Source organism: Arvicola amphibius, chromosome 10, assembly GCF_903992535.2.
Source record: "Arvicola amphibius chromosome 10, mArvAmp1.2, whole genome shotgun sequence".
Lineage (NCBI taxonomy): Eukaryota > Metazoa > Chordata > Mammalia > Rodentia > Cricetidae > Arvicola > Arvicola amphibius.
This window is the reverse complement of record NC_052056.1, coordinates 97,485,920-97,615,528: the sequence shown is the minus strand read 5'-3', so window position 1 is coordinate 97,615,528 and position 129,609 is coordinate 97,485,920. Positions and strand designations below refer to the sequence as shown.

Genomic DNA, 129,609 nt, shown 5'->3' with positions numbered 1-129,609 from the left:
CCGTCCTCGTGTAATCCAGTTTAAAGCACTGCGTCACTGAAGAAGACTTGGATGGAATTGTTGGACCTATCTGTCATTGGTATCCTCTCTGGAATGAATAAACAGACATATGTTCATCTCCCTGGGAAAAGCCACACAACAGATGACAATGGACAGAGAGGTAGAATCATCGGGGGCAGGACAAGCTCTGTGGAGGGGGGAAGAGCACAGTCTGTGGCTCCTGCAGAGCAGTGATCTTGTGGGAGGAGGATGGAGATCGGGAAAGGTGGGGTAGGATGAAGGCTGCTGCCATTCACCCAGGGGGTGGGGATGCATGGGCTGAAGCCCATGTGCAAGTGTGGTATAGCTGAGTTATTCTGTGGGTAACTGGACTGAAGGCGAGGAAAGTCGTCACAGAGCTGGCAAGCTCTGGTGCCAATCCTGAACAGATGGAGGAATCCATCACGGAGACAGAAACACTGGCAGATGACCAGGGCTGCAGGGGAAAGCACATGCATGGTTGGGGGCAAAATGATCCTGAAGTAGGTGGTGGTGATTATGTAACGCTGCTGTTTAATGAATCACCCATCCCAAAATGTTGAAGCTCACAAGGAAAAAGAAAAAAAGGAAAAAAAAAAACACTCTGGAGATGGCTTCATTATTTAATTCATGCAGAACTGTTTCCTCTTTTTAAATAGCAATATAATAATATACAATAACCTCGCTAGCTCTTTGTTATGGTTATTTAGCACCCACCCAGTGTTTCTTGCTTCACGCATTTTTGCCAAGAAGGCACTGTAAACACATCAATGGCTGTGTTGGCTTATGTGCAGAAAGATGCAGGGCTGCGTAGTCATTGCCGTTTTCATGATGGCCAGTCAATGGGGACCACTAGAGAAGGCAAGCTTTGCATTCGTACTTTAAAGAGGATTTGTATAAATAGATTTCCAGAGATGACCTGCCTCCCCCACCCTTAACAAATCATACCATCGGGTTCTTGGGGGTGTGTGCACCCATACCATGGTGTGTCTGTGTGTATCAGAGGGCAATTTACAGGAGTCGGCTCTCTCCTTGGGTCCCAAGGGTCAAACTCACAATGGCCAGGCTTGGAGGTAAGTGCCTTTATGTGCTGAGACATGGTCTCACCATGTTTTCATATCTCTGCTTTGTTTTGGTTTTGGTTTTGTTTTTTTTAAAGTGAACTCAGGTCCTTAGGCTTGCAAGGCAAACACTTCTACTGACTGATTCATCTTCCCAGCCCGTTTTTTTTTTTTTTAAATTACTGTTTTTTTTTTTTTTTCATTTAGCAAGTGAAAAATGACGTCTCTGTACATACTGCTCTTGCAGAGGGCTGGAGCTCCCCAGGACCCACATCAGGAGGCTCACAAATGCCTGTTAACTCCGGATCTCGGGGATACGGCCCTTGTGAGCACTACACAAGTGCTCACAAACACACACAGACAATTTAAACAATACAAATAATTTAACTAATACAAATACCAAAATACATTTGAGGCAGGGTTTCTCTGTGTGGCCCTGGCTGTCCTGGAACTCATTCTGTAGGCCAGACTGGCCTCAAGCTCACAGATCCACTTGCCTCTGCCTCTGGAGTGCTGCTAGGACTAAAGGCGTGCGCCACCACAGCCAGGCAAATAAAATATTTTTTGAAAAATGGTGTCTCTGCAGATGTCATAGGTGTTTTTCTCATATTCAGGAAGTTTGAAGATCTTTCTATGGATGCATATTTTATATATAGGTTTATATAAACATTTTTTCTTTTTCCTTTCTTTTCTTTTCTTTTTTTTTTTTTTTTTTTTTTTTTTTTTTTTTTTTTTTGGTTTTTCGAGGCAGGGTTTTTCTGTAACTTTGGAGCCTGTGCTGGAACTAGCTCTTGTAGACCAGGCTGGCCTCGAACTCACAGAGCTCCACCTTCCTCTGCCTCCCGAGTGCTGGGATTAAAGACGTGCACCACCACTGCCCGGCTATGTTTTCTTTTTTTCTTTTTTTTTTTTTGAGAAAAGAATATCTTATATAACCTTGAATCCATACTCCTGTTACTTCTATTTCTATTATAGGCATGAACCACCTTGCCTAACATAGTTGTTTGTTTCATTGAATGTTTGGGGATTTTGTTTGCTTTAAATCATGATCTCGCTTTATAGCTCACATTGGTCTCAAACTTGTGATCCTCTGTCTCTGCCCTCAGAGTACTGAGGTTACAGGCATGTGCCACCATACTCTGATTGGATGTAATTGTAATCCTTCCTTCCTTTACTCCTTTGGGGAGGACAGGATTTCTCTTTGTAGCTTTGACTGTTCTAGAACTCAATCTGTGGACCAGGCTGGCCTTGAACTCACAGAGACCACCTGCCTCTGCCACACAAGTGCTGGGACAAAAGGTGTGCACCATCACTGCCTGGCGGATAGAATTCCTTTTTAATGTATAAGACATTTTACTTTGATATACAAGATTACTAAGTATTACACTTATGACTTCTGTAATATGTTTAGAGATTCCTAGTGCAATATTATGAATTTTCTTAGTCTTGTGATTTTTATAATTTAAAGATTGTTTAACAATTTTATTCACCTGAATTCTGTCTGGGGAAGGAACAACATAGGAATCCCATTTAATGTTAATAGCCTTTTTTTAGTTGTTTTCAAACTATATCTTGAATTCCTATTATTTTTATTAGTATTTTTTTTTCTTTTTTCAGTGCAGGAGATGAAACCCAGGACCTTGCACATGATAGGCCATTGTTCTATCTCTGAATCACACCCCAGCCCCATCACTGGAGGATTCTAGGCAGGCTCCATTCTTGGCAGCTTTTCTCTCTTGATTCTTTCTTTGAATTGATTCTCTATAGCTGTGTAACATTATTACAAATTTAGTGGTGCAAAACAGCATCTTTGTTAATGGTGTTTGAAGGCTGAAGTCCAGGCATAGCTTGGCAGGGTCTTTTGAAGACCCCATCACTGCCATGGCAAGGTGCTCTCCAAGGTTGGACCAGGGCAGGTAGGTTCCCATACTTTTTGGTATTATCAGTTCCTGATAGTTAGAGCTGCCCTTTGTTTTTTTGCTATCCCTGGAGACTGCCCTAGTCCTTTGCCGTATGACTCTATGCACACCAGCTTACAGCAGCACTGCTGGTATGTTTAAAACCATCCAGGGAAAGTCTTCCAGCCAGGTATTAATCAGAACCCATGTAAGCTAGACATGGACCACACACAGGATGGATGTCTTACCACTTTGGTGGAGTAAAAACCAAGTCCTGTCCACACTTAGAGGGAAAACCCCTAAGGCATGAACTCCTCAGGGAACTAGAATTGAGGCTGGGGGCTGGTACCAATGGGGACTCAGGCAGTTGATTTTTTTTTTTTTTTTGTTACCGTTTTGTTTTTAGTTTTTGGTTTTCCAAGACAGGATTTCATCATAGACCAGTTTGGCCTCAAACTCAGAGATTTGCCTGCCTCTGTCTCTGGAGTGCTGGAATTAAAGGTGTTCACCACCCCATCGCCAGCTTCAGGTGGCTGTCTTGAAGCCTGCTGCTGTGAGCCAGGATTGACATCTAGAAGTCTTCAGTGGACTCCCCTTCCCAGGTGAATGCAATGAACAACATAAAATTCAAATATTAAAGAGTGCTGCTCAACTAGAGTCTTGTTTGGTTTTGTTTTTTTGAGCCAGGGTTTCTCTGTGTAGCTCTCGCTGTCCTGGAACTTGCTTTGTAGGCCAGGCTGGCCTTGAACTCACAGGTCTTCCTGCCTCTTTCTTCCTAGTGCTGGGATTAAAGGTCTGCGACCACCACCTGGCTTCAAGCAGAGTCTTATCTGCTCCCCTGCAGGGGTGCTTCTCACCAGTTCACATTTCTGCAGAGGTCTGCACCCAGCCAGGACTGGCTGGGGCTGAGGCCGTGGCTCAGCAGTAGAGTGCTTGCCTAAAATCCCCCAGTGAGGGGCTGGGGTGTGTCTCAGTGGTAGAGCCCCTGCCTAGAGCACCCTCCCCTGCCCCCACTTTCATGAGGGGCTAGGGGTATGGCTCTGTGATAGGAAACCAGCCTGGTGAGTCAGGGTGTCTTTCCCCTCCACCCACATCTGCTTGTTCTGCCTCAGTGAGGGTTTTTTTCCCAGCAGAACAAGCTCCCAGGTACAAGCTCAGGGTCAGTGACTTTCCATCTCAGCTGCTGAGCAAGCTGATTGGGAGGATGCTGTTGCTGTTCACCATCAATAAAGAGCTTCAGGAACCAGGCATGGTGATGTACACTTGTAATCGCACTGCTTAGGAGGCTGAGCACAGGAGAATCTTGAGTTTATGGATATACTGGGCTACACAGCAAAACCCTGTCTCAGAATATCAAAATTGGATTTGGTGAGACGGCCCAGTGGGTAACCCAGTTTACTGAACAAGCCAGAGTTTGTCTCCTACCATAGAACCTGGCAGGAGATAACTAGTTTCTGAAAATTGGTCTCTCTGACCTCCACATGACCTTTTGGCACATGTATGCTTGCACTCTCACAACACACAAACACATACACACACACAAATGTTTTAAAAAAGTAGATAGTGATAAAGACACACAGGGTCCAACTCTGGCCTCTTCATGCATGTGCCCATATATGTTTAGGAACATATACACAAAATATCAAAATAAACAAAATGATATTTGTTATCATTCATAACTTGGGTGACCCGAAGCTGGTCCCATGAGGGGCAGTGTCGGTCACCTGCCAGGCCTTGCCAGATGTCCTGAGGCCTTGTGGGAGACAGACAGATATGCCATGCAGAGAGAGCTTGGGTATAGAGTTTATTTAGTGGGTTATAGAGGGGGAAGGGAAGAGAAGAAGGGGGAAGGGGAGAAGGGAGGGAGGCAGGAGCTGCCTCTCCAGAAGAAGGGCTGGCAGAGAGAGCAATGGGGAGTGGGGTGGTATTGGAAGTGGGCAGGGCTTGTCTCTTAAAGGGATAGGGTACCCAGGTTGACAGGCCAGGCCAGCAGATTACATCAATAGTATATCACATTTTATTAGCCCAGAAGAGGTTAATATTTTTAAAGTACCATTCACATGGGGTTTACATTTCTTTCCCACCATCACAAAGTCAAAAATATTAAGTTGAGACTTTGTATGTGGGGGTGGCTGGTAATTGTCTTTCAGTGCCTGGGCTTTGGGGTGTTCTCTGTGCCCTCCCTCAGCTCATGTCCTCTGCCTTGGCATGAACATTTCACAGCATCCTTCAGGTAAGGGCTCAGCCTAGTGAGTGTCAATCACCTCTTCCCACTCCTTTGAGAGAGGTCCTGTTCATGGCAGCTCGGGACAGAGATGGGGTCCATATCCACCTTATCTTCTCCAGGGCCCTTTGCCTCAGAGTCTCTGCAGAAACCATGGTTTAATAAACGACCTTTCTTTCGGAACTCTACAAAACATGTCTTCTAACCACGCAGAGTGAAGAAATAAGGTCAGCTCTGCTACCTCGGTGACTTTTTTCTTTTGCCTTCATATGTTCCCAGGCTCAAGTTTCTTATAAGCAGAAACTGCTCGTTCATTTCCCAGCTGCCTGGACCTGAATAATCACACAGAAACTATATTAATTACAACACTGTTTGGCCTGTTAGCTAAGGTTTCTTATTAAGTAACTCATATCTTAAATTAGCCCATTTCTATTAATCTGTGTATCACCATGAGGCTGTGGTCTACTGGTAAGGTTCTGGTGGCATCTTTCTCCTTCAGCAGCTACTTGGCATTTCTTTGACTCTGCCTACTCTCTATATCTCTGTTCAGATTTCCCACCTGACTTTACTCTGTTAAGTCATTGGTCGAAACAACTTTATTCATCAACCAATAAAAGCAACACATATACAGGAGGACATCTCACATTATTTCCCCTTTTCTGTCTAATTAAAAAGGAAGGGTTTAACTTTAACATAGTAATGTTACTTAGAGCAAAACAGTTATCAAGCAAGAAACATAGTTACAATATTTAGTCAATTTACATTTTGCAAATTAAGGAAAATAGTCTATCATCTATCCTCTTTGTGAGTCTAAAGTTTTATATCTAATTTATCTTTTATCATAACTAAGGAAAACTATATCTGTCTTCAACTCTTCAAAGACCTACAGAAGGATATATTACATAAGTAAACAGGAAGTGCAGTGTAAGCAACGTCCAAAGTTCTACAATTGAGATAGACATCTTGCTACCAGAACAGTCATCCAAAGTTCTTTTGTACAGGCCCAGAGTATCCAGCAGACTTTTCCATGAAGCAGGAAATTTGAAGATCTGTTCTGCCTTGTAATGGCAAAGTTCATTAGTTGCTTTCTTCTGTTTTCTGACAGTTTCTTCTGTGAAGCAGGAACCCTGAGGGACTATCCTGTCTTTTGGAAAGTTCAGCAGTCACTTTTCTGTGGGTCCTGAATGTTCAGTTCATACAACATACCATAAAAGCAGTCCAGGCAAAAGCAGTTTCATGCACAAATGAAACTAGCCTTGTCATATTGAAGGCAAATTCCATAATGAGTTTCTTCAATGTCCATCAACCTCTCTGAAGTAATTGATGCTGCCAGAAGCATACATGTCTCACTGTCAAGAAAAGTCTAAGTTCTTAAAACATTTTAAATGCCTTATTCTGCAGGTCTTTGACGTGTTGAAGATTTTCTATCTAACTGAAATATATCTCTGTACATCTAGAAAACCTAACTAACATGACTACAAACTTTGACTATTATAAATGACTAATAATCTGTATTTTTTTGTTATTTTTGGAGACAGGGTTTCTCAGTAGCTTTGAAGCCTATCTTGGAACTAGCTCTTGTAGACCAGGCTGGCTTCGAACTCACAGAGATCCACCTACCTCTGATGTAGGTGTGTCTTCTATCTATCTGATGATTTCATTGGTTAATTAATAAAGAAACTGCTTGGCCTGATAGGTTAGAACATAGGTGGGTGGAGTAGACAGAACAGAATGCTGGGAAGAAGGGAAGTGAGTCAGATGCAATGAAGCTCCCACCCAAGATGGACGTAGTCTAGAATCTTCCCGGTAAGCCACCCCTAGTGGTGCTACACACATTACTAAATATGGGTTAATCAAAATGTGAGAGTTAGCCAGTATTCAGTAGGCTGAAGCTAATGGGCCAAACGGTGTTTAAATGAATACTATTTGTGTTGTTATTTTGGGGCATTAGCTAGCCAGGCGGCCGGGAGCTGGGCGGGACGAAAAGCAGGCCTGCCCGCAGCTCATCACTACATGCCTCTGCCTCCCGAGTTCTGGGATTAAAATTGTGCACCACTACTGCCCCGCTAATCTATAATTTTAAATTATATATATTTTTTTTCGAGACAGGGTTTTTCTGCAGCTTTAGAGCCTGTCCTGGAGCTAGCTCTTGTAGACCAGGATGGTCTCGAACTCACAGAGATCCACCTGCCTCTGCCTCCCGAGTGCTGGGATTAAAGGAGTGTGCCACCACCGCCTGGCTAAATTATACATTTTTAAAATGAGCTGCATAAGCAGAATACTTTAAACAAGAGCAGGACTACATATACACAGTGTAACAAAACCGACCTTAAATTTGTATCAATAGACCAAGATCTATACCAATGCAAAATATTCATTTCTATATTAATTTCTTTCACCACACGCACTTTTTTTGTGTGTGGTGGTGGTGGGGTTTTGGGGGGGTGTGTCTCACTATGTGGCCCTGGTTGGCCTGGAACTCACCCTGTATACCAGGCCTTCAACTCAGAGAGATCCCCCTGCCTCTACTTTCCCAGTACTTGGATTAAAGGCATATCTAATTACTTTAATATTTGAGGCAGGGCCTTGGCAGAATTCCCCAAGTAGGCTAGGGTGATTGGCCAGGGAACCACAGGTATCCCCTTGGGTTCTATTCCCAGCATCACAGGAAGGGCACATGAAGCAGCATTGGGAGGAATACCTCAAGGAGTTGGGGTTCCTGAAATAGGTTACTAGAGCATTCCAGAAATATCTGAGGATGGCAGGAGCTGCCTTCATAATGTGGCATAGCAGAGGACATTGCTGTAAGGCCCAGGGACCAGTTTCTGGTTGATTTCATACATTCCATTGGCCAGCCCCTGACCCAGAAGATTCTTGTTGTGAAAGGACACTCACAGTCCAAGGGGACTTGCATCTGAGGTGGCACACCTCAGTCGAAGTCCTTTAGTGTGGGTGCCTTGTGACTTGAGGACTGTTCTTGAGGTTTACTGGTCACCTTTCTTATTCCAAGGAACACCATGAAGGGTGTTCTCTACAGGGAACTCCAGAAAACCTTGGGGTTGAGGGGGTCCCCAGTAGAGAAAACCCAGCCCTTATCTAAGCATGTGATGCATGTCTATAAACCCAGCGCTTAAGAGGTAGAGGTTAAAAAAAAAAATTCAGGAGTTCAAGGCCATCCTTATTGATTTTGAGACCAGACTGGGTCTTGAATTTAGTATTTTTTAAAAAGAGAGAAAAAAAAAAAAGACAGTGGGAAGAAGGGAGAGGAAAGGGAGCAGCTCTGGAGCATTCAAGTCCACAGCCCAAGTACCAGGGTTAAAAAAAAAAAGGCTCTTTTTTTGCTGACTTTGCTTAATGTTCCCTGCAGAAGCCAGGAGGAGTTGGGGCAGGAGAGAGAAATGGGCAGTGATGTAGAAGGCAGGCTATGCCCATCCATTGCTGCTCTCTAGCAATTCCACACAGTTTCAAGAGCATGAGTTACTTATGGGAGGCAAGTTTTGGTTCTGGTAAGATGGTACTTAAATTCTTGAAAAAAAGACCCCTTCCTAATAGGTGTGCCCACCATAAGTGTGTGCCTGTCACGTGGACAGTTGGGAGGCAAGCTGGAGGGAAACGTTGGGGATGTGGGAGCTGCATCTCCTTTTTGTTCATTTTATTATATATTCTTGTTTTATTTTTTATTATTTTTATTATCAACTTAACTTTAGATTTGATTTGAGACAGACTCTCATACAGCCCAGGGTAGCTTCAAACTTGTTATTGTAGGCAAGGATGACATCCCATGTGCTGGGGTCACACGTGGGTGTCACCACAGAGCTGTGATGGGAACCTGAGCTGTACCCATGCACGCCACAAAGTTTTAGAGCCTGTTTCAGGCCAGGAAGCCCTTATTGCACCAGTTCACCTGCAGGTTTGAAGGAAGAACCGTGACCTTCAAACCTGCTGAGAGCACGGTGGTGGCCCCGTGGAGGACGCCTGTGTCATGGGAGGGTGGCCTGGCGAATGAGGCGAGAGGTAGCAGGCGGCTGAGCGATGGGGTATAGCTGTAAGCTAGGGAATGTGGACAGGCACGCGGAGGAACAAATGTGGGGAGCAGGTGAATGTAGAGAGATGAGTGTGGGGGTGGGGTAGGTGAATGGAAGCCTAGATGTGGAAACGGGTGTGTATGAAGGAGTGAGTGAGGCGACAGGTGAGTGGAAGAATGAGCCCGTGAGTGTGGACAAGCGAGTGAGCGGATGGGTGGTGGACAGGTGACTATAGACAGTACCTGCGAGCCTCATCCTTTCTCCTGCGCGTAGATCACTGAGAAGATGGACTCTGTCCCCACAGGAGCAGATGGCGCAGAACAGAATGGGTGGAAGCTAATTTTTGCTACAGGCCTCGGCTTTAGAGTGGGCAGGCACTGAATGCGACTCCCTCCCTCCCCTCCAGGGTGACAGCTCAGACAGAGCAGGGTGGTGTACACTGAACAGAGAGAGCATCTGGGCCCCAGAGGAGCTAGCTGCAACAGCCAGGTTGGACGAGCTTAGGAGAGGGTTAGGGTGGCAGAAGGTCTTGGCGGTAGCGCGGGGCCTGCGCGACGGGGCTCCGGTGTGTCGTCGCTATTCATAAATAGCATTGGGACGGGCCCTGGGGAGGGCAGCGGTCGGTGGGCGACCCGCGCGGGCGCGGTGCGCGGGGCTTGGCGGCCGGCGGCGCGCAGCGGGGGCGGGCGGAGGGCGGCGCCGCTGCAGTGCGGAGACCCGCTCGCCGTCCCCGCGTCCCCGCGCAGCTGCTTCTGGCCTCGGGCACCGCGCATCTACAGGTACGCAAGCTGGGGTGGGGTCTGCACGGGGATCTAGCCCTACCCAGAGCTGGGTCTCGGCGGGAACTGGGGGACTCACAGGGATAGGAGGGATTTGGGGAGCGACAGGATCGGCCGCAGGGCCACCCGAATGGTGATGGTGGTGGGGCTGCTGGTGTCCGAGGTGGAGCCAGGCCCTTGCGCAAGCGCCCAGGACAGGGTCGGGCGGGTGGCTTGTACCGCTAGGATCTGGGGTCAACCCGCACCTACCACGATCTGGGGGTGCCCTGCACCCACCACCATCTCGGGGCATCTCCAATTGTTCCTCTAGTGGGCTTAGGGTCCGGGGACGGGGTCACGGGGTGGGAGTGGGAAAGAATCCCCATCCTGCCGAAACCAGGTGTACCTCGCTAGCATGGGGACCCTTCAAACCCTGAGGCCTGTAGGCTGGGTGATTCCAATCCGTGCGAGGCGGGGCGGGGCGGTGATCTGGACATTGTGACTCAACCCTGCGCAGGGCACACACTGATGCGTTCTAGAGCCTTTGGGTCTCTGTTACTGTCTTCCAAGACCCCTCCCACTGCCCCCAGCTCGGTTCCATTGTTTTCCTTACCCCTTTTCCTTTCCCCATGAAACAAGTCACCTCAATCCTTTGACAGCACCTCCCCCTCCCGCCCCAACTGCCCCCGCTGTGGCCTTAGATCGTGACAACATCTATATTCCACATCGGTGTCCTTAAAAAGGGGGAGGGGGTGGATGAAAATGAAACCATCCGACAGCATGGTCCCCATAGTGGGGGCGCCTGACATCCAACTTATTCCACTTCAAATTACCCAGAAAAGGAGAGCGTACCGTATACAAATTGTACTTGATCTTTTTCCATCTCTGCAAGAATTTGTTCAGAGGTAAGGAAGGGCTGAACCCACTCATCAGAGAAAGGCCTTTGACAAACATGGTTTCTGGTGTCACACACCCTTCACTGGGCCTAATCATTAGCAAAACATCGTACCCGCTGGGCAGGCCCTCTACCGCTGATGTGCAACCCTCTGGGTTTTTTGAAAATTCAGTTGTGTGTGTGTGTGTGTGTACATGCCTATGCATGTTCACATGTGTGTCCCAGATGCATATAATGCATGTTCATGTGTAGAAGGCCCATGGTTGATGTTGGGTGACTTCAGTGATCACTCTCCACATTATGTATTGAGGCAGGGTTTCCTCCTTGAACTCAGAGCTCACTAGTTCAGCTAGTCTAGGTAGCCAGCTTGCCCCTGGGATCTCTTGGGTTCACTTCCCACACACGGGGATTGTAGGCCACCAAGCCCACCTGGCATTTTCGCGGGTGCTAGAGATCGGACTTTCTCTCCTTGTGCATGGGCCGCAAGTGTTTTATTCAATGAGCCATCCTCTCAGTGCCCGCCCCCCCTTTTAAAAGACAAAGTTGTATGCAGACCAGGCTGGCTTTAAACTCCTTATCTTCATGTTTCTACCTCCTGAGTAGGATCAGGGTTACAGGCATGCATCACCAGAGAGGATTTCTTTGCTCCTGGCGATGAAACCTGCATGCTAGGCAAGTACTCACCAACTAAGCCACATCCCCCAGCCCTTCCCCAGCCTTCTTTGTCTTTTTTTCCTTTGAGACAGGTTCTCACTAAGTTGTATAGGCTGATCCTGTTCAGGTGAGCCTTGAACTCACGATCCTCCTCCCTAGTTTTCTGAGTAGCTGAGATGACAGGCTTGCCCCACCAGGCCCAGCCCACATGTACTTCATAAAGCAGACCAGCAGACCAGTCTGGCTGCCCCGGCTCCTCCTAAAGCTGATTTAGTTTTCCTTCACAGGACCGTAGAAGACATTCTGACCATGGCCTCCCCATCCTGCTTCCACTCGGAGGACGAGGACTCTCTGAAAGGATGTGAGATGTACGTGCAGAAACATGGCATCCAGCAGGTACTCAAAGAATGCATCGTGCACCTCTGTGTTGCCAAGCCTGACCGGCCGCTGCGGTTCCTTCGAGAGCACTTTGAGAAGCTGGAGAAGGTGAGTGACCCCGGTACTCTTGGTAGGTTCCCTGGGCCGGAGGTGGGGCAGGTGAAGCACAGGTGGGACGGGGGAGGTGATGCACATGGTGTGGATGTGCAGGTGCGATAAAGGGTGCAGGACCAGCCTTGAGGGAAGCGCGCCACCCACGGGGTTCATACTGAAGGCGGGGAGCTGGGCTCATAGGAGTGTTGGCTGTGAAAAGCCTTGGCTCTGCCCCCATTCTGAAAACAAGCTAGTAAATAGCACTTGGTCAATGGGCATAACCTATCAAAACTTTTTTTAAAGATTTATTTTTATTGCTGTTGTTAACTATGTATGTGTGTCTGCAAGTGTATGCTACACAAGTGAAGATGACTTTGGAGGCCAGAAGAGGGCGCTGAATACCTTGGGATTGGAGTTTTCAGGCATTTGTGAGCCACCCAATGTGGGTGCTGGAAACAGAACTGTGGTTCTCTGTATAAGAGCAGTCTAAGTGCTCTTAACCACCGAGTCAACTCCCTAAACACTTAAAATTATATTTAAAGTATTATTTAATTAATTTGTATGTGTGTGTAATATGTGTGTGCGTGTGTGTGTTCATGTGCACCTGTGCACACGGGTGCCTATGCCTGTGTGTGGAGGTCAGAGGTCATGTTTGATGTCTTCCTTGGTGTGTCTACACAGGGTTTCTCACCCATTCAGCTAGGCTCCCTAGTTCTTGAGCTCCAGGCATTTGCCCACCTCTGCCTCCTTAGAGCTGGGTTGACAGCTGTGCTGGGGATCTACCCGCAGGCTCTCATGCTTTAGCCATAGCACTGACTGCCTGGGCCATCTTCCCAGCACCTCCAAAAACATCTACAAAGAATTCATGAGCTGGGCGGTGGTGGCACACGCCTTTAATCCCAGCACTTGGGAGGCAGAGGCAGGTGGATCTCTGTGAATTCGAGGCCAGCGTGGTCTATAGAATGAGTTTCAGGATGGGCTCCAAAGCTACACAGAGAAACCCTGCCTCAAGAAACAAAAAGAAAGAAAGAAAGGAAGGAAGGAAGGAAGGAAGGAAGGAAGGAAGGAAGGAAGGAAGAAAGAAAGAAAAGAATTCATGAGTCTGGCTTGATGGTACATGCCTGTCATCTGGTACTCAGGAAGCTGAAGCAGGAGGACCAGGAAATCAAGGTCAGCCTGGGCTACACAGGAGACCCTGTCACGAAAATATCACAACACAAACCAAAACAGAAAATAAAATCATCCATGTCTATAAAGGAAAAAAAATAAGTTCAGAGCTGAAGAGAAGATATAAAACCCTCTAAAGTCTCCCACCTCCACCCCAGGTGTTATTTAATCTTGTTTATATGTGTGTTTCTTATGGTGTAGATCCACATGTTTTCTCCACCAGATGTAGGGTGTCCTTCTTCATCACTCTCTACCTTAGTCCCATGAGGCAGGGGCTTCCACTCACCCTGGAGCTAGCAAGCCTCAGAACTGGGGTTACAGGTGTGCCCATCATCCCACTCAGCTTGCTTGTTTTTTGTTTTTGTTTTTCAAGATTTGGCTTCTCTGTCTAGCCCTGGCTGTCCTAGAACTTGATTTGTAGACCAGGCTGGACTCAAACTCAGAGATCCACCTGCCTCTGCCTTCTGAATGTTGGTTTTGAACCACCACACCCAGCAACAGCCAGTTTTTTCCGTGGGTGGTAGGGATTCAAATACGGAATCCAAGGCTTTCAAAGCTAGCGCTCTTACTAACCGAGCCACCCCCCACCATTCCCTCTTGTGTTATTTAAAAACAATCTTTAGATTTTGTGTGTGGCCATGTGGCTGTGGCAGTTTCATATTTTGTGTGGTTTTCTACTTGTCATCTGTTCTGTGGGGACATCCCTTCCAATGATTGCTCAGTGTGTGATTGCTCAGTATTTGGTGTGAGTGAGTGTGTGTGTGTGTGTGTGTGTGTGTGTGTGTGTTTGTGTGTGCGCATGCGCCTATGCAGAGATGGAAGGGTGGTTAGTTTTATCACACCCAGGAGCAGAGAAAAAAAATGAATACATGCATGTTTAGTGCTCAGCTAGCTTTCTCTACACCATGTAGTTCTGGCCGGCCTGGAACTCCACTACCTAGACCAGGCTGAACTCACAGACATCTCTCTTCTCTTACTACTGAGTACTGGGATTAAAGGCTTTTTTTTTGTTTCATTTTGTTTTTTGTTTTTCGACACAGAGTTTCTCTGTGTAGCTTTGGAGACTGTCCTAAAACTTGCTCTGTACACTAGGTTAGCCTCAAACTCACAGAGATCTGCCTGCATCTGCCTCCTGAGTGCTGGGATTAAAGGCATGCTTCCCCCAGGTCACCTGTCCTCTCTACTGACCTAAACTAGTGGTTCCCAACCTGTGGGTCTGGACCCCTTTCGGGGGGAGTCAGACGGTCCTTTCACAGGGGTCACCTAAGACCATCAGAAAACACAGATACACGTTACTATTCATAACAGTAGCAAAATTAAAGTTATGAAGTAGCAATGACAATAACACTATGGTTGGACCACAACAGGAGGAACTGTATTAAAGGTTCACAGTATTAGGAAGGTTGAGAACCACTGACCTAAATCCAGAGAATGGTACCACCCACAATGGGTGTGTCTTTCCCTGCCTAAAATAGCAAAATCAACACAGGCCAACCTGATCTGGGCAAGTCCTCGCTGAGACTTTTTCCAGGTGATTTTAAGCTATGTCAAGTCAGTAGGTAAAATCAACCAGCGTGTGTAGGTTCCGGGATAGCACTCGGGTTACCAGGCTTGTACACCAAGTACCTTTATCCAGTCAGCCATCTTGCTGGGCCAGGGTTTCATCCGTTGTGAAACGGTAATTTTTACTTACTTGTTTTTTATTCATGCGTATTGTGCATGTGTGTGCAGATGCCATTGGCAGACTGTGGAGGCCAGAGGAGGGTGCTGAATCCGCTGGAGCTGACGTTAAAGGCTATTGTGAGCCCCCTGATGTGGATGTTGGGAATGAAACTCTAATCCTCCCGAAGAGCGGCATTCACGTCAGGTGGCTCACAACCGCATTTAACTTCCGCTCCCCCCACACTTAATACTTGATATCGGTAATTAGTGCCTTTTTGTTGTTATTAATCAGCCTGTCTAGAGGATTATCAGTTCTAATATTTTTTTCCTTTCAAAGTTTACTTTATGTGTACAAGTGTTTTGCCTGCATGTATGTCTGTGCACCACGTGCATGCCAGGTATCCTTGGAGGCCAGAAAAGGGCGTTGGATCCCTTGGAACTGGAGTTACGGATGACTGGGCGGCCACGTAGTGCTGGGGACTGAACCTGGATTGACTGCAGGAGCAGCCAGTGCTCTTAACCACTGAGCCATTGCTCTAGCCCCTTGAGTGCTCTTTTCCAGGAAGTACACCCACTCTCTAGAGCCTTGTTAAATTTATTATTTATTTGTTTTTCAAGACAGGGTTTCTCTGTGTAACAGCCCTAGCTGTCCTGGAATTCGCTTTGTAGACCAGGCTGGTCTCGAACTCACTGAGATCCGCCTGCCTCTGCCTCCCAAGTGCCGGAATTAAAGGTGTGTGCCACCACCACCTGGCTTTTTTTTTTTAATTTAATGTTGTTGAGTTTGCTCTTATTTTTTATGATTTCCTTCTTTCTGTTGTATTGGGCTATATCCTTTTCAAAGCTTCTTAAGGTGAAATGTCAAAATAGTACTTTAATTTTTTTTAAAAGGAAACATTGAAGTCTGCACATTTCCTGTTTTGGCATTATTCTACACATCTTGATCCTGGAGATTTCTTCTTCCTTGCTTTACTCAGCTTAAGATAGTTTCCATCTCTCTAGAGACTTAATCTTTGTTTCATTTGTTAGGCTTTTTCTTGTTTAATTTTTGCAATGTCTGGCGACTTTCCAGAGATCTTTGTTATTCAGGCCTGGCTTCATTGTGGTCCAAGAGTGCTGAATGACTCCACACCTTTTCAATTCAGTTCATTATGCTTTCTGGCTAATCATAGTGTTGCTTTGGTGACTCCTCCCCGTGCTCCCGAGGAGGCCAGGTGGAGCACTGTGCAGTCCTCAGAGTTCAGGGTCGTGGCACTTTGTGCTATTTTTTTGAAATTAAAAATTTTTAAGACTGAGTCTCACTGTGCAGTTCTGGCTGTCCTGGAACTCACTATATAAATCAGACTGGCCTTGAATTCACAGAGATCCACTTGCCTCTGCCTTGCCAGTGCTGGGATTAGAGGTATGCAACTACCACACCTAGATTTAAAACCTTTTTATTATATTTTAAAATTTATTTTGTGTGTGTGTGCATGTGTGTGTGTGGGCTCAAGTGCTATGCATGATATAGTTGTGGATGTCAGTGGACAATTTGTAGAAGCTGGCTCTCTTCCACCATACGGGTTGCAGGACTAGAACCTGGGCCATTAGGTGTGCCAGCAAGCACCTTTACTGACTGAGCCATCTCCCTAGCCCCATTTTGCATTCTTGCTAGTTTTCTGATCCTCTGTCCATAACAAGGATCATTGAGACCCCCAACATCACTTGTGTGTTTTTCTCCCCTTTCTTTAGTTAAATTTGTCTGTCTGTCTGTCTATCTATCTATCTATCTATCTATCTATCTATCTATCTATCTTCTATTTATCTATCTTCTATCTCCGTCTCTCTATCTTTATATATTGAGACAGTGTTTCTTATAGCCATTGCTGTTCTCACGTGTACTCTGTGGCTGAGGATAGATAACCTTGAACTTCCGATCCTCCTGCCTCCACCTCCTGAATGCTGAGATGGTTGGTGACTTCCACCATCACCCTGTATTATGTGGTGCTGGGGATCAAACCCAGGACTCAATGTATGCGAGACTTCTGCCAGCTGAGTCACATCCCCATTTCTAGGTTTTTTTTTTTTTTTTTTTTTTTTTTTTTGGTTTTTCGAGACAGGGTTTCTCTGTAGCTTTGGAGCCTGTCCTGGAACTAGCTCTTGTAGACCAGGCTGGTCTCGAACTCACAGAGATCCGCCTGCCTCTGCCTCCCGAGTGCTGGGATTAAAGGCGTGCGCCACCGCCGCCCAGCTCCCATTTCTAGTTTTTACTAGAACACATGATCCTCCTGCCTCAGCCTCTCAGGTGCTAGGATTTTGGGTGGAATACTACTACCCCTGGCTTGACTTCAGGTTTTTAAGTCTAATACAATAATGTCTACCATTGAGCTGATGCGTTAATATTACCTACAATTTAAATAATAAGTCCTGTTCATTACTATATAGGCATATACATGTGTACATATATATGCATTACCTCATTTATAGCCAGCCATAGATTTAATGTAATTGATACGATTGGTTTAAGTCTCCCATTTATTTTCCTTCATCATCTCTGGTTTTGTGACTTTGTTCCCATGTTCTTATCTCCTTTCATCTTTATGTGGGTTCCGAGGATCAAACTCATGTTTCCGGGCTTGTACAGTAAGCACTTCACTGGCTGACCCCTTATTAGCCCCTATTTTGTTTTAATTTTTAATTTTATTTTTTTATGTGTGTGTGGGTGCACATGCCTGTGGTAGTCAGAGTTCAGCCTCAAGTATTCTTTCTTACATTAGTTTTTGAGACAGAGTCTCTTCACTGAGACCTAGAGTTTCAGATTCGGCTAAGGTGGCTGGCCAGTGAGCCCTGGGATCTTCCTGTCCTCCACTTCCTAGCACTGGGATTATAAACATGTGCCTTTACATCTGGCTTGTTATGTGCATACCGGGGACAGAACTCAGTCACACTTCCAGCCCCTTACTGGGGGATTCTAGGCAGGGGCTCTACCACTGAGCCACACCCAAGCCTCTCACTGAGGGATTCTAGGCAGGTGCTCTACCACTGAGCCACACCCCAGCCCCTCACTGGGGGATTCTAGGCAGGTGCTCTATCACTGAGTCACACCCCAGCCCCTCCCTGGGGAATTCTAGGCAGGGGCTCTACCATTGAGCCACACCCCAACCCCTCACTGGGGGACCCTAGGAAACTGTTGCACAGTGTAGCTACATCCTTAGCCAGCCCTCATTTTTACTATTAACAGTCTTACAGATTTTGCACAAGCTCGTTGATATGCTCAGGTATTACCACTCCAAAGACTCATCCCTCAGCTCAGAAGCTCCAAATACCCTATTTCTGAGTTAAATTCCATATAGAAGGGAGACACTGACAAGCCTCTGAGGGTAACCTGAGAAGTCAGGATAGAGAAGAATAGCAAAGCAGAGTACAGACATGCTAGACCATTTTGGCACATTTCTGCAATTCCTATTTCTGAGAAGTTGAGGCAGGAGAGTTGCTTCAAGTTTGAGTCTAACCTGGGTTACATAGAAAGATCCTATCTCTTCCCCCAAAGCAGAATAAAACAAATGAGAAACATTAAAATCAGAAGCTGAAAGCCCTGGGTTTCCTCCCCAACACATGCACACATCACACACACACACACACACACACACCACACATGCTTACTCACACACTCATTACACATTGAAGCAAGGATGGCACTCCGAGCAACCAAACCTGTCTCTTAGGAGGTTAAGTGACTGTCATCTGTCCAGCGTGGTCCGGTAGGTGGGGAATCAGAACCACAAACTTTCCATGTGTCTCAGATGGAGAAAGGAGGTGGCCCTGTGTGACTCAGAACTGCTTAGTTGGGTATCCCCTGCCCGTGGCGCTTCTTTTCAAGGTGACAGCTGAACTCGGGTCCATTTAGAGATCACTCCTTCCTAGAAACACCCCTTGACTCCTTCCAAAGATGGGGCAGGAACCTCTTCTCTAGCTGCATCTTCGTTGTGTTTTCTCTGTGAGTATTGGTATCCAGTAGGTGCTTCATAAATGCTTGAGGCATTGTATTTCTTTTCTATTCTTAGTGCTGAATGTCTAGCCCCCCCTTACACACACACACACACACACACACACACACACACACACACACGCTTCCTGCTCTTATGTCCTCAGTTTCCTCACATGGGCTGATTCCCTTGTAACTTCCCATGCTATCTCCCAGAGGTTCTCCGGATTCTTTCCAGAATCGGTGACTAGCCTACCCTGGTAGGATTTGAGGAGACCCAAGTCCTCAAACCCTCAGCCCCTCCTTTAAACCTCAGCTTCAGAGTGCAAATTGATAGCCTTGAGCTTCTATGGAGAACCCCTCTGGGACCTTGCCCACAAGTGGCTCCCCAGGCTCTCCCTGGTCCAGGTGGATGCCCTTTGAAGTTGGGATGTCTCCCCTCAGGAATGGCTTCTCTCTGACCCTGTGGAATCATGCCCTCCCAGGTCAGGGAAGTAGGCAGCTGGAGTTGGTGGGACTGAGGAATTCTGAATGACCCCCAAGGGTGCGCTGGCATCTTTCAGGAAGGTAAAACCTCTGCTGAGTCCAGCCTGGTCAGTATGTTTGCTTTGTCTGTGGTTTTATCCTGGGTATGTAGGAAGACTGTGGTCAGCTAAGTCCGAGAACATCATTTGGAGCCCAGGAAGTGGACTGGTCCCTGGGGGCAGGATGGGGAAGTCCCCCCCCCCACTTCATTCCTGGGTAAATTCTGAAGGAGCTTTCTGGAAACTCGTTCCCACACTTGTTAGGAAAATTCCTTTGGCTGGGAAAGCCTGCTCTAACCCTTGACCTTCACTGTCCTGTTTCAGTGTAAAAACGGGAGACAGGAAGGGGGGTGGTCTGAAAAGCCAGAGGCAGTCCCGAATCCTTAAGTGGGAATGGGGGTTTCAGGAGAATATGCTGGTACTGGCCAGAGGCCAAGCAGGAGGCAAGGCTGGGAGAGATTGCCTGGCACTTGGCCCCGCCCTTTTCCTCCTGATGATTCCAGAAACCCGTGGCTTTGATGTTTTGGAGCACCTGTATCCTGCTCAGCTTGACCCCTGTCTGTTGAGATGCCAGGACCTGTCGTGTCACCTAGAGAGTGAGGCCTTGGTAATGTGTTTGTGATGGTGTGTGCTTGTATCTAGGGTCCCCAAGGGAGGACTTAGGGGAGTGGAGCCATACTGTGTCCTGTACCAGGAGCCACTGGTAGGCACAGACAGACCCATGAATATCTAAATGTTTCCAATTGGAGCTGGCAATGGTGATTTGTCTCATCACAGCCGCACTAAGGACCCATGAAACCAGAATTTGTCACTGCCTCCATCACATAACCAAGGCCATTATGACTCAGCCATTACCACCCATGTCTTGATTTAAGGTGACACTTTTTTTTTTGAATTCTCACCCATCCTGGAAGGGCTTTCAGGAGTCCCTTACAGGGGGGCCACTGTGACCCCTGCATCTTCATTCCTGATCCTCCTCATCACAGGGTAAAGGGATGGCTTGAGTGGTAGCTTGTGTTGTGAAGGCTTATGTGATGCCGAATGTTCATTCATTCATTCATTCATTCATTCATTCACTTTCTCCACTGGTGTTTGCAGTAGTCTGACACTGTGTTTCTGAGACAGAGTGGGGCTTATACAATAAAGTAAAGCACACATACTGGTACAAATGAGTTGGCTGGGGGTCCTGCTCTACCTAGATTGGAATTGTGGGAAGGTGACTAGCCATCCTGGGCTCTTGGGCACCTAAAGCTTAGAGGCTGGGTGGGCAGAGGCAGCGTCTCAGAGCCCTACACCGAGAGCAGGGATGGTTCTAAGGTGTTCATGCTTGGTGGCTCTCTGATCTGGGCTTTAACCTCTCCATTTAGCAGCTATTGTATCCCCTCTCAACCTCTACCGGTTGCTGCAACGGGGAGGGGGGGAGAGGGCAGTATCACCAGAGAGCAGTGTCTGCTGGTATCTCTGCTAAACCGGCCTTGGGTATGCATGTTAGAGCTCTTGGGTCCTGGGTGTCAGGACCCTCAGCCTCTGAGCCTTAGCAATTCCTCAGAGTTCTGTGACTGGAGCCCATGCTTCCTGATTCCTGCCCCTGGCCTCTAAGCTTTTCAGATATCCCTTTGCTACTATTGCCCCTGGAACTACCTGGGTCATCACTTCCGCTCTGGAGCTGTTACTGTCTCTTCTGTGTCACTACCAGCTCTGCCTGGTCTCCCAGTGACCAAGGTAGAAAGAGTGCATAAGGCTAGGGATGGAACTCTGTGGCAGAGCACATGCCCAGCAAGCATGAAGCCCTCTGGGCAAGCATGAAGCCCTGGGTTTAGTTCCCACCGCATTCAACAGCAAAAACAGAGTAGCTAAGAAAAGACTTCACTGAGGGAAGACTGGTTGGGTACAGTGGTGGGTTTCACACAACTGCTTACCTAGCCAGACAGATGGAGGTCAGAGGACAGTTTGCAGGAATTGGTTCTCTCCTTCAAAGATGTAGGTCCCAGGGACTGAACTCAGGTTGTCAGGCTTGGTGGCACGCCCCTTTAGGCACTAATCTGCCTTGCTGACCCATGAGAACTGTTTCTTAACACCGTTATAGTAACCTCTTCCTAAACAAAATCGCATAGAGACTCAGGCCATTTTGTCTGTCTCAAAGCCATGAATCATTTGGCTAAGAATGCTTTAGAAGTGGGTAGAGGAATGAGGGGAGCCATATAAAATCTTCTTGCTGGAAGTGGCTCTAAGTTGGACCTTTAAACATTCCTAGGAGTTACCGGCCACACGGCTTGGAGCCCCACATAGGGAAGATTCATGTGTCTCTCCACTTCTTCCCTTGCTAAGGGTCGTTGGTTCCAGGTGTCAGGTTTGTCCCTTTGGGGACAATTCTATAGCATTCTTGGGGTCTTGTCCAGACAGGACCTTCTGTCTCTGCCCCAGGTCGTACCAACATCTGAGTCTCATCATTCTTACAAAGTCAAGGCGTCCAAAGATCAACTCCTGTCAGCTGTATTAAAAAGAAAACACCAGAAAGTAACATGTTGGTGACAGGGTAGAGGAATCGGCGCCTCACAATGTTACTGATATAAAACATGATATAAAACAGTATAACTGCTGGAGAAGAGTCCAGCAGTTCCTCAAAAAGTGGAACATTGAATGGGGCCGGCAAGATTACTCAGTGGGTAAAAGTGACTGCAGCCAAGCCTCACGACCTGAGTTCAGTCTCTGGGATGGAAGGAGAGAACCAACTCTCCCACGTTGTCCTGTGACCCCCCCCCCCACATACATATGCTGCAGTATGCACACTCCTTCCCCCACAAGTAAATGCCATTCTCAAAAGTGATAAAAGTAAGTTAAAATGAATGTAATTTTAAAAAGGAACCCCTTTTATTGCATGCGTGACTCAGCCACTCCGCATCTGAGAGAATACCCGAAGCTCTGAAGGCAGTCAGGTATCACACACATCTCTCTGTGCATGGATGCTTGCAGCAGTATTAGCTCAGTAGAGCTAAGATTCACCAGTAGACGGAGGACCGAACAAACTGTGGTTACACCTGCATAGTGGAATATTAGTCAGCCCCGAAAGGAAGAAAGCACCCATAGACTATAATGATGGATGAACTCTGGAAACACAAAACTTTGTGACAGAAACCAGACAGGCACAGGAGACTGTGTGTGAGTGATTTCACTGATATGAAGTTTCCAGAAAAGGAAAATCTGCCATTCAAGGCAGGGACAGTGGTTTCATATCAATGAACTCACTCTCGGAGTTCCATCCTTGCGCTGTATTTATATCGTTCACAGTTGTTATTTTTAATCTCTTATAAATGCAAAGGCCCAGAGCCTGTCACTCGGGCCACGGAAGACATAACTTGCTAGGAGTCCTGGTCTAGGTGGGAGTGGCTAATGAGTGTGCTTGGTGGTTTCTGTGGAGGGGATCGTTACCGACAGCTTCTGCCTGCGCAGATAAACTGGGTGGCTAGCACACATCTGTCATCCCGGCAGTCCACAGCCCGAGGCAGGAGGAGTTCAAAGCCAACCTGAAGTACATAGTAAGTCTGAGGCCAACCTGGGCTGCATGAGACCCTGTCTCAAACTAAACAAACCAATTATAAAACCAAAACAACAGCAAAAGACCAGTAGTAGGGTTGGAGAGATAGCTCAATTGATAAAAGTGCTTGTAACTGTAAGGACCTGAGTTTAGTTTCCAGAACCTTTGGTTATGGACCTTTGCAATCCAGCACGGAGGAGGCTGAGACAGCTGGCTTTGCTGGGCAGCCTGCCTAGCCTGCTTGATGAATTCCAGGCCAGGGAGAGACACAGTCTCAACCCAAACAGAAAAAAACAGTGAACAGCACCTGAGAGCAGGAGCTTAGGTTGTCTTCTGACCTCCTCATATGCACGCGTGCGTCCACACACCCACACACCCACACACACCTCAGCAATGACCTATCTGAGTGTACAAGGTATTTCCAGGATTAAATGTTGATTCATTCTGACGGGGAGAGATAGAAGAGAATAGCAGTCAGCTCAGAGATGCTGAGGTTGGTTGTCAAGGCAACAGGACAGTGTGACGTTGCTTGGCCTGAGGTTCTAGAGCATCAGGCTCTGCGTGAGATGAGGTAGCCAGTACCAGTGGAGTACACACTGCCCCCACCTACAGTTCAACCCCAAGATCTGAGTGGGACATAGGCTCACCAAGCCTGGTACGTGATAGGTCCGTAGAGAATGGGCATAGACAACGTGTTTCACTGTGCGGGGAAGGCACGGGATGTAGAGATGAGTCAGCCACTAATGCTGGGGGCTGCACTCATACCACAGGGCTGGTGAGCCAGCCTCCTTTCAGTGACAGGAGGTCCAGCCTTCATCCCGTGGGCATGGTGGAGGCTTCCCTCACAGCTGCCCTCAGGTACTCACTCCTCTGGACGAATGGGATGGAGTAGGAGGGTTGGAGCGTCCTGCAATCCCGATGTTTCCTACAAGAATATAACTTGTTTTTGGAGCCCCTGTCTGTACCTGTATATTTCTTTTGTTTATTTGCTTTTTATTTTTGATTTTGAAACAGTGTCTCTTTCCATACCCCTGGCTGTTCTGAAACTCACTATGTAGAACAGGCCCCGTGGAGGGCTAGGATTATAGGTGTCTTCCATCATTCACTGTTTATGAGGAGCCGGGGATCAAATCCAGCTCCTCATGCATGCTAAACAAACACTTTACCAATAGAGCTATATCCCCCCCCCCACCCTGCTGTTTTGTTTCTTGGGATAGGGTCTTGCTGTGCAGCTCAGGTTGGCCTGAAACTCATGGTCTTTCTGCCTCAGCCTCCCCAGTGCTGAGATGACAGGCAGGCATGTTCTACCAGGCCTGACTGTTGCTGGGATTTCTTCAGATCTTTGCCTTCCAATGTAGTGTGTGTGCGTGCGTGCGTGCATGCATGCGTGTGTGTGTGTGTGTGTGTGTGTGATAAAGATCATGAGGCCATCCAGAACAGGGCTCTCAGGAGCATGGAAGAGCTGCCCATTAGATGTCGTGCTGCTGGATATCCTTGGACGTAAACCTCTGCCACACTGGATAAACCATTCTTCCTCGCGAAGCCTGGTTTGGGGGTGTGTGGTAGTGGAGGTATCGTTTTTGTAGTACATTATTTATTTCGATGTTGTTTATGTCAACAAACTGGCAAGCTGAATTTCATTTTCCTCGTGACATGTTGCTCCTTCAAATTACATGGTGGCGTGTTAGGTTCTCTTCGGGTGTGTGTGACTTAGGGGGAGTGGAAGAGGAATGGGTCTCCTTTGATTCTGGGTAGGTCTGGGCTCTGGGTGTTTGGTGAGTCACACTTTTATATTATCTTGAACATTTCCATAATAAAAACTAAGCCAAGAGAAGCAATGAGAGCCTGTGGAGCCAGAGCCGGTGGAGGGCCAGCCCAGGGTCTGGTTTTTGGTCCTACCGTCCTCATCTGGGGTCTGCTCTGGGCTCCATTGTGTGCCAGGGGTTCTGCAGGGCACACCACTCCTTTCCTGAAGCCAGGGAAGCCCACGTCTGTCCTGGATCCCACTCCCGGGTTGCTTGTCCTTTTCCAGGAATCTTCTGCAACTTCTTGATGGCGGGCGTCTCTCCGGTTCCCCTCGGTGGTGTCGATTTTATATATGCGCATACTTAATGTACTATCGTTAGAGTGGAGTGTCTGGAGGGAGGGGAGGGGCCTCACCCACCTGCTGTCTTCTTGCGGGAAATTCTGTAAGAGATATTTTTAAACAGCTTTGTAGAACTGCGGTGAACGTTCTTTGTGGTTTCCTGGCTGGGCGTTCAGGATCCACTGCTCCGAGGTACTGAGATTCAGCCAGTCAGGGTGATGAAGTGCCAGGGTGGGTGATGGGCTCCGTCTCCTGGCCATGCCGATAGGTGGAGATGTGGAACCTTTGTTTAGAGAGGGAGGTAGCCCGTTGCACCCACCTCTGGGAGGAGGGGGCCTCAGCTGTCACATGTCAGACAGATGAGGTTGGGAGTTCTAGACGGTGCTGGCAGGGCTTGGCTGAGCCCTGGCACCCCTGGTGCAGCTATGCCTGCTCAGGTCTGCTTGACAAGGTCTCCTATGCTCCAGTTCCCACAAAGGTCAGCTGGAATTTTCCACGTTAGGGCTCTGTTTTTGTTTTAGACCGGGTCTCATGTATATTGCAAGTTGGCTCTGAATTTGCTATGTAATGGAGGCTGCCCTTGAATTCCCGATTCTCCTTCCTCCACCTTCTGAATACTGGGATTTCAGGTGCACTGCTTTACATGGTTCTGGGGATGGAACCCAGGGCCTTCTGAAAGCAAGCATTCTATCTGAGCCACACCCCTAATCCTGCTCTTCCAGGGGCAGCTTAGGTTGTTACAAACCTCATAGCCAGCAGGAAGCTAAGGTACCTTGAGTTCTCATAGCTAGCCTCTTTTTTTTTTTTTTAAAGTCATGGCAGATTTTAATCACAGGAAGGTTCCCAGCCTTGGCTTTGCCTGGCATTGCAGTCATCTTCCAGGATCTACATACTGTGTATCTAAAGATGGGCATCTTGGAGCTGTGGTCTCAGCCTTTGACTGGGTGGGTTCTGTCTGGGACTCTTAATTTGAAGGCATTGGTGAGAAGGCAACCAGTCCATCAATCAACCAACCAAGTTCCACACCCACCAGTGATGCACTGGGGGAATCCGTGGGCCTCCAATCTGGTAGAAGACTCTGTCATATTGATGACACAGAAAGGGCTCTGGATTTGGGATATTTCAAGAGCTGAGAGAAGACATGAGGGTTGTGGGGAAGAGGATGAGAAGTAACCCCAGCTATTCCAGAGGCTGAGGCTGGAGGCTTATGGGTTCAAGACCGGCATGGGCAACGTAGTGAGACCTTGTTTCAAAATAAAAGCAAACATAGGGCTAGAGGCACGGCTCAGTGGTTGATTGTAATATGACTAATAAAAACCCAGAGACAGATATTGGGGTTCAACCTGAAGGTCAGAAAAGCAAAACAGCAAGCCATTGGTTTTTACCTCTACTTCGGTCAGAAATGGAGACCCTGCCTCCAGGAATCTCAGAATAAGACTGTGTCTGAGAGCATATTATATTCTTCCCTAGGGCTGGGGGGTTAAAGGTGTGCACCACTACCTCCTGGGTCTATGGCAAACTAGTGAGGGTACTGGGATTAAAGTTGTGTGCCACCGTTGCCTGGTCTATAAGGCTGACCAGTGGGGCTGTTTTACTCTCTGATCTTCAGGCAAGTTTTATCTATTAAAATACAAATGAAGCCGGGCGGTGGTGGGGTGGTGGCGCACGCCTTTAATCCCAGCACTCGGGAGGCAGAGGCAGGCGGATCTCTGAGTTCGAGGCCAGCCTGGTCTACAAGAGCTAGTTCTAGGACAGGCTCTAGAAACTACAGGGAAACCCTGTCTCGAAAAACCAAAAAAAAAAAAAATAAAATAAAATACAAATGAAATATCACTACAGTTGATTACCTGCTTAGAGTCCCCCAGTGAGAGGCTGGAGTATGACTCAGTGGTAGATCTCCTGCCTAGAATCCCCCAGTGAGGGGCTGGAGCATGGCTTAGTAGTAGAGAGCTAACTTAGCATGTGTCAAGCCCTGGGTCCATTGCTAGCACTGTAAAAAATGATCAAACAACAACAACAACAACAACAACAACAACAACAAACAACATAGGAACTCTTCAGTTCTAGAAATTTCCATTTAATATTTCCAGACTGCAGTTGATAGAGGACAGGAGGTGACACCATGGGTTGTGGGATGGTCACAGCCTTCTCTAAGAAAAACGAAGGACATCCTGCCATCTTGTACTACTAAGAAGACTCCTGATGGAGCTGGAGATGAATGGTGGGGGGGGGCATTCAAGGTTCTGGGAGTGATCTGGGTAGGGCTGTTGAAAGAGTTATGAGGGGTCAGGAAGGTGAGGAAGGGGCATGAATGGGTAGAATGGGTGGCTCACCTCCTCTGGGCTCTACTTCTCCTTGCAGAATTGAGGTTCAGGTTGAGCATTCCCCCACAACTGAGACCCCTCTCAGGAGGTTCAGGGAAGGTGACTACTATTAAGATCGGGGTGAGGCATACATGAAGAAGGACAGATCACAGCTGGAGCAAGAACGAGCTTCCTGGAACTCACGTGCTCCCTGGGGGTAAGGGCAGAGAAGGCAACTCTCTAGCATGTACTCTTGTGTTTCTCCCTAAGCCAGGGCTGCATCTCTGAGGCAGCCTCAGTGCTGTGGAGGCCAGGACTCTTGAGGATATGAGTCACAGGGTTGTGCTCCTCACAGGGGTCTGGGGAGGGTCCTTCTTGCCACTGGTGGCTCTGGTGTCCCGCAGTACATCTTGTAGGTATGTTACTCCAATCTCTATCTCCATCTTCTCGTGGCCTCTCCCTGTCTTGATATCGTCTTCCCTGGGTTTTACAGATACATTCCCATCAGATTTGGGGGTCTGTTTAGATAATCTATGATCTTGTTTAATTCCATCCTTAGACTTTTTTTTTTTTTTGTGGAGAAATGGATTTCTCGGTGAGATCTGAGGTGGACATGGATTTAAAGAGGGAACCCTATTTGTTTTGTGACTGTAGTTTAAGTAATGGTAGAACACAGGCCTCCAGATGGCAGGTGGGGACACATGACACTCTAGGCATGCCAGGACTCCAGATCAGCAAGCGCTAAGGCCCTGGGGCTGAGCAACCAACCATTAGAGGGAGCAGCGAATGGCCATATGGTGGGGACAGAGTGAGGCGGCACAGATCCATCCTGTTGACTCCGGGTGGAGTACCCCGTAGGGTGTAAAATACTCAGTGGTGGCCTCAGAATATCAGAGGTTGGCATCAGGCACCAGGATCAGGTTCAGAAACAAGCTTTCTCATTACAGGAACGAAGAAAAGAGGGTCTGAGGTGGGCATTGTGGCTGGCAGAGTTGCCCATTTGACAGCAAGGGAATGTGGAGATGCCCAGAGCCTGACAGGAGATGGACCATTGTCTGGAAGGATGGTAGAGAGAGGGGCTAACCACAGTGGTTATAGGTTCTGAAGTGATGGCTTTCACCACCAGGGGTAGTAGGAGAAGAGACATCAATGGTATCTGAGGGAGGCGGGTCCTCCAGGGATGATGATGATGATCGGGAGGAGCTTGTGGAGTGAGGTGTGAGTCGCTTGCTTCATCCTGAAGACCCTGGGGACCCTGACTCCATGAGCAGGACTCTCAGGCGAGGCTTTGCTCTGACAGCTGCTCCTTGGCATGGTCTTGTCTTCTTTTCTTGGAGATAATGGGTAAAGGGCCTTGGACATGCTAAGCCAGTGCTCTAGTGTAGAACTATGACCCTAGCCCCTCATTGGGGATTGTAGGTAGGTGCTCTTCCACTGAGTCACGCCCCCAGCCCCTCACTGGGGAATTCTAGACAAGAACTCTGTTACTGAGTCATACCCCAGCCCCTCATTGGGGGATTCTAGGCAGGTATTGTTCTACCATTGAACTACATCCCCAGATCTCTTCTGACTTTTTGAGACAAGGATCTCACTTTCGGTCCAGGCTGGCCTTGAGAATCCTCCTGCATCAGCCTCCTGAGCGGCTGGGATGATGGCCTCAGTCACCACACTCAGATGACAGCCAATTTCTCACCTTCCCTTTCTTCTCTCACAGGAGGAAAACAGACAGATCCTGGCTCGGCAGAAGTCAAACTCACAGTCTGATTCCCATGATGAGGAGATCTCCCCATCACCCCCGAACCCTGTGGTAAAGGCGCGCCGCCGGCGGGGTGGTGTGAGTGCTGAGGTTTACACGGAGGAAGATGCTGTCTCCTATGTGAGGAAGGTAAAGAACCCCATTGTGTTTCCACACACGCCTGGGATGTCCCTGTCAGCCCTGTCTGCGTAGACCATGCGGCCCCATGGGATGGGAGACTTGATGATGTGTAGGATTACTGTCACCATTGCCACTAAGAACTAAGTAGTGTTTGTGTGGCTTTTCTGGCAGGTGTGGGTGTCTCAGCAGCTCCCTGTGGTTTTAAGACTTGAACGATCTTGGGGAGAAGAGGGATGGGTTCTCTAGAACAAGACAGGTTTGTAGTTCTGACCTGCTACGTACCTCTTAGTCTCCATTAAGGGCACTAAGTTACGAGGCTTAAGTAGATTCCACACTTACACCTTACCAACCCAAACTTCCCACACAGGCCTGGCCTGCAAATCCCACCGCAACGGTGCTTCAGGGGTCCCAGGCGGGAATTTGGGAGACACAGCCCAGCGTATTGTACTGTTTTAGTCATTTTCAGTTGCCTAGCTGGGTAGTGTTGATCGCTCACAGCGCTGTGTAGATATCACATTCATCAGCAAACATGTTTCTCATCTTGAGAAACAGAAACCCTGCAGCCTCCACATACCCACCCCATGCTGCCTTTGTCCCAGGATTTAATACTGTATGAGTGGAGGATAAAAACTAATATTGGCGTTATGGTAAAATCCATCTGGAAGCTGCTGGGTATGGTGATGCGTGCCTGCGGTGCAGGCCAGCCTGGGCTACACAGATGATCAGAACAAACGATAGTCTTCAGGGCACTTCCGCTCTGTGGTCTTCTTCCCCACTCATAGAGCTAAAGTTTGACTGTGTACAAAGCTTCAGATCGGAGCCGGGCGGTGGTGGCGCACGCCTTTAATCCCAGCACTCGGGAGGCAGAGGCAGGCGAATCTCTGTGAGTTCGAGACCAGCCTGGTCTACAAGAGCTAGTTCCAGGACAGGCTCCAAAGCCACAGAGAAACCCTGTCTCGAAAAAACAAAAAAAAAAAAAACAAAAAAAAACCAACAAAGCTTCAGATCATTCCATAGTCCAGGGCCACAGGCAGAGAGTGCCATGTGGTGCCCAGTTCCAGGGCTGTCGAAAGCAGAGAACAGTGAGATGTCACAGATCAGAGGAGACCAAGGGGAGAGGTACTGAATGTTACCTGACAAGGTCCTGGAACAGGAGAAGGTCATCTAAGAAAGCTAGAGATCAGATTAAACCATGGATGCAACTTATCCATCATGGATCCAGTATGGCTTCCACAGCTCAATGGGTGAGGGTCATGGCACAGTATAGAGTGTTTGCCCAGAACCCTACAGTGAGGGACTGGGGGCGTGTGGTTTAGTGGTAGAGAATCTGCCCAGATGCTCTACCACTATGCCACACTGTAACCTCTCACTGGGGGGTTCTAGGCCTGTGCTCTACCACTGAGCCACACCCCAGCCCCTCACTGAGGGATTCTAGGCAGGGGCTCTACCACTGAGCCACACCCCAGCCCCTCACTGGGGGATTCTAGGCAGGGGCTCTACCACTGAGCCACACCCCAGCCCCTCACTGGGGGATTCTAGACAGGGGCTCTACCACTGAGCCACACCCCAGCTCCTCACTGGGGGATTCTAGGCAAGCGCTATATTACTACACTCCCAGCTTTATAATATTTAAACAACTGATGATCTTTCTACAAATTCAGTGAGATAAAAAAAAAAAACAACAAAAGGTACTACGTGTCTTCTGGCACCTTCTAGGCTGGCTGTGAAGTTCTAAAGAGCCACAGTGCCCAAACAGTTCCAAAATCTAAAGATTAGACTTTTCCCAAGCCTCTTCCTGGGTCGCTGTAGTTTTCTTGCTTTTTATTTATTTAAAATTTTTCTAAAGGTTGACTGGCAAGATGGCTCAGCAGATAAACGTGCTTGCTACTGAACCTAATGACTTAAATTGGATATTTAGAATCCACATGGTGGAAAGAGAGAACTGCCTTCTGGCAGGTTGATATTTGACTGCCGTATGAACACTATGGCACATGAACCAAGCCCCAATATATAAATAAATGTAAATAATTTTATTTAAAGTGAAACACATGCGACATGCCTTACTGTTCTTTTAGCATGGCCGGATCCTAGTCTCATGAGGATGGCAGGATAGGGGCTCCAGGATGGATTATTCCTTAGTTTCTAGCAGAAGTTTGGGATGCTAGCTCTGTCCCTGAGGCTAAATGGTCTGTTCCTTGACTTCTCCCCAGGTCATTCCCAAGGACTATAAGACCATGACTGCCCTGGCTAAGGCCATTTCCAAGAATGTGCTCTTCTCACACCTGGATGACAACGAGCGGAGGTAGGCGTGCCCGGTTTACACACTCACGTGCCTGGGTTTACACACTCGCCCTTCTGGCTGAGTCATGCTGGGAGCCATGGGGATGGTGGCTTTGGGGAGAGGCAGGTTATTGATTGCTTCCTCTGAGCTTCTGAGGAAGGAGCAGTTTCTATAGTACATAGGTGTGTGCTCATCTGGACCAGTACAGGAGTCATGTCCCTGGTGCTGGGTCGGAGTTCACAGCTTCTGCACACCCCAGCTTGTAGTAAGATACAGTAATACTGCCTTTTGCTCTGATCATGTGGCTGAATCTTCCAGCATCTTCCATATGCCGGTGTAGGCCTTGTCTTCTCTGAAACAATCAGAGCAGCAGAGTAGGAGGGAAGTTGTTATTTCATTGAGAGAAACCTGGGGGCCAGGAAGGGCTCTAGGGCTGTGTTTGGGAAGTTCACTGTATAAATGATTAGAAAACCCAGAAAGTTTTATCTGGGTGTGGTTGTGTATGCCTGTAATCTCAACACTCGAGAGGCTGAGGCAGGAGGCTTGCTGTGAGTTCAAGGCCATCCAGATCGACATGAGCAAGAGCCTGTCTCAAAAAGCAAGAGCAGGAGGTAGGGAGACGGTTTGATGAATAGAGTACTTGCCGTGTAAGTGTGAGGCTTCACAGAAACAAGGCATGGTACCCACCTGTCCTCCTGACACTCGGAAGGTGGAGGTAGGAGGATCAGAAGTTCAAGGCATGTTTTCAGCTGCACAGCTAGCCCGAAGCCAGTCTAGATGACATGAAACCCATCTCAAAAATATGTGTTTTGGTTTTTTTTCTGTCTACATCAACCAATGTAGGAGGCCAGTGTGACTCTTCTTTGTTAGCATTTGAATGTGAAATGTATCCTACAAGCTTAGGTGTCCCAACTTTTTTTTTTTGTTTTTGTTTTTTTTTTGTTTTTGTTTTTGTTTTTTCGAGACAGGGTTTCTCTGCAGCTTTAGAGCCTGTCCTGGAACTAGCTCTTGTAGACCAGGCTGGTCTCGAACTCACAGAGATTCGCCTGCCTCTGCCTCCCGAGTGCTGGGATTAAAGGCGTGCGCCACCACCGCCCGGCTAGGTGTCCCAACTTTTGTTTGCATTTTTATTCAGTGTTCATATTTATCTGTCCGTCCATCAGTCTGTCTGTCCGTTCATCTATCTATCTATCTATCTATCTATCTATCTATCTATCTATCTATCCATCCATCCATCTATTGATCATCTATCTATCTATCTATCTATCTATCTATCTATGTATCGATCATCTATCTATCTATCTATCTATCTATCTATCTATCTATCTATCATCTGTCTGTCTGTCTGTCTGTGTGTGGAGGAGGGTGTGCACATATGTAAGAGTACAGCTTTCAGGAATTGTTTCTCTCCTTCCACTCTGTGAGTCCTGGGAATTGAACTCAGGTCACTAGGCTTCACAGCAAGCCCCTTTACTGCTGAACCACCTTGCCAGCTCTCACATGTTTGAACTCTTGATCTTCAGCTGGAGTTGGTATTGTAGGGGTTTGAAGAAGCCACGAGACCTGGGGCATGGTTGTCAGAGGAGGGTCTCTGGGGAGGGGGTATAGCTTTCCCTTACTTTTGGCTCATGCTCTCTGATTTCTGATTTACCAACATGTGAACATGTTAACCACCAGCTCCCACCTCTGTCAGAGTCACCCAGGTCATCCCGTCTCCCTTGCCACAGGGAGCTGACTTCCTTTGACTGTGAGCCGAAATTAAAGACTTCTCTCTTAAGTTGCTTCTCTTAAGTTGTTTTGATAGTGCTGGAAAAGTAGCCAGTATGGCCCTCCCTGGTTTGGCAAGGAATAAGGCCCCCCCCCCAAAGGTATACATGAGCCAATCCCTGGGACCTGAGAATGCTCCTTCGTGTGGCACAGAAGAACATCAGATGCGATTAATTTGATGTTGAGAGAATTCCTTCCCTAGGAACACATAAATGTCATCTACCTGCTTCTGTTAAGGTTCTAGCGACAAAGTCCAAGTTCACCAAAGCTCCCCTGGGCATTCAGTGAGCTCATTGGGCTTACAGAGCATGGGTGGAAGAGCCCCTCAGTTAACCTTCCCCAGGCTATCTATCCTAGCACCCCTGTCCTCCCAAAGGCCACATGCAATGAGGGCAAATGGCACACAGAGGAATAGCTGGAATCTCAGATGAGGGTCCAGTGACCTGTACCACCCCCTCTTTTTCAAAGGGGGAACATCATCAGTCCACAGGCAAGGTCATGATTGGCACTTGCGTGCAGGCACAGACAATGTGATAGAAATGGTGGGTGTTGGGCTCTGAGGACTGCTTTCTCCCACACTTGAGGATACGGGTGGGCATGACCTTGGATTGTCTAGGGGACTCTAAGTGGCATATGTGCCCTTGCGAGGATGGGGTGAGGGAAGATTGGGACACATGCGGAGGCTCCCTGCCACAGAACTGGAGATGGAGTGTTGTGGTGAGCAGAAAGGGATGCTACTAGCATCACGGGACCCTAAGAAGCAGGAAGGGCCTCTCTTAGAGCTTCAGAGGGGTACAGTCTGGACACCTTGATTCCACCTCTTGATTCTGAGTTTTTGGAAGTGCTGAGAAAAGCAATTCTGAATTTAGATGCCAGTTCATGGTAATTGGCCATGGTGGTCACAGGATTCCCTTGTCCAGCTGGTAGCAGTACTTTTTTTGGGGGAAATGGCTCTGGTTACCAGGAGTAAGCAGTTGATTGAAATATTCTACCCTCCCCCACCCCGCCTGCATGTGTGCACCAGAGGTTAGCCTTGGGGTCATTCCTTACCATCCATCCATCGTGTGCTTCGGAACCCAGCCTCTTCTGAACCTGGAACTTAATGATTTGAATAGGCTGTCCAGCCAGTGAGTCTTAGGGATCCACCTGTCTCCGTTTCCAAAGCGCCGGGATTACAAGCATGTGCTGTCATTACTGGCTCCTTACTTCAGTGCTAGGGACTGAGCTCAGACTTCGTGGGGCAAGCCCTTTACTGACTGAGCTGTTTCCCCAGGTTTGTCCCTGTTCTAACTTGAGCTCATGTGTCCATTTCCACTGCCATTTGAAACTTGACTTTGAATGAGTGTAGCATTCACACAGTCCAAACCTCAGCAGGTGCAGAGAGAAGGGTTCAAAGTGAAAGGTGACTTTCTGCAGAATGCCCTAGGACCATTGCTTGACTCTGGGTGGATCTTCATGGGCGCCCCTGTGGCCCCCTTCTGCTCCTTAGATAGGAACTCACCTGTCCCATGGTGGATTGCAACACAAACAGGCTGCCTCTTCTGTCCTCCACTTTCTGTGTATGTACAGGACATGTTCTTGTGTGTGTGCAAGTGTGTGTATACACATACCTATATGGGTATGTGCATGGAGAGGTCAGAGGTCAGTCTAGGCTATCATCCTCAAGCACTATATACCTTGATTTTCTAAGGCAGGGTCTCTCATTGGCCTAGAACTCACCCAGTTGTCTAGGCTGGACAGTCAGCGAGCCTCAGTGGGGGCAGTGAACCTCAGAGTCCATTCTCTTTGCCTCCTAAGGACTGGGATTATAAGTGTGTGATTTGATTTAAATTTTTAATATATTTTTAGAATTCCATACATGAGTAAACTATATTTACATCATTTATACTCCTTCTTCCCCCTCCAACTCCCTCTCCCCAACTCCCCCTGGCATTCCTTCTGTATTTATTTCACACACGCACACATGCACACACACACATGCATACACACACACGCACACATGCATACATGCACACCCTACGGAGTTCGTTCAGTGTTACTCATATGTGTTTAGGGCTGTCCACTTGTGACTGGATGGCCTATCAGGGGACCCCTCCTCAGGGAAGACTGATTCCCCCTCTCTCAGCTACCATGTACTATGGTTCTTCATCTAGAAGTGGGGCCTTGGGGACTTATCCCTGTTTGAATCCAGGTATTTTGTTTGTTTGTTTGTTTTGAGACAGGGTTTCTCTGTAGCTTTGAAGCCTGTCCTGGAACTAGCTCTTGTAGACCAGGCTGGCCTCGAACTCACAGAGATCTGCCTGCCTCTGCCTCTTGAGTGCTGGGATTAAAGAAATCCAGGTATTTTTAAGGGTTCCGTGGTTTGAACTCAGGTCCTTGTGCTTCTACATCAAGCACTTTATCCACTGGACAATCTCCTCTGCCCCTTTCTGCCTTGTTGAGACAAGGTCTCATTATGCAGCTCAGGTAAGCCTTGAACTTGTTATCCTCCTGCCTCAGCTTCCGCACAGCTGGAATTGTAGGTAAGGATACCACATCTGACCTAATTCACTCTTTTGTGGACATGGTATAGGTATATAGTTGATTTCAGCTGGATTGGCCTTCCTAGCACTGCTCCGTGATATATGATTGTAGGCAGCAAGTTCCTGCTCTGTCTGGTCATTTATAGCAGAGGCAGGTCACTAATAACACTCTAGAATTGTGAGATCTCCGGCCAAGTGGCCAAGAAGTGGAGGAAGCAGATGGCTGGCTTAATGATACCTCTTTGCAGAGCTGGCCGTGGAAGGAGCGAGTCACATGGGATGTGTGTCTGCTCTGGGTCTGTTGTTTTCCACAGAGGAAAACTCACTTTTCATATGCACACAGTAGACTCTGGTTCCTGGCCATGGAGCTGGATCCAGGAAGTGGTCCTAAGGGAGCAGGCAGGGAGGCTTCCACTCCCGAATCTCTCACATGATGCTGCTCTGTGAAGCTCCCAGAACTGCCTTCCCCTGTCTTCTTAAAACCAGGCTTAGCGGCTCTGTCTGGCTCACTGTGGTTTGGCAAGGGCAGAGTTCCAAGTCTGTAGGCGTTGAGCCCTGGCTTCGGCATCCCTCCCTCCATTCTCCCCATGTGAGTGGAATAAAGTGAACAATGCCTTGCAGCGTAAGTGTGCCTCGTTTCCTGATGGCCTCTCCCTCCAAATCCAGGGTCATGACAAGCTCATTGTCATGGGCTGAGTAATTTTGCTCTTGTCAGTTTATCCTGGAGTTTTTCTAAGCTGTATCAGAGACACTCAAGTTTGGAAAGGGGAAAGATAATACCCAATTAAATCCTTTTATTTAGAAGAGGGTTATAGGACTGGGGAGATGGCTCAGTTGGTAAAAGGCTTCTGAGTTCAATCCCTAGAACCCACATAAAAAACGGGGGCATGGTGGCACATATCTCCCAACAGAGGCAAGAGGTAGGCACAGGTGGGTCTTTGGGACTGCTGGTCAGCCTGTTCTACTTGGTTGGCCCCAAGCCAGACAGAAAAACAAGATGGACAGAAGCTGAGGAACAAGAGCTGAAGTCGCTGTGGGTCTCCAGACACATGCATACCCCTGTGTACCCATACAGATGCACCTGCACATGTATGTGTGCATGTGTGCACACACATGCACACACATACGCTGATGCTCAGTTGATAAGTTCCAGGACAGTTGTGTTTCTCGTCGGCTCCTGTGGAAGGCTGTCTGTGGGCTTTTGCACAGGGTGTGAACTTGCGGCTTCAGTTTTCTTTCTTGTCCTTTGCTGAAGACAACACTACACATCAGAAACAGTCAGCGTTCCAGTGTGTTGTCACCCCGGTGATAACATCATATCCTCCTCTCCTTCCCCCAGCAGAATAGGGATGAGGACATTGAGCAGCCTGGGTATATGCAGCCAAGGGAGCTGTTCCCTACTGCTGGGAGCAACCCCAGAATACTCTGTACTTGGGGTCTCTGTATCCTGGGGTGACTTCCATATGCAGGGAACTGGCTCTGCCCTGGTGGGTGTTGGGGGCCTGGGAGAGGCCCTAATAATGGTGCTGGGCTAGAGCTCCCTTGTATTCCTGCACTACACTTAGCTACAACTTCAGATGTGTTAAAATGTCTTTAGAGCGAGTTGTGCACATTGTGACTTTGATGACATTCTCTGGGATTGGATGTCAAATGAGGGTAATAAGACCTACTACGAGAATTTCTATAAGGGTGTAGCAGCAAAGTCTACGTCTGTATTATTGTCACCATCGCCACCCTCATCCTCAGCAGCATCATCACTACCACCACCCTAACATTATCATCACCACGACTGCCATCACTATCATCACCATTGCCACCATCACCACCATCACCACAAATATCACCGCCAACTTTAAATTTTTAAATTTTCTTCTAAATTTTTAATTAAGTGTGTACATGTGGGTGTGTGCACAGGAAGGTCAGAGGCCTTGGATCCTCTTGAGCTGGAGTTCGAGGCAGTTGTGAGCCACCCAACGTGGGTGTTGGGAATCAAACTCTTGTCCTCTGCAAGAGTAGTATCCACTCTTACAGCTAAGCCATCTCTCCATCACCACCACCGTCATTTGTTACCATTAGACTATCAAACCATTACCATCACACCAAGTACCACCACCATCGCCACCATCACGTCACCGTTGTGATGCTGCCCTCAGTCTTCTCTCGGTCCTTGGCTGGGTGGCCATGGCAACCATTTGTGGGCTTCCCCCTAGAGTTTCTCTTTGTTCCTCAGAGCCTGGCTCTGCTGCCAAATGCACCCGCAGCAAGTCCCCATCGTGACTCAGCACTCGGGAAAGTGCTGGTGTCATCTTGAGATGACTTCGGAAGTCACTTGCTGCCCTCTCCTGGACCTCAGTTACCTGGTAGGATGCTGTGGTCTTTGAGACTCCCATACTCAGAAGGAAGGTCTCCAGAGGATATTATATACAGAAGAACACTCCAGGGCCCAGTCTAGGGAAGGCCCTTGCCCTTTGCCCCAGGCTCAGCATCAAGTGTCCAAGTTGGGGCTTGAGCCAGGATGTCATCTCCCCAATACCAACCCCTTGCAGAGTTAAGATGCTCCTGACAAGTACCCCAGGGTGGCAGCAAATGCATCTTTTTGCTGAGTGTTTCCATCAGAAGCTAGGCAGGCCCTCACACCTCCCAGTGAAGTGGGATAGTTACTGCTTGGCTGGAGTCCCAGCATCCTCAGAACACAACTTCCATGGTACTCAGAAGCCCTGAGATGCTCTGGGAAGGAGGTGGAGGCCCTTGGGGCTCCATCCTGTCTCTTCCCAGGTGCTTGATAGGATGCCCCAAGAGGGAGCATGACTGAGCCCTCAGGGCCAGGCAGTGAGGTAATTAGGAAGCATTGCGTGTTTGCAGCATGTGTTGTGCCCCCGGCTAGGGCCTCATTACCTGAGCCAACAGAAGGGTGCCCAGGTGCCTCACCCAGTAGCTCCGTTTTCTGCTGCTCTAATTAAAACTCCGGCCTCTGGCCTGAGCGTGGCTCCCACAGCTGTCTCCTGTTATCTGTGTGGTCTCGCTTCCTCCCACCCGCCTATCGCTGAAGCTTGTTTTTGCACAAATTGGCTCTGGGCCTCAGGTGATGGGAAAAACACGCTGTCTGCCGAGTCATATGCAGCCAAGGAAGCTGGCTCCCGCTGCTGGGAGCTTTCGCGACCCCCTTCCTCCTCTCCAGCCTGGCAAGGGCTTTGAGGCTCTGTGCTTCCCTTTCAGGCAGTGTTGAAAAACAAAATTAGCATTTTTGTAAAAATACGAGGCCTCATTTGAAGAGAAGCTTACTGGCCTGCAGAAACAGATTCAGTTTTCTTCTTCATAAAGCCAGGTTTGCTCTGGGCTGAGGTTTGAGTGAGTCTTTGGCTGTATCCAGGGACTTGGATGGGAACTTAGAATCTGAAATTGGAAGCTTGCCTTTAATGATACTGGCTTTATTTTCTTTCTTTCTTTCTTTCTTTCTTTCTTTCTTTCTTTCTTTCTTTCTTTCTTTCTTTCTTTCTTTCTTTCTTTCTTTCTCTCTTTCTCTCTTTCTCTTTCTCCCCCTTCCTTCCTTCCTTCCTTCCTTCCTTCCTTCCTTCCTTCCTTCCTTCCTTGCTTTCTTCCTCCTATCCTTCCTTCTTTTTCTGTTTTGAAGCATTGGGGATTGAACCTAGGGTCTGTACATGTTAGGTGAGTACTCTACTGCTGAGCCACACCCCAGCCCCTCACTGGGGAATTCTAGGCAGGTGCTTTACCACTGAGCCACACCCCAGCCTCTCACTGGGGGTTTCTAGGCAGGGGCTCTACCAGTGAGCCACACCCCAGCTCCTCACTGGGGGATTCTAGGCAGGTGCTCTATCCACCCAGCCCTTCACTGGGGGATTCTAGGCAGGGGTTCTATCACTGAGCCACACCCCAGTCCCTCACTGGGGGATTCTAGGCAGGTGCTCTATCACTGAGCCACACCCCAGCCCCTCACTGGGGGATTCTAGGTAGGGGCTCTACCACTGAGTCACACCCCAGCCCCACACTGGGGGAGTCTAGGCAGGGGCTCTACCACTGAGCCACATCCCAGCCCCTCACTGGGGGATTCAAGGCAGGCACTAGAATAGAATAGACTTCTATGATGCATCTTTATCCCTCTTTTTTTTAAGGCAACGTCTTGCCAAGTTTCCCAGGTAGGTCTTTACTCTGTAGTCTAGGCAGACCTTAAACTTTCTGTCCTGCTGCCTCAGACTCCCAGATAGCTGGGATGCCTGGACCTTGTGGCTCTGTAATGGGTGTTCATTATCTTGAAGAGCCTACCAGTGTTTTCCTTGAGGCTAGAATGTTAATAGTGCCATTTAGCACAGAGATGAAGCAGGCTGCCCTGAGCTGCCTACATGACCAGCCTTTAAGAGAAGAGTAGTTTTCCTTGTGTCTAGAATTTTCTACAAAGTGGGCGGTCTCATGATGGTGGCAGATGGAGTGCTTTGCAACCACAAGATAGTTTCATGTCTGTGCAGATTTCGTCTGGAAAGGACCCCAGAATGGCTTTAACTCAGAGTTTGGAAATGACAGTGTGGGGCTCTGGTGCTCTTCCTGGCCATGGCCCTCCATGCTTGCTGTGGCTCTTGCCTGTGGCTTTGTCTGTTTGGCACTTATGATAGCTAATATTGAGTGCCAACTTGAGAGGATCGGGAATCACTAGGGAGCAAATCTCTGGGCATGTCTGTGATGGAGTTTCTAGATTAGGTTAACTGAAGTGAGAAGTCCCACCCTGGATATGGGCGGCATCATCCCCTAGGCTGAAGTCCTGGACTGGATAAAAAGGAAAAAAAATGAGCTGAACACTAGCCCCCATCTCTGTTCCTGACTGTGGATTGTTGTGTGATCTTTCTGGGTAATAAACACAACATCTACTCTAAGATGGGCAGCCAATGACAAAGCTAACAAATGATTACATCAGAATTCAGCTTTGTGAACCAATGAGTTTATTGGGGTCACTTGCAGGATTGTGGGTGAGGGGATACGGACAGGGCCAGGGACCACTCAAAGCAAGTCCACCTTAGCCTGTGTGACAGCTCTTGAAAGCTACAGCTCTGGAGCTCTCTGAGTAATTTTCAGGTAGCTGGACACACAAGTCAGTCTCCTTTCTCCAGAGCAAGTTTTATTGCTTAAGGCGACTCCCTCCTCCAAGGCTTTCTGAACCTTGTAAATTTCAGGGACTTTCTGAGATTTATAAGTTGTTTTACGTTCCTAAGTCTTAAAGAGCCTCACTCCAGGGTGAGAAAGTTTGAGGGGGATATTTGCTGCATAGCAGGATGCAGTGTGAGCCCTGCCTCACACTGTTCATGTGGATGAGCCCACTTCCCTTTATCAGACAGGGAAACCAGGTCAGAGGAGGTAAGAGCCCTTGGAGGCTTTATAGTTTCCTTGGGACTGGAGCCACGCCTCCTGTGTGTCTTACACATCTCCCCGAGGGTACCCTGGGCTGACACTTCCCATACTGTTTGTGAGGCCAGCTACTGGCCTGTGAGCTGTTGGATCATTACCCACCTCTCCTGCTAGTAGCTTAGTCCTCACATGGTACCCAGAGACCTGACATCCCTCTGTCTAGAGACCCACAGCTGTGACAAACGTGGAGTCTTTAGCGACCCTGGGTCAAAGGTTTTGTACTCCATCTATGTGGCATCTTGGATGTGACTGTCTCCTCTACTCCTGACTTTGTTATGTGAGATTTGACTCTCCTTTCCTTCCCTTCCCTTCCCTTCCCTTCCCTTCCCTTCCCTTCCCTTCCCTTCCCTTCCCTTCCCTTCCCTTCCCTTCCCTCCCCTTCCCTTTCTCTCCCCTCCCCTTCCCTTTCTCTCCCCTCCCCTCCCCTCTCCTCTTCTTTTCTTTTGGATTTTTGAGACAAGGTTTCTCTGTGTAACAGTCCTGGCTGTCCTGGAACCCAACTTTGTAGACTAGGCTGGCCTCAAACTCACTGACATTCTGACTCAGCCTCCCAAATGCTGGGATTAAAGGCATATGCCACCACCGCCTGGCACATGAGACTTTTCAACACACTCCAGATAGGTAACCCACAATAGACCAAAGTAAAGGCTCTACCAAAGTCAACTTGGTAAACCAATGAATTTTTTTAAATTGGGGTTCCCGACAGGAGTATGGATGGCAGGTCACTTACAGGAGCAGGACTGAGTCAGAAGCAGCTGAAAAGTCCACCCTAACCTGGGGGACACTTATGGAAGCAGCAACCCTGGAGCTCTCTGAAGCATTTGCAGGCAGCTCAATAGGTCTAAGAGCCTACTCTCGGCAGTCCGCTGGTCAGCCCCCTTCCATGGCAGTTAACTCTGTCCATAAAGCTGGGAAGGGGGCTCGAGAACCTCAGAAGTTTTTGCTTTCTCGGACATGCATTTGGTTTACCTCCGGCGTCTCAGGGCTCCCCCCCCCCCCAGGAGAGAATGTTCTGTTCAATATAGCAGAAACTGCTAGAATTTGAAGTGTGAAACCTCTAGGGATGGGGGTGGAGATATAGGACAGGAGTCTATTGGAAGGTGTGGGGCCACCATGGAAGAAATGCAGTCTCCCCAGGAGGGGGCCTTGTGATGGAGGGCTGGGGGAAAGCACCCGACAGGAATGGAGGTGCAGGGCAGTGCATAGACTGACATGGGCTGAGCAGATGGGCAGCTTGGTGGGAAACTCTGTGTGTGTGTGTGTGTGTGTGTGTGTTTATGCGCGCGCGCGTGCAAACGGGAGTGCAGACTGGAGTCCAGACTCCAGGGTGACTTGTTTTGCACCAGCAGTTTTTATTGTATCCTTTGTGGGCTAGCCTTGTGTTAGCCCTGGTCGTCCTCACCTGATGCCCATCCTCACTTGCCCCCACCTTCTTTTCCTCCACATCCTTTACGTATTCATTATGCAGGTGTCTCTGTGCAGTGGGTGCCTGGATACAAGAGGCAGGTTTCACTTTTTGTTTTACCTGTGGTGTCGGGTATTCCCAGGTGGTACTAACTAGGCCAGACCTTAATTAGCTTCTAAGATGATTGTGTATATAATACATACACGTGTGTGTGCGAGCGCACACGTATGCATGTACAGAATCATATGTGTGCATAAGTGTGTCTGTGTGTATGCATGTGTAAACCAGAGGATCAACCTTAGGAGCCAGTCACCTTAGTTGTTTCTTCTTCTTCTTTTTCTCCTCTTTGTGTGTGTGTGTGTGTGTGTGTGTGTGTGTGTGAGAGAGAGAGAGAGAGAGAGAGAGAGAGAGAGAGAGAGAGAGAGAGAGAGAGAGAGACAGACAGACAGACAGACAGAGACAGAGAGGAGCTAAAGCATTAAGTGAAAATCAGAGGGCAATTTGAGAGTCATTTCTCTCCTTCCATGCATGTTCCAGGGTTTGAACTGAAGTCATTAGGCTTGGGAGCAAACGCCTTTATCCCTTGAGCCACCTTCCTGGCCCCACTACTTTGTTTTTTGAAACAAGGTTTTTCACTGGGAGCTGAAGCTTGCCGATTTGGCTAGACTGGTTTGCCAGTGATCCCCAGGGATCCTCCAGTTTCTGCCTCCTCAGTATTGGAATTAGAGGCATGTGCCACCATGTCTTACTTTTTACATGGGTTCTGGGGGTTCAACTCAGATCCTCATGCTTTTGAGATTAGCATTTTAACAACTGAGCCATCTCCCCAACCCCATTATCTAAAACCATCTTGGGGGTTGGCGTGGGGAAAATTTCAAAGACTGCAAGGAGAAGGCTCTGACCCCAGCTCTGCCAGCTGCCACCTCACAGTTTGTGTTCACTGGGGACCTTGTCACATCCCCCCATTACCTTTTGACCCTGGAAGCAGCCATCAGCCATCGCTATTGAAGATATTTTCATTCCAGACAATAATTTTCAGTCCAGTTTCAGCCCTCCTGACCACACCACATCCCATATGCAACTTGGGTAGCAAAAACATCCCTCATCTGCACCTGCCCAGCAATGCCATCCATGGAGACAGGTTTCCGAAATGTGGTGCCTGTTGGGTTTATGTTTATTTATATTCAGAGCTGTTTTAGAAGACACCCTTGTTTTCAGCCCTTTGAGTCCCCCAGGATGCTCTGTGACAGAGCCTGGTGGAAGGAGCAGTGTAAGAAATGAAGAAGGACCCTCAGAACCCACATAGTGAGCTTCTTCTGTGTTGCAAGTGTCTCCCTGTAGGACCGGCCTTTCTGCTTTTCCTCCTGTGGGTGACAGCTGTCTCCTGCTGTCCTTCAGAAAAGGCAGCAGTTGCTAAGAACTGGGCAAACAAAGAGAGGTTTGACTCCTAGGAACAGCTGGAGGGGGACAGCTGGGGGACAGCTGCCAAATCTGAACATTGAGGTCACGCAAAACAGAGACCTTTAACCATTTGGCATCACAAGGAAACATTACTCCTCTCCAGTGACTTCTTATTTCCAAGGAGTAAGAAAGGCTTTCACATATTTCAAACTCCAGCTACAAAGTTTTCTGATTTATCTGAGGTTAGGGGGAGAGAAGTCAGCGTGAGCCATTCATGTGTCTGTCCATCCATGTTCATCCATCAATCATTCACCCACCCGTCACTCATCTCCATCCATCATCTAGCACTCGTGATCGATCCAGCGGTCACCGTCCATCTGTTCTTCACATACACTCTCCCATCATCCAATAGGTGCATCTCTCTCTCCATCCAAATTTCACCTGTCATCCTCCCATTCGTTTCTCCATCTACCCAGTTATTCATTCACACATTCAATGAGTACTGTTTGTGAATCTTCCGTGCGTGCCAAGCAGTGACAGGGAATATAGATATAGACATAGTGGAGGGGAGCGTGTGGATTGTTGATCACTCCTTCCTTTTTTTCTTTCCCTCTTCCCTCCCCTTCCTTCCTTCCTTCCTTCCTTCCTTTCCTTCCTCCCTCCCTCCCTCCCTCCCTCCCTCCCTCCCTCCTTCCTTCCTCCTTTCCTTTCCCTTCCCTTTCCTTTTTTCTTTCTTCCTGTTGTTCCAAGACAGGATCTTATATTTTTGGTTGTGAGCCTAGCCTTTAACAGCTTGAGCCATCCTTCCATGCTGACAAGATCATATTGTACAGCCCTGGCTGTCTCAATACTTGCTGTGTAGACCAGGCCTGCCTAGAACTTGTGATCCTCCTGAGTCCTGGGATTGTGTTCATATGCTATCATGCCTGGCTTGTTGCTTTATTCCAAAGAAAGTATGACTCTTTCCTTCAGTCTTGGCATGAGATAGCAGAGGTAGACATGGACGTGGAAGCATTGTGCTGATTGGATATTGGCTGTCAAAGCCGCATGCACTGATTTCCTAGCAAACCCTCACACTGCAGGAAGGTTTGCATCCCCAGGAACTCACTAAAACCCTCTAAGTTAGGGGTGTGATTACCCTATACACAGAGAAGGGAAACTGAGGCTGGAGAAAATTCTCTGAGCACACTCTAGGGATCTGTTTGTTAACTCTAAAGCATGCACAGTAGTGGGGAATACACCATTGTGATGGGGGCTGTGCTCCTGTAGTCCATAAGCATACTGTGGCCATTTCTCCTTTAGGGGGAAATGGCATGTCATGAGCCTCACAGATAACAGTCTGGCTTATCGGTGCTTCGCTCCAGGGGAAGAGATCCAGAGTAAGCAAGAGAAGGTGCTAGCGCATGTGGTATGTGAAATGGTATGTTCCCAAGGCGGGATAATAGCAACACTGGTGGCAGAGGTGTGATGATAAAGGATGGGATTGCGGTGATAATTGTGATGGCGAAGATGATGGTGAAGATGGTGGTGGTGGTAGTGGTGAAGGTGATGGAAAAGCTGGTGATAGTGATGGTTGTGATAAAGGTGCTGATGGTGGTGGTAATTATGATGATGCTAATGATGATAGTAGTGATGGTAGTGAGGATGGTGAGGATGGTGATGATGGTGGTGATGGTTACGGTGGTGGTGGTGGGGATGGTGAGGATGGTGATGGTGATGATGATGGTGGAGGTGATAATGATAAGGGCGATGATGAAGATGGTGTTGATGGTGGGAATGTTGTGATCATCATGGCAATAATGGTCAGATAGTGATAGTTTCTCTCTCTGAAGAGCGTGGCACTGCCAGAAGCCAACCCTTGTTTTCCTTTGAACAGTGGGACAGGCAGATGGGGGCACACTCACTGGAGACAGAGTCAGATAAAAGACGGGTGCTTCAAGGCCTTGCTAAACTACCAAATGAAACCTGCCAGGTGCCAGGCTTAGCATCGGTGGCTGCCAAGGAGCTGCACAACAACTTGTGAGGTTCTTTCCTGTCTAGTCCCTCTGCCATGGTGATTCAAGATGGCTGTATAGATGTGGCACACGGCTGGCCGTGCATTGATGAGCATGGTACAGCTTACAGTGCATTGGTGAGCATGGTATGTGCTGAAGCTGACCCGTGTGATGACATGAAAATAGAACAGGACTTTGTAGAGTGAAGACGTGGGGGGGGGATGGGAAGGGAGAGGAACAAGAGAAGATAAGGGGGGAAGAGAAGAAAGACAAAATATCCTATTTCCTGTCATCTGTAGAATCTAAATTTAAATATATATGACATGAGGGCAGAAGGGGAACCATTGGTGGGAGGGCAACTTGTCAGGGAGGGGGCACAGGAGCATAGTGAGGGGTGCATATGAGCAAAGCGCACTGGTACATATAAATGAAATATGAAGAAATGTATGTATAAATGAAAATGTCAGAGTGAACCCGCTGTTTTTTATGCTAACTCAGAAATTATCTTCAAATCATGCTACAAAAATGATCAAATAAGACCCAGAAATCAATGCAAATGTAGACATTGTCATTGGTATGTTTTCCAAAGAGTTGACAATGTATGAATTTTAAATTTAATGATTCTTTATCTGGGGCGGAGGCACAACTCAGCAGGTAAAGATGCTTGTTGCCAAGCCTGATGACCAGAGTTCGAGTCCACCCTGTGGTGGAAAGAGAGAACTGACTACATGGGTTGACCTCTGACCTCCACAAATACACACATATACACAAATAAATAAAACGTAAAAAAGTATTTTAAGATGTGATTATACTCACATTTTGTCAATTGTGTGCTAACATCTTAAAAACAGTATTAAAAATTGATTCTAAGAGATTATGTTAACAGGAAAACATTCTGAAATTTCTTTATAGAGAAAAACAACCAATAAGAGACTCTGAAGTCTTAAAGCCTATTTTTATATTAGGGTACATTTTGTAGGAGGAGAGATTAGAAAGGAAGCCATGCAGAAATCCCAACTTTTGGTCTCTCCGAGTGACTGGTGCGGACTTGTGTTTCCTGGTTATATGCAACACGGCAATGTGGTGGTTAAATGTCAATTAGAATAGTCTAGAAGATCTTTCTCTTTGCAGTGATGGAAGTTTGAAATCAGGTGGTTTAGACCCTATCTTAAAACTATGTGAGAGAACATAGAGTCTAAGAAAATTCTTTTTTTTTTTTATTTGTTTTTCGAGACAGGGTTTCTCTGTAGCTTTGGAGCCTGTCCTGGAACTAGCTCTTGTAGACCAGGCTGGTCTCGAACTCACAGAGATCCGCCTGCCTCTGCCTCCCGAGTGCTGGGATTAAAGGCGTGCGCCACCGCCGCCCGGCAAGAAAATTCTTTAAGACAAAGCATGGTAACTGCTTGTAACTCAGGAGGGTGAGGCAGGGGGATTGCTGTGAGTCTGGGACCAGCTTCAGCTACATAGCAAGAACCTGTCTCACAAAACAAAAAACAAATATTAAAAGAAAGGATGGAAGGAAGGGAATAAAAGATGGAAGGAGAGAAAGAGAAAGAGAGAAGGGGGGAAACGAGGGAGATAATTTTTGTGGGTATCTATGGTTGATATTCCTAGAGCAGATTGTGGGTAGCAGGTATAAAGCAAAAGATTCATGACTGACACTGTGGTAGTCAAGAGGCCTGGATCACAGAAGATATAGATGGGGGATGGATGGGCCAGGACAGGAGGCAGTGGGGGACCTGACAGATGCCGGGCCAGTCCCGCTCCAGTGGTTGAGTTAGGATAGTTTATAGGCTGGGTGACAGGCTTTGCTGGTAGGGTGGTGTTGAAAGATCCCCACGGTCAGGTCCCAGCACCCTTCAGCATGAAAGTGGAAGAGCAGGCAGACAGGCTTTGGCCACATAAACCTGGGTGTCGCTAGACATTGGAAGAGTGTCAGGCAGCCAGGTGTATGACCCTGGATGGATGAGTGGCACTCTGTACCTCATCTGGGGTTTCTCCCACTGGCTCTGTTCTGTGCTCTTTGGTCTGCTGTTCTTCAAGTATTGGAGACACAGAGGACCTGCTGAGCTTGCACTGCCCGCTGGACACGTAACCACCCCACTGCCTTGTGTGACCTGTGCTAATGACCTCAGGGGTTAATCTTCCCGTCCTGTTCTCATTTACTTTGCTTAGCATGGTTTGTTCTTAATTACCTGTGTAGTGGTGACAGCAGCCAGGGTGTGGATCAAAGTGTCTCTCTAAGCAGTTTCCAGCCCCTGAAGTTTTAGTGGCTCGTGGTGAGCTCATTGGGTCTGGGTCTGCACAACAGAAGATACTTCCAAAGTGATGCTTTGATGGAAATCAAGGTTTAACTGTGTGGAAATAATGGCGAGTTGGCAAAGCGGCTGGCTCACTCATGGGATGTGGTCTTGCTTCTCTTAGCAATAGTTTTATAGCCACCATTAACGTGAGTTCACAAGGAAGGCAACTTGGTGTCCTGTCTGCCTCCTTGCATGGCTCGCTACTGGACTAGTGGGAAAAGAATCCTCATGCCTTTACATTTCTGGCCTGGGAATTTACCCCACAGCACTGCTTCCTATTGTGGGGTGCCCAGGAGATAAGATGAGAACATAGAGTCACACTTGCTCACCTGCATATCCATGTCATTGTGTCACTGGCCTCTGAGTGACAGGAAGGATTGTTCCAGCCTTCAGGTCATTGGAGTAGATTCTGCATAAACCAGAATAGTAGGTCAGCATACACCAGTTCCGGCTCTGAAGACCATAAGAGGGCCGGGGAGATGAGTCAGTGGAGCAAGTGCCTGCTGTGTGTTCATGAAGACCCGAGTTTGGATTCCATGCATTGCATAAAGGCTAGGTGTACTGGTGTCTGTCTGTGTGTAGGGGATGGGGGAGGCAGGGTGAAACCCCCTGGCCAGCCTAACTGGAACTAGTGAATTCCAGGTTCAGTGAGAGACCTTATCTCAAAAGATAAGGTGGAGAGCCATGGAGAAAGACACCTGACATTGACCTCTGGCCTGTACATGCATGTGCATTCCACATATACATATACACATGTAAACACACACACATGTACATGTTACATGGAATAAGAGCTTTATTCTGAGCCAAATTTGTGTGACCATGGCCTGGAAACACAGATGCAAGTTGCCCCAAGTGACATTTTCCAACATAGAAATGTTTTCATTACATTTTCTTTTCCTTTCCCACCCCCCCTTTGGTTTTTAGAGACATGATTTCCTTTGTGTAGCCTTGGCTGTCCTGGAACTAGCTCTATAGATCAGGCTGACCTCTAATTCACAGAGATCCGCTGCCTCTGCATCCCAAGAGCTGCGATTAAAGGCGTGTGCTGCCGCCACTGTCCAGTTTTGTTCCTTTTTCTCAATCATAAATCAAGGTGTTTTCCAATACAGTGCTAGGAACATCAGATGTGTGTATGACAGAGGAGTGATGACATCATGATCACAGGTCCCAGATGCTAACTGATGACATCTCTGCAGGACAGGAGTGGTGACATCATGATTACAGGTCCCAGATGCTATTTGATGACATCTCTGCAGGATAGGAGTGGTAACATCATGATCACAGGTCCCAGATGCTAACTGATGACATCTCTGCTTTCACAGTGGTGGAATCTATGGTCTAAATTAATACATTCCAATGGGTTTCTTCAATAGTCACCAGGATGTTGGGTCAGGTATAGAGGTGGGCAATAAACTACCATGAAAGGAATAAACAGCTCTGGCCCCGAAACATTCCAGCTCATCACAATCATGAATTTCGAATTTCTTTCTGATCAATGAGTCTATTCGAGTTTCAAAATGGGTGGGGCTTTTCCAGGGAATCGAAGTTCGCATCTGCATCCTATAAGGTGTGCACCAGTGAGCCACTGTTGTGCTCTACTGGGGACATCAATGGGAGGGCAACGTCCCCTCTGCCCTGTCCTTTAATTGAATGGAACAAAATGTGAAGTCAGTATAGGTTTTTCTTATTTTTTTTTTTAAGATTTATGTTTATTCTACCTAGAGCATGGGAGATCTTTCCATTTGCTGATATCTTCTGCAATTTCTTCCTTCAAAGACTTAAAGTTCTTGTTGAACAGGTCTTTCACTTCATTGGTTAGGGTTGCCCCAAAATATGTTATTTGTGGCTATTGTAAATGGTGATGTTTCTCTGATTTCTTTCTCAGCCCCTTTATCATTTGTATATAGGAGGGCTACAGATTTATTTTGAGTTGATTTTGTATCATTGTGGAAACTGTTTGTAAGCTGTAGGAGTTCCCTATGGAATTTTTGGGGTCACTTATGTATACTATCATATAAAGGCGGAAGATATAAAATAATCCCACACTAGTTCAGAATTGTGTATAATAAAGGGTTATTTATTTAGGGGAGACTTATAGATCACTGTCCTAGGTCACAGTCCTCTGCTTGAACGGGAACAGGAATGGAGTCTAGCAGCTGGAAGTGAGAGCTCGAAGCAAGAGAGTGAGTGCAGGCTTTACAGCTGCATTTATAGTATAAGAGACCATGCCCAGGTGGGCTGGTATTTTTTTTTTTTGGTTTTTTTTGAGACAGAGTTTCCTTGTAGTTTCTAGAGCCTGTCCTGGAACTAGCTCTTGTAGACCAGGCTGGCCTCGAACTCAGAGATCCGCCTGCCTCTGCCTCCCGAGTGCTGGGATTAAAGGCGTGCACCACCACCGCCCGGTTTGGGCTGGTATCTTAAAGGCTATTGGCTGAAGGAGCTCCCATAGCACCTCCCCCTTTTGTTTAAATAAGAGAGTTCCAAACCCAATATAAAACTATATACACTAGGAACAGATATCAAGTATAAGATTAGAATTACAACCAGCACAAACAATAATAAACAGGGAACATATACTAAATGTTTTAATAAACTTTCTATCCTAAGGAGTCTATGTCTTGTATTAGAAATGGCTTGGTTAAGAGGATGGTAACTACTACTATCTAATCTTTATCCCCATCAAAGACCTGAGAAGAGAGATGATATTACTTGAGTAAGTAGGAAGTGCAACCAAGCAGCTTCCAAATGTGCAGTAGATGACAGAGACAACTGGCTGCCTGAGCAATCACCTAAAGTCTCATTTGCAGTGTTGAAGCAACCAACTTTGGATAAGGCCTAGAGTAACTGACAGACCATTTTCAGAGGCAGGAAACTATCTCACCCTATCTTGGGAAGACTTGACAGTCTTTTTCTTGTATCCTGCTTGTCCAGTCCGGACATTATACGCTTTGTCAGTAGTAGAAGCATGGGCAGTTTCTTGCCCAAAGGCAAGTTATACCAAGAAGACAAACTCCAAGTGGAGTGTCTTTGATGCTCAACATTCTCTCAGGAATAGATAGGTGCTGCCAGGAGCAATTGTGTCTCACGTCAACATAATCCTAAATTATTTAAAAGCCATGTTCTACAGATTTTTGAAGTGGTTGAAGGTTACCTATTTATGTAGAATACAATCTCTATGTATTTAAAGAACCTAATTAGTCTGACTAAAAGTATAACAAACATGAATGACTATTGACCTATAATACTTAATACCTATATAACTTAAAGATTAAGACTTCATGTCAGAATATTAAACAATCTTTAAACAACTGTGCAGTAAAGGAGGACAATGGCATCAAAATGTAAACAATGCATAAATCTTAATCAGAGGTAGAAATATATAATGCAATATGATAAATATATCCTAAAACTGTATCAATATACAAAATGTCTTAAACAGAAGTAGAAACATGTATGCATATAATATGACAAAATAACTTTGCATAGGTATACAAATATTGTAAACAGAAATAACAAATATGATTTGAACTTGTATCAGTATACAAGAAACTATACCAGTGTAAATTGTCTATAAATAATAGCTCACAAGTATTCACTCTATTACTCACTATTATTATTATTAGTGTCAGTAAATTCACACTAAGTTACCTATTATCCCATTCAACCTCCCCCCCATTTTTGAGATCTCTAGGCCTCCATACTTTCTACCCCAACCCCCAACCCTATGCAAGTAATAATCAGCCCCCTAAACGGTGTCTCTAATTGTGAGGACAAACTTTGTTGGGAGGGGGGATGTTGTTTTCTAGAATTGCTTCCTGCTGTCATGGGGGCGATGTTTTTTCTATGGGATCCTGTAAAAGTAAAATGAAGGTTAAGTTTCAAGATTACTGTTTTGTATAATTACAAATGGTCACTGAGTCGATAGGATCTTTTTGTTTGTTTTGAAATTCTTATTTGGAGTTCTGGCCAGAACATTGTAAGAAGGTACACCATTTCCACAGCTGGTACCCCAAAACTGGTCTCTGATGTAGGAGTGTTTCTATCTATCTGTTGTTTCATTGGTTAATTAATAAAGAAACTGCTTGGCCTGATAGGTCAGAACATAGGCGGGTGGAGTAGACAGAACAGAATGCTGGGAAGAAGGGAAGTGAGGCAATTGCCATGCCTCTCCCCTCTGGAGCCAGCCACCAGGTCAGACATGCTGAATCTTTCCCAGTAAGCCACCACCTCATGATGCTACACAGATTATTAGAAATGGGTTAATCAACATGTGAGAGCTAGCCAATAAGAGGCGAGAGCTAATGAGCCAAGTAGTGTTTAAAAGAATACAATTTGTGTGTTGTTATTTCGGGGCATAAGCTAGCTGGTCGCCGGGAGCCGGGTGGGATGAAAAGCAGGCCTGCTCGCCTCACGCTACAGAATGGCGCAGCCCGCCGGCCGCTCCATCACTACAGGTCTCATAGTAGCGCTATCAGCGCCATGACATCATATCAACCAGATGGAGTCGTTGTTGTGGAGCTCCATCTTCTTCCTGGAAGCTTCAAAGATTACTGCAGGAAAATCTACTGTTCATTGTGGGAAATTTAAGCATGATTCATATAGACATATATTCAATGAAAGATACAATATAAACAAAATGGGCATGGAGAAAAGTAAAATATTTCCTTAAAAATCTGTCTTCTTTCTGCCCCATACCAGATGGCTCCTGACATGAGACAGAAATCCTGAATTTTTCTTTTAACAATATGCTTAGATTTAGAGAAGGATAGCCATTGTCCAACTCCAAAGCCAGCTCTTATTTTTAAGTAGAGATGTTTACGTGTCCAAATAATTAAATTTTACCATGCAGATATTACAGCACCATAAGGCAGATTTCTCTTTGCTTGTTGATTCTTTCTGGATAGCTATCTTTTTATCTTTAGTCACCTAGCTGTTCAAGGTTTCTCCACTCTTTGAAGATGAATATTTTCCCTCAAAGACAAGAACAGAACCCTGCCCCAACCCTTATGAGGTTTCCTTACCATCTATATGGTTGTCACCATCGTGAATGAGCCATCATTTCTCTTTCTCAGGAAGTTTCTTTTTTCAAACCAAATCTTTATCAATTTTGATGGTATCCATAGCTTTTCTTCTCCTGTGGAAACAAGAGCAAAACTGCTTCCCCAGTGTAGCACATCTCCTGGTTTCCATTGGGAGGTCAGCACATCCTTGAAATATACTGGCTTATTTAATTCAGAAGACTTTTTCTATTATCCAATGTCTCTCTGCTGCTGTTGTTCCTTTCTCATTAGCGTTAAGAAAATTCAAGGTTAATAAGCATTATGTAATCGATTTCTGGGGGTATTTTCCATCCCTTTCTGTTTGTTTGGCATATCCTTTATAGTTTTATTTGATCTTTCTATAACTTCCTGACCTGTAGGATTGTTTGGTATACCTGTAATATGCTTTATATTATAATAAGCAAAAACTGTTTCATTTTCTTAGACACATATGCTGGACCATTGTCTGTCTTTACTTGTGAAGGTATACCCATGATGGCCTTAGCTTCTAATACATGCATGATTATTGAATCAGCCTTTTCTGAAGCCAATCATGTGGGGGGTAGCCTTAGTGCTTGAAGCCCAAGTTTTCACCATTTCCCTGACAAATGGTGAATAAGAAACTATTGCTTGTTTTATTTCTTTGAGATCACTCATACATATTGGTTCCCATGCATATTCTTTGACTACTTTAGGGTACTTTGTGCCAGATGGTCTTTCTGAGGAAAGTACCAGATATGCAGTTGAAACTCTGTGTATGTCATCCAGGGGTCTGGCATGTACTGATGAGGCCAAATCCAGTCCTTGCACCTTCTGTCCCTGCTCATCAATTTCAATAAATTCCTCAATCTCTTCAAATCTTTTTACTACCGCCTTTTTAAAAGTCTGAATCTCCTGTCCAGTGTTCTGTTCTAATGTCCTCACAGAGGATTCCAACTTGTTCAGTAAAGATAATGTCTCATCCTTGGACATATCATATTTTTTCAACAGATTCCAACAGTTAGATTCTACAGCGCAAATTCTTTCAGATAATTTTGTCAAATTGATGCCATCCCTCTCCATAGTACTGAACTATTTTTTAATGAAATAATAAAACAAAGCTAATTCCTAGAATCAAATAAAGGGAAGGAAAATAGTATGTGCCTTGCACAATACCTTCCATAGTATAAGCAAAAATAATTATCGAACTCCTGGATGTTATCAGTCATTTTTTTGTAGTTTTTCAGCTCTTAGCTGTCATAAGGAAATTACAATGAATTGGAGTAGGTGTAATAATCGTTATTGACCAGCAGGTGTCGCAGTTGCAGCCACGTGGCTGAGAGATGCTAGCAGCAGCTAACAGCACATGTTGCTTACTTAGGTACTGAAAAATATGCTTTGTTTAACAAATTAAGAACAGTTATTAAGGCAATCAAATGATTCTGAGAGTTGGGGCCCAGGATAAAGAGAAAACCCAAACTTTTCTGTCAGTGTGAGTTGCGGACTGTGTGTGCCAAGGTTATCACAGGCAGCAGTGTGTGGATTGGCTTGTGAGTTGTGAACTGGGGAGCACTGAGCAGCAGCCTGCTGCATCTGAGGGCCAGCTAAAGCCGCGGGTCAGAGAGTCAATACCTAATGCATGACATGGCTGGTGGACTGATCTCAGAAAGTGTGGACTGGTCCCCCATGTTCGGGCACCAGATGATGATGGAAGATACAAAATAATCCCATACTAGTTCAGAAATACATATAATAAAGGGTTATTTATTTAGGGAACACTTACAGATCACTGTTCTAGATCATAAACCTCTGCACAAATGGGGAACAGGAACAGAGTCCAGCAGCTAGAAGTGAGAGCTGGAAGCAAGAGAACCAGCACAGGCTTTACAGCTGCATTTATAGTATAAGAGACCACGCCCAAGTGGGCTAGTATCTTACAGGCTATTGGCTGAAGGAGCAGAAGGAGCTCCCACAGCAATCATATCATCTTCAAACAGCGAAAGTTTGGCCTCTTCATTTTTACTTTGTATCCCTTTGATTTCCTTTTGTTGTCTTATTACTCTAGCTAGAACATTGTGTGCTATATTGAATAGATAGAGAGAGCAGACAGTCTTGTCTTGTTCCTGATTTTAGTGGAAAGGCTTTGAGTTTCTCTCCACTTAATCTGATGTTGGCTGTTGGCTTGCTGTATATTGCCTTTATTATGTTTGGATATGTTCCTTGTATCCCTGATCTTTCCAAGACCTTTCTCATGAAGAGGTGTTGGGTTTTGTCAAATGATTTTTCAGCATCTAATGAGATGATCATATGTTTTTTTTCTTTCATTTTATTTATATGGTAGATTTTGTTGATAGATTTTCGTATGTTGAACCATCACTGCATTTCTGGGATGAAGCCAACTTTATCATGGTGGATGATTTTTTTATGTGTTCTGATGCTCAAGAAGGGGGGAGGACAGTGAGGGAAATAAAGGAAAGAGATATCTTGATTGAGGGAGCCATTAAAGGGGCTAGTAAGAAACATGGCACTAGGGAAATTCACAGGAATTCACAAGGATGACCCCAGCTAAGACTCTAGGCAACAGTGGAGAGGACAACTAAACTAGCCTTGCCCTGTAATCAGATTGATGACTACCTTAATTGTCATCATAGAACCTTCAACCAGCAACTGATAGAAACAGATAGATCTACAGCGAAGCACTGGGCCGAGCTACGGGAGACCAGTCCAAGAGAGGGAGGAACGATAATATGAGCAAAGGCATCAAGACCATGATGGTGATACCCACAAAACAGCTGACCTGAGCTACTGACTCTGGACTGATAGCAGGGGAACCTGCATAGGACCAAACTAGACCCACTGAATGTGGGGGATAGTTGTGAGGCTTGGGCAATCTGTGGGGCCACTGGCAGTGGGACTAGGATTTATCCCTCATGCTTGAACTGGCATCTAGTACCTGGTTCAGTATTGTCTTTCTTTCTCTTCTTTTTTTCCTCCCTCCTTCCCTTGCTCTATCATTTGTTCTTCCTTTCTTTTAACCAGTAGAGATTTAAGAAAGATTATCTCATTACTAGTGTATGTGTTTGTGTGTACACGCGCACGATTTTGCAGGCACACTATGGCAAACGGGTGGCAATTAGAGGACAACGCACTTGAGTTGGCTGTCTTCTTCCACCTTTTGGTTCTAGGGATGGAACTCAGGTCATCAGGTTTGGCAGCAGGTGCTTCTACCTGCTGAGCCCTTCCTCTGACCCTGCATTGCTTTTCCTACGAGGAATTAGAGAATTCTGATGGCGCGGACTTAGGTCTAAGTTTCCCTCAAGCATCTACATGGCTGAGTTCTCAAAGACAGGCAGGGACCTCAGTTTGGTTTAAATCTCTGACCTTGCCTGTGCCTCTTCCTACACCCCCACCTTCAGTTTCATCCTGTGACTTTGTGCTCCTCCTGGTGTTCAGAGACCGTGAAGCTCAGGCTAACGGCTTGGCTGGGTTGCTGTCCCAGCTCCCTGCCAGTGACCTTGGGCAGGGCTTCTCTCACTGCAGAAACACAGAGGACGAGGTGTGGGAGGGAGGAGCTGCCTGAGAGAGGTCGCACCAGTTTCTCATCCCCATTCCCAAATTAAGGATGTGTGACAAATCATGGGACCTTTAGTCTTTATCTGTCCCAACTGCCTTATTTATAGGAACTGGGCGACCAGAGACCTGTCTCCAGTCATGTCTACGGGGCTCACATCCCCTTGTCTTAAGACAGGACTTGCATAGCTCCTCTGCATGACTTGGGTCCTGAGGTGCACTGTTGGTGTTCTTTGGCCTGTGGTGTTTGCCTGTTCCAGTCTCCTGCAGACTTGCTTTCTCATAAAGTGTGGAAGCGTTTGGTGAAGCCCTAGGTCTGAGGGAAAGCTGGGCTTGGGCCCTGGGCTAGGTTCTGGTGAGCTGAACCCCTCTCGGGAGTCCTGAGGGCTCTCTTCCCCTGAGGCCCAGAGTACAGCTCACACCCTCCTTCTAGGGTGGATGCTCCACTGGACAAGCCTGCAGTCACCTGGCAACAGGGTGGTGGTTGGGCCTGGGGAGAGATGCCTCTGGCTGCACCAAACACTGAGAAGCTGTAAGGTATTTTGAAAGCTGTTGGCGGAGCCCCCACACCCTGTTCTTTTTCAAAAGTGCTGCAGCTAACTTTCTATTTCCATGTGGCTTTTATGACCGACTTGTCAGTCTGCACCACAATTCCCCTCCAATGTCTTGGGGCCTAGGAGGTCGAGGAGGCTAGCCCAGGAGACATGTCCTGTAAGGCAGACAGGCCCTGTGCTGCTCCTGAGGGGATGGCATTGGTCTCCATGGATGTGCCATCTTCAGCCAAGGAGTGCAGGAGACTCCTGGCTAGAGTTGAACGACCTGAGATGTTTACAGGCTTCAGGAGATGCCCCAGGGACCGGAGTGGGAAGATGTGATTCCACAGATGAACATTGGCAGAGCTGTTTATCTGGCCTTTGGGCTGACATTGAAATCCAAATGTGCTGAGCCGAGGAGCCACAGGGATTTTGGGGGCTATTTTAGGCTTTTCTTCACAGGTTCATTCTGAGGTGTTTATTAGTGTGTGCAGGGTGTCCACACTGGCCCTCACACATGCTGTGAAGCAACTGGTCTCCTGCCCAGGCTTCTTAAGGGACTGGATAGGATGTGACCCCGAGCTGGATATGGACAGAGCCTGGGAGGCTTTCAGTAAGCAAACTATGGGATCCCCTCAGCTTCTAGGTTTGGGATTCACACTAACTTATAAGCTATGCTTTCAGAGGCCTGAGCCTTTCTGCTTCCTCAAATTCATTTGATTATCTAAAAGGCATACACAAGATCTATAAATGGCAGGCAGAACAAAGACTTTCTTTTAGTCCATGGTTAAGACCTTGTTGCTGGGCTTGAGGGTACAGGCCTGTTATACCAATAAATCAGGGACCGAGGCAGGAGGACTCCTGGGGCTTGTTCATCAGCCAGTCTAGATGGTCCGTGATCTTCAGAGTGGGTGGAGCCTGAGAAATTGTTGTCCTCTGGCACCATGCATACATTTATGCTTGTATGACACACGCACGTGTGTGAGCACACGTGCACACACATACACACACACATGTAAGAAGTGCACTTGGGTCGAACATGATGAAGTCCACTTTTCTCACTCGCTCGGTTAGATTCTTGTCCTCCTTGTTGTGACAAGTGGAAGGGTTCTGGCTCGTGTGCCCAAGGCAGCACTTGACAATATGCGCAGGAGGGCTGTGTGTGGGCTACTGGTAGAGGGCTGCAGATATGCATTCTGTGTGGACACTGACAGGACCCTGATGTGTTAACCATCAAGTCTCAGGATGATCCCAAGACAAGGAAGCAGATGGCAGACCAGAAGGTTTGAACAAATTGTCCACTGCTGCACAACTCATGAGGGGCGTGTTGGGTTAGTCGGTGGTGTGCTTTGCCCTTGAACTTTCTGACTCTTCCAGAAACCTTGCCTGCTTACACCTGCTCCCCACCTAACAGCTGATGGTGTCTATATATCTTTGCGGTGTTGTCTGTGCCCATTTTTGCCCATAGTGACACACAGCTGGAAACACACACTGAGGAGCTGCTCTGTACATTGTGGATGGCAGCACAGTGACATTTATCCAACACTGGGAGGAAGACAGACAGACAGGCAGATAGACAGATGGTTGGGGTCCGGGACCTTGGGTCTCAGAGCTGCTCTGTCCAGGCATGCTTTCTCTGATAAAGCACATGTTCATGTCTGCTGTCATGATAGCAGCCACTAGCCAGGAAGGTGCTGGCCACCTGGGGTCACTGTGCACCAGCAATCTGGAAAGTCCAGAGTTGCTGAGAGAAAGTGCCATGGGGAGAGGGTGAGAGGGTCCCCTGGGGCACCCGTGAGCAAAGTGTCAAAGCAGAAGCTGATGGAGGACTCAGCCCTCCGCTTGCCGCTCACGGCCCTCAGTGATATCATGTCATAGATGAGGAAACTAAGCTTTGTGACTGAGTGACTTGTGGGTCGCTCAGCTAGAAAGCATCAGAACTGTGATCTGGACTCAGAGCTTGTGAGCCTCCGCGGCCCTCTGCGCACAGTTCCAGGGCATCCCCGGGTCCTGTCTTCCTCTTGTGTCATCTCCCTCCACCTGCTCAGAACCTGCCCTATTGTTTGATACAACACAGAACACTTCTTTGAGGCCATCTGAGGGGATCAAATGGAAGAGGCCTGTGACCCTCAAAGAGTTCCCCAGCACACTGGTTGGGATGGGCTATGGAATCAGTATTAAGGGTACACACTAAACCCCATCGTGGTCATCCAGACGTGTTGCCTTGCAGCCCCTGTTGGTTCTTGTAAAGACTGGTCCTCCTTGCTGTATCTGCTGTCTGAGCATCCATATAATATTTGGCTAGAGTTCATAGCTCTCTAGGGTCAGCTGTAGAGAGAACACCAATTTGGGCCCAAGGAACAAGGCCCAGCTTGGGGAGATCCCTACCTGGAGCTAACCACACACACATACCACGCTGGTCTGGAACTCATAATCTGCAGCTCTGACTGCTGATGTCACAGGTGCGCTGCTCACATCTGGCTTGTGATGTGCTTTTGCTATTCACACATTGCTCCTATGGTCAATATTGGTACTCATTTTTGCTGTGTCACTTGAGTGTGTCACAGAGAGTAGGACTGTCCCCAGATATTTGAATATGCCTCCCCAGAGCAGAGACATGCCACACATGGGTACTCTAAGTGGATCCGCCCTGCTTCCAAGGGTCAGGTTCCACCTAGATCCTTGAGGGGTCGTGCAGAGATGCTAGGCCACCCAGAAGCTGCCTCTCTATTGCATTTGGTAGGATGAAGCCAAAGGAGTGACACTGGATTTTGTGGGTGCTGCTCACACTGTCCCCAAAGAGAGGACAAGACACATGGCAGCGTTGCACTAAGGATCCCCTTGCCACCAGGAGGATGTCAGGGCTCAAGAGTTCCATCTTTGCTCATTACTGTCTTCTTGCCTGAGTGGACGGGCCACAGCCAACTGGGCAGCGCTGCTCTTGGCATACTGGCTGGTCAGGGCCAGGGCCTGGAGGACACCGCAGCCATCACCTGGGCATTATCACAGTGAGAAACTTGTCTCAGTTCAGCTTAAGCCAGGCTGGGGAAGTGCAACGATAAAAACATAGCAAATAGCAAGACCTTGATAAGTGTGGGGGCCGGAGAGGGGAGCCACCCTGCACAACTACTAGGGATATGCCAACCATCAAGGCGGCGTGGTTTCAGCTGTAGTTTAGTTTTCTTGGATTCATCTCCTTTGAGCTCACCTTCCCTCCAAGTCCCCTATGGCAGGCGTGCGCGCGCGCGTGCACACACACACACACACACACACACACACACACACACACGTGCGCGCATGCACACATACACATGCCTCCTGTTCTGTGTCTGTTCTAATAAGCCACCTGTGGAAACTGATCTTTCCTCAGGGCAGAGGAAGCCACCTTGTCATTTTAGCAAGATCCCCCGGCTGTTTGAGTTGAGAGCTAGCCTTGGTGGACCAGAGATTCAGAGGGAATGGGATGCAGCCCCTGAATTCTGGGAGTGGGAGTATATTTAAGTTTTAGTGGGACAGGAAGAGAAGCTTCAAGGCAAGCAGCAGGGGGCTTTTCAAAGACTGGATTAGAGGCAAAACCCAGGAGGAGCAGGCCTGCCTAGAATCCCCCAGTGAGGGGCTGGGGTGTGGCTCAGTGGTAGAGCCCCTGCCTAGAATCCCCCAGTGAGGGACTGGGGCGTGGCTCAGTGGTAGAGCACCTGCCTAGAATCCCCCAGTGAGGGGCTGGGGCGTGGCTCAGTGGTAGAGCCCCTGCCTAGAATCCCCCAGTGAGGGACTGGGTGTGGCTCAGTGGTAGAGCCCCTGCCTAGAATCCCCCAGTGAGGGGCTAAGGGTGTGGCTCAGTGGTAGAGGCCCTGCCTAGAATCCCCCAGTGAGGGGGTGGGTTGTGGGTAGAGCACTTGGAGGGGGGAAGGAAGGGAGAGAAGAAGAAAGGGAGCAAGGCAAGAGGGGAGGAAAGACGAAAGGAGAAAAGAAGTGCCTGGGTGTGTTTGCAGTAGTCTCTCAAACTCTATAAATGGTGCCGCGAAAGCTGGGCATCCGTGTGTGGAGAGCAAAGTCTGACCCTGGTTTTACACAACACGTGACAGTTAACTGCAGATGAATCAAGACTTCAGACTGAAAGTTAAAGATGTAAAACCCCTAGGGGAAAACAGGATGCAGCGCCTTGGTGTTGGTCTCGGCAGCAGTATTTAGCCAGGACCCCCAGATTTCTTCAGATTTCTTCATCTTTTTCTCACAGACCAGATTTGGGGTGAGGGGCACCTGTTGTTCTCAGATTTGACATTGATCCTCGGTCCTCCTCCCTGCCTGCTTTCCTCCCTCCCTCCTTTCCTCCTCCCTCCCTCCCTTCTTCCCTCCCTCAGTCAGTCTGTACCCTGTTTTTTTTTTTTTTTGTTTTTGTTTTTTGTTTTTTTTTGAGACAGGGCTTCACACTGAACACGGAGCTTGCCAATTCAATTAGCCCAACTGGTCAGTAGGCTCCGAGGATCTGCCTGTCATGGCTTCCCCCCCCAGTGCTGGTGTATTACATTGATGAACTGCTGTGCACAGCTTTTATGTGGGTGCTGAATCCAAACTCGGGTCTTCACACTAGCTCAACGAGATATTGCCTTCATTGACGGACCTATTTCCATGGATCCTCTCCCCCAACATTACAGTTCAGGTTGGCTTGGAACTCATGATCCTCCTGCTTCAGCCTCCTGCGTGCTAAGATGGCAGGCATGTATAATGCCTGGTCATTCCTGGATGATGGAACTGGGTTCTGCAGATGGGACTGGGTTTTCTTTTTTCTTTCTTAAGAAAATTGTTTTATTGTTGTTGTGATTGTGTACGGGTGTGTGTGCACGTATGTGTGGCCTGTGCCATAGCATGCCACAGAAATAAGAAGACACCTTTGTGGAATCTGTTCTCTCCTTCTACCTTTACATAGATTCTGAAGGTCCAGGCTTGGGTGACAGGTCCCCAAGCTTGGGGGACAAGCACATTACTGGCCCGGCCACCTCACCAGTCCTGGGTTTTTCTTTCAAAGATAAACACATCAGTTCAGGTTGGTCCTTCCCAGTCTAATGCTGGCTACAGGGTTTCCCGTTTGTTTTAACACAACCTTATGCCTTTCTCTCTTTTCTCTCTGGGGAGCTTAAAACCCTACTTTTCAATGACACCCAGCAAAGACTTCTCCACTTCATCCCACCACACATGCCGTGTCTTAGAATAGCAATGTTCCCGCCACCTTGCACCACAGGGTGACTTGGGACTGTTGAAGACTTCTGTCTTGCAGTTCTGTCCTTGGGAATTCAGTGTTTCAAAGCCACTTGGCAGTGGTATTGCTTTCAGGTTATGCTGTCGGCCAGACAGACACTGAAATTCCTTTGTTGCCTTTGAATGTGGGCTCCTTTTTTTAGCTTGTGTGCGTGGACATGCGAGTGAGTGTAAACGCCACAGCACTGTGAAGGTCAGTGGACAGCTTACAGGGTAGGTCGTCGTCTTTTACCATGTGGGTCCTGGGCATTGAGCTTGGTTTTCAGCCTTGGTGGCAAGCACCATTACCTGATGAGCCTTGTGTGTTGCTTTTAGAAAAAAATTATTTTCTTCAAATATAGCCCCAACTGGTCTTGAGGTTCTGTTATCTTTCTGCCTCGGCCTCTTGAGCGCTGAGATCACAGGTGTGCACCATCAAGCCTGACTCATTTATTGTTTTTAATATTTGATCTGTGCTACTTTTTTTGGTGTAAAGTGGAACTTTGTGATTGTATATTAGCCTTTGATTGGTGTTTGCATGTAACTGTATTTCAGTCTGGTTCTAGGCTCGTCTGTCCCAGAACCCTCCTGAGCAGACCTCTCCCCTGCTCCTGCCTTTCAGCTCTCTGACACAGCTTAAATAATGAAAAGTGCTTTTAGATTTAGATTTCAGTTGGGCATGGTGGCACACACCCACCATCTTGGTACTCAGGAGACGAAGGCAGGGGGATTGTGAGTTGTAAGCAAGCGTGGGCTACCTAGAGAGACCTTATCACAACAAAACAAAAAACAAAACAGAGCCCTTAATTTGAATACCCCTTCTTTCTGGACTCCTCCCTCGTGCCGCATAGACCCTCCCCTACTCCCCCACTCCTTGGATGTCCTGTTGGCAGTTAGGTGGAGTTGATGCTGAGGTCATTTGTGTCACCACCATATAACTCAGTGTCATGATTGTGCAAGTTTCGTTTCTGTTGCTTTGATAAAATACCCCTCCCCAAATCACTTTAGGGGAAGAAAGGGCTTATTTGTCTGGCAATTCCAAGTCATAGTCCATCATTTCTGGGACTCAAGCACGCTCATCACATCTCATCCACAGTCAAGAGCAGTGAGAAGTGCGTGCCTGTGTGTTTGCTTGCTCAGCTCAATGTCTTCGCTCTTACACAGTTCAGCTCCCCTTGCCTTGGGGACAGTGCCGCCCGTGGTGGGCTGGGTCTGCTTCCGCCAGTAAGTTGTCAAGACAGTTCCCCACAAACACACCCACAGGCCATCCTCATCTAGATGACACGGCAATCGAGGCTCTTCTCAGGCGATGTTAGGTTGTGGCAATATGATGGTGACTCACCACCAGCACAGCAAGACTCACGAGAGCATGCCACGCAGCCTTTCCTCTGCCCCGTTTTATGTGGCGTGTGTTCCCGTTTGTGCATGAGTGTATGATAGAGGCCAGAGGTCAGTCGTGGGTGTGTGTCAGCTGTCTTCCTGTTGCTGTGGCAACACACCATGACTAAGGCAACTTGAAGAAGGAAGGATTTATTTGGGCTTACGGTTCCAGAGGGATAAGGTTTTATCATTGCATCAAACTCCAGGTATGGTGCCAGGAACAGGAAGCTGAGAGCTCACATCCTCAACCATAGGCACAAACCAAAGACAGTGAACTGGAAGTGGGATGGGGCTGGGGATTCTCAAAGCCTGACTCCAGTATGTACTTCTTTTAGCAAGGTCCACACCTCCAATCTCCCCCAAATGGTATATCACTCACTAGGGAGCAAGTATCCAAATGGCTATGGGACATTTCTCTTTCAAACCCCCATAGGATGTCTTCCTCTATCACCCGCCACCTTAGTTTTTGAGATGGTTTCCTACTGAAGGTGGAGCTCGTCTAGCGGTCCAGTGTGGCTGGCCGGTGACTCAACTTCCCCAGGGCTGAGTTTGCAAGATTCATGTTGCCACACTCAAATTTTAGGTGGAGTGCTGGAGAGTAGAACTCAGGTCCTCCTGTGTGTGCTGCAAACAGTTAACTGACTGAACTATCCTCATCCCATCCTATAGATCAGGAAACTGAGGCTTGCACCAGGGGCCCCTGCTGGTATGCATCACTTGAGATGAAACCACGCATCTGCTTCTGGGCTGGGCACAGAGTTGCATGCATCCCCACGGCTGGCTAGCAGGGGCTAGTGTTGAGTATCTCTTTGGGATCTGCCTGCTACTGGTCCCTGTCACAGAGCCCTGTGTACTCTGTAGATGGTCCCACAGAATTCTGTTGTTCCATAGCTGGTTTGGAGTGGGGTAGGCAATGCTAGAGGGCCCATGGAAGTCAGGATAAGGGCCTGGCTTCCTGTGCAGAAAGGAGTGAGCATGAACGCAACAGTGCCTTTTGTTTCAAATGGACCCCTTCGTTTCAGACAGAAATTTCACTATGCTTTTTTGAGATCTGAAACCATATAGAAAGTGAAGTGGGTCTTCCCCAAGAACTCTGCAAACCCGGAGAGCCCCTGATTTCTTACCACAGATAAATATCTCTCCTCGGGCCCGGGGAGATGGCTCAGCTGGTAAAGTGCTTGCTTTGCAAGTCTGAGGACCCGAGTTCAACCCCAGAACCCACATAGAAAGCCAGGCATGCTAGCGCGTGTTTGTGATCCCAATGCTGGGAAGGCTGAGACGCACAGCTGTCTGAGACTCTGAGGCCATCCAGACTAGCCTGGGAAGGTTCCTGGCCAGTAGAAGACTGTCTCAAAGTACAAGGTGGGGGAGCTTCTAAGTGTGAGAGTCAAGATAACCTTACACACGTACGACCCTGCACACCTAACTGGACACATGTGCACCTGCACACACAAACCTTAAAAAAAAATCCCTATAGAAAATCAACCTCCAGACACAACTGGAGGGTGGTAGTTAGTGGCATGGCGGCACAGGTGGCCACGGAGGAATTGAGCCATGGAGCACGGGCAAATCCTCCCCAGGTAGAACTGACCTATCGGACCTCGGGTGCAGGTGGAAGCTCCTGGGCAGATGAGAAGCAGTGGATTTGTCTCGAAGCCATCCTCTGTGCTGTCGTACAGCCGGGTGGGTGGTCCTCACAGTTAACAGGAGGGCTGTCTGTCTGCAGGAAGGTACTGCTGGCGGGTGTCTGCCAGAATGCGAGGATGTTTAAAGCAATGAGTTTTAATTAGGCAGCTGATGCACATGGCATAGTTGTATAAACAGACCCAGCCAGCACCTGCTCCCTTACCATGCTGTGTGCACATGAAGGCCACTCCCGAGATGGCGTCCTCACGCTGGAGCACAGAGCCCTGCCCTACGCTCTGCTCTGCTCTTGCTTTGAGCTTTCCAGTCCATGTCCGCCGTGGCTCCCCAGCAGGACGTGGAGGCACACGCTCACTCTTATACGCTCACTCTTCCAAGGGCCGTGCAGGACTCTGCACGCACCAGGAGGGCAGCCTGGGTGGTCCCTGCCAGGGGCTGCAGGTGGTGCTGTGGCTTCTGCAGCACCCAGCACTGCGATCCATTCACCAGCACCCCAGCTACTGCGTTTTCCTCCCTCCTCGGGTGTGTGTGGAGCTTGTACGCAGAGGGACTCTGATTTGCAGGGCTGTGGGCTGGCTTCTGTCCAGATCCACATGGTTTCTGGCACTGGGCTTAGCTGGAGTGGCTTTGGATCAGTGGCCACCTGGTTTGGGGGTGCAACCTCTTGTCAGGAGAGCCCCAGACAGAAGATGAGCTATGTGTCGTTGCAGTCTGGTTCCATCCGGACCCACAAGTGTTCCCAGAAAGTGAGTGGAATTAGTCACTGTCCACTGTGTGTAACTGGGAGATGAACTTGGGACAATTTCTGGATTTCTGTCTTTTTTTTTTTTTTTGAAAATTGTCATGCTATGCCACCTCCTCCAGGCATTGATGATACTCCTCCCCCCGAGCCTGCGTGCCAATGACTTTGTCTCTGTTTATCTCCCTAGGGAAAGGACACCTCCGTCCCAAAGAGCTGGGTGTGGCCACACTTGGAGGCTGTGTCCTTGTTCCCGGACACCTTCACACAAAGCTTTGGCACCAGGCCAGGGGATGGGTGGGAGGGGATCCTGTTTTCCGAAGACCCAGCCTCACGCCATCAGCCTTTATAGTCGGTGTGTGCTCACCCAGGCAAGGGGCCAGATTAACAAAAAGCAAATGAACCTGAGCTTGCCACGGTTCCATGACTCCTGGAATCACAGAACCCCGTGGCCGTGGGTAGAAACCCTTTCTGGTGTCCAAACCTCAGCTGCACACTAATTTGGCGCCCCGCTGATGACCTCAGTGAGCCAAGTCTCCAGCCAAGGCCCTTTGCTCTGTGTTCTCTAAATGGGCCACTTCTTATTGGAGTCTCATCCATAAAGTGGGGCCTTCCTCACAGAATGGGTCTCAGCCTACTGATGGGTCTCCTATACCAACTGTGGTTTCCACCATTAACTGGGATCTCTTGTGTAGACTGATTCCTTTCCTCCCCCACTGACTGGGCTCTCTTTTGTGGACCGTGGTTCTTTTTCGGCTGACTGGAGCCACCCAGCTAGCTGGTTGGCTTTTTGTAGTACTCACCTGTTAGGAGGCAGGATCACCTTCTCCTGATCAGGTCTCCTCTCTTTTTAGCACCACCTGCCATGGGGTGCAGAGAGCAGCAAGCTCTAGCTCTATGGGTGTCTAGGGTTCATAGGGGGCTCAGATGGCCCAGAGGGCAGGTGGATCATCTGTCTACCCTTCCAAGCCCAGGCTGGTGCATCGATGCAACCTGGGAACCACTGAGTAGTTTCGCAGCCATGGAAAGAGGGCGCATGTCCAGTGCTTTGAGCCAGCCAGCTGTTAACACAGCTGGAACTGTGCTTTCCCAGCCCACTGCACTTGGAGCTGGGTCTGGCAGCCTTAATGGTCTGGTTGCTGGGGTTCTGTGATGGCATTGAAGTCTGCAGTGTGCTTGGAGACTGTCTCCTACCCTGTTTGGTGGTGACAGCCAGCGAGGGCAGCTGGGCTGAGAACGCTCTGAGATCTCTGGCCTCTACTGTCATTGGACATAGGTGCCCCTGCCTGCTGTGACCCCGGGGTGACACTTTGCTTTTTGGACTCCACTTATGGTGGTCACGTGGCCTGGGATTTACAGGACATCCCATTTCTCTTGAGTTGACAACGCATACACCTGTCATGCACTGTGGAGGGTGGCACGTCTCCTGTCTGGCTCACATGGGCTCAGATGGACCACTGGGGAGTCTGGATGATGATGACATTGTGACAGCTGTCTGGTCCCTGGAAGGGACAAGGGACAAAGGCAAAACCTTTGAGCCTGGTTAAACTTGGGGAGGGGAGTGAGGCTTAGGCAGAGGTGACCGGGGCAAGTGTGCCCCTGTAGGTGATCTGTTCCATTTCATACATGAGGATCTGGGGCAGAGTGGGGACCAGGACTGTCCCAGTCATCAGCCAGCTGGTAGACAAGCCAGAGGCACTGAACCCAATGTTAGCCTGAGGTGCAGCGGTGTCTGGTGCTCTTGGCTTGCATTGGCAGCCCCTGGGTTTACTTTCCCTCACTGGGCCAGAATGGCTGCCAATACTCTCTCCCCACGTCCCCAGGCAGCCTAATCTGAACTCAGCCAGCTGGTTCTTTTCTTCCTCCAAGACTGGTATACCCTGGAAGAAAGATTCTTGGGAGGTGACCTCTGTTGAACTCCAGGGGTTGGCTGCTGGTGGCCTCCCACCTTGCTGACCACGTGGGACCTTTTTTGCTTGGCTCTGTCCCCAGTGTCTCGGTCAAGTGGTGGGAAGGAGCAATGAGATTTCCAGCCCCAGCTGGGCTGCAGTGTGTGGGATGTTGGACTCAGGTATCTTTAACACTACCGCCATCTCTGGTGGACCAAGTGCTAAAATCCAGGCCCTGCTCCTGGAGCTCTCTGTGTCAAGATGCCATGTGGCTCAGACTACTGTTCAGAAAGCATGACCAGTACCTTTTGCCAAAGAAGGCAGGGGTCAGAGTTGCCTTCCACCCAGTGAAAGGGCCCATGGTCTGTTTGTTGAATGAATGAATGAATGAATGAATGAATGAGGACAACTGGAAAGATTCCTCCTCTTTGGTTTCTACCATTGTTTTGCTGTTAACTTTGCATGGTGGGGACTATGAGTTTCTATTCAGGCCACTCATCTAACTCCGTGCCTGGCACACAGCAGCCTCTCTGAAAACACCGCTGGAACTGGGTACAGGGTGGGTAGGGCTCCCCCTGGTGGTTGAACTCAAAGCTCCACTGGTGTTTCCCTTTTCTGCCCTGGAGCCTGCAGGGCTGGCCTGAGCCAGAGGCTCTATCTGGCTAGAGTGAGTCCTGCAACCATTGTTCCACCTGGCAAATGCTATTCCTCTTCTTAGGAAGGGTTCCGTGTGGTGGGGTGGGGCTTGGTCCTGATGGTAACAGGCATTCCTTATCCTCCGCATGTTTGACCTCGCACTCATGAAGTGAATAGCGTGGTCTCTTTTACAGTCTTTCTACTGGGTTCCAGCCAAGCTGTGTCACTTGCACAAAGCAAGGTTTAAGGGAGTTGTCACCCATCCTCAGCCTCGATTCTCTCGTCTGTTAAAGTTCGAGCGTGGGGCAGAGGAGAGGTCTCAGTGGGTAAAGGGCAAGCCGGAGGATGTGACCAGCACTCATGTAAAAGGCTGGGCATGGAGATCTGCACCTGCAATCCCAGCCCTGGGGAGGCAGACTAGAGAATTACCAGGGCTTGCTGGCCAGTCAGGCTTGCAGAAGGGATGTGCTCCAGGCAAGTGAGGTTAGTAATAGTGCAAGGTTAGTAATTATTGGTTCAGTTTCTTTAAAAGATACAGGTTTGTTGGGGATGACTATTTCTTCTTGTGTGAATTTTGGTTCTCGGAATAAATGCATTATTGCTAGGCATGGAGAAACTTGATGCATTTGGCCATAGTTACTAAGTCTCTGAGCACAGACTTGGGTAATAGTCCTTCATCATCCTTATAGTTTTAATGTCCATGCATTCCCTGCGATAGCCGTTCTTTCATTTCTGATGGCAGAAGTGAACCTCTGCTCCCCATTTTTTTTTCTTGACTGGATTTTAAGTTTCCAGGAGAGGAGTGTTGAAAAGAAGAAAGTAAGCTTTTTTTTTTTCAGGGTACTAACATCCTGGAAATGGAGCAGACAAATTCCTCAAGTTCTCTTTCCATTTTAGAGGAGCTGGGGTGTGCTCCTCTGAGGATGAGGAGGGAGTGTGCTGCAATCAGCTTATCCCTGATGACAACAGGATGCTACACAGTTTGCTTGGTTCTCCATGATTTTCTCTGTGGATTCCCTATTTCTGGTTTTGCCTTTAAATTTTTTTTTTCTGGTACTGGAAATGAATTAAGGACTTCAAGCATACTAGGCAGGATCTGTACCACTGAGCCACACCCCAGCTCCTCACTGGGGATTCTAGGCAGGGGCTCTACCACTGAGCCACACCCCAGCTCCTCACTGGTGGATTCTAGGCAGGGGCTCTACCACTGAGCCACACCCAGCCCCTCACTGGGGAATTCTAGGCAGGCACACTACTGCTGCACTATCTTCCTGGGTATCTCTTTCACTTTGTATTTTGAGGTAGGTAGACGTTCACTAAGTTGCCCAGGGTGACCTTTAAACTCACTCTGTAGCTCAAGCTGGCCTTGAATTTATATTCCTCCTGCCTCAACCTCGTTAGTAGCTTTAAAAACAAAAAAGCCTTTTCTTTGGTTGATTTGGATTTGATTTGTTCTGTGGTCATTGCTCAAGGTAGAAGCCTAAGTTGCCGACTCCAGGTCCATCCTATGGCGTGCTGTAGTTGTCTTTCCACATGTGGGTTGATTCTTCTGTGCCTCACACAGTTTTGACAAAGTTGTGCTTTGTTTTTTTTTTTTTTGATTTAGTTTCAAATTATTTTTCATGCTATCTATATTCTTTCCTCCTCCTGTTTTTCTGGTTTGTTAAGAGAGGGTCTCATTCTGCAGCCCAGGCTGTCCTAGAACTCACTATATGCCGAGTCTTATAGCAATCCTCCCGTCTCAGCCTTCCATAATGGCTAGACTTCCAGACGAGAGTCACCAGGCCCAGTCCTGGCTCCTCCTGCTTTTGACCTTGTGTTATTTAGCAGTCCCAGCACTTGGGGTTTTTCCCAGCACTCTGATTTCCATTTTACCTCCACAGTGACCTAACGGTGCCCATGGCGTGCTTGGCAGCCTGCGTTTACTCAGGTGTGTTTTATGACCTGGGATGTGGCCTTGACAGTTTCATGGGAGCTGCCCCTCTGCTGTGTGAGGAAATGCTCCATAAATGTCCATTAGCTGGTTGACGGGCAGCCACTGCCCTGCTCACATGGGTCTTTGCTCATCTCCTGCCAGGTCTTAGCTGGTTTTTCCAGTGGCTGGGAGAGGCATGTTATCAACTACTGCAGAGCACTGCCTGTCTGCATATTTGTAAGATTTTTACTTTGTAGTTGTGTGTGTGTGTGCACTGTTTGTACAGGTCTGTGTGTACATATGTATGCATGCATGTGGAGACCAAAAGACAACCTCAGATATTGTTTCTTAGGCTGTCAACCTTACGTTTTGAGGCCGAGTCTCTCAGAGGCCTGGAACTCACCAAGTAGGCTAGAATGGCTAGCCAGAAAGTTCCACAGACCTGACTCTGCCTCCCACCAGGATTACAAGCATGCTCCACCATAACCAGATTTTGTTGTTGTTGTTGTTTGAGACAGGGTTTCTCTGTAACTTTGGAGCCTATCCTGGAACTAGTTCTTGTCGACCAGGCTGGCCTCAAACTCACAGAGATCCTCCTGCCTCTACCTCTCCGGTGCTGGGATTAAAGGTACGTACCACCAATGCCCAGCCAGTTTTTTTTTTTTTTAATTTGAAGATTGATTCTGGTATTAAACTTAGGTCCTCATGCTTGCAAGGCAAGCAACAGTTTCTGAATGAGCCCCTGCCCCTCTAACTTAATAGACATGTACCATTCTTCGCAGAGGTCTCTTTGTAGGGCTTTAAAAATAGTATGTCATATATCCCATCATTTCCTTTAATTGTCCAAGCCCAACTGTTGGGTATGTATTAGTTTCTCAGGGCTGTGACCAGTACCTGGGAGGAACAGCATAAGGGAGAAAAGGCTAATTTATGCTCATGGTTTCAGTCCATGGCTCCTGGCTCTGTTGATTTCAGGCCTGTGACGAGGCAGAGTATCTTAGAAGAGAAGATGCTCACTGAATGACAGCAGAGAGAAGGGAGTACATGACGGCATGGTAGACCTCCTGCCTCCTACTCTCCACCACCTTCCAGTAATGCTGTCATGTAGTTACTGGAGTTGCTAGGAGTCAGGGCCCATCTTTAAGAGCCCTAACAAGCCAGGCTCCACTACCCAACTCAAAAGACCAAACACACAAACAAGTAGAAGGAGCCCCACTTAGGACCGGGAACAGGGTCCTTGCTTAGCATTCTCAAAGCTCTATGTTCCATTCCCTGCATGACCAACTAACCAACAAATGAGAAACAGAAGCACAAAAAAAGGAGAGTTACTCAATGAGGCCACCTCGGGAAGAATAACACAAAGGTGTCCCTTCCCCAAGTCGTCCTCTCAGGTCCTGACATGAATTTAGGTTTTCATAGAAGGCAAGAGGTTTGGCATAGTTAAGTAGTCCTAGGCACAATATGGTCCTGTCCACCATCATTGTCCTGGCTGAAGCCTCTTCTGCAGGGTGGTCTGTGGTCTGACAAATAGCAATGTGAGACTTCATCCTGAGAGACAAGGTCCTCCTCCAGCTGGCACCAGATCCCAGCCTTTTCCTTCTCCCAGTGTGAGAGCCCTGGGAGGAAATTCCAATTCCTTGGGCACCATTGTTTTCATGGTCTGGTAGCCACAGGAAAAGGCAGAGTGTCTCTTTGGAAGGTCTTCATTCCTGCCAAGCTGGGTACCATGTTTTGAGTACATCATGGGATTCTCTCATGATGAAGTCAGAGCCTTCATGAGTCAATCACTGCTCAGTGAATAGCTTTTCCGGGGACACTTTGAAGTCAAACCATAAATGGGTGTTTTAAGTTGTCATGGATACAGCAACACTGAGACAGAAGCAAGTCCTCTTGCTTCTGGGTGGGGCTAGGGGGTAGGGAAGGCTACTGGTTTAAAATTCATCTTCAGCCTCCTCAATGTACATGCACAGATTCAAAAGGTCAAGTGGTCCAGATCAACTGTGGATGCTGTTAACCTCCATAGCCAGCATGTGGGCTGGTGACTCTGGGTGGAAGCTACAACGAGAAAGAGGAATATCCAGTTGTTCACCCCCAAGCCCTGGATCCGCAGTGGGGATTCGGGCCCATGCCTCTTATAACCTTACAAATGCATCTTCACTCTGTATCTTGAAACTCATGAACTTCATGAACTTCACAGTCTGGGGTCCAGAGCCAGTCACCTGGCCTTGGACAGTGTGGAGAGATCCCATGATACCTTGGGCCCCTTCTGGAAGTAGGCAGCCTACTACTGTGCACAAACAGCCAGGGCTGAGTTATTAGTGTCCCCACAGAAGTATTTGGAAATGGAGTGAGCTTCACCTAAACAGTGAGTGAGTCTAAATAGAAGCCAGGACACCACATCTATCGCTCTGACCAGCAGCCTAAGGCCACTTGGCCTGGGATGGCCAGTGTAAGACAGACCAACGACGCCATGGTGCCTGGGAGTCTGGGTACTTCCTGTCTGAAAGCACAGATCAGAACTGCAGAGAGTCCTCCCTGTTTGGCTCTTTCAGAACAGTTGCCAAGGAGATGAGACTTTTTGCTGCTTCTTCTCCCCCTCTGCAGCCTCACCATCAGGAATGCTATGAGAAAATATGAACAAATTTTCTGCGCTCAGGGGGGGCTTTTGTAAATGGTTTGTTTCCTTTGCTCACAGTTCCTATCTGTTTGTTTCTGTCAGTTCGCTTTCTTTTCTGCATACACGCATAGGGGCTGCTTACGCTCTGTTCACTGACATCAGCCAGGGAGTGAGCACATGCCTTCACTCTGACCCCACCCCAACCAAAAGGTTTAAACATGTGTTTAGTTCTCAGTTGTACTGGAGATGGCCTTGTACCAGCTTCTCACCAGAGGGTTGTATGCAGGTACTCTACCACTGAGCCACACCCATCCCCTCACTGGGGGACTCTAGGCAGGTGCTCTACCACTGAGTCATCTTTCTAGTCCTGTTTTTGTTTTTTTTTATTTTGAGGCAAGGTCGCAGTAAGTCATCCAGGTTGGTCTTCAACTTGCTCTTTGGGCAACCAACCAGCTCCCAATTTATGATGTGCATTATTAATTATGAATGCTCAGTCTTAGCTTAGGCTCATTTCTTGCTAGTTCTTATAACTTCAATTAACCTGGTTCTTTTCGTCTTTGTTTTACCCTGGGACTTTTTACATTTCTTTCATTCTGTATGTCCTACTCTATTATCTCTCTCTCTCTCTCTCTCTCTCTCTCTCTCTCTATCTATCTATCTCTCTATCTATCTCTATCTATCTCTCTATCTATCTATCTCTATCTATCTCTCTATCTATCTATCTCTATCTATCTATCTCTATCTATCTCTCTATCTATTTATCTCTCTCTCTCTCTCTATCTATCTATCTCTCTATCTATCTATCTCTATCTATCTATCTCTCTATCTCTCTATCTATCTACCTACCTACCTATCAATCAATCATTATCTTTCTATGAGATTTATTAGAATGGCTTACAGGCAGTGGTCCAGCTAATCCAACAATGGCTGTCTATGAATGGGAGGTCCAAGAATCCAGTAGTTGTTCTGTCCATGAGGTTAGCTATCTCAGCTGGTCTTCAGTATGTGCCAGAATCCTGAAGAAGTAGGCTCTAATGCCACTGCAGGGATGGACTCACTAGCAAGAGTGAGAGCAACCAGGTAAAGAGAGAGCACTTCTTCTATGTCTTTATGAAGGCTGCCAGCTAAAGGTGTGGCCCAGATTAAAAGTAAGTAGATCTTCCCACCCCAAAAGGTCCAGAGTAAAGCCTGGTGGTGGTTTTAAACTCAAGTCTCCATTCTGGCGCAGCAAACACTCTTACCGACTGAGCCATCTCCCTAGCCCCCTCAAAGTTCCTTTCTAATTTCAGAAATGCTGAATATTGATGGATATAGGGCAGCCTCTCTGGCCCCTGATCACTGACCCCAGCCTGGATGGGTACAGGCATGGTTGCAGGTCTAAGATGCATTTTGATTGGTTGTTAGGGTCTCTAAAATGTGTTCTCATTGGCTCCACAGATGTTTCTTTCTTCCTTGCCTTCCTGAGATTCCTGGTTCTAAGAAGGAGGCAGGACTTGTTTGCATAAGTTGTAGCGGGTGGGAAGGGGTGTCTACATGGTGGTCCACCTCCAGTTTGTAGCCTGCAAGCTATTAGGAATGTGAGCTAATAAGAAAGAAACGCCACCTCCACAGCTCCTGAGACCCGAGGGCACAGCGAACGCCCTGAGTGATGGTTACATTTTGCACCTGAGGTTTAAGTAAAATTGTTGGAGGGAATTGCTCACCAAATTTGGGCATGGACAACAGACACATGGTCTGTGACCCTGCAGGGAGCAGCAGGGCCTGGGGCAAATATTTAACTCTGTATTGAGCGAATGGCTCACATACAGCAGTGGACCAGTGGGTGCTGCTCATGTACACTCAGCCATGCACGAGTGGTGTGTGGTCAGTGGAGTTTTCTGTCTTGGCAGTATTTTCTGTTTCCAAGTCTTCAGAATATTCCCAGGTCCTTCTTGCTGGTAAGAGGCAAGGTCTGTTTCCAGCGTAGCCGGCGGGTGGTGGATGGGACCTTCAGCGCAGACTCGGAACTTCCCTGCACTGGTGCCAAGCCTCTCCACGTGTTCTCTGGTGAATTCTGTGAGGCAGATATGAGGTCATCACAGGCTTTTGTATAGGTCATGGTATAGAGACACTGGAGCATGCTGCCCGGGCTCAGCTTTAGAGGTGTGCTTACAACCTTCTGAGTCTGTTTCTATGTCTGTAAAGTTGGGGTGGTTTGAGAGCCCAAGCAGTGATGATAAGTGAGATTATGAAGTAGTCTCCCACTGGATGGGTGGCCAAGCTGTTTTCTGTTTGTCCTCTGAGGTACAGAGCCACAACGTTGTGCTTAGGAGAGGCTTCCATGGTCACATGGCCAGCCCTGGGCTGACATGATCTTTCCTAAGGTCTGTGGACATGTTTCTTCGTGTTCTCAATTTCTTACCAACTTATTACCATCCTTTGCTACCCTGTGAGATCCTCATGCACTGGCATTCCTGTCCATCCATCTGTCCGTCTGTCTGTCCGTCCGTCCATGTGTGTGTGTGTGTGTGTGTGGGTGGGTGTGTGGGGGCGGGGCTAGAAATCATCCTTAGGAGCGGTTCACTTGACAGGCACTGAGTTAGCTAGACTTTTTGGCCAGCCTGCCTCAGGGATGCTCCCAAGTCTCCACCTCCTGAGTGATGGAATTATAAGCAGGAGCCAGGCATGGGTTCTTGCAAGCACTTTCTGACTGAGCCATCTGCCCATTTTCCTGGCATCCCCTTCTGAGGTTGGAGGAAGGGCAGCAGAGGTTGAGGCAGGGCAAGTGGGGACTTTGGAGAGTATCTTCAGGCAGGGAATTCCTGAGGCCGTCCTGACCTGAGTTGGCAGCGCCCAGGAGCCCCATCTGTTGTTGGGAGAGGAAGTGAGCAGTTCGGAGAATCTCAAGACAGGATGCAGCTGAGACGGTCCTATCTTGTGTGTGCTGTGTCTGGGACCTGATGTATGTCTGTGCACTGGAACTGAAGGCCTTTGCCAGCTGCCCACTCTCCCCGGCTCTCAGGGCGGGCAGCGGGTGTGGCAGGTGCAGATTGTGGACTAGTGTCGAAGAGTTGGCTTTGCATGAGCCCTTGGTTTCTGTCCTGTGTATTAAGTTAAGAGTTTGGAGTTTGAACCATACCCACATAAATGCGTTCTAAAATTTAAAAGTTGAGATTTTGCCTTAGGGGTCAGGCTTTAAAAATGTTAGCTGAGTGTGGTGGTATATGGGTAATTTTGAATAAATATGCACAGATTCATAAATTATAAGTGGAACATCAATAATACAGGGAAAGGGACTGGAGAAATGGCTCAGTTGGTAAAGTGTTTGCTGTCCAAGCCAGAGGCCTGATTGGACCCCCAGCACTCACATAGAAGCTGGGCTATGATCCGGCAACTGGGGAGGAAGAAGCATGAGGATCCCTGGACTTCCCTGATAGTCAGCCAATTTGAATCAGTGAGACCCAGACAAGGGAAAGACCCCTATCTCAAAAAATAAAGTGGAGGGCTGGCAGGATGCTGACTGAATAAAAAGGATTGCTGCCAAACCCAGCATCCTGAATTTGATTCCCAAAATCAACATGGTGGGAGGGGTGACTTCTGCATGTCCTCTGACTGTCTCATACCTGCTGTAGCACATGTTCATCGGGGCACACTCAAATACATGCACACACGTGTGCACCCATGTGGTGGCTTAGCCCAGCCCCTCTCCCCATTAGGCCGATTGTTTCATTATATGTATATTGAGACAGAGACCCTTTGGGTAGCCCTGGCTGTCTTGGAGCTTACTGTATAGACCTGGTTGGCCTTAGACTCACAGAGCTCTGCATTCCTCTGCCTCCCAAGTACTGGGATTGCATTTTTTTTAAGTTGTGTTGTCTGTTAGTCAGCTTTTCTACTGATAACATCATAAACATCTTTTTCCCTTATCACGTGTGTCACTGGTTTTTAAGAAGGCTTATTTTTTATTTTATATATATATATATATATATATATATATATATATATATATATGCTTGTATGTGTGAGTACAGGTGCCTGCAGAGGCCAGACGATAACATCTTCCTGAGATGGAGTTACAGGTGGTTGTGAACCACCTGACATGGGTGCTGGGAACTGAACTTGAGTCCTGTGTAAGAGCAGCAAGTGCTCTTAACCACAGAGTGTTTCTGTGGCCCTGCATCACACAACACTACACTTTGTAAAGGTACCATGACTGAAAAAAAAAATCTGATTTTGTTTTTGTTTTTGTTTTTTTGAGACAAGGTCTCATTATGGAGCCCTAACTGGCTTTGGACTCACAGAGATCCACTTGCCTTTAATCCTGAGTTCTGGAATTAAAGGTGTGTGCCAGCCCACCTGGCCTAGTACAGGATTTTTAATACATCCGGACTGTGCATTCTGAACTTGGTGTTGTATAAGGGGTGTCCTGGTGTCGATCACTGGATACACACCTTTTCATGTTTTCTAATCATGGGGGTTCCTCGGTGTGGAGGTGATGGGCTCGAGGCAGGCAGTGCCGCAGCTTTTGCTATCTGCTGTGCATATCAAGAAAGACTGCACCGTCCTTGTGTGCACACACTGCTCACCGTCCTGCCCATCTGCATTCTTTCCTTAGCCCTACCCTCTCATCCACCTGCATGTGCTTTGTCCATCACCCACCATCCACTCACCGATCCGTCCATCTGTCCCATTACCCACCCATGCGTCCATCTGTCCACCCACCTATCCACTACTGCCCATTCACCTGTCCACTTCATCCATACATCTGTCTATCCACCGACCCATCTCTAATGTTTCTCTACCATCCATCTAGCCTGCTCTGGGTTGCCACTCCCTGCCTGAGCATCCACAGAGGAGGCCTGTTATTGCCTCATGCACCTCTGTTCCTCCCTCTTATCTGGGGGGAAAATGCATGAATCTAGCAGCTTTCTTTTCTTCTTTGGCCTCACTCTGGGGTCTGTCCATTAGTCCCCCTGTTTATCCACTATCCATCCATCTGTCTGTCTATCCATCCATCTGTCCATCCATCCGTCCATCCATCCATCCATCCATCCATCCATCCATCCATATATCCACCCACCCATCCATCTATTCATATATCCATACATCTGTCCATCAGTCACATGTCCATCCATCCGTTTGTCCGTTCTTCCGTCCACTTACCCACTTCCTTGCTCATTTATGTGTATGTCTGCCTATCCACTCACCCATCCTTCCCTCACCTGTCCGTACATCCATCTACTCTTCTGTCCATTCATTCTTTCATCCCTTCCTCCACCCACTTGTCTACCCATCCTTTCACCCACGTGGCCATCCACTCATCCATTCATCTACCTGTCCACCCACCTGTCCCTAGTCAACTGTCCATTCCTTATTCATTTAGGCCGAGAAGCACCAGAGTTGAGGTGTTGCAGGAGGGAGAGACATTGGTGAGGAATGATGGCCTAGGTAATGACTTAGCCACAGGCCTGGTGAGAGCTGGGATAGGGTTTACATAGTGTTCCTATCTTCTCTACCTGGAAGCAGAGGTCATTGCTATTCCAACTTTGTTAAGACAGGTGTGCACGGACCAGTATATTATTTGTGTTTTAATAAATAAAGCTTCCTGAAGGTCAGTGCAAAGCAGCCACACTAGTCAGCCATACAGGCCAGGCAGTGATTGTACACACCTTTAATCCCAGCAGCCAACTAGTTAGCCATAAAGGCCAGGTGGTGCACACCTTTAATCCCAGCACTAGAGAGGAATGTAAGGCAGGATGAGATAGGAGCTTTCAGTCTGAAGATTTCATAGAGGTAAGAGCTCTCTAGTAGCTTGGCGGCTTTGGCTTCTCTGATCTTCAGGTTGAATCCCAATTCTGTCTCTGGGTTTTATTATTTGTGCTACAGACCAGAGTTGGCCAAAAGGATTCAGGGCAGCGCCAGGCTTTCAGTGCCTCCCGTGGTGATCTGATTGCCTCCCCTATAGGCCTGACCGATGGCTTCCTGCACCCCAGAGCCCAGCCCAGCCACTGCTACACTATGAGCAGCCAGTATTGCTGACAGGGAGGGTGGGTTGATCAGGTTTCCAAATGTGAGGCTGTTTATGATTTCTGCCTGTGGCTTCTCTTGAACCCTCTGGAGGTGACTTCCGGATCAGAGTGGAAACCTGTTTTCTTTTTTACAGGCAGAGGAGGCCAGTGTCTTTTAATGCCATTAAGTGCTGAGAGAGAGGGGAAGGGATTAGGTTTGTCTAAAGTTGGAAGGAGGCAGGGGGAGTGGGTAGAGCCATTGAATGAGCTTGTTGAGTCTTCTCAAGGGGTGTCAGGTTTCTCAAAAGGAAACCTGGCTTCCAAGCCTCTGTGGTAAGTGAGACCCAGCCTGGCTGCTCCGGTGGCATTTTTTGGCATCTCCATGTCCCCAGTTTGCTTCTGTGATGGCCATGCAGCTGGACAGTGGAGGGGACATGGGCGTGCTCACAGAGATGTGGGGTCGTTCAGTGATGTTTGACGGAAAGGCTTCTCCAGGCGTGTGACTGACACCAAAAGCCAGACTCAGTTTGGGGATGCTGTTTGCCCAGAAAATATTTTCAGTCCATTCCCGTGTTGGCCAACTCAGGCAGAAGTGCAAGTGGAAGCAAGCCCCGTATAACAGGGAGATGTGATCATATTTATCTGCCCTTGTCTTGCAGAGCTCTGGAATGTTCATCATGGCCCACTATGTGATTACATAAACATGGGAATATCTGGAAAGTCCTCAGGGCAGGGAGGGATGACTAAAAGGAGTCTAAGAGCACAAGGAAGCCGCGTCAGAAGCTGCGCGAGCTGGCTCACACTGCAATCCCAGCACTAGGAGGCTGAGGTGGGAGGATCGTTGTGAGTTCAAGGCCAGCCTGAGTGAGGCCAAAAAGAAAAGGAAGTTGCTACATTGGTGCATTTTCACCTAAATAAGAGGGAGAACAGAGGTGCACAAGGCAGTAGCAAGCCTCCTTCGTGGATGCTCAGGCAGGGAATGTCAGACAACCCAGGGCAGGCTGGGGTGGCGCTGACACTGGCTACCCATCATGCTCTGAGGATCAGGAAGGTGAACTTGCACCTTCCAAACCCAGTAACATCCCAGCAGAGAAGTGTCCAAAGCCAGGATGGTGAAGGAAACAGCTGCCCAAGTAGGCAGGTGGGGCATACGCAGGGTCTAATTACTTACAGAATAAAATTATATACATGATATGTATGCACACATACACATTGCTTATATATATGTATACACACATAGACATATCTATATCATACAGATATATGTGCATGTATATGCATATATTCCAACCCCTGCGTAAAGCTCAGTGGATAAAGTGTGTGTTGCACAAGTGTGAAGACCTGGGTTCAAACCCCAGAGCCCAAGTGCGGTAGCAGACCCTTGTAACCTCAGCCACAGGGAGTCAGAGACAGGAAGATATTTAGGGCTTACCAGCCAGGATCCAGGTTCAGTGAGAGATTCAGTCTCAAAAACTAAGACAGAGAGGGGCTCAGTGGGTAAGATTGTTTGCTGGGTAAGCATGAGGACCTGAGTTCGAATCTCTAGCACCCTCAGAAAAAGCTGGGTGTGACTGCACATATACCTATCACATTAGTGCTGTGGAGGCAGATACAGAAATAAGGCGGAGGGGCTGGAGAGATGGCTCTGGGGTTAAGACCATTGCCTGCTCTTCCAAAGGTCCTGAGTTCAATTCCCAGCAACCACATGGTGGCTCACAACCATCTGTAATGAGGTCTGGTGCCCTCTTCAGGCCTGCAGACATACACACAGAATATTGTATACATAATAAATAAATAAATAAATAAATAAATAAATAAATTTTTTTTTTTTAAAAAAAGAAATAAGGCAGAGTGTGATAGAGCAGGACACCTGCTACCCACCTCTGCTCTGGTCTCCATGCATGTGCAAAGGTACCTGTGCACCCCCATACACACACACACACACACACACACACACACACACACACACACCATACACACCACACCACATATGTCCACACATATCAGGAGGAGAGTGATTTAGGAAGAGACAGGACATCACCCTCTGACCTCTACGTACACCCACAGACATATGCGCATACACGCACACACACATACACACACACACACTTTACCATTATGAGCCAGGGATTATTATTTTAACATGGGAGGCATCAAAAGGTCATTTGTTAAAGACCTTCTCTTTCTCAGATCCTTGTTCTGTGGTTTTGAGGAAATGTAGCCAAGCTGAATGGTTCTTGCAGATACTGGAGATGCTGTGGCCAAGAAGCACCCTGTCAGTAGCCAGACAGCCAGAGCTGGCCTGAGACCTGCCCACAGCTCCCTTAACAACTGCCTCCCTTCTCCCAGCGAGCACAGCAAACTAAAAACAAAGTTGTTAGTGGGGTTGGGATGAAAAGCTACAGAGAAGCTTGTTTGAATAGAGAGCGAATAGCCAGGGCTTAAAACAAATAGATACAGGAGCTACTTATGACAATGGGTTCATTAGGACTTTTCCTGCAATATGCAATGCATTTGGGTCACTCCACCTCCCTTACCTGCTCTCCCCCGACCCCCGCCACCCCGCCCACACCACCTGACCTTCCTTTCTCACTTGTCCCTCTACTGTTTTGATGGCTTTTATTTATCTAGTTACCAATGAGTATCACGGAACCCTGTGTTTACAGGAGCATGGCTGGGGGTTTATCCACAGAAGCATGGGCAACTCCAGTGGTTATACCACTGAAGAAAATCTCCCTCCCTGCCCCGTCAGCCAGTATCTGTGTGTAAAGCCTCAGGGAGGGGTGGGGCTTCAAGAGCCCTCGCCCCACCCCAAGCAACTATAAACTGTTCCATCCTTAGGAAGAGGGTGGAGCTTCATTGGCCACTCCCCTGGCAACTATTAACTGTGACTCCTCAGCAAGGGGGCGTGGCCTGGTGTGTTCTTCCTTTATCCTTGATGGAATGCTGACCAGGCTGATCTCTCATGGGTCTTGTAAAGAATTATTTATATTCTCTGAATGTTGGAACCAGAGCATGGAGCAGTCTGGATCTTTCATTTTGTATTTTCTTCCCAGAAGGCTTTGTATATTCTCCAGCCCGACAGGGCCCTTGAGTTCCTCAGAGATTTGCCTCAATTTAGCAATCTGCATACACTCCTTTCTGAACAATCAGGGCAGACAGGGAAGTGTTCAATGTTTCCAAGCACGCACACTCCCTAGCTAGGGGTTCTTTACTTCTGCCTTAGCCTCCCCAGCATCATAGCCTCCTCTTCTAGGGACCCAGGGACCCTGGAGACAGGGAGGTCTCTGATGGTGGATGTTGCATATCAGGAGAGTGGGCTAGCATTTCTGATTGTTCCAGTGACTATGCCGGGGATAGGGCCTGTTTGGGATAAATGTGTCTGAGTCGCATGCCTCTATTGTTTCTGGAGACTCTGATAGCCCTCCTTTGGCTTCTGTCCAACAGCCCATTTCACATCTGCATTTAGAAGATGAAGCCACCAGGCTGCAGGGGTGGTCCATAGGCCACTCTGGGCTCCCCAGCATTGGTAACCTTCAGGGTCCACATGTCCTAGCGCATCTCTGCTCTGAACATAGGGGTGCTGAGTGATGGCTCGTTTCTGTACATTTTTGGAGTGCTTGAGAATTAAACCCAGGGCCTTTCACGTGCTAGGCAAGTGCTCTACCATTGAGTTACATCCCCAGCCCTCCTACATCTTTTCTGTGTCTGGAATTATGAACATTCCTGTGGCTGTAAATATTTTCCTCAAGAGGAAAAAAGAAAAACAAAAGCCAGCAAAACCCACATAATCAGGCTCGATGGCCACGTCCCAGCAGAGTTGTATTTATTGGCATGAGAAACATTCCTTACCTATTGTGACTTATTCTCCCAACTGGATTGTAAAAACAGTGCCCATAAAGTCATGCCTTTCTTGTAAGAAGCCAGTCAGGGGCTGGGGAGGTGACTCAGTTGGTAGAGGGCTAGCCTAGCATGCAGACACCCTGGGTTTAATCTCTAGCACCCCATAAATCCAGAGTGGTGGCTATAATATCAGCACCGAGAAGGTGGAGGCAGGAGGATCAGGAGTTAAGGTCATTCTAGGCTGCATAGTTTGAGGCCAGCCTGGGCTATATGACACACTGTCTCAAGAAAGCAAAGCATCCAGAAAAAGCTAAACAAGCAGATTGTGCCCATTGACTGTGTGCAGAGCGCCCACGTGGTGCTGTGTGGCAGGGCTGGTGAAGGCCTTAATTCTTCTTTTATCTTTGAGGGGTCCTCCTCCCCAAGGCCTGCAGACTCAATTCTGTGGGGCTGAGAGGTGGTAAGTGGACTGGACTATGTACATGTTGTGGGAAGCGGGCTTACTAGGCTGGTGCCACCTACAGCTCCCGACTGTGTTTGTTTTCCAGTGACATATTTGATGCCATGTTTCCTGTCACTCACATCGCTGGGGAAACGGTTATACAGCAAGGTATGTTCCCCACCAGATGCTCATCATCTACCCTGACCAACTTAAGAAACTTTCAGGGGTGGTGGGCACTCGAGAGGCTGAGGCAGGAGGATTGTCATGAGTTCAAGGACAGTCTAGGCTATGGTGTGAGACTCAAAAAAAATAAAAAAGACAGTATTAGGAAAGCAGAGGCAGGCAGGCCTTTGTGAGTTCAAGGCCAGCCTGGTCTACAGAATGAGTTCCTGGACAGCTAGGTTTACGCAGTGAGACCCTGGATCAAAACAGAGAAAGAGAAAGGAAGGGGGAGGGAGAGGGAAAAGAGGAGGAGGAAAGAAGGAAAAAGAAACTAATGAAACACAGGATGATGGTAGCATAAATCTGTCCTCACAGCAATTCTGGAGGTTGGGAAAGGTGGACTTCAAGTTCAAGACCAACCTGAAGAACTTAATGAGTGAAAAGAATTTGGGTGGGGGTATGGCTTGTCGGTAGGGCCTTTGCTTGGCTGTGCATGAGGCCCTGAGTTCAATTCCAGTATGCAAGAAGGAGAGGGGGCCCCTATGCCCAGGAACAGGCACCTGGGGCTGGTATTTACTTGATACTGGCTGGCACACGTAGTTGCAAGGGTTCTTTGCCGGGCAATCAGGAAGCTCTAACTCATTTTGTTTTGTATTTTACACCTACTGTCTCTTTGTTTTGTTATAGGGAACGAAGGAGATAATTTCTATGTGATTGACCAAGGAGAAGTAGATGTGAGTATCCATCTTGGCTTCTAAACAGTGGGTCCTCTTCATGTGCTTGGTTTTAAGACTTTACACAGCTTTGCACTAGGTCTTGCACATACAGGCTGAGAGCATTTCTTTCTGAATAGATTCCCAATGTGTGTGTGTGTGTGTGTGTGTGTGTGTGTGTGTGTGTGTGTGTGTGTGTGTATGTATGTATGTATGTATGTATGTATTATTTATTGTGCTAAGGGTGAAACTCAGGACTTCCAGCACTGAGGTGGGTGTTCTGTCACCCACACACCAGTTCCTTACTGGGGGATTCTAGGCAGGAACTTTAGAGCTGAGCCACACCCCCAGCCTTATTTTAATTGCTTTATTGAAGACCAATCATGTGTTTTTTCTAAACAATGGTATAAGGCATGAAAGCCCAGTTGGGAAGGAGAGCCGCATTAGGCAGGTGCAGGGCCAGTGGGGTTCTTTGTTGTTTTCATGCAGAGTCTGGGTGGAGAGCAGCCTAAGGTGTTCTGTTTGGTTAGCCCCTACCAGCAAATGCCACACCAGCTTGCTGTGGATGTTCATGGTTGTCACGTGGGCAGGAATATCCATGTCTGGAGACCCTAAGGGTACTGATGTCACATGGGGTGACAGTAACGTTTTTTGCCAGCATGTGCCCTACCTCAGACAGCAAGCTTCGCTGAGGGACTCTCAGGACAAAGGGCTCGCATGTTTATAGAGCCCTTCCCCACTGTAATGTTAGAAGCATCCCCTGCAGAGACCCCACCTGGTGCCTTCAGCCAAGTCCTCCTTTTCTCTACCTCCATGGCCATCCCTGCCCAAGCCCCCAGTGCTCTGGCTGGAAGGGCCCTGGTTCCTTCTTGTCGGAATCCTGTTCCTGGAGCATGTTTCCCTGAGTTGAGAGGCCTACTTCCTATCCAAACCCTCTGTGGCTTTGTCTCTTTGACTATTTTTTTTTATTTTTTTGAGGCAGGCTCTCAGTTTGTAGCCCAGGCTATCTTCAAGCTCCCGGTAACCTTCCTGGGTCATCCTCCCAAGCGATATGATGATGCTCATGAGCCACCACACATGGCTGTTTGTCTCTCTAAGTCAGTCTGGGGCCTTCTCTTGCCTCCGGGAGTCTGACCACTGCTGGGCTGCCCTGGGCCTAGGCTGGTACTATCCTTATGGGTGCCCCTTACTTTCTTTTGCTATCACCTAAGGAGCTGCTTCTCCCTTCAGGGTCCCATTCCACGTCAGATCTTCAGAGCAACAGGCGCACCACGTGTTCTTCCCTGATGGTTCAATTGCTCCTTTGAGACTGCTTCTGTGGCCCATTTCTTGAAGGTCTGTCTCCAGATGGACCAGAGGATAGGGGCAGAGTCTCCCCAGGACATTTTAAAGTCCTTAAGGTTGCTGGTCAGTTCCTAGGTCATCTCCAGAGTTATGGCTGGGCTGGGACTCAGCATAGACACATCTTTTCAGTTAGCCATAGTTTGTGCCCCACCTGTCCGAGGGGACTTGCTCTGCCCTCCATGGCCTCAGAGGTGTCCAGGCCACACCCTGCCTGGTGCCTTGGGGTTAGGCAAGCTATTTTGGGCCTGGCCTCTGCTCCTGAGCCTCTGTCCAGCCGGGCTATTTCTGGGAAAAGCCTTTTCTGATTTCCCCAGCAGCCTGACTTTGTCCCACAATGCATTTCTGGGAACCGCACTGGCCCACCTGCTTCCGGAGCCACCACATAGGAAGTGACTCAGCCAGGCGTCCAGAGGGGGTCACAGGCAGGGTTGACCTAGTGAATTTGACAACTCAACCCCTGGGTCTGTGTCTCAGGGGAGGGAGGGCCTCCTGTCTCCCCAAACAAGGAAACTGAGTTGGGAGCTAGTGATCTCTGGGGGGGGGGGGGGGACTACTCACTCAGAGGAAGTGTGAGGTGGGAGATTTAAAAGTTGGCTCTGCTGCCACACTCTGCTGTGACCATGGTTACATCCTTCTGTTGTGCTTCAGTTAAAACAAACAAACAAAACAAACATCCATGAAAAATGTAGCCCAGAAAACAACTGGGATCCTGCCCTAACCCAGGTTAGGTTGGGTAGGAAGGAGGTGAGCGCTTGGTCCCTAGCAGTTTGTGTAAGTGGGTCCCGAGGACGGGTCTCTCCAGCTCTCTGTTGGAAGTGGTGCTGATGGGTTGAGAGGCTGAAGGCTGAGAGGTGTGGATGACTTGTTCCTAGTTTTTAGTTTATTATTGGTTTGGTTTTCATGTAGCACAGGCTGACCCACACTTCCTATGTAGCCAAGGATGATCCTGAACTCTCAATCCCGCCTCCTTTCCCCGAGTGCTGTGCTGGGTGTGGAATCCAGGGTTTCTGGGCGTATCAGGGAAGCACCAGCTTCTCTAGTTTGCACCCATCGCTCCTCCGCTAAGCCCTGCTCTCAGGTTCCTGTCTGCTCCTGGCTCCTCAAACTGCCACTCATTGCTTTCCTCTTGCTTCCTAAGTGTTTGCTAGCTCTTGCTCTCCTGGGCCTTGCCAGCTCCCTAGTACCCTGGAAATAGTAAACAGGGGTCTGCCCTGGGGGTGGTGTGGTTGTCATCATGCGGTAGATGACAATCATCAGGAAGCTAATAAACAGGGTCTCACACCTCTGGGCCCTGGCTTTCCTGTGTTTTCTGCTTTTTACTTTTGTTCTGCCGTGCGAACTCTTGTTCATCCTTCAGTGCCCTCCAGACCCAGCTCCTCTGTTTGTGCTGGAGCACTGATAAATGCTGACCTAGTGAAAACAGAAGGCCAGACCCTCCTCCAGTAGCCTGCCAGGGAGCCCATGTGGGTTCTGACCAGGCCCATCCATCCCCCAACCCCCAAATGTACTAGTGCCTCTTCCATCTTTTCCCTCCCCCTTCTTCTTTCTTCTCTTCCCCCTCTTTTTCCTCCTCCTCTATCTTTTTTTTCTTCTGGGTCACGTGTATTCCAACCTGACCTCAAACTCCTTGAAATGTCCTTGAACTTCTGATCCTCCTGCCTCCACCTCCTGAGTGCTGGTTTTACTGACCTGGGTGGCCACATCTGGTTTATGTGGTGCCTGGGGATGGAGCCCAGGGCTTCAAGCATACTAAACAAGTCCTCTACCACCTGAGCCATAGCTCCAGCCCCCAAATGTACTCTTCTTTGTGTTCACCAAAGTCACCTAGCATCTTTCAATTCCATCTCAAAGACAAGGCTGGGGTGACCCCACCCCAGGGAATTCTGGATGACACATTCTTTGGTTTCCCAAAGTGAGTAGATGTAGGAAAAGTGCCCCCGAGGTTGTTTCACGGAGTCCCAGAACCCTACCCCTGTGCACCAACAGGAAGGCTGTGGGTGGGTGAGAGCCTTGTGCCACTGACCTTTCCATACCGGGCTACCTCAGCTCTGCTAGGCTTCTTCCCAGAGAAGAAGCACAGAGGGTTACACAGGGATTCTCCCATGGAGCAGCCCCCTGCCCTCTTCCCGCTATCCCATCATTGTGTACTCGGCAGGCCCCACCCCAGCCTTTTCCTCTAGCAGCCCTTTCAACCCCAAGGAAGCCCTGCACACCCACTCTGTGCCTTAGTACAGCAGCCCTCTCCCTGGCCGCCTTGTGTCCTTGGTTCCATGAGTCTGTGGCTTTCCCTGGAGGCCCCTGAGCCACGTGCTGTGGAACACCCCCAGGTCTGGCCAAGGAGCAGGGAATCACCTTGGGTGGCCCGTGGTGCTCTCAGTGTTTTAGTCTATGCCGTTCCATCTACTTTCAGAAGCCGGTCGCTACCACAGTGTCCCCAGATCCTGCAAAATGGGAAAATTGCATGAACTGATGAGTCTGACTGCCCTCTAATGCAGAATGTGAGGTGGATGGGACTGGCAGGATCCCATGTCCCCAACTCCACCCTTTCAAGGCAGGACTGAGGATCCCCAAAGTCACAGCTAATCTGAATAGGACCCTTCCAGAGCCCCCAGTTTGGCTCCAATGAGATGACAAGTGGCCAGGGAAGGAGCCTGACTTGAGTTTTCCCGGCCTCTGCTTGGCCCCACTGCCTTCTAATGATGGTCAGATCTCTAGCTGGCCTCCTGCCATCCTGGGGACATGTGGAGGCTATTTTGTGGAGGAAAATGTGAGCTCACCTTCACAAAACTGCACTTCTTCAAATACATTGTCTCGGCATATCTGCCCTCCCTCCTCTCCTCCCTCCCTCCCCAGCCAGGAGGGTCAGGTTCAAAGGCGGCTTAGAGGCCCTTGCTGGTCCCTGGATGGCCAAACCAGGATGTCTGGGCATCGTGGGTGGATGCTGCTTCCTGGCTAAAGCCTTGAGTTTAGGATGTAGAGGCTGCGGGTGGTGCAAAGACCGAACCTGTGAGTGGGTGCATCCGGCCTCGCCTCCCCACAGCGCTGTGCAAAAGTCCCCAACACCTCCATTAATCTCTCAGACTTTCCAGTGGGAACAGGGGTGGGTGGCATGGTACACCCACAGGGCTGGGCACAGAGGAGACTGGGCTATGATGTGGGAGATGCAGGGTAAACACACAGGAGCCGTCAAGGAAGGCCACATTTAAAGGAATCAAAGAGTGCCCAGTAAGGGACTGGGAGTGAGAAGCCGGCATGTCGGTCCCTGCTGAGTTATGGGGCATACATGACTGTAATGCTATGGTAACTCTCAACAAGCTTCTATGGCCTCAGCACTGGATTTTGTGACCCCTCCCTCAGGCCAGGCAGATCTGTGAGGATGCCACCACGCCGGCAATAATTCTACCTTATCTAGGTGGGGACATGAGAGGGAGGTCATCAGCTTCACCCCTCCCAGGCAAAATCCGCACCCCTCTGTCCAGACAGGCCAGTGTACTAGGGTTTCTGGAGCATCCCTCCAGGATGGACATTGTCCTCTCACTAACAGTGCCCTAGAGGACCAGGGGACGAAAAACCTAACATTCAGTCTTGGTTAAAAATCATGGCTTTCCACAGAGACTCTGTAAATGCCAGGCAATGTGTGTACATTTGCCAAGAGCTATAATCCATTTTTTTTCTAGTAGAAAAATAGTTTCCAACTTATCTTATTCATGGAACACAGCATTTCTGCTGAAAAGGACTCTCAACTGCAAGCACACAAGGTTGGGAGTGGGGCCCAGAGTCTTCCCTGGTTGTCTTTAGACTTCTTGTTTAAGGGTCCCCCCATCCTTCCTAAGGTTCACGCTGTCCTTGTGGCTTTTAGGTAGGTAGGATTCCTCCTGTTTCAGAAGAGGGTCTCACCTCAGAGGTGCCTCCCTTCCTGGCAGCATGGTGTGCACCTAGGCACCAGGCATCCGTGGGCATCACTATTTGGTCCAGGAGTCGGGCTGGGGGCTGTTCAGTTTGCCAGAGTTTCCAGGTGAGCACGCATGTTTAAATTGTTCAAGTGCTCCGAGCTTGAGATGAACTATGCGGTCATCAGTACAGCTGTCACCGTCACCCATCGGCAGAGCCCTTTCCTCTGTGAGTGTAGGGGAGGGGGTGGACGACACATGTCTGTGGAGGCCAGTGCTTAACCTCGGGTATCTTTATCAGTCACTGCCCACCTTCTTTTTTGAGCGAGGGTCTCTCATTGGCCAGGGACATTTAAGTCAGTTAGTCTTGGCTGGCCCACAAAACCTCAGGTATCCACCTGCTTCCACCTCTCCAGTGCTGGAATAACAGGCACATACCATCACACCTGACTTTATGGAACATGGTTTCTGGCAGTTAAACTCAGGTCGTCACAGTCCCACAGTGAGCTCTTCTCCACTGACCTGCCTTCCCATCCTCCTCCTGCCTGAACCACCTTACTGATTTTCTTTTGGCCCCTTTAATCAGTCACCCCACAGCCCCACCCCAGCCCTTCCTACTTCCTACCCCTAGAAATTTGATTCCTGGGGTTGGAGAGACCTGGATGCTCTCCCAGAGAACCTGGATCCGATTCCTATCATCCACATGGCAGCTCATAACTGTAACTTCAGTTCCAGGGTACCATACCTCTTTTTCTGCCTGCACAGATTTACATGTAGGCAAAACACCCCTACACGTCGAAATAAAAATCTAAAAATAACCCAGCTCTTGTGATCATCCTCATCCTTACTTCCCCACTGCCACCTTGCACACTTGATCTGAAGTGCTTGGGAAGGGAGACAGAGCTGGTCCTGCCCCAGTCTGGGCATCCCTGGGCCCCTGGTAACCTTGATCCATCTGCACTAGGAGGGTGATGTTTACTTGTCCTGGAGTCCCGGTGCTCCAAAAATCCAGTGATCTTTGGGCACTCTGTCAAGACTTTATGTCACAGGTGACCTTCTGCCATCCAGCCACCTCTGGCTACCTTTGGGCACACTATAGTCTGAACAGGCATTGACATGAATCCCCTAAAAGCATACAGAGTCTAGGCCACCCCAGGGGTCTGAATTCAGAGTCTTTTATGGTTTCCCTTCTTTTTTTCCTAGTATGTATGTCCATACATATGTGTGTAATGTGCGTGTGTCCATGTGTGTGTGTGCTTGCATATGGAAGCTAGGGGTCAACCTGCCATTCCTCAAGTACCATCCATTTTGTTTTGTAAGTTTAATTTTACTTATTGTAGTGTGTGTGTGTGTGTGTATGTGTGTGTGAGAGAGAGGGGGGGAGAAGGGGGGGTGGTGCTTTTGACACCACACATATCTGGAGGCCAATGTGGAATCAGTCCTCTCTTTTCACCTTTACATGGATCCCAGGGATCAAACTTGGGTTGTAAGGCTTATGTGACAAGTACTTCTCTGTGGAGGCATCCTGTCAGTCCTCCTTGTTGTTTGATTAACACAGAGTCTCTCACTAGCCCGGAACTCAATGCTTTCTGTAGGAACGTGGACCAATGTGCTCCAGAGATTGCCCTCTCCCCTGGCGCCCTCTCCCAGGTGCTCTCTCCCCAGGCCACCGTGCCCAGAGGCACAGGTTCTGGGGTTTGCAAGGCAAACACTTTATCATCTGAACCATCTCCTCAGCCTTGCCTTTTTTCTTTTTTAGACAGAGTCTCTGTAGCCTAGGCTAGCCTTATGTTCCCAACCCCCCAGACTCAGTTTCTTAAGCACGCATGGACCCCCACACCAGCTTTGTATGTCTATGGCATTTGCCTGTGACCTGTGTCTCTGCTATTTGGATGCTGCAGTACAGATGGGAATCTGTCATCTATTGTGGATTCCTTAGAGGTGAGAAGGGGCCTGGGTCAGAGGGCCACTCACTGAACAGAGGCTGGACAGGGGCAGGCAGGAAGGAGGAAGGCAAGCAGGGCAGAATGGCAGAGGCCAGCTCAGCTGGAGGACTGTTGGCTCCTAGTGTGGCATAATGTAGCCCAGTGGGGCCTCCCACCATTTTCTCTTAAAGGAAGAAAAAAACAAAAACTGGAACCAAACAAGAGTAGCCCCTTTGCGTACCAGCTGGGTGGAGGAGCTGTGACAGAGGCCAGTGTGCACAGAAGGATGGCCCTTTGTCCTCCGGGTGGCCCTGAAGGACACAATGGTTTCCTCTGACACTGTGAGGGATCCCCTAGGCTTGAGGCTCTGGGGTGAGGGAGGGTAGTCACTGTAGAGGGTCCCTGCTCCCTTGGTCATGTCCCAGGGCAGCCACACTTACTCTTCCTTTGGGAGTGAAGTGAGGGAGTTGATCAGCTGGGATGTTGTGTTCCCAGAGGCTCAGGAATCTGGGGAAGGTGGCTTTATGTCCCTTCTCCCACTTGGGGTAGTCACTGGGGTGGGGGGCTTCCTCCATCCCCATGCTGTAAGGAGAGAGACTAGCCCATTGGCAACTCACCAGTGGGGATTCGTGTGTCCTACACACCTCTCCCAACCCCAAGAGCATCTGTACTCACAACGCAGCCCAAGATGACACGTGGGGACACAAGTGTGGTGGGGTCAGAGCAGCCTCTAGGAAACGCTTTCAGTAGCACGTGCTGCTGCTGAGCCAACAGGTGTGCCTGGCACAACAGATGATGCCTTGGATCCTCGTTAGAGCAAAACAAGGACATTCACTAGAAGAATGTTTCTGATGCCCGGGTGTAGTGCATGCCTATAATCCCAGGTCTCTGGAGGCTGCAACGAGAGATTTTTGCCAAGTTAGGGGATAGCATGGACTACAGAGGGAAAGTCTGTCTCAAAAAGGGGAGAGGTTGGGAATATGGCTCAGTAGTAGGTATGTGTCTAAAATACTTCAGAGAGAAGCTGAATACATGGCTCAGTGGTAGAGCACCTGCCTAGAATCCCCCAGTGAGGGGCTGGGGTGTGGCTCAGTGGTAGAGCACCTGCCTAGAATCCCCCAGTGAGAGGCTGGTGTGCAAGGCCTTGTGTTCAACCCCTGGCACCACAAAAAACAAAAAAAAAACAATGATCCTGGCAGCATCGTGTGGTTATGACAGCCCAAGTCCATCTAGGCTCTAAGACTAAAGGAACCAAGTGACAGACTGAGGGTGGCACTGAGGAGGTCCTGGGAGGGATGTGCATCTTCACTGAGCTACATGCTTGGATTCCGGGGTGGGGGGGGGTTGCCACCTGCAAGTTAACTCTCCATGCATATGCTCCTGCAGAAGCCTAGGCAAGGTGGCTGTGCCAGCTCTGATACCAGAGGGGAGGCTGTGCCCTACCTTTCCTGGGCTATGGAAATGAAGTAAGGCCCTGGGGGTATACTCTGCCTTCTGTACACTCTTGTCTGAATTCCCAGATCACTCCTCTCCCCCTCTTTTCTCTTCCTCATTCCCTAAAGCATTTGGTGGCATTGTTTCCAGATTCTTTGTGGATCTTTTTGACTCTAGGTTTGTTGTTGTTTTTGTTACTTTTTGCTTTTTTGTTTGTTTTGATTTTGTTTGTTTGTTTGGGTTTTTTTTTTGAGATATGACCTCCCTCTATAACTGAAACTGGTCTGGAGCCTGTCCTCCACCTGCCTCAGCCTGGGGTGACAGGTGTATGACACCCTCTTTGAAGGTTTTTAAGGGCAAGATATACTTGCCTCTTCCTCTCCAAGCATCCTAGCTCCCTTTGGGGTGTGGGGAACCCACCAGGTCAGGTGGGAGGAGCATACATCCCATCTGGTAGAGTCCTGTCTTTGGGAGGTCCTCTCTTCCCCAACCCCCCCATCTTTGTGGCTAGCCAGTCCCTCTCCATGCCTTGCTCACTTCATCATGGCGTTACAACCATCACCTGCGAGGCGTTCTCTTTCAGACAGAAATCTCTGTGCCTCAGTTATTACCGGATAATGAGACATTGATTTCAATAAGAATCTCTTCCATGATTTCATCACAATCCATTCTTCGGGTACACACCCGTTTTAGCAGTGGGAACGGTTCTGTATGCTCATTGAGACGCTGAGGGAGAAAGCGTGCCTTGTGTTAATTTATAGTAACCGAGCTGCATAATCGCCCCGGCAATGAACAATCTGCCCATTCTGTGTCCTGGTTGGGTGTGGGCCCCCCCAAAGTCCGTGCATAGTGCACACTCTGTGCAGGGTGCGTCGCCCGCGCGGTCTGAAAGGGAATCTTGTCCTGGCTTCTTCTCGGTGCAGCTTGGTAGTGATGCCTGACCAGGGGGCTCAGCTAGGCCACTGGCCAAAAGATTTGGGTACTTGCCTTGGTGGCAAAGTTCCAGAGGAGAAGGGGACAGTCAGTGTGCACCCACAGGGATGGGACAAGGGGGTCAGAGGGATACTCATGCAGAGGGACCCCTGAGTTGCCAGAGAGGACAGGCACTTTGTAAACGGGAAAGGCAAGAGGCAGGATGTTCGTCTGGGTCTATGTATAATGGCAGAACAACTCATTGGGGTTCAGTCAGGAAAACTGGGGCTCAGAGGGACTGAGAGGTGATCCCTGGATGGGCAAGCTGCCCAGGAGGTGGCTGGCACACATTGTGTCCTGCCCTCTGGTCCTGACCTGCTCTTTGGTGTTGTGTGCTGCCCAGGTGTGGCTCTGAGTAGGATGGGGTGAGGTGGGATGAGAGCTCCTTGGAGCATGGTTAGCCCGTGGTTATGTCCAGGGCAGGATGTGCAAGAAATGGTCCAAGAGCCTTGCAAGGCTCCTCTCATTCTCACTGGGGTGGGCTGCGGATTCCCCGTGGAAGACGCAGTCATTGTGACACACATGTCTTACGGCCTTTCTCTTCTTTTCTCTGAAGGTGTATGTGAACGGGGAATGGGTTACCAACATCAGTGAGGGGGGAAGCTTCGGAGAGCTGGCTCTCATCTATGGCACCCCCAGAGCAGCCACCGTGAAAGCCAAAACAGACCTCAAGCTCTGGGGCATCGATCGTGACAGCTACAGGCGCATCCTCATGGTGAGTGGAACCCTGGCCAGGGGCGCTGCCAGGGGAGGAGGCATGGCAGTAGAGTCTACACCACCAGAAACCCAGGTCTCAGGTCAAGATGTGTCTGCCTGGTAGTATCAGAAAAGGTTTGGGGAGCTTTTTAAAAATAGGAAACTGGGTGGGAATGTCTCTATTGCAATCCCCCGTTCTCTCTTTCCAGAGACTCAAGAATGTGGTTGTAGTGGCTGGATCTCCAGTCCTACCATCTAGGACCATGAGGTCACATGGAGAATAAAACTCAGAATCCCTCCAAGGTTACATTAGGGTAAAGATTAAAGGGCACCACGGGGACACAGTGTACACTGGTCTTGGGGGTAGCTGCTGCGTGGAGCACAGCGGCCTGTATGGGGAACACCATGAGAAGAGAAGGAAAGTTTCATCCTAAGAAGTCAGGAGTGCTCCATCCTGAGGGCCCCACAGCCCCCTCTGCATCCCACCCTCCTGACCTCTGACACAGAGCTGCTAGGGTCACAGAGGGACCTTGGTCCGACTGGGAGTGAGAACTGAGAGTGGCCGTAGGCTGAGACGTTCCAGAGTGTCCCCCAGAATAGCTCAGGATGGAGCCCATGTGCCCAGTCACTGAGGTACAGAGGACACATCCTTTGTCTTGAGGTGACGCCAGCTCTTCTGTAGGACACACTCGTGGACCAGCACAGTCTTGGAAGGCAGCTGTCTCCAGGGCCAGCATGCTTGGCACATCAGGGCTCCTGTACCGCTGTGGGCACAAAGACACAGAACAGACGGTACAGCACTACCATCCTTTGTCACCAACATGCTCCCGATCTGCAGGGACCTGCCTGTCCCAGTGGGAGGGTGTGATGGGGGATCTACCCACTGTGCCAAAGGACACAGTCCCGGTCCCCTCTGAGCACACCTGGCTGGGAGTTGCACGAGCACTGTTTCCCTACTGTCTCCTCTATGCTGTGTCATTGCTGGCTGTGGGACTTTTGTGGTCAGGACTTTATATTCAGGAATGCTCTCAAATTGCAGAAGGAACTGGCACTTTCTCTGGGTTAATTTCGGATCCCCGGGCACTAAGAATAGCCCATTTGGACTCCAGAATCGGCAGAGGTCTTGTGGAGAATTTGAATCCTGTCCGTACCCATCCCCGTCTAGGCAGATTTGGATACGTCCAAATCACTCCCACTGAGGGCTCCTGCCTTAGCTTGGACTCACAGCGGGAGACGCAGAAAATGAAGAGTCACCAGTGTCCCAAGGGAGTTAGCTACAGCCCACAAGGTCAGCTCAGACTCCATATTCAAGTTGGAAGTGGGTGACTTCTAATTTGGAAGTTTCCTAAGTGTCTCTCCTTGCTGCTCTGTCTAAGGGAAACACAAGGCCCAGTGCTGGGCAGAGTTGGGGGTGTATTGTCACCTGTAGGCACTCAGGTGAGGGCTCAGCAGAGACCAACAGTCCACGAGTTTCTTTCCTTTTATTTAAGCCTTGGGCCCCTGTTCATCTGCCCCTTTTGGGGGACCTTGTGTCTGCAGCTAGTGAGTTAGGAATTCCCAGTAGAGGGGCTAGATATGATTCAATTGGTACAAAGCCCTTGGGTCCATACCCATCACTGCCTACAGCAGGCACAGTGCTCCATACCTATAATTCTAATACTCAGGAGGTGAACTCCTAAGTCCAGTGTCTTCCTCAGGTACACAGCAACTTTGAGGCCAGCCTGGATTACATGACACCCTGTCTCCAAAGGCGGGGGTGAGGGTTTCATATACAAAATTGAATTGTGCAGGAGAACTCATACTGGGGGTCTTCCAAGGCCTCTGTATGATGTGTTCTGAGTCCCTGGGAACTTGTGTCCTAAGAAGATATAGGTCCCCATTCCTAATGCCACTGACTCTGAAGACCCACATCTTTACTGACTCTCTAAGCCAAGAACCAGGCTTCCTCCACTTCATAGCATAGGTGGTGTGACCCCTGCAATATCAATGCACCGCCTCTCTTTTTAGAGTTTCTGAGATGAGCTTAAGAGTCACCCAGTAACTCGCAGGGGTTCACATGGCCTGGGAGTCAATGACCCCTCCACCCTTGCCCAGAGTGAGAACCCCAAGGCAGTGAGAAACTACATGCACAAAAGTGGCTGAGAAATTTCTTCTGAACCATTGCTTATGCTGCAGTGAAGGGGTGGGGGTGGGGTATGTCCTCGGAGGCTTCAGGTGGTAGAGAACCTTCGGTCTGGGCCAGCTCCTTATCCTGGGTAACAAAGGTAGCCCTGCTAGGACAGTCTGTCCTGGGAGCTAGAATCACATCCCTGGTTCCAGTTCTTCTGAACCATGGGGTAGGCAGAGTTCAGTATGGATAGGGTATGGTTCTCAGCATCGTGTGTGTGTGTGTGTGTGTGTGTGTGTGTGTGTGAGGGGGGCAGGGTCTTTGGTCCCTGGTCTCATTGTCTTACCTGGAACACCCTGAGCAAGGCGGACCCCTCTGCATATTCAGCAACCACCATCTTCTCCTGTCCACACAATGATTCTCTAACCTAGCCTCATGCCAGTTCATTTGAGAGTCAGGCAGTCTCTGCAGGTGATGGGGGCGGGGCAAGGACAGACCCGGGGACTGTGGGAGGCGAGTCTGTGCTCTGACCTTCGGTGTCCCCAGGCCCATGTTCTTGGTCAGGATCTTGGCTGAGGTTTCCTTTCCTGTGACAAAGTATTTCAGTGAAAGCGATTTAGGGGACAAAGGGATTATTCTGGCTCTGGCTCCAAGGTCCCATCCACCACAGCGGGGAGGTCACAGCAGCAGGAGCCAGAGGCAGCTGGTCACCTCCCAGCCACAGACAAGGAGGTGCTCTCTAAGAACTGGAACCCAGTACAAGTCCGCTCTCCTTTGCCTTTAGTTCAGGACTAATCAAATGGTGCCATCCACATTCCAGGTGGGCGTTCCCAGCTCCATTAACACAATCAAGATAATCCCTCCCAGATGTGCCCACAGGTTAACCCACACCAACATCATCCTTCACTGAGACTCCCTGGTGATTCTAGATTCTGTCACATTGACCATCCATGCTGCAGGTGCCAGGGGGACAGGCAGATGGATGCCTTGTACCAAGCCGGCTACTTGGGGAGAAAGCTGAGCTAGCCTCTGCAGGTTCCTAGGCTGAGCCCCATTGGAACCATCTTGGGTTTGCTGTCTTGCAAGCTGTAAAGCCTGCTAAACTGGGAATCCCCAGTGTCACCAAGAGGCTTAGCAGGTGATGGCTCAGCGTAGGAACAAAGCAGTCTGGCTTCACCTGCTGGCTGACCACTTCCCTAGGCCCCAGGACATTTTCAGCCTTATCCTGCCCACTGAACCAACATTAGCATCTGAGGTTCCTGGGTCACGACCTGCCTGCATTCCACTGGGAGAGCTTAATTGCTAGGTGGTCAGTGGGGACTACACGGTTTCAAAAGAGATGCCTTTTTTAAGGGCTGGATAGCATTAAAATGCCTTGGGCCAGATCATTGAGCAGGCTGTTGCCACCGCAGCCACCCCGACTCGCACCCATCAGCAGACACAATATTTCTGCGTCACCAGAGCCTGGACACTGGCTTTCCAATTGTGCCATCTTGTTGTCATGGGAACAGACTTGTTCCAGCCTCTGCTGGCAGAACCATCGTCTAACCATCGAGGTCTGGGCAGCTGAGGACAACTTAATGATGTTCTCCCAGCGCTGCAGGACATTGAGTCCCTAGCCCTGTTGGGTACTGAGTTATTTTTCTCATTACTCTGACAAAATACTTAACCAAAGCAACTTAAGGGAGAGGAGGTTTATTGTGGCTCATAGCTTTAAGTACAGTCCTTCATGGTGGCAGGACCATAAGGCAGATGGTCACATGGGATCCACAGTCAGGAAGGAGAGGGAGAGAGAGAGAGAGAGAGAGAGAGAGAGAGAGAGAGAGAGAGAGAGAGAGAGAGAGAGAGAGAGGGGAGAGGGAGGGAGGAGAGAGAGGGGGGAGGAGAGAGAGATTGAGATTGCTTTTTCTTTTGTACTCAGTCCAGGACCCCAGCTCACAGAATAGTGGTGGTTTCTCCTATGAATAACCCAACTAGAAGTTCCCACACAGACATGCCCAGAGGTTTGTCTACTAGGAGAGTCTAGATCTTGTCAAATTGAGCATCAGGATTAACCATCACGGGACTTTCCCTAGGAAGTCGAGATCTTAGGGATATGCTGTAGGTGGAGACTGCCCAGGCCCGAGATAATCACATAGAAACTATATTAATTAAAACAATGCTTGGCCTATTAGCTTAGGGTTCTTATTAACTAACTCTTAAAGCTTAAATGAACCCATTTTTATTATTCTGTGTATTGCCACAAGGCTGTGGCTTACCAGGTAAAGTTGTGGTGTCTGTCTCCTTTGGTGGCTACATGGCTTCTCTCTGACTCCACCTACTTTCTCTCTGTATCTCTGTTCAGATTTCCCGCCTGGCTTTATTCTGCCCTGCCATAGGCCCAAAGCAATTTCTTTTTTAACCAATGGCAATAAAACGTATTCACAGCATACAGAGGGGAATCCCACATCAACATGTGACTCTGGGTTTCTAGGATTGAAACTTAGCCAGCTTATCAGTGCTGGTTTGAACCATATTTGAGGGGGAAGTTGAGGCTCAAGGCTGGGGGTAGAGCTGGGGCCCTGTCAGTGTATTGTATGCCAATCTCCATGGAGACCCTTTGGGGAAGGTTTTAATATTCCCATTGATCAGATGAGGAAACAGAACTCAAGCTGTCAGTGAGAATGGAGGCCCGAGCCCAGGCTTTCTGGCAGCGAGTGCAAGCTCATCATCCTCCAACCTCCCCCAGGCTTGTCGCTGGATATGCTCATGGGCTGCCCCACCAAGCTCTGTTAGTATCCCTACACTACCTTAAACTCACACCCTGCTCCTGGCAGTGTATGAATCTTGGTCACGACACCCACCACCTCAGTGTGTTCCCCAGAATCCCATAGCACTGTTCTCGCTTCACCCTGTGCTTTGCCCAACCCCTTCTCTGTGTCCCCCATGTTCCTCTCCTCCATCACCCCAACTGTTATACAAGGCTGGTTTCTCCCTTGACACCCGACTACTGGTCTTTAAGTGGGAACTTCCTGGGCTGGCCACCCTACCTTCTAGAGTCCTCAAGTCAGGTGGCAGGGTGGCAGGTAAGAGCCCTGGTGGCTGCAAATGCCTCTGTGCTTCCCCATAGGCATCACCTTTCCACTGTTGGTACATGATTATTCAGGGATAGATTTCTCTCTTGGCTCATCCTGCTTTAACTGGACTGTGGGTACTAGTATCTTTAAGAGGTACCCAGCCATGAACATCACACCGTGAGTGTCCTAGAGGGCACTAAGCTACAGAGAGAGCAGTTAGCTGTCTCTGCCACTGGCTGATAGGCACCCAGGGACTCCTCCGTGGCAGCTAGCCCCACCCCTGTGCATGTCTGTCTACATAGCATTGAGTCCTCTCCACCTGCACAGAAGCCTGTCTGAAAGCTACCTGTGTGGTTGCACACAGCTGCTGCTGGCTACTCAGCCTGCACCAGAGCATTTGGGAGGCTGATGATACCGTGGCTATGAATCAGACAGATTGGACCACCTTAGCTCTGCTTTGTGCCAGCCCCACACCTGGGCACAGGGTGTGTGAGTGCCCCAGTCCAGAGTGAGAATGGAGGTTGATCACGTGGTACAGCACATAGCAGTAGCTTCATGGATGCAGCTTCTGTCCCCACAGGAGCAAAGATGCAGAGTGGGGAGAATGCAGTATGGCAGGTTTTGTGAACTCATGCTTGTAATCCTGGCATTTGCCGGGGTGGGTGTGGAGGGCTGGAGACAGAATCACAGGGTCTAGGTCAGCCTGGATGACACAGTGAGTTCCAGGCTAGTGTAGGCAACAGAATGAAACTATCCTTCAGCAAAGGAAAGAAAAGAAGCTGGGTGTGGTGGCACACAGCTTTCATCCCAGCATCCAGGAAGCAGAGGCACACAGATCTCTATGTTAGCAGCCAGCTTGATCTACGTAGAGAGCTCCAGGACAGCAGTTTCAGCCCCCAACTCAGTGGACAGGAGCCAAGCCGTTACCTTCTTTGGGCCTCTGTTCCCAATCCAGGAGAGATACAACAGCTGCCTCTTAGAGCCGCGGGGGTCCATCACCAGCCAGAGCAGGGTCTGGACTATGCCTCTTGTCACCTTCGGAGAAGAGAGCACTCCTGGAGTGGCTGGGCTGCAGGGGGCTGGTGCCCATCGGTACCTATCTGCAGCATGACTCATCCCATTTCTGATGATTAGGGTCCTGTCTCCGGCTGATGCCCTCCTGTGTCAGCACAGGAAATAAAAAGCCTTCTGAGCTGAGGTGGTGACAGCTTTGTCTGAGCAGTGGTTTGATGTCACAAGGGAGAAGGGGGAATCCAGGTTAGAGACAGCAGCCAGGTCATGGGCCTGATGGAGAGCCTGAGACCTTGCAGAGGACACTATTGTTCCAAGAACGTGGGCACTGATGGGCTGCCTCTGCCTGGAAAGACAATGTAAAGACCCTCTCCAAGAGCCCTTCTCCAGGTTACTCAGTAAGGTTCACACCATCATCTTCATGGTCACAGTCACTAACACCACCCTCTTTACTATTACCATCAATCAGCACCATCACCACCACCATTGTGACCACCAATAGCATCGTCGCCACCATCAGCATCAGCATCCCTGCCATCACCACCATCACCATCATTATCATTATCAAAACCATCGTCACTATTATCAATACCATCATCACCATCATCATCACTGTCAACAACACTATCACCACCATTACCATGAGGAGCAACAACAACTCAAATGTTGAATCTCTGTCCTTGTAACAAAGAATTGAAACATCTCATGTCCCTAGGACTAGTAACATGAAAAGTACACCCAGATTCACCCTGTTCCCTTGCATTGAAGTGTCCATCGCCTCAGAAACTCAGCCTCGAGGCAAACAAAGGTTGACCTTGTCCATAGCTAGGGAGAACCCTATGCTCTGACCCTGTGGAAACTGTGGTTTGCCCTGGAGCCTTGAGGGCCCTTCCTCCTCACTTCAATGCTGCTCATATTTTTGTCATAGCTTTCCAGGGACTAGCATTGATTGCCACATGCCTTCAGTCCAGTCCTTCTCCCGAGAGTCCTTTTTTTTCCCCCTTAGCAGGGCTACACTTACTAACTTTGGCTCATGGCTTTGAGTTCGGGTCCATGGGCTGCCCCATACCCTGTGTGGAGGGGCTTCCTGCTGCAACCCTTATTTCCTGTGCGATGGAGCCACCCGCAGTGAGCCAAGTTGACAGAGACACAAACCTCCTTTACACCCGACTGAACCTGCTGCCAGAGAGCAGAGCCACAGAACGGGGTTTGTCCCTGTTAGTCCAGAGAGGGGCAAAATCTGTGACTCTGACTTTTCTTAACTCCTGAAGCTTCTGCTCTGAGCACGCAATGTGCTGGTCTCTCCATTTCTGCTCCCTGCCCCCCTTAGGACTATTGCAAATTGTGCTGATGTGCTTAGGGCTTAGCGTCAGGCCCCATGACAGCATCTATACTATCAACGCCACCCCATGTAAGGACTGAGATGGCCAGTCTCTTAGGAGAGGCTGGGCCGTGCCCCACTAAAGGCATGCTTTAGGGAGCGCCTCAGGCATTTGCAAACCTCTGTGCATAGGTCCTCTCTCATGTCTGATCCATCTTTCCTTCCCTGACATCTTTCGGTGTACATCTTTGTGAGCAGACTGAGGGAGGGCTGCAGTACCAGAGACTGGTACTGACCTCAGGAATAAGAGAGCCCCAGCTGCTAGGATGGGGAAGCAGGGCGAGCTCCTCTAGGACATCTGTGTCAGCTCATTAATAGCAGGCAGGGTGCGTGAGCCTCCCTCACCATTGCTTTAGACGGCCGAGGGAGCTGGGAGGCCCACTGGGTGGCTGGCTGTCCTGACAACCTGTTTAGAAGCCTCAAGGCTTTGTAAAGGTGTGTCTCAGTGGTGCATCCTTGTGATTCAAGTCAGGGTGCGGAGGCAGGAAGATTACAGGTTAGAGTCTAGCCTGGGAAGAGCAGAGCAGGCATAGCTGTGTCCACCTTTGGACACTTCAAACCTCATGGTTCCATTCACTGGGGTGCCTTGCATAGAGTTGGACCCTCTTGGGGTTTCTGCTGCTGGTGCTGGAAGTGCTTTCAGAAGACAGGAGTCGAAGAGCAAAAAAGAAGAGATACAGGCTCACACTGACATGCCCGACGGGGTTCCTCTGAAGAGATCAGTCGCTGAGAGAAATCTGCAAGTGTGGAAAGGCCAACTGAGACTGGAGATCCATTTTCTGTGTTCTGCTTTTTCTTCCACAGGGAAGCACGCTGAGGAAACGCAAGATGTATGAGGAATTCCTCAGCAAAGTCTCCATCCTAGGTCAGTGGTCCTGCTGCTCATAGACCCTCTGCAGCCTCCTGTGAGTGCCTGCAGACAGCCCACATCTGCTTCTCCCTGTATGGCTGATAGGTCATCTCTGCACAGCATTATGCAGGTTTGGGACATGCATTCTCTCATGCAAACACAGACACATGTGCGTGCCTCCCATAGGAGTGGCAGTACATGCTCACATACACACATACCACACATTCACCTATACTCATACACTTGCACACATGCATAGTAGGCATAAATATGGCAGGCATTCATATGTATATGTGGTACACGTTCATAGTACACACATTCATGCATATGCACACACACACTGCATGTTTATATATGCGCACATTCACGGTGCACCTTTATACAGGTGCATGTACATACCCTGCTACCTGTGAGCATGAATGTCATCCTGCCAGTGTCTCTGTCCTTTCCAAACTGTGTCTGCTTATCTCTCTTGTCTTTGGTGCCACCATCCCAGTGCCATGATTCTGAACTGAAAGTGAGCTCTTTGTTCTCATCGTTGGAACCCTTGCGCTAAGTGTCTTCCCCCTCCTTTTGGCTCACCTTGAGCATGGCTTCTCGGTGACATCACTGCCCTTCCAAGGCCACCTTTGTGTTCCATCCCTGTGGCCTGTGGAGAGTTGTGGGTTGTACTTGCATCCAGGGTTCATGTGCACAGTTGAGTTGCTCAGAGACCTTAGGAGAAAATGGGGATAATCTGGTTCTGAATACGAAGGAGGGCTCTGCTTGGCACCTGTCCCTCTCAGTGCCTCTTAGACACAGAGGTTCTTGGTACACTTTGTCCTAAGGCTGCAAAGGCGCCTCCCCTTCCTACCCTTGATGAACTGCTGTAATCCTCATTTATTCATTGTGGTGAGACACTCACAGCAGCCTGGCTCAGGGAACCAAGCCCAGTGGTGGGGTGTGCAGGCCACGACCATCTACCTAGGACCTGCTCTTTGCCTCAGCAGAGATTTATCCCCACAGGCAGTCACTTACCACCCCCATCCCATTCCCTGCCAGCCAGGTCACCGCTGGTCCCTCCCTGCTTCTGCCTCTACCTGTATGTGCGTGGTTTAAATGTTCTCAGATGTGTTGTGTTTCATTTAAAATTCTGGGGCCAAATACTGGCTGTCTCCCTTACAGCTATTTCAGTTTTCACCCAAGATTTATGATGTTTGGAGATAACGCTTTGGCAAGTCTTCTTTCCAAACCTTGAATATTGCACATTTTAAATGCTATCGGGGGAGGGAGGAGCCTATCTTTGAAAACATGTATGGGGAGCAGGGAGGTGCTGCTGAAGCCCAAGTCTTGTACATATTAGGCAAGCACTTTATTGTTGAACCCCAGCCCCTCACTGGGGGATTCTAGGCAGGAGTTCTATCACTGAGCCACATCCCACCCCCTCACTGGGGGATTCTAGGCAGGGTCTCTACCACTGAGCCACACCCCAGCCCCTCACTGGGGGATTCTAGGCAGGGTCTCTACCACTGAGCCACACCCCAGCCCCTCACTGGGGGATTCTAGGCAGGGGCTCTACCACTGAGCCACACCCCAGCCCCTCACTGGGGGATTCTAGGCAGGAGCTCTACCACTGAGCCACACCCCAGCCCCTCACTGGGGGATTCTAGGCAGGGGCTCTACCACTGAGCCACACCCCAGCCCCTCACTGGGGGATTCTAGGCAGGGGCTCTACCACTGAGCCACACCCCAGCCCCTCACTGGGGGATTCTAGGCAGGGGCTCTACCACTGAGCCACACCCCAGCCCCTCACTGGGGGATTCTAGGCAGGTGAGCCACACCACTCACCTACAGGTAGCATCCTAACTACAGCCTCTATTTCAGCGTTTCATGTCTACATTCCCGTTCTGCATCTGTTTCTATAATTTTGCTCAAAGTGACTTTATTCCACAATGGACAATATGCATTTCTACATCACTGTGAAGAGACACCATGATCATGATGACTCTTATAAAAGAAAACATTTAATTGGGACTTGCTTACAGTTTCAGAGACTTAGTCCATTGTCCTCATCGTAGGTAGCATGGCAGCTTGCTGGTGGAAATGGTAGCAGAGAGTTCTACATCTGGATCTGAAGACAGTAGGAAGAGAGAGACACTGGGCCTGGCTTCGGCTTTTGAAACCTTAAAGCCCACCCCCAGTGACACACTTCCTCTAACAGGGCCACACCTCCAATCCCTTTCAAGTAGTGCCCACTCCCTAATGACCAGCATTCAAATCTTTGAACCTATGGGAGCCATTCCAGTTCAAACCACAACACAGCCCAAGCTGGCCTTGAACTCACTAGATAGTCAAGGTTGGTATTTAAGTTCTCTGATCCTGTGCCTCTATTTCCCAAGTGCTTAGATGACAGGCATGAGCTAATATGCCTGGTCAGATAGTTTTTAAAGAAAACTGGCAACAAGCCACATGTGGCAATATTAGTCTGTGAGCCTAGTACTCAGAAAGTTGAGGCAGGAGGATTATAAAAGTTCTAAAGTCAGTCTAGGCTACATTGTGAGATGTGTCTCAATAAATGAGAGGGGAGGAGAGAAAGTGAGAAGAAGAGAAAGAGAAAAAAGGAAAAAGAGAAGCAGACCCACTACTGTGTAGGAGTAGACTCCCTGCCTACACGGCACAGCTGTGTTCCCTGTGGCCTGGGGTTCATCGAGACGTGGCTCTTTTGCAGTGTGGGGGCACGAGCAGGGGATTTAGGGAAGGGATATTTCCCTGCTAACCTAGATCTAAAATGAATGCCTTTTTCAGTTTTTATTTTTAGCAGCTGGCCTACATATGTAGTGTCTAAGCGTAGGCCAGAAAGGTTTCTTTCACTGTGAGGGGGCGGGGAGGGGGTTCAGTTAAAAAGGTGACCATGGTTTTCACACAGGAAACTCCCATATTATTATGGTTTTTCTTTCTTCCTATCTGGGGGCCGGGCATGGGCAGTTTCAGGGATGGAAGGTGTGAGCAAGACAGCCTCGGCCTGCTGAGTCTCTAATCCTTTAAAGATAAACTCAGCATCAGAGTTAAGTATTTTTGCCCAGTGTAGTGGTAGGTGTCTCCTTTCTGAGTGTCACAGCAGCAGTGCTGGTCATGATGGCTTAAGCTCGTAAACCCAGCATTCAGGGAACTGAGGCAGGAGGATTAATTGCTGTGAGGCTAGCCAGGGCTACACAGGGTGTCCTGGTTTCATTTCTGTTGCTGTGATGAAAACACCCTGACAAGAAGCAACTTGGGGGAGAACGGATTCTGGGGTAGAGCTTCTTATGGAGAAGTCCCAGTGGTAGGGACTTGAGGCAGCTGGCCACATGACATCCACAGCAAAGGCGGAGAGAGAATGAATGCTTGCATAGTTAGGGTCCAGCTGGTCCCCTCTACTCTTACACAGTCGAAGATCCCAAACTAGGGATGGTGCTACCCATTCAGGCTGGGTCCTCCCACATCCATTAAGGAATTAAGACAATCCCCCAGAGACATGTACACGGTCCAGCCTGATCTAGACCATCCCTCCTTGAGACTTTCTTCCCAGAGTAGTCTCATTATTTAAATTGACAATTGAAACTAACCATCACACGGTGAGTTCAAAGCCCAACCTGGAATATAGAGTGAGATCCTGTCTCAGAAGCAATCAAGAATCTGGGGAGATCACTCAGCAGTTAAAATGCTTGCTGTGTAAGCATGAGGACCCGAGTTTGGAACCCAGCACTCACACCAATGCTGGCTGAGTGTGGGAGCCTGCCTATAGTTCAAGTCTCTGGAGGCGGAGATGGGATCGCAGAGCAAGCTGGTGAGCAAGAGACTATATCAGTGAGCTCTGGATTTGATTGAGAGACCCTGCCCCAATAAGTAATATGGAAGAACAATGCAGGGTGATTCCTGGCATCAACCTTGGTCTACCTCCACATGCATGTGCACCTTTGTGAATAGAATCACACACACACACACACACACACACACACACACACACAGAGAGAGAGAGAGAGAGAGAGAGAGAGAGAGAGAGAGAGAGAGAGAGAGAGAATAAAAAGACATACAAAACAATTGCTACATCAACTCAGCTCCCAGTCCTTGTCCTGATTTGAGGGTGATGCTGAGTGGGACAGCCTACTTGTATTAGTGAGTTGTCCAAAGTACACAGTAGTTGTGGAACCCGGCTGTGATTCCATTCTTTGCAAAATAAATAAATAAACTCAGTCCTACTTTTTTGGAAAGTAATTTCTCCTTAAAGTGAATATTGACTCGATTTTCAGTATCTGCTGTTTACATTATGGAGCCAGAGATGACTATTTTCAATGAAAAAATTAAATAGGAGTCAAATATATGTTACATTAGTATTATTATTTTGTATGGAGGATGCAACCCAGGACCTGGCACATTCTATGCAAGTGCTCTACCATTGAGCCACACCCCAGCCCCTCGCTGGGGGATTCTAGGCAGGTGCTCTACCACTGAGCCACACCCTAGCCCCTCATTGGGGGATTCTAGGCAGGGATTCTACTGCTGAGTTCCATTTTCAGACTTCTTTTTACTTTTTATTTTGAGACAAAATCTCACTAAGTTGTCCAGATTGCTCTAGAACTAACTCACTATCCTAGGTGTGCCTTGAATGTAATACTCCTGCCTCAGCCTCCTAAGTAGTTGGGATGCAGACCTGTGCTCCCACCACCAGCTTATAGAGTCCATCTCAGATAGACTCTTATGGCAAGAGGTGCCGTGCCAGCCCCTGTCTTGAAGGGATGGATCAGGCCTTTCAGTTTTCTGTGGTTTCCATGGCAGCTTTCTCTCCTCTAAAGAGCATCATCTCAGATTGCCATCAGGAGTCTGAGGATTGGGCTTTCTGAGGATACATCCAGGGACCCCATGGTAGTGCAGTGTGACCTGTGACCCCTTGTGTCTTCTTGCAGAGTCCCTGGAGAAGTGGGAACGCTTGACTGTGGCTGATGCCCTGGAGCCTGTGCAGTTTGAAGATGGAGAGAAAATCGTTGTTCAGGGGGAGCCCGGGGATGACTTCTACATCATCACAGAGGTGAGTCCTGTGCAGGCCGGTGGTGCCTAGGGTCTCTGGGCAGTGCCCGAGTGGAAGCTCTCTACGCCCTCACCTAGCACCGCCACCTCACACTTCCTCCCCTAACTCTCCACATGGGAAAGCTGGGGTGATGGTCTGCTGTTGAGATAAAAGGAGTATATCCTTTAAAATGTTGGCGGGTGTGATGGCACTACATAACACACACACACACACACACACACACACACACACACACACACCTGTGCAATGGGGAGAGATTATTAGACGGGTGGATGGAGTCCACCTCAGAGCCCTGGTTTTCGATGTGTGCAATGGGGGGAATGATGCTTCATGTACACTGGATCTCTGTGCAGTAGTCAGCTTCCATTGCAGTACATAAGATGGAGTCATAGGAGGAGAATAGGTTTACTTCGGTTTGTCTCAGGGATTTCCGTCCTTGGTCCCTTGGCTCCGTTTGGGCCAGTGAGACTGAACCAGGGATAGGAGTTCATGGTGGGGCTGAGATGCTCCCTCTATGGGGGAGAAACAAGAGTGGGCTGGGGCCCCAATGCCATCTGCAGGGGCGTTTCCCCAGTGACCTCCCAATAATGTCCCCACCGCCCCCAAGAGCACTGTCAGGTGTTGTAAAGGAATCCTTCCTTAAGGTCCTTTGGTAGGGTATTTTGTCCTAGCACGCGATGTTGGAGGCATTGGGAACTTTCTTGGGTAAGGCTCAGGACACTCTTGACAGGGACCTATAGGCTCAGGGAACTCATAGGTGCCGTGGTGGGGACTCGCCCCTTCCCTGACTGGCTGAATAAATGTAGTCCTACTTGAATGGGTGTTGGCCTCCACCTCAAGTCACCAAAGACTTCAGAAGGTCTGGGGGTCCATGTCGTGCAGAGAATAATGTTTCTGATGCTTTCTTTGCCTTCAGCGAGAGAGAGAGAGAGAGAGAGAGAGGAGAGAGAGAGAAAGGGCCAGTGAGATGGCCCAGCACATAGACACTTGCTGCCAAGTCTGAGGACCTGAGTTCAGTCCCTGGGACCTGCATGGTGGAGAACACACCACATATATACACACATATACACTCATGCACGAGCACATGCACACACGTGTATGCACACATGCACATCCACACATTCACATCCACTACAAACTTGGGTGCATACCTGCACACGCACACACACATGCATACGCACACATACTTGCATACATATATACACATATGCACATGCAACATACTCGCACACAGACACATGCACACATACACACACACATGCACACATACTCACACACACATACATAAGTAATGTAAAAAGAAGTGATGACTTGAGCCATGAGCAGAACAGAAGATGGTTCTGGTCAGGACTAGAATGAGGCCACTTCCTTCATCCCAACATCTCAATCCCCAAGACTCAGACCTATATACAGGCCAAAGCCATAACCTTTGCACCACTACCTCTGTGTGTGTGTGTGTGTGTGTGTGTGTGTGTGTGTGTGTGTGTGGTGGTGGTGGTGGTGGTAAAGTTGGCTTCACACAGACCCAAGGCCCAAGAGGCCACCCCTGACCATTTTAGAAAGAAAGACATCTATCTGACAACCATCCAGCAGAACACAGTTCAGGCTCTAAGGTCCAGAGTGACGGCTGATATCCCAGTGGATGCAGAACTCCCAGCATGCCTGGCATGAGCGCATCTGCCCCCAGCCTTGCCCCCAGTGTTGCCTCCTATCCCCTCCCCACAGTTCTGACTCTTTCTGTGTTTGATTATGACTGTGGCCTTGGTGTGGTGCTGTTCTGAGTGCCTGCTGGAGCCCACAGTGGTGTGCTGTGTATAATCACACACACCTGTAATCCCACTACTCGGGAGACTGAGGCAGGAGGATTGGGGGTTCTAGGCCAACCGGGGCCACATGGAGTGACCTTGTCTCAATGAGGAAAAAAAATGTGTGTGTCAGGGGACAACAGTGGCAGGAGGGAAGTCAGGCAGTCCCGATGGCCCTCTTGTCTCTATGCCCCCAATTCTGGGCTTACAAGGATATGCTACTTCCCCCAACTTTTTATGTGATGCTGGCATCAGACTCAGGTCCTCATGTTTGTTCAGTAAACACTTGGCTGACTGAGCTGTTCCCCCCCCCCCCATCTTCTCTCTGGCTTTCTGAGATAGAGTTTCACTCTATAAACCAGTTTGCCCATACCCCGCTCTGCTTTCTATATTTCGTGTGTCTCTCCCTCTCTTCATGTCTCTCTGGTGAAGGTATGAGATTTGACCTCAGGGTGCCTCTGCTTTTCCAGGAGGCTCTGCTGTTTGAGGACAGTGTGCAGGCTGCCAGTTACCTTGGGGGAATCTCAGGCAGGGGGGGCTGGGGGAGGGGGCTGGGCTGAAACCTGCTTCTCTGTAAGTCCCCAATGTCCTCAATGCAGAAAGGTTTCCAAGAAGGCTACCGCTTCCCAGGGTGGCCTCAACATCAATCAGCGTCCCCCTTCATTGAGTGGAGATGAGGGAGAGACTGGGCCTTGTTCACATGAACAGCATATTGTCTAGGCCTCTGGGATGTAACTCAACCCCAGGGAAAGGTATAGTTTTCGCAACCTTATAAAATGTGTTTGAAGTGGTCTCCTTGGCAACGTGGCTTCCCCCTCCCCCCCCCCGACTTCTTCCTCTGTGATCGGCTGAATCTGGCAAGTCAACCCACAGACCCCAAGTCCACGGGGATTAGAGACGCTTAGAACCAGAATGTGCCGCAGGGGACAGTACAGCTTATTCACAAGGCTTGGGGGTGGCTGCGGCCACATCTAAGCCAGATGTGCATCCAGGGTCAAACCCTCTGGGATGTGGGCAGGCGCGCCCAGCTGCCATGTCTGAGCTCCTCTCCTTGAGGCGTGAAGTCTCCTGTTTCCCTCACTCCTGGGCTGCCCCCGCCCCCGCCCCTGCCCCCTCTGTCTCACAGCCTTGGTCTGTAGTTGTCACATTTTCCTGGTGTGGATTTCCTGAAGTTGTTTTGTAAATTGTGTCCTTGTCAACTGGAGGAGGACACCGTAGTCCTGGGAAACCTTGACGTGAAGCCCACATCTCTGTCTATAGCCTTGTCCTCCATCCCCAGTTTGCTGGGGGAGGAGGTTGGTCTCTACCTGTCCCTAAGCTTTGGACCTCTGAGAGCTACAGGATGTCACTTTGGCAGATTAGGAAGTTGGATGGCCAGCTTTTGTGCTCCGTGGGGGTCTCTGCAGGGTGGAGCCCTCTGAGGCCACATAACTTGTTTCTCATTGCTATATTCACACCAGCTGTCCCCCCGAGCTGGATGGGGAAGCTTGCCAGTCTCTCAGACACCTGATCCTCAGAGCTTCTAGAAAACACTCAGCAGACGGGGCAGGAGCTGGGCGTGCCTCCTGTAGGCACGCCCACTGGTGGGAGCCAGGAGCCTAGAACACAAAGGTGGAAGGCGGGGGGGGGGGGGGGGGGGGGGGGGTGGTGGTGGTGGTGGTGGTGGTGCAGGGTTCCACTGCTTTCTGAACTCACCCCCTGCTGTGTCACCCTCCTGCTTTGCTCCTTCGTGTGCAACCTAGGGTCGGGTACCTGGGGCCAGGAGCCCTTGAGATGGGACAGAGCCTTTCCTGGGTCTGCCTTTGTGTTTGACGGGCACAGAATCTGGCTGGCCTCCCAGTGGGGGGTACTGTAGGCCTGGGCCAGGCCTGCCAGAACCTGGAGGCAAGGATGACCTCATCTGGATCCAAGGTCTCCCACAGCTCTCCAGGAAAACCCGAGAGGAGTCGGGCAGGAGCTGGGTGGGAGAAGTGAGTTCCCAGCAGCTCAGATTCCAGACTCGCATTCCTCAATTTAAGCTGCCACCTCCCATTCCTGGGCCCTGTGCGTCCAGGGAAGCAGCTGGACCGGGAAGGATGGCTTCCCATAAAATCCCAAGACTGAAATTGGGCAGCATGGGAGACGTTGCCATGGGAACATTGGATTGGATTTTATCTCCCTTGCTTAGCAAATTAATTTTATGAATGTCCACAGTGTTGAAGGGACTATAAAACAACACGTCTCTCAGCTGCCCCCAGGCCTGGGAACACAGCCCCTGACATCAGAGTGCTTGCTTCCATGTTGGGGCCGAGAGGGCACCTTTGCAGACCTGCAGGAAGAGGCCAGACACGCACTGTACCCCTGGCGCCCCTGAGGGACATGTTTGCTCTGCTCAGGGTCATTGAGTCTGGACCTGCGCCGGCCCCTACTACACACCAGGCACTGTGTCTCCGCGTAGTGTATTTATGCCTCAAACTTACTGTCCTTACTCATTGTCCCTGCTGTTCTCACGGCTCCTTGAACTGTTTTTCATGTCATTCCATTGGTTCCTATGCTCCTCTCTTTGGGAGTAGTGCCTGGAGAAGGTTTAGGGCCTGCAGGAGATGTGCGGAGCCGTGCTTCAGATATTTCTCTCGAGCCAGCTTCCTTGGCTGTCGGCAAGGCAAGCACCAGACCACCCTTGTGAGGGGTTTTAAGCGAGGCAGACACTGTAGAAGGACACGCGGGAAGGATGTTTGGAAAGGACACTGTATCCTTCAGCTCAGGACATCTCAGAGATACAGACGGTAACTGGATTTGGGGAGTGAGGGTCTTAGGTCTGTGGTCTGGAGTGAAACTGGCTGGGCAGAAGGACTGCAGAGGATTCTAGAACTTGGGCAGTTGTTGGAGCCCTGCTAGCCAGGGCCTTTCAGGTTGTTTTATTCTGGATTTGAGATGGCCATTCAAATATGTGATTCTTGCCAAGAAATCACATGGGATTGCCTGTGTAGAATAAATTGAACCAAGGGGTTAGGGTAGAAGCAAGCCAGGGGGAAAGGCGAGAAGTTGTCTCCAGGTAACAGATAGTCTCTTGTCCTGAGGAAAAAAACCATCAGATGATGAGGAAGAGGAGGGCAGGCAGGGGATTGGGACGCTGAAGTTCAAGTAGAAGTTTTTGAGATAGGCAAGATGTCTTACAGATGGCACAAGCCTAAGAACAGGGACCAGTTGTGCTGGATCTGCGGATACTGGACTACATGGTAGAGAGGTTGCACAGAGGGCCCTTGGGCAAGGACTCTCAAAAATCAATCGCTGTCTCTGGTGTTTGATGTACATGTTGCTGAGCGCATCTGGCATGGGAGCACACGAGGTTGGAAGTGTCTGTTGCTGTTAAGATTGCATTGTTGGGTGTATGTACTATGCACATTATATTGCATGTTGCCTGGATGATCTACACTCTTCTCATGAGTCAACAGGGGGCATCCAGTGCCTTAGGATCCCAGGCTACGGTCCCAGCTCCTGGGGGAGGGGGGGCTCCCAATCAGCCATCTGAAACCTAAAGGCCTTATATTTGCCCCTGTCTTGGGAGACACGCTGAGTGTGGCTGTCAGCTAGTTGCCCCGTCCTAACCCTGTCTGGGCTAGGAGAATATCCATCCTTAGTGGAGATGCAGCTCTGTTCTTCTGCTTTAAGGCCATGTGAGTGGGATCTCCTCAACCCCCAACCCAGGAGAACTGCTATGTGGGGATTTGGGAGGCACAGTTGGCAACACTGTGAATTTGCCTCTGGGCTGGACTGGAAGGAACTCCCAAGAGTCAAACAGGGCCTCATAACTTGCCTGTGCCTGTTACTTCCAAGGTTGTGGGGGCTTTCTCGAGTGGGGGCGTGCTCTTACCCTGTGTGTCTGGCACTGGGTGATTTCATTCACCAGCGGTTTCCAACTTGTTGGCTGGAGCCACTGGGATGAGCTGTCAGGATTCCCCGGGAAGTCTGGCTTCACCATGCCTGGACCACTTGGTAATCATGAATGCCTATTGCTCAGACCCCACCAGTAGACCAGGGAAGCTCCTAAGAGCATAGCCCACAGGAGGACAGGGATGCTGCTCCATGTCTTTCTCATGGGAAGTTAACATGGTCACTTTGAGTCAGTGGGGCTCCGTGTTCCCTTTCACTCGATGTAGAAAAAAAAATCCTCCTAGGGCTTGTTTTGCCATGATTCCATCCTGGGTCCCACTCCACCGCTCCATTTCCTAGTGGTGGGATGTTGGGTGCTCAGCTCCACAGGAAGGGAGCAGGGGAACCTCCTCTCTGACCGAGATGGCCACGCCATACTGGGCTCACCATGGACAATCTGACCCTCCAGACGCACACTGCCCTATCGTTTGGTTCCAGAGAATTCCGATGAGACTCTGAGCCTCTGCAGCAGGCTGCTCGCCAAGACTGAGCCCCTGTCTCAAAGGAAAAGCTAATGTGAGGGCTGGGAATGTGCTCATGTGGTAAAGTGCTTGCCTAACACACACAAAGCTCTGCGTTCTGTTCTCATCACTACATAAACTGGGTGTGAGGACACACGCCTGTAATCCCAGGCACTTCGGAGGTGCAGGCGGCAGGATTAAAAGTTCAAGGTCATCCTCAGCTACACGTCCAGTTTGAGGCCAGCCTGAGCTACATGAGACCTTGTCTCAATGAAGAAGGAGGAGGAGGAAGAAGGAAAAAAAGTAGAACATTCCTTCCCAAATCAGTATCAAAGGCATATTGTTCCCATTCTTCAGCTTCTCCAGAGACCCAGCAGCCCCCACATCCAGGCTTCCCCTGCAGACACTGGAATCCAGTTTCCCATCATCTTTGCCTGCAGTCAGACGTGTCCCCAGTGGAGATACATGTGGAATGTATCTGCTGGCTTCCATGGTCAGGGATTACCAGCTGAACTCCTGGCTCCACGGAGGCGCCTTAAACACTGTGCAGAAGCAATTCCTATGAGACAGATGTTCTGCTGGGAAACCCAAACAGATGCACCAGCCAGTCTGGATAAGCCAGCCATCTGTGGAGCCTTGAACCATGCATCCCATGGCTGCCCTCACAACCCTCCAGCCCCCTCTGCTGCCCTCTATATGGGCCTTGGACCACCAGGAAGCAGGACTGGGCTGGGCTCATCTCTAGCGCAGTGCAGAAGTGGCCAGTGGGGTCTGGCCAAGGAGACTCTCGTGTACTGGTCATTGCTCATCCATAGCTCTAATGCTATCTGGGACTCGCTCAAGGGCTGCTGGATGAAAAATGGCTGTTGAGAGCACGTGTATCTCCGCACCCCCAAGAAATTGGCTGGGTCAGTCAGGGCAGAGACGCAGGAGTTTAGGAGTTGTCTAGGCGTGATGGGTTGGGCCCTGCCAAGTAAGGGATGTGAAGGTGAGGGAAGGGTAGGATCCCATGGACGGGGTAGGTGTAAACTGATGCTGGGCATGTAAAGTTTGGCATTCCAAGTGATTAAAAATTAAATCACAAGGAGTTACATTTGAAATGTATCTACAGGACAGTTTGGTGGCATGACTCCCGCAGGGTGTGTGGTTGTACTTCTGTCAGATTGTCCCAAGCTAGGTTGAGGCAAGTGGATTTCTTAAGACAAGCCTGAACCAGGTGGTGATTGCGTGCCTTTAATGCCAGCACTCAGGAGGCAGAGGCAGGGCAGCTGATTTTCTGATTTCTGCGAGTTCAAAGTCAGCTTAGTCTACAGAGTGAATTCCAGGACAGCCAGGGCTACATAAGAGACCTTGTGTCAAATAAATAAATAAATAAATAAATAAATAAATAAATAAATAAATATAAATGTAAAGTGGCAATGCTTGAGTAAATAGCAAGATCCCATTTCAAACAAGCAAGCAAACATGCCCAGCACTCACACAGATGATACACATGTTCACACACACGGTATGCCCACCCACCATGCGGCCAGTACAGACTCCCACACATGCAGAAAGCATGTGCACTTTCCTCACACAGCACCCTATCAAGTGCACATACCTGTCTATCACTCCTGTGCACAATGCAGATGTGTTCACTCAGCACACAGTCACACGCATGCAGCACACACACTCATGGATGTACCCTCATTCGCAAATAGCACACAATCGCGTGCATACGTACACAATCATATGGACACAGTACCTGTACTCATGCACAGAACAGCACGCACTCTCTCATGCACACACATAGTACCCACAATTCAGCATTCATACTTGTGGGTAACAGACACAAAATACCCACACAACATCTCACAACAGCTCACACACTCACTCAATAGCACGAGTAGCCATGTTTGCACAACACAATACACACAGTACGTTCGTGTGAGCACCTACACGGCACCCACACTCTTACATACACATCACATACATTCATGTGTGCACACACAGCACACCGGGCTGCAGGCTGGAGCAGCTGGTGGAACTCCTCTGGGGTCGGAAGACCTGAGTCTGGGCATGGTTGTTGGCTATGGGTCTCTGAGAGAACAGCCTGATCTCCATTTGAGTTTCATCCCCTGTCTGTAGGAGGCTTGACAGGTGGAGAGGCCATAACTGGAAAAGGAAAATTGGAGTATGGCAGAGGCAGGAGAAGCTGTGCCTATCAGGCAGCTGCTGCACTCTGGACTTGCAGATGTGGGACATTAGTCCTAGGCTGCCTGTGTCAAAGGGCTAACTGCCTGTGCGGGCCCCGCCCAGCTGCACCTGGAGAGCAAGCTGTATCCTTGGGCCTGTGTTTCTACTGGGTTGAAGTAGGAGTATGGAAGGCATTATCCCGTTCGGAGCGTGGGACTCATTTGGACAAGGTGACTACGGGCTCCAGACACTCTAGCTGGCGAGAGAAGACGGTCCTGGCACATCGAGTCTGGCAGTGGATTTGAAGGGACAAAGTCAGTTGTGGCAGCCACTCCTGGGAAGACCCTCCAGGGCCACAGTGAGTAGATGGAAGGTGACCTGTGGGTGATGGAGACCCTTTTAGAGTAGGTTCTGGAACTCTCTGCTGGGTGGGCAGGGATCGAAGAACGTCAGATGGAGGGTGGTGGGGTGGGGACTGTGATGGGTAATGGCGGCGGGACAATCACTGGGCTCAGTTACTTCTGGATGGCAGATGTTGGGTGAGTCAGCCAGGATGGGGGGCAAATGATGGGGGAGATGAGCAAGGGGGGTTCCATCCAAGGGAAAGTCAGAAAGAGGGGTCCATCTATAGAGGAGGTCAGCAGGGGTGTCCGTCTATGGAGACTGACAGCAGGGTATCCCATTGTTAGCAAGGACAATGGGCCATCAAGAGCAGGGAGATCAGAGAAGATGAGAGCCATTGATGATGATGTCAGCCAGGAGAAGGGAGCTTTGGTGAAGGTCAGTAGGGATGGGGGTCGCTGATGTGGGGTCAGCCGGGATGGGGACCATCGTTCAGGAGGAGTTCTGCAGAGAAAGGCATGGACAGTCTGAAGATGAGCTAGGATATGCATTCAAAAGCAGACACTAGGCCTCACTCAAGGAGGCAAGTCCACAGGCTCTCCAGGTAGAGCTTGGCTGCTCATGCCCACCCCCGTGAATCAGCAGCCCAGCAATAGTCTAGTACATCCATTCTACCTCTGCTTGACTGAGTTTTCCCCCTGAGGCCGTGTGTAAGGCTGGTACACAGCCTGCTTCTCTAGTGGATGGTGGGGTGGGGTGGGGTGGGAAGGGGAACGGAACCACAGAAGAGCACAAGGGGCAGGGTCCTACATAACCAGGGGTGCCCACATACTGTCTCACTCTCTTGGCCCCCACCATTGTCTTGTTGACCCCTGCATGCCATATCTACCTGCCCTGGATTCTGGGAGCGTCATTAGAGCCCTGGTTTGTTACACCTTGCTGGACAGACTAACCTTGGGGTGTGTGTGACAGAGATTGACTCTGTCAGAAGGGGGACCCTCTCAAACAAGGCTTTGACTGCCTGGAGCTATGCTCCCCAGGCCCTCATTGGCACCTGTCCCCATCCTGGGAGCTGTGGCGCCGGAATCCAAGTTAATGTCTGTTTTCCCACTGGAGCTGCTGGGCCGTGCCTCCACCATAGCCCAGACCTCACGGATGAACCATTAAACACTGGCACAAAAGCTGACCTCGGCCGCCCACCAGGCTGGTGTGTTTGCTCAGTTGTCGAAAAGACAGTCTGTAGCCAGCCGTGTTACAGACAGGCAGCAGAGCGAGGCATGAGGGGAGGGTGGAGCAGGGCACCTTCGCAGATGAGAGCCCAGGCTTCTTTAGGTAGGAGAAGCTACTCAACCAGCAGGAACTCTAGGGAAAGTCACATGGCGGCAGCGGGGGTGTGTGTGGAATTGAGGGGGGTAGACTGGCTTTGCATGGGGTGGGGGTGGGGGAGCTGCAGTTGAAATCAGCTTCCACGTGGAAAACTGTTAATTGTGGTGATCACTTTCTTAAAACCTACAGATGTTCTCAAAAAAACCAAAGCAAAGCAAAGCAAAAGGCAAACACAAAGCCGCAAAAACCTATGGGTATGGGGAGCTGCAGTTCTCCATGTGCAGGGTTGAATTCTCAGCACTGCAAGGGGGACAAAGCCTGACATGTTTAAAGTAGATGTTGTGGTCCATGCCTGTAAGTCCAGAACCTGGGAGGCTGAAGCAGGAGAGTTGGAAGTTTAAGGCCAGCCTGGTCTAAGGAATGAATTTAAGGCTAGCTTCATCAGCATAGTAAACTTTGTCTCATAAAACAAACAACAAACAAACAAAAACAAAAACAAACTTGGAAGCCAGATGTTATCCTTGGCCAAGCTGGGCTACATGAGACCCTATCTATAAAATTATTATTATTATTGGGGAAGAGGCTGGGCATGGTAGAGCCATTCCTGTAATCCCGGCCCCTAGGGAAGCTGAGGTAGAGTATCAAAAGTTTGAGGGCAGCCTGGGTTATGTGGCTCCTGTCTCAAAATTAAAACAAGACCTCTGGGATATGTCCCCCAGGTTGAGGCTACCTTCATGCTCTGTGACTGCCCTTGTGTGTGTGAGTTCAGTCTTGGCATCCATGCAGGAAAGATGAGCCATGATAGCCCACAGCAGCTGCAGGTCAGCCCTGGATCCCCGGAGCAGGACGGCTTTCACGACACCGTGGACAAGCACATGACTTCCATTTCCCTCATCACTTAGGTTCTCACCTACTCCCAGTAGTGGAGCTGTTTCTGGGGGTCTCTGGCGTAGGCATATATTATCACTGCGGGGGATGGGCCACCTTCCATTCACAGCATGGGCGCAGCTTGTGTGACTGAGCCCCAAAGGGTCCATGCGTGCGTCCATATGTTTGCATGCTTTTGTGGGTGCTGGTCCTCTACGGGTACTGCTTCCCATGTGCACACATCGCCCCATATGCACAGGTATGTGCCCCCATGGGCATGTGTGTCCCCGTGTGCGCGAGTGTCCCCATGGGCACGTCTGTCCCCGTGGGCCCCAGGCGTGTCTGCAATGCATCTCCCGCACCTGTCTCCAATTGCTTGTGTCATTTATGGATGGCGAGACTCGCTTCCATGTATGGAAGTGAAACTCAGATTTTTTTTAGAAGATATTTCTTTAAATAAAGCAAATAGTTTTGCCTGTTCCCTGTTCCCTGTTCCGGAGCGGAGGGTTGGTGGCCTCAGCTGTGCTTGGGGTCTGACTCCTCCCTGTTTGGGCTCAGCTCCTTGTTGTCGTGTGCAGGGCACTTCTCACGCAAATGTCTCTTGGTTCTTCACTCCTTTGCTGGTCTCGGGCTGTTTCTCAACTTGGAAGGACGTGGGCATTCATGCTCATCTTGGTGTGGGTCTCAGGCAGGGGTCTTAAGTTGGGAGCCTTCCTTGCACCCCTCAAGATTAAGGCAGGTGCTGAGCAAATATGGCCCTAAGTAGGCCCTTGCCAGTACTCTGAGCTTGCCCTATTTTGAATGTCTTGCCTCCTTCATCCTCATCTCCCTAGACCCACCTTGGCCTGTTGCGACCTGCTTCTCACTCTCTGGGAGGGTTTCTGCATTGCTGGTTGATAGCTTTTGGTCTATGGTCGCTCTGTGGCTAGACCTGGTTGACTGTCCCCAGTCTGAGCCCATGACTTGATTTTCACTAAATGCTTAAGGATCTCTCCAGCCGAGGTTCAATTCATGCTGGAGAGGTGGCGGCTGTGAAAGGGAGGGGCTTCAGGGGCTTCAGGGCCAGGGATGGGAATGGTGAGAACCCAACCCTGTATGAGAACCAATGAGAGGCAACTAGGCAAGAAGACTGCCTCACTCCTAGGATTTGGCCCCCAGAATGGATTTGGTTTACCCCAACTCCATCTCTGAGTGATCAGTTCCCCGTTAGAAGCGACCATGTCTTGAATCTTAAAAACGTCTCAGGAAGTATTAGAAAGATGGCTTTGTGGATGAAGGACTTGCTTTATAAACAAGAGGACTTGAGTTTGATCCCCAGAACCCACCTAAAAACCAAGAGTAGGGCATGCTCCAATAATCCCAACCCTGATGAGGAGGGTTCCTGGCACCTGCTGGCCTGTCAGTCTAGCTGAACTGGCGAGCTCCAGCGTCAGTGTCTCAGAAAATAAAGTGAGGAGTGAGTGAGGGAAACAGTTCAACTTCTGATCACCACACGCCAGGCTCCAAGACATGGAAAGGGGAAGCCAGCGACCTGGCCTCATAGCGGTGGATCCCACATGGCCCCCACTGGTTTCCTTCTTGGGAAAGTCACACTTCCTCCTTAATGTTGTGGGGGGGGGACACATTTTTTTTTTAAGTCACAGCAGTTAAAAGGAAATTTGTTGTCTTTAACTGTGCCCGTCATAGGCCCCCAGGAGTGACGATTCCCCTGCATCACCTCTGAGCTCTCTGCCGCAGATTTGCCGCTGAGCTCGGACCTTCAATGAGGAACTTGGAGACTATGAGCCAGCAGTTTGGCATGGGTGTTTTCCAGGCCTGGGCCCTAGATGTGCCCTCCAGGATGTCTGGCCATTTCCGTGGCGACTAGGAACACAGAATGGACCTTGAATTGAGAGGGTTTTTTTTTTTTTTTTTTTTTTTTTTCTAGGAGCTTCCCAGACAGGAGACAATGGCCTGTCTCCAGCAGATTTGGGGGCATGTGGAGGGAGAATACTGCTTGCAGGCTTCTGCTTGCTGGCTTCACAGACATGGGACTTTAGGGTGAGGAAGGTGACAGTCGTGTTCCAGACAGTATATTGGTCAGGGCAACAAAGGAGCTGCCGTAACAAAGAGCCCCATATCAACACAGCAGGAAGGACAGGGATGTTTCTTTCTGCTCCACCGGGTCTGGGGACCAACAGCACAGGTGTGCCAGCCAATTACCCTCCCTTCAAGGAAGCCAGGGTCCCTAGGCTATGTATAGGAGGCATGAAGTCCCTTGCTGGCACTCTGCTCTGCAACTTTCATCCTCAAACCCTCTCTGACCCCAACTCAGCATCTTGCCAGCTTCTCCCATCCCCGTATCTCTGGATGGCTCCTTTTGGCTTCTGGAGCTCAGCCTCATGGTCACTTTGTGTCTTAGCCTTCATCTCTGTCAGGCCGCTGACAGGGGTGCTGGGAACTAAGCTCAGGTCCCTTGGAAGAGCAGCAAGTGCTCTTAACCACTGATTCATTGCTCCGACCCAAGTGAATTGCTTTTTTAAAAAATTGATTTTTTTTTTTAAATTTGTGGAGGGGCACAATGCATGTGTAAATTGTAAGTTTTGGCTACCAAGTCCAACTTCACATGAATGCTGAGGGCACTCGGGTCTTCATGCTCATTTAGCAGGCCCTTGACTGACCAAACATTCCCCAACACCACCCCCAGCTGCGACTCAACAGACAGGAAGCCCCTGCACAAACCCTCTATCCCCCAGTCCTAACATAGCCGAGTTGGCTCAGGGGCCCACCATGGTGAGCTGTGCTGACAGGTGGGCTAAGCTCCTCCGTTGGGGCCCCTGGTGGGCATGAGCATCTGCTCCCTGCCCCTGCTTCCTGCTCACACTGGCAGCCTTGGAGTGGTCTCCTGTTTACATGCCCCGCTCCATCCATCAGCCAGATTCATAAACACGCAGAGGCCCAGAAGCCAGGCCGGGGATCCAGTTTCGAGGGTTGCTAAGGGTGCCTGGGGATTCCAGACACTGTGGGCACCAGCAGCTGACCTGGGAGTCACTCATTAAACCAGGCACAGCCTGACCACAGGCTCTAGCAAGTCTGGTCTGAGTGAGCCTGGGTGATGATGCCCGCCTTGCTGTGGAGTCCTGTCTACGCCTAGAGAGTGGCTTTGGGGAGTGGGCACCTGCATATCTAGGCATGGTAAGTGCCCCTGGAGACGTGGAGGCCCTGAGGCCCAGGGACGGCAATATCCCTTAGCATCAGTCTCTGTGGGTGTTAACAAGATGGAGAAGCCCTCAGGCAGCTGCCTGCCTCAGGGACATGGAGGCTGATCAGAGTCTGTGGAAACTCAGAGCCTAACTCTGGCTCCTTGGAGGTGTGGATCACACACACTGTGATGCTCGGTGTCAAACTCAGTGTGGTATTGTGCTTGAAAGGTGGTCTCATATAGCCCAGGCTGGCCCTGACTGCTCTGTGAAGCCCAGGCTGGCCCTGACTGATCTGTGAAGCCCAGGCAGGCCTTGAAAACTCTGTGCCTTGAATTTCCTATTCTTGTGCCTGTTTCCTGAGTGCTGAGATTACAGATTTGGTCCACACCTGACTGCTTTCCTTTCTTTTCTTTTTTCTTTTCTTCTTTTTCCTTTCTTTCTTTTCTTTCTTTCTTTCTTTTCTTTCTTTCTTTGTTCTTTTTTTCTTCTTTTTCTTTCTTTTCTTTCTTCTTTCTTTTTCTTTTCTCTCCTCCCTCCCTCCTTCCTTCTTTTTTCCTCATCCTCTTTTTTGATATGTGTGTGTGTGTGTGTGTGTGTGTGTGTGTGTGTATGTGACAGCATCTGCTATATTTGTACGGATGTCCATGGGGTCCAGAAGAGGGTACTGGATTCCCCAAGAACTGACATGGATGAAGATTTCTGGAAGGAAGAACAACAATTGCTCTTGAGCACTGAACCATCTCCCCAGCCCAAATGAATGCCATCCCCTTTATTGTTTTTAACATTTACTTATTTGTGGAGCGGTAATACATGTGTGGAGGTTGAAGGCTAACTTTCAGGAGACAATTTTCTTCTGCCACGTGGGTCTTGGAGATTGAACTCAGGTCATTAGATTTGGTTGCAAGCGACTTTACCCACAGGGCCAACTCAAGGTCTCTTTTTCCCGTTGTTTTTTTTTTTTTTTTTTTTTTTTTTTTTTGTTTGTTGTGTGTGTGTGTGTGTGTGTGGAGAGAGGAGGGGGGGAGAGAGAGAGAGAGGAGAGCATTTTTGTTGTTATTTTGCTTTGGCTTTGTTTTTGTTTGTTGGGCAGGATTTTTGATCAGGGTCTCACTATGCAGCCCAAGATGACCTCCAACTCACCGCAACCCCCCTGCCTCAGCTTCCTAGATTCTAGGTGTGAATCACCTCACCTGGCTCAGCTCTGCACTTCTTACTGGCAGTGACTGGCGATGCTGAAAGCCATTCTCCATCTTCCTGAGGCCCTCGAGGTAGCAAGTGGGGATACTGACTCTGGAAGGCTTGGCCCAGAAGGAGCCAAGGTCCAACCATGTGCGCTGCCCATCTCAGGAGTAGCATGCATGAGGACAGGAGGCATTTGGCTGCCAAGATGTCCTGGGTGCCCCGGCCTTGTCTTTAATGTTCCCAGAGGCCAGTGACCTACTGCAGCTGCCCTGTTAATCATTGAGCCAGCTTCATCTGTAGACCCACTGCCCTCTTGGGAGTAAGGAGGGACTGCATAGCTCAGCAGGTGTGTGACCCTGAGACCATGCTCCTCCCTGCCTCCCTGGAGGCCCCCCCCAATGTGGTGGGACAGCTCATTGTCCTTAGGCTGCAGCCCAAGGTCAGCTCTCAGCATAGTGACAAAGCACTGGCACCCTTGGGGCCATCCTCACAGTCACTACCAAGGCCTCTGGGGGAGGTGCTGGGTAGGTCCCCATTTGGGGGAGCTTCTCTTGTGTCAGTAAAAGCAGGGTTCAGACAGGAACCTCTAGTCCTGTAGGTGTCTAAGAGGAGGCATTAGTAAGCCACAGCAACTCAGAGCTCAGATCTCAAGGGGATCTGCCTCCCTGTAGGCCTGGAAAACCCTAAAAGAGGAGGGAAAAGCCCGCATGGAAGCAGCTATGGCTGCATGGAGGAAAGGAGCCAGGAAGAAGGGACTCTCCACATGACCCCCCCAACACATGCCCACCAAAGCAAGCGATTCCCCAAATGTGATGCACCCCAACAAGCAGCATCCAGCATGCCCTTCTAACAATTGACCTACATGCTTGGTTGACTTCTGCCTGTCTCCTCTCCCACAGGGCACTGCGTCGGTCCTCCAGCGACGATCCCCCAATGAGGAGTATGTGGAAGTGGGGCGCCTTGGGCCCTCTGACTACTTTGGTAAGTTGGGGTTCCCCCAGGCAAGATATGGTGTCTCATTTGGGACCCTGGATCAGGAGCTGCATGGGGTTTCATGAGGCCTCAGGGTGACTCTGGAGGTTAGGGAAGCCACAGGCAGGTGTGAGAGAGGCCTCAGCTGGAGCCACCTCATCCTGAGGCCCAGGACTGGCCTGAGACCACAAGACTGACAGCCCTGGGAGCCAGCTGCTTTTCTTGGAGAGAGTGGAGCCCTGATGAGAGGTGCAGGGACCATAAGCTGTTCACTCGTGTAGCTGCCGAGGAAGAGGGTCCTGAGTCGATACAGACCATTCTCACAGCTGGAACTAGGTCATGAGGAGGCCTGGGCCACATCACAGTGTCTCCTACATGCGGTGCTGCTAGGCAGATCACTGGACAATATTAACTCAACTTGAATTTCAGAGAAATAACACAGTTTTTCCTGGTGTGTGTGGGGGAGTGCGGAAACGGTCTCATGTAAGCCAGGCAAACTCGGTGTGTAGCTGGAGATGACCTTGAATGTTTCCCCCTCCTGCCTCTACGTCCCGAGTGCTGGATTCACAGGCATGATTCCCCATGCCTGGTTTATGCAGAGCTGGGATGGAGCCCAGGGCTCTGTGCATGCTTGGCAAGTGCTATACCAATGAGCGACATCCCCAGTCCTTAATTTGTTAGCTTATATAATAATATTCCCAGTATTTCACAGGGAAATTTGTGCCAGGCTGACTTGTGCAGTGCTGCCATCCTAACTATGGGAATGCTGAGGCAGGAGGATGGCATGTTCGTGGCCTGTCCTAGGCAGCCTATTGAGATTCTGTCTCAAAATTAAAAAAATAATTTTTAAAGGGCTTAGGCTATATCTCAGTGGTAGCATGCTTGGGCAACATGCATGAGACTGTGTTCAGTCTCCAGGTAAACACACATAGACACAGACAGACAGACAGACAGACAGACACACATGCACTCACACATGCACGCATGCACGCATGCACACAAATTGCATTTGTTAAGTCCAGATCAAGTTTTAAAAGATGCATGGGTGCAATGCCAGCACTGAGTAACCAGGTGTGGTAGTGCAGTTTGAAATCCCCCAGCACTCAGGAGGAGACAAGAGGATCAGAAGTTCAAAGTCATCTTCCACTGGAATAGTGAGTGGTTCTAAGACAGTCTGGGAGGTACGGAACCCTCTCTCAAGGAAACAAGAAGAGAAGGACGAAAATGCAGGTTCACCTGTTATTCCCACTGGGGAAGGAAGCCCATTCTGTGTCTTGACTTTTTCCTCTCATCCTTCCAGGGGAGATTGCATTGCTGCTGAACCGACCTCGTGCAGCCACTGTAGTGGCCCGGGGTCCTCTCAAGTGTGTGAAGTTGGAACCGGCCCTCGTTTCGAACGGGTCCTCGGCCCCTGCTCTGAAATCCTGAAGAGAAACATCCAAGCGTTACAACAGCTTCATCTCCCTCACTGTCTGAGCTTGCTTTGCACCTGTACCCTTGTGGGGGTTCCCATTGTGGCCCAGTGACCCATTTCCCATGCCAGGGGCCTGGGAGCTGCTGGTTAGCAGCTAGGTGGGGCCTGGTGCCCTGGCATGGAGCCGCTCCCTTTTCTGGACTCACTTTTGGAATAATAACCATCTTGTGCATTTTAAAAATTAAGGGCAAGCAACAACTGCATCCCCAGACCAGGGAAGTGACAGCTGGCTCCCCCACAGTGACCCTGCAAACCCTATTTTGGGGCCAACCCTATCCTCTCTTTCGAGTCTTGGGGAATTCTTATTTGGGTCCCCATACTTGAACTGGCTCTGTGTCCTGCCAGGTCTCAATACGGAGAGACTACAGCTATCCTTGTAGCTTTCCCCCAGGGCTGAAGTTAGGACACTGGTCCCTGGTCCCTGTCAGATTCTCCCAGGTGTAGGACAGATGTGTCAAGGGAGGTGTCCTCAAATGGACACTCAGGCTTGAGAGCAGAAACAGAGGGTGAGGAAAGACATTCTTGGTCCCTGCCCACTACCCCAACTCTCAGAAAGGACCCCTGACGGGCCTACGTAGGTTCCAGCAACTGACCCCAGAAAAGTCAGGAGGTAGTATCTTAAACTAGTCACTTGCCCTCATGGCTTTTGGAAAGTTCATTTCCTGATAGACTGGGCACCTGATCTCATGTCAGGACAGTTGGCTAAGCCTGTGACCCTTCACTGGCCGGGGCGCCCAGATTGGGCAGGAAGCATGGTGATGTGGGGGCTTTCCAAATGGTTGCGAGTCTGGGCTGAGTCCCCATCTCCTGGAGGCTAGGAGTCACGGCTCTGTCAACCTGCCTATTGGAGATCCCAAGGGACAGCAAGGAACTCCGACTTGCTGGTTAAAGCTGTGGGTGCTGAGCCTTCCCCGGATTCATTGTGTAGAGCCCGAGTCCCTGCCCCTGAACCCCAAGCATCTCTTACCTGAGTCTCTCTGTTCCCTTACATGAAGGGAAGATGAGCTGAAACCAGGCTTAACTCCACATACTTAACCACCAACACCCTGTCCCCAGTGCAGAGTGATATGAGCCAGCCAGGCCTGAGGGCCACATGAGTGTCCACAAGTGCTCAGTGTCTCCTGGGTAACCAGCATGTCATGAGACAGGGTGATCAATCTTTTCTTACCCCCACTGTGCACGTCTAGGGAGGTGAGCCTTCTGGCTGGCCATCAGCTCCTCCCTGTGTAGCCCTGGCTGTGTGTGTCCTGCCTGCACTGTGGACTATCTGTGGATTCTGTGGACATGCTCCTCCATCCCCTATTTATGTCACCAAGTGCTGCATGAGCTAGTAAATGTGCAATGAAGAACCCTTTCCCGCCCTGGGAGGCCTCCGTCTAAGTCTTTTGTAGATATGTGGGTCTTCTTATCTGTTCTGGCGTTTCCAAGTGATGAACACTGAGCCAGGGAGAGTTGGCTCAGCGGGTAAAGTTCTTTTACTGCAAATTTGAGGACCTGAGTTCAAATCTGTAGAACTCATGTAAAGCCAGACAAGGTATCAGCCGTCTTTAATTCCAAGGCTCCTACTAGGTGGGAGAGGCAGACAGAAGAACCCCTGGAAACGCTCGGACCAGCTAGCCAGGTGTACCTAATTGTAAATAAGAGACCTTGTTCCCAAACCAGGTGAAGAGTGAATGCAACTTCTGACCTCTGACCTACCTATGTATATCATGGCACACTCAAACACACACACACACACACACACACACACACACCACACTTTAAAAATCATTAAAGCTAACCAGGACAGGTGGTGTATGTCTTTAATCCCAGCATTTGGGAGGCAGAGACAGGAGGATCCCTGCCTGGTCTACAGAGCAAGTTCCAGGACAGACAAGGCTACACAGAGAAATTTTGTCTCAATAAACAAAAACAGACAGACGAAATAACTAAAGCTGAGCCTGGATCAGTAGTAAAACACTTGCTTAGAATCCCCCCTGTGAGAATCTGGGAACACAGTTAGTGGTAGGCCACCTGCCTAGAATCCCCAGTGATGGGCTGGGGTGTGGCTCAGTGGTAAAGCCCCTGCCTAGACTCCCCCAGTGATGGGCTGGGGTGTGGCTCAGTGGTAGAGCACCTCCCTAGAATCCCCCAGTGAGGGGCTGGGGTGTGGCTCAGTGGTAGAGCACCTCCCTAGAATCCCCCAGTGAGGGGCTGGGGTGTGACTCAGTGGTAGAGCACCTGCCTAGAATCCCCCAGTGAGGGGCTGGGAGTGTTGTTTAGTGGTAGTGCACATGGGTTCAATATCTCATGCTGCAGAAACAAGTAAATAAATTAAAAGTTAAAGTGGCAAATGTTTTTGTCATTATCTGCATGCACAGTACATTGCAGCTGTCACTACCCTCTTCTACGGAGCTTCATCTCCCTACCCCCAATCACACACATTAGATGTGAACACCCCACCACCACCCCTACCCTTCTACCTTCTGTAGCCCCATGTATCCAAACCAAAGTCTATCATCCATCTATCTATTTATCTATCTATCTATCTATCTATCTATCTATCTATCTATCCATCCATCCATTATCTACCAACCTACCTACCTACCTATTTATCTTCCTTCCATCTATCTATTTAGAGACAGGCTCTCACTTAGAGCTCAGGCTGGCTGCAAACTCATGAAATCCTCCTGCCTCGGTTTCTTGAGTGCTCGGCTCATAGGCCTACCTCGCCATGCCTGGCTAACTAGTTCCTTTTCAGCACTGTCAGTTCAAATGGGAATCCATGTTGGCCAGACCCCTGTCTACCTCATCCTAGGGATGGGAAAGTAGACAAGGCCCAGCCCCGACCTTGTACCCCAACTGATTCTCTATGGTTTCCTCTACTGTAGGGATGGGGCCATGCTGTTGCCAGGCCAAAGGGTAGACTAAACCTCCAGAGGGAAGAGATTGGCTGGTGCCACTGGTCAAGTTTCTCATGGGTGCACCCGGGATCTGGGATTGAGAGCTCATCTCCGTTGCATTCTGGCCTCGGTCCCTTGCTATCTGTGGTGGACTTTGCTTGCCTTGGAGGGGGGGCCGACTGCGGGTACCCTCCCATCACTGTGTCTGGTGACACAGTGTCTCCCTCTCTTCGGTCACTTATGCAGGCCTCCATCAGTGAATTCCCATGAGGTCACTGTTCATTCACCCCTTGGTTCTTTTCCACAGCTCGGGGCCCTTTCTAGGAGTCTTCAGTCATAAGCCATTTCCCCTGCCAAAACCATTTCCTTGAGGCCAGGGCTTTCTGACCAAAGGGCTATGAAGACAGAAGCCTGTTGTGGCTGGGTGCCAGCAGGTGGGGCTCAGCCCTGCTGGAATGATGGCCTTGGCTGGCTCTTCCAGACAGTGGACAGTCCTGACCTTGGCTGGCCACTTCAGTCTACGGGCAGTCTTGGCTTCACTCCCCCAGCTCCGCTGAATCAGCTGGGTTGGCTGTGGTGACTCACTTTGAGGTCAGGCCCCTGGCTAGAGGCTGGGGAGACAAGCAGTTCTCCTACAAGACTGGGGCTGGGTGATTTCATATCCGGGGTACCCAAGTCCTAGTTTTAGATCTAGTTCCCCCTGCCTGCCCCCTCTCCAAGCTAGTTGCACTTCCTCTGAGCTCAGCTGGCCCTGGTCCTGCCAGGAAGTCTTCATTGACCCCAGCCT

General features: G+C 49.2%; 1 protein-coding gene across 1 annotated transcript; it reads left to right on the top strand.

Annotated features, from left to right (window-relative positions):
- The first annotated feature begins 11,842 nt into the window (after nt 1–11,842).
- On the top strand, nt 11,843–125,894 carry Prkar1b (protein kinase cAMP-dependent type I regulatory subunit beta). Its single transcript, XM_038346098.1, has 10 exons — nt 11,843–12,019; nt 28,960–29,130; nt 31,332–31,423; nt 83,764–83,825; nt 84,507–84,553; nt 94,654–94,812; nt 103,153–103,213; nt 108,121–108,242; nt 124,394–124,475; nt 125,767–125,894. The coding sequence occupies exons 1-10, from the start codon at nt 11,843–11,845 to the stop codon at nt 125,892–125,894; spliced, it is 1,101 nt and encodes a 366-aa protein (XP_038202026.1).
- The last annotated feature ends 3,715 nt before the right edge of the window (nt 125,895–129,609 follow it).

Bases quoted from the DNA above. Each gene is read 5' to 3' on its own strand.
- Prkar1b (XM_038346098.1), top strand. From the start codon at position 11,843: ATGGCCTCCCCATCCTGCTTCCACTCGGAGGACGAGGACTCTCTGAAA. The intron at 29,131-31,331 runs GTAAAGAACCCC...ACTTCTCCCCAG, and splicing joins CTGTCTCCTATGTGAGGAAG to GTCATTCCCAAGGACTATAA. The intron at 103,214-108,120 runs GTCAGTGGTCCT...GTCTTCTTGCAG, and splicing joins CAGCAAAGTCTCCATCCTAG to AGTCCCTGGAGAAGTGGGAA.